The 144,179-nt window shown below is 49.3% G+C and overlaps 1 protein-coding gene and 2 long non-coding RNA genes across 5 annotated transcripts; 2 read left to right on the top strand and 1 right to left on the bottom strand.

Annotated features, from left to right (window-relative positions):
• Positions 1-28,198: 28,198 nt before the first annotated feature.
• On the top strand, positions 28,199-118,771 carry pou2af2 (POU class 2 homeobox associating factor 2). The gene is made up of 5 exons (XM_072486529.1): positions 28,199-28,355; positions 71,695-71,807; positions 90,654-90,699; positions 101,921-102,228; positions 115,342-118,771. The coding sequence occupies exons 1-5, from the start codon at positions 28,346-28,348 to the stop codon at positions 115,777-115,779; spliced, it is 915 nt and encodes a 304-aa protein (XP_072342630.1). The 5' UTR covers positions 28,199-28,345; the 3' UTR covers positions 115,780-118,771.
• On the bottom strand, positions 83,580-103,796 carry LOC140398182 (uncharacterized). 3 transcript variants are annotated; one of them, XR_011937432.1, is made up of 4 exons: positions 103,601-103,796; positions 98,856-99,035; positions 93,040-93,161; positions 83,580-87,058 (listed from the first exon to the last, which is right to left on the bottom strand). It is a non-coding gene; the product is annotated as an uncharacterized lncRNA (long non-coding RNA). The 3 variants fall into 3 exon arrangements; XR_011937433.1 differs by lacking the exon at positions 103,601-103,796 and adding an exon at positions 103,259-103,452; XR_011937431.1 differs by lacking the exon at positions 103,601-103,796 and adding an exon at positions 101,965-102,171.
• A 663-nt stretch (positions 118,772-119,434) lies between the features above and the next one.
• LOC140397956 (uncharacterized) lies at positions 119,435-135,616 on the top strand. The gene is made up of 2 exons (XR_011937350.1): positions 119,435-119,470; positions 135,403-135,616. It is a non-coding gene; the product is annotated as an uncharacterized lncRNA (long non-coding RNA).
• The last annotated feature ends 8,563 nt before the right edge of the window (positions 135,617-144,179 follow it).

Raw genomic sequence — 144,179 nt, 5'->3', positions numbered from 1 at the left:
GCACTGATCCCTGTGATACCCCACTAGTCACTGCCTGCCAATTTGAAAAAGACCCCTTAATTCCAACTCTTTGTTTCCTGTCCGCCAACCAGTTTTCTATCCATCTCAATACACTACCCCCCATCCCATGCGCTTTAATTTTACCTGCTAATCTTTTATGCAACACTTTGTGAAAAGCCTTCTGAAAGTCCAAATATACCACATCCTCTTCATCAACTCTACTAGTTACATCCTCGAAGAATTCCAGTAGATTTGTCAAGCATGATTTCCCCTTCATAAATCCATGCTGGCTCTGTCCGATATTGTCACTATTTTCTAAGTGCTCTGCTATAAAATCTTTAATAATGGATTCTAGAATTTTCCCCACTACTGACATCAGGCTTATTGGTCTATAATTCACTGTTTTCTCTCCATAATTCCCCGTTTTTTCTCTACATCCCTTTTTAAATCGAGGAGTTACATTCACCACCCTCCAATCTGCAGGAACTGTTCCAGAGTCTATAGAAACTGGAAGGTGACCACCAATGCATCCACTATTTCTAGGGCCATCTCCTTCAGCACCCTGGGATGTAAATTATCAGGCCCTGGGGATTTATCAGCCTTCAATCCCATCAATTTCCCTAACCCCATTTCTCTACTGATATTGATCACCTTCAGTTCCAAAACCTAAACCCTGCAGTTCCCAACATTTCTGGTGTCCTATTTGTGTCCTCATTTGCAAAGACAGAACCAAAGTATGTATTTAGTTGCCCAGCCATTTATATGTCCCCTATAATACATTCCCCTGTTTCTGACAGTAAGGGACCTACATTTGTCTTCACCACTCTTTTTCTCTTCACGTACCTTGTCATTGTGTCTGATTTCAAAGGTAAATGTACATAAATATTTCTTTTTCCATTTTCATGACCAGGAACTGAGGCTGATGCAATTTCGGAAGATTCGGAGGCTGCACAAATCCCTGGTGAAAGCAGTTTAGTTTTTGAGGAATCTCATACATCAATGTAAGGACCCAATCTTCTTTTGTCTTTTTCCCTCAATTAAGTTGGTGATGGAAAGGGCCCAATCTAGGAATGCTGCTCGTGGGTGGTAGGAAAGTAATGAGGCTCATTAATAAGAGCAATTACCCTGAGCCCACCAGAATTTAGTAGTGGCTCGGGGATTCTTCAAAATTCACAGGGCTTTCCCATGCCTCCCAGAGGCTGCTCTGCGAGCACTGTCAGATTTGCCTGAGGTCTCATACGGAGAATTACACATTGACACACATTTTATGCCCAATTGTAGAAGACCAGGGGAGGTGTTCCCAATGTCCCAGCCAATATATATCTCACAATCATCACAAAAACAGATGATCTTATCGTCACATTTTTGTTTTTGGGATCTTGCTATATTCAAATTGGCTGCCATGTTTCCTAAATTGCAGCAGTGACTACACTTTGAAAATACTTCATTGATTGTTGAATCGCTCAGAATATAGAACATACAGTGCATAAGGAGGCCATTCAGCCCATCGAGTCTGCACCGACCCACTTAAGCCCTCACTTCCACCCTATCCCCGTAACCCAATAACCCCGTCTAACCTTTTTGGTCACTAAGGGCAATTTATCATGGCCAATCCACCTAACCTGCACGTCTTTGGACTGTGGGAGGAAACCGGAGCACCCTGAGGAAACCCACGTAGTCACGGGGAGGACATGCAGGCTCCACACAAACAATGACCCAGTGGGAAATCGAACCTGGGACCATGGCACTGTGAAGCCACAGTGCTATCCACTTGTGCTACCGTGCTGCCCTCAGAGACATCCCTTATTTGTGAAAGCCGGCGTATAAAGTCAAATCTTTATCTTCAAAGGCTGAAAAGAACCCCTGCCCTTTCCTCCAACCCCGCTCCCATCTTTGCTGGCGACCCTTGTCCACTTGACCCCCATCGCACCCTCATTTAATTGTGACCTGGGATCCACGTCTCACTACTGGACCTCAATGTATTACCAACAGCTGCTACGCTTGCTGTGTTGTCCGGGGGGGGGGGGGGGGGGGGGGGGAGTGGGGGGCGGCGGGGGGGGGGGGGGGGGGGGGGTGAATTGCTCGTAATGGAGTGCTGCAGGTCTCAGTTTGGCCCACAGCTTGTGGGGGTTAAATGTCCACTCTCGGGCATCATCAGATCATGTGATAGGCCTGAGGTGGTCACTTCAGTGCCTGGCAGGGGGGGCTGCATCACTGGAACAATATCAAGGCCTGACTCTAAATTCACTCTTAGAATGATGACAAATCTGTCAGTAGTTGCAATCATACCTTGTAAAACTGACAGCAACTTCTAGTTTCAACACATTGATGACTAAATGCGGAATCATGAAGATTGTCTCAGTGATACCCTTCATCGTTGTGCATTCACAGATGTAATCAACACATTAATCAGTGATTTTATATGCACTTCAATATTTTATGCACTGATCTAATTGTAAGAATGGTAAGCTTGTAGAGTGAGGTATAACTTAAGGTTTTAATGTCGTACTGGGTCATAATTACTGCTGACTAATCTCTCTGACACTGAAAAGATAATTCTATAAGTGTGGAGCGCCATGCCCTCAGAGTAACATTTAAACATTCTATTATTTTTCAAATAAAAAGTTTATATTTTAAGTTAATTTATGATATTTCAGCTTCTCCTTTAATCCCATTCATGTGTCCCCCAAATGTTATTTCGCTTTCTACAAAATTCAGTTAAAAAATGAATATTAATCCACGCTTTTTACTTTCTGATTTGCTCTCTGTGAGATTTCTTGTATCTGATTGGTTGATCAGCCTACCTAATGAATGCACTGTTGCTGGCCACCACAGATTCACTATATAAGGCTCCAGATTCAAAGCCACATTGAAATAGAGGCAATTGAGCCTAGATAAACTCTTGATAGAGCTTAAATATTTGTGGGCAGCATTTTTGAGGTAAGAGTGCCATCTCTTGCTGCAGATTGAAAGATCCAAGCCATTGAGGTTTGTTGGCCGATTGTTTTGTCAGGGAGTCCCTTGTCCATCTGATATACGGTCAGACCATTCCCAGACCTGGTCATTTCCAATCATTGCACACCTCTACATTTTCTTCACCTCAACACATTCATTTGAATTGAAAATTGAAAATCGCTTATTGTCACAAGTAGGCTTCAAGGGAAGTTACTGTGAAAAGCCCCTAGTCGCCACATTCCGGCGCCTGTTCGGGGAGGCTGTTACGGGAATCGAACCATGCTGCTGGCCTGCCTTGGTCTGCTTTCAAAGCCAGCGATTTAGCCCTGTGCTAAACAGCCCCAAATTTCCAGTTTGCTATCAGTAATAATTAATTATGCAATTTTTAAAATTTCATTTACAGGATGTAGGCATTGCTGGTTAGGCCAGCATTTATTGCCCATCCTGGTTGCCCTTCAGAAGGCGGTGGTGAGTTGCTTGCTTGAACCGCTACAGTCCTTGAGGTGTAGGTACACCCACTGTGCTGTTAGGGAGAGCGCTCCAGGATTTTGCCCCAGTGACAGTGAAGGAACGGCGATATATTTCAAAGTCGGGGAGGTGAGTGACTTGGAGGGGAGCCTCCAGGTGGTGGGGTTCCCAGGTATCTGCTTCTCTTATCCTTCGAGATAGTAGTCGTCGCGGGTTTGGAAGGTGAAGCTCCAGTAACTCCCAACAATAGTCAGAAGGTGACAGTGAGCGGGAATATTTGGGTAAGGAAAAACAATTTCCGGCCAGTGGGACCTACCGGTCCCACTAATAGGGAACCCAGCGTCAGGGGGTGGATTCATTGGGATATCCCATCGGCAGACGATCCCACCGTCGGCCCGTGGCAGACTGCTTCCTGCCGTCGAGAAACATGCCGTGGGGGACAGAACGTCCTGCATATTAATTTTAATAATGTCTCCTGATTTCTCAATCTGTACTGTCTGACATCCTCAGCTGTAACGTCTCTCCTTGAATATGACTCATTTGCACAGATGAGGCTGAAAAGCTTCAGTTTGGCTACCAACGCGTCATGAAACCAAATCCACTTTTAATGATCAGCTGGACTTCTAATTCCATTCCAAAAGGCAGGTCCACTCGGCAGTTAAGGCCAGTGGTGGTTTGCCGTTGCTTTTCAATCTCAGGAGCGGACCGAGGAGGCAGGTCTCGGGCCTACCTCAGCCTGCACAGCAATCAAACCTGATCTCCTGGCGTTATTCAGATCCACACGCATCTGGCCAGCTGAGCTAACATAGCTGTGGATCTTTTGTGTTGCTTGTTTCAATGCCCTGTGTTATGGGAAAGGCGTTTTCAGAACCCCAAAATGGATCATGGAGTTCAACCAACCCCCTTTAATGTATTTGTTGCTTTTCCGAGCACACGGCTTGTTCCCTAGGTGTGGGATTACAATTATGGACACATGGATTTTTAAACACAAAACAATGTTTCTTCTATGAACTCAACTTACCCCTTTTAAATAAACATTGGATCTCTTAGCATCCCTTTACTTCAAAGATAACCCCGAAAATATTACAACACTAAATAATCCTTCAGTTATTCCTTTCAACATCCAAGAGAGACTTAACACCTTTAAACAGAAACACATCAGGTTAAAGGCTTTACTATTATGAGTTTAAATCACCCAAATGATCCAGAGATAGTCTTTCATGGCAGAGATCACAGCAGATCCAGCTCACTGCAAACACAGACACACCCCAAGCTCTTTTTCTCAAAACTGAAACACAAAAACTGCAAAATAGCTGATCTAAAGCCCAGCTCCACCCACACTCTGACATCACTGCATTTCTTAAAGGTACATTGCTTAAACATCCATTTCTTAAAGGCACTCTCACATGACACCTGTCAAAAGCAATCATATCACGTCGCTTCTTCCTCCGAATTTAGGTAGCCGAGATTTTAAAATGATCATATCCTGACTCGTTGCTTTCTTGTTTGGACCAAAGAAGGAGCGCACACGGAGACCGACAAACACAGATTTATATTTGATTTTTCTCCTCTGCAGGAACATCCGAAACCTAAGTGCCATTTTCAAAAATGTAGCGGAGAACATGACCGCGTTGACAAGGGACCTCCAAACGAAAGTGCAAACCTTTGGGGAAAAGCTTCATTCGCAGACCAGTGACATGCTATCCAAGCTGATGGGAGGAATCCAAAGACCAGATGAAGACGTTTTCAACGCGAAATTGCAGTCCTTAACCCAACAACTGGAGTCGCTGAAGACAAACATTAGCCTGCTGAACATTGGACTTGATAATTTCAATCAGAGTTCAAGAGAGAAGGCACAGCAAGATCTCACACGCAGCATGGAAAAACTTCAAGAGGCATTTAGTCCTTTAATTCGGATTTTCCAGGGAACACTTGCCGGGGGAGTGGAAAGTATGAGGAACGCCATGGCCCCTGAGGTTCACAAAATCAAGAGACTTGTCTCTCTGGCAGAATCCAAAGACACAACTTTGGAAACACCATAATTGCGTTAAAGCTGTTTGATGGATTCTGACACCAAATAGGATGATTAGAGATAGAGAACGCGAGTTAAATTCAAACCAATCAAAAATGTGGAAGACCCAACAAAGGAAAATGCTACGGATGCTGGAAATTTGAAATAACAACAGAAGATTCTGGATAAACTTAGCAGGGAAGGCAACATCTGAGAGAAACAAATTTAAGCCGGAATGTTCCAATGAAATGCCATGATCTGAAATGTTCTCGCCACAGATGTCACCAGACCTGCGAAGCAATTCCACCATTTTCTATTTTTATTCCTCTTTCTGTATTGGCTTTGGCTTAGTTTTACGTTGTACTGCATTTGTTTATTGCACCTGACTCGACATGTCTCTGTAAGTGCTGTAGTACGCAGTCAGAGCCTGTACCTCCATCTTAATTCAATCCCATCAAAACATATCCAGAAAATAAATCAAATCAGTTGCTGTGCAAATAACAGGCAACAACTCAATAGCTTAGTTTGTTGTTTATTTTATAACCAACAGGATCTTTTCGCAAGAGCTACTCTATCAACTTGTTCTGATGACCTGCAAATGTTTGTGATAACTGACCACCGGGCAAATCAAATTATTTCACACCATCCATGAATTTAGGAACAATGACGCATAAAATTGTCATTCGTATCAACAGAAGCGAAGGCACAACTTTTTTTGTCTTTCTTTCTGGAGTGGTAACCATTGTTGAATTGTCTCATTGATGTCCTCGTTTGGGTTAGTTTTCAAGAAGCAGTTAGATATAACACTTGGGGCGAAGGGGGTCAAAGGTTGTTGCGGGGGGTGAAAGCGGGATTAGGCTATTGAGTTGGACGATCATAATAATCATGATGAATGGTGCAGCAGGCTCGAAGGACCGAGTGGCCTCTTCCTGCTCCTACTTTCTATGCTACTGGAGATCATCGGAGTGTCGCTTTGCATGGTCTCCTCTTGGAGGAATGGGTTGATTATTGGTGTTGCAAAGGTTGTTTGGTGACTCAGGGAAAGGTCTGGAGGCTTGCATGGTTAAACTTTAAGTGTATATTAACAACTCATAATGATATACATCTCCAATGTATAGCCTTGCGTGGGTGCTGTCTCCATGTCTGCTCCTTCCAGACCCTTCCGCTGCACACACTCGATAAAACCATGGACGGTACTGTTCCCCAGTCCCACATCAATCTTTGTTATGCTGAACACCCTTGTACTACACCTCCCCCAAGTACTTACAATCTTTACTTCTATTTGTCTTATGGGGTTAGTTTGCTGCTGTCTTCTTCCTGCAGTGCACTTGAGTGCTGGTCTGGTTGCTATCTGTTATAACAAGTCATTTATGTCTTTTTAACTTTATTTTCCTCACCCTTTTTGAGATTTGGCTTGATCCCTTTACTCTGCAGAGGGAACATATTATTCTGTTCCCTTTCACCTTCTTTTGCTTGAATTTTTGCTCAACATTTTGTGATCTGGCTGGGTCTTTTGATTCTGCCTCTCTGATCTCAGCTGTGTCTTCCATTTAGGCGCACTTCTTACAGATTAGACTGCGGTTTTGTTACTTTTCCCTGATTTCGGGATTTCAGGGTCCATCCTTCACTGCCACCATCTTGTAAGGATTGTTTGGTGTCTCACAGAGCCTTGTGTGGTTGAACATCAAGCATTTATTTATTAACAACTCATAATGCTCTTCATCTCCGTGGTATGGCCCTGCTTGTGTTCTGTCTCCATGGTGGCTCCTTCCAGACTCTTCGACACAACTCTTCTCAGCAATGACCTGCTCACGGACGCTCAGTTTGGGTTCTGCCAGGGTCACTCAGCTCCTGACCTCATTACAGCCTTGGTTCAAACATGGACAAAAGAGCTGAATGCCAGAGGTGTGGTGAGAGTGACTGCACTTGGCACCAAGGCAGCATTTGACCGAGTATGGCATCAAAGAGCCCTAGCTAAACTGGACTCAATGGGAATCAGGGGGAAAACTCTCCACTGGTTGGAGTCCTACCTGGCACACAGGACGATGGTTGTGGTGGTTGGAGGTCAATCATCTCAGCTCCAGGACATCACTGCAGGAGTTCCTCCAGGTAGTGTCCTAGGCCCAACCATATTCAGCTGCTTCATCAATGACCTCCCTTCCATCATAAGGTCAGAAGTGGGGATCTTTGCGGATGACTGCACAATGCTCACCACCATTTGTGCAACACCAGCGATTCCTCAGATAATGAAGCAGTCTTTGTCCAAATGAAGCAAGACCTGGACAATATCCAGGCTTGGGCTGACAAGTGGCAAGTTACATTCGCATCACACAATTGCCAGACAATGAGCATCTCTTACAAGAGAGGATCTAATGCCCCCCACCCCCCTGGAAATTCAATGGCATTATCATTGTTGAATCCCCCACAATCAACATTACCATTGATCAGAAACTGAACTGGACTAGTCACATTAATACTGTGTTACCAGGGCAGGTCAAAGGCTAGGAATCCTACGGTGAGTAAATCACCTCCTGACCCCTCCAAAGCATGTCCACCAGCTACAAGGCACAAGTGAGGAGTGTAATGGAACACTCTCCACTAGTCTGGATGAGCGCAGCTCCAACAACACTCAAGAAGCTTGACACCATCCAGGACAAAGCATCTCACTTGATTGCTCCCCCTTCCACAAACATTCAACCCCTCCACCACCGACGAACAGTGGCACCCATGTGTACCATCTACAAGATGCACTGCAGTAACTCGCCAAGGTTCCTTAGACAACACCTTCCAAACCCATGATCACTATCATCTGGAAGGACAAGAGCAGCAGATACCTGGGAACCCCACCAACTGGAGGTTCCTCTCCAAGTCACTCACCACCCTGACTTGGAAATATATTACCGTTCCTTCACTCTGGGGCAACATTCTGGAACTCCCTTTCTAACAGCACATTGGGTGTACCTACACCTCAAGAACAGCAACGGCTCAAGAAGGCAACTCACCACCACCTTCTGAAGAGCAACTAGGGATGGACAATAAATGCTGGCCTAGCCAGCGAAGCCCACATCCTGTAAATGGATTTTAATAAAAACACACAACCTACTATCATGTGAATCTCTATGTCATACCACGAACAGTACTGTTCTCCAGTCCCATATTATCTCTTGCTCTGCTCAACATCCTTATACTACAGTGGGTTTAAAACACCAGTGCCCCATCATGATCCCTGTTAGGCTCGCTCCATTTATGTGGGAGTTTTGATGTTCAATTTCAGGTGGGAGCCTGCTGATAATTTGGGTTCTATGAGGTCTGTAGGACCCCAGCACAATTTTAAAGAGGACAGTGGGTGGATATTTGTATATAGTCTACTCTACCCATTAACACCAGGCATAAAATAGCCTATCAGTGACCCTGAAAGGGAAAACCGCAGGGCATTTGGAAATTTTTGTGGTGTTAGGAAGATGGTGAGTACCCTGCAAAAATCATCTGGTTCACTTTCTGTCTATTAATCGCCTCTTCCCTCGCCAACCTGTTATATCTGTCATTGCTCCCTGGAGAAGCAGCCGCAATTATTCCCGCCTATCCGATTGGTGGGCTTCCTGTAGGCGGTATTTCCGTGTCATGGATATCATGGAGAAAATGCATCGGACACAGAGACCTCAGATAGCTGGGACCTCAAGAATGAGGCAGGGCTGCCACCCACCAGGTTTGTTGCAGAGTCTCCAGGAATGAAGGGTTCTCTTCAGGGCACCGCTGCAAACCACAAACATCGGGAACGTTCAAAACAATACGTTTCTCACTTTCTGTGAAATACCGGAGATGGGAGAAGGATGATGGTTTGACTGGGGGAGGGGTGGCTGGAGGCATGTGACCCCCACTGTGTCCACTTTACCTAGAAGTGACCAATATGGAAAATATGCCGTTAAATGAGGAGAATAATCGTACGTTTTTATTAGTGTATGTGCGTGTGTATGCATGTGAGTGAGTGAGTGTGTGTGCATGTGAGTGTGTGTGTGTGTCTATGTGTGTGTGTGTGTGCATGTGCACATGTGTGTAAGTACACATGTGTGCGCGTTTGTATGTGTGTTTAGTAGGGTCAGCCATGTGGTATTCAGGATGAGGCACTATGTTGACTTCAGAAAATGTGCACTTTTGTCTCGAACGTATTCTGCTCCCCGTTGTGTGGAGAGCGTGGCAGCTCCACTTCAGGGACATCTGAGAAAAATAAGAAAGAGGTAAAGCAGCAGGTCCAGATCAAAGCTGTGGATCTCAGACCCACCCTGCAGGAGCTGTGCAGGCTCTGCCCAGGTATTCAAATCGGTTCTGAGGAAAGGCCGATAACTCCGGGGCATCACTTAATGCAGGCTGATCACCACTTCCTGCCGGTCCATCACCATGTTCACCTTCACAGTCATGGCACCCTCAAAAACATTCTGGAATTTAAAAGCTTAATAATTAAAAGCAGTTTTCCCACCTGCCTCGGGCTTACAAGTGCTGGCAGAGGCAGGTTCAAAACTAATTCTGGCACCCACTGCTTCACACCAAGAAACATGAGCAATAATAAATAGATATTATAGACAGTGACAGACCGTAACAATTCAGCAAGTCTTTGAGCAAAGAATGCCTCTGTCGTGTGCCATTTACATTGAAAGCAGGCAGTGCCCAGATGTGTTTCAATGAAACTTGCTTCTTCTCATTGTAATGTTCTGCACATAGCTTTCGATAAAAATAGTGCCCCTTGAATCGATTGGGTTCCATGACAATTGCTAATTCCATAAAAACACTAATTTAGCCCCAGCGGGAGCTCTGAGCCCAATCCTGGTCTCCAAGTGTGAGAAGGGTTTGGATACGGTACAGTAAAGATTAACAAGAATGATTCCAGTAATGAGACATCATCCATAGAATCCCAAGGTGCAGTGCAGAAAGAGACCATTGGGCCCATCGTGTCTGCACTAACGCTCTGAAAGGGCAGCCCCCTTTCACCCCCCCCCCCCCCCCAGCCCTGCCCTATACCCATAACCCACCTCACCTGCACATCATTGGACACTAAGAGTAAGATTCGCCTTATCTCTCGCTCATAGATAAGTCAGTCCGGTTGAATTAATTTCAGTAATGTTTATTCCTTTAATGTGGAGATGCCGGCGTTGGACTGGGGTGAGCACAGTAAGAAGTCTTACAACACCAGGAACTTCCAGGAAGGAGCAGTGCTCCAAAAGGTAGTGACTGTTGGACTTTAACCTGGTGTTGTAAGACTTCTTACTTTATTCCTTTAAGAACACATTTTGGTACATTCACACAAAATTAACTGGAAAATACTTTTTTCCTGTGTCTCTCGAAATGTCTTTGAGACGCCAACGAGTGGAAGCAAAAAACTTCAAGATAAAAGTGACTTCAGATTTACAAATCATTTCAACAAGGCCTTTAAAAGTAATTTTTACCAATGGTTCAAGGATTCTTCGACGGCTATAATTTCTCTGCTCATCGGTTAAACGGATCACTTTCTTAAGGGTACTCCTTATCACTGTGTTGGCTAGCAAGATGAGTTCTCCCTTCACTGAAAGGAAAATACTGCTGATACTGGAAATCTAAACTCAGCAGGTTTGACAAAGAACAAAGAACAAGAAAAGTACAGCACAGGAACAGGCCCTTCGGCCCTCCAAGCCCGTGCCGACCATGCTGCCCATCTAAACTAAAATCTTCTACACTTCCTGGGTCCGTATCCCTCTATTCCCATACCAAGGAGAGAAACAGTATTAAGGTTTTGGATCAGAGCTCACGGATGAACAGACCTCATATATGATGTGTTGGGTGCTCTGGATCCGTGGAACACATACAGGCCACCAACACTTAAAATAGTGCAACACTATTTTATTAAGTTAGAAACTGTTGAACATACTTTCACTGTGGGTTAACACGATATTAGATTGAACTAAAGACCTATGCCTTGTCCTAACCAGTCTATGCACTCAGCGCATGGTGAAGATCTGTGCTGTAAGCTGTAAGCTCAGTCCTTGTAGGATGCTGTATCCCGAAATGAGCAGGAACTCTGATGCCCCCTGTCTTTATAGTGCGTGTGGTCTAACTGGTGATTGGCTGCGGTGTTGTGTGTGTTGATTGGTCCCGCTGTGTGTCCATCAGTGTGTGTGTATCTGCACCATGATATACTGGTGTAGATTATGACAATATACACATAGGGGTTCATGCATGTGCAAAATGATGGACATAATCTGTTATTCAGGCAGCGTAGCGAATTGACCGTCAGAAAGGTTCAATGTGATCTGTCACTGCCTGGAAGGAAAGTTACCAACGGAGCAAAGGCTGCTGCACTTTCAAAGTAACTCATTATATGAACAAATACACAAATACAACATGTGCAGTATCATGTTACAGCTAAGGACTGCCCCTCACAACATTGAGACTACTGACACTTTGGAGCAAAACTTTGAGCAACTTTACTTGGTGCTTGTTGCTCAGAGATTTCCAGCTAGACACACAACTGTCCCTTGGCAACGGTGAAAAAGAAGGAGATGGTGCCCTGACTGAGCCTGAGCCATTGTAATTTCTCTCTCAACCTTCCCACAGCCTGATGGAGCGACCGACTTTTGTCTGTTTCTGTGGCTAATTATCCCTGGAACAGGTTGCTAGTCTGTCGCCAGGGGCTGATAGCTTGAGGGGCATTACACCATATCAAGCATAGCCGCACACACACGCACGCACACACACATGCGCAAACTAAGGGCAATTTATAATGGCCAATCTTCTAACCCACATCTCTTTTGACTGTGGGAGGAAACCCGAGAACTCGGAGGAAACCCACGCAGTCACGAGGAGAACGTGCAAACTCCACACAGATAGTGACCCAAGGCCGGAACTGAACCTGGGACCCTGGCGTTGTGAGACAGCAGTGCTAACCCCTGCGCCACCGTGCTGCCCTTATTGTAATTTAGTACATTGTAATTTAATATCCCATACATGTATTGCCTCAATGCAAAACACCCCTCCCCCTCTCACAGCAGGCCACCTGCGTTTTGTTCTCAAAGGTTTTTACCTTTTGATGCAGTTTCCGCAGCTCAAACACATTTTCCCTCCCTTCAGTTCTGACAAAGAGTTAAAGGATCAAAACGATGGGCGCGATTCAGCGGACTTCAAACTAAGTCTGCTGTCGGGTGGGTTAGCGAGTGTTTCTTGGTGGCTGCAACGCTGAGGAACACTCGCTATTCAATGGCGTATTGATATTTCTTTTGATATCAACAGATTGGGGCGCCATTTTGACCTGCTGCACAGATCTCCCTCCCCCCCTTCAGGTCCCCCTCCACTTTATTCACCTCCTCACGCTCCCCTGTGAACCCCCCCCTCACACTCCCCCCCAAGTGGCATAGCACCCCCCCCCCAGGTGGCACTTCCCGGATCTCCAGATGCCAGGACGAGTGCTAGGGTACCACCCTGTCCTGTCCCCGACCACCTGGGGGTCTCCAAAGGCCTGAGAGACCCCCATCCCCAGGTGCCATTACGCCTGATCCACGTTTGTGTGGGCCGGCACTAAACGGCGCCCTCTTGAGGTCTCCCAGGTGTGGCAGTTAAGTCATTTAAATATTCAGATCTGGGTTCTGCCCAGCGAGGGCAAGTTTCCGATTGCAGCAGGCGGAGTGAGTCGGGTGACCCGCGATCGGTCTGGCGCCTGGCGTGGAGCCCAATTGGGGGCTCTTGCATGATTCAGCGCAACGGGGGGGTCACTGAGTGGCACCCATTAACTCTGCTTCTCTATGACTAGATGCTGTCAGCCCTGCTGAGTTTTTAATACCTGTTGGAATGATGGTTCATTCACTATTGCTGGGTTAAAATCCTGTCCCCGCTCCCTAACTGCACGGTGCTTGTGTCGACACCTCAGCCCCACCTCCTCCAGGGCAATTAGGGATGGGCAATAAATCCTTGTCTTCACGCTGACGTTCATGTCCCAAGAACAAATACAAGGAATCCTCTCACTTTAAATTAATTTGAGTTCATGTAAAACTTATTTCCTTTTGAGAGTAACAATCACAATGATCTCTGAACCGCAGATGTGTCACCAGATTGCCTGAGGTCCAAACAAACTAGATGTGTTGTTTGGGTTTTTAATCTGGTCCTTTGTCTCTCCCAGGAGATGGCCTGTGTTCGGATTGGGCAGAAGATGTCACAATTTTCTGGGACATGCTGGATAGATCACCTGCTCTTTTCTAGTCTCCTCATTGTCCACGGGCGCGATTCATCGGCAGGAATCACCCCGTTATTCACCTGCACTTTGCTGTTTTTTTTTAGCCTCGGGGAGTTTACCCCACCGAGGCTGCACTTAGAGGGATTTCCTGAACGGTTGCTCTTAGATCGGAGCACCATTTTGATTGGCAGGTCTGATCTCCCCCTCTTCCCTTCTTTCAGGCCTCCTCCGCCACTTTGTGGCCCCTGCCCCCTCACCCCCCCCAACTTTGGCAAGGCTTCTGGGAACCCCCCCCCTCTGATTGGCAAGGCCCCCCACCAGGCCCGACCCCTGGCAGTGCCAATCTGGAACCCAGGCACACTGGCACTGCCAGTTGGCACCCTTGAAAGTTAGATGGATTGGCCATGCTAAATTGCCCCTTAGTGCCCAAGGATGTGCAGGTTCAGTTTTGGGCTTACAGGGATAGGGCAGGGTGAACGGGGTGAGTGGACTGGCTCTTTCAAAGGGTCGGTGCAGACTCGCTGGGCCGAATGGCCTCCTTCTGCACTGTAGGGATTCTATGTAAATAATTCTAAGAATCAGTAAATACTTACAGTTAACACGCGTATGATTACGAAGACTTCTTCAGACCTGTCGAAATGTATCAAACACTCTACAACCTTCTGGTAGCTTCTGGAAAAACCTCGGGAAAAAATGCAAAGGGAAACAGAAAAAATTCAGCAAACCAGTCTGAGCTGAAATGAAACTCTGGAAGCACAGGCACCGAGGAAAAACCCTCGGGAAAAACAGCTCCAAAGGAAATTTTGGAAGCAGGAGCCAGAAATTTAAAATTCCTTCGGAGGAGTCTCCATTAAATCTCCTTTGGAAGTTTAAATCCCAGTGCGCAGAGTCAGCAGACCTAGCTGGGTGATTTAAATCTTGGGCGGGGTCTTTTTTTTCAAGCTGAATATGCTCGCCGTTGTGGCAGAGACCACCAGGTGCGGCAAATCGCTTTGTCTCCCATGGTGACGCCATCTTGAAATTGAGAAAGTTCTTAAAGCAGGACCGACACTTTTTACCCACGGATCAGAATTTCACGCATCCAGCCCAAACATTACAAAACATTTTTTGGGGGGGGGGTCATTTGACGGCCCGCCAGCCGCGTTTTCCGGCACGGCGTGCCTCCGCCAGCAGCGGGATTCGCCGTTCCTGCTGCCGGCCAATGGGGTTTCTCATTGTGGTCACCCCCATGCCGTCAGGAAACCCGTGGGCATGGGTGCACTGCCGGCAGACCTAAGGATCCCAACGGAGAATCCCGCTGCGTGTGTTCTGGAGACGAGAATTTCTAATCCACAGGAGTACATCAGGTCGAAGTAGAAAGTCAGAAAAAGTCGAGATCGATAACTTTTTGTGCTGTTTTGGTGAACTTGTGTGGATGAGGAAATCCTGATGCAGTGGATTTATGAATCCTCAACCAGCTTTTATGAAATATTAAAAGTCTTTGATGAATATTTAAACCTGCAAGTTGTGGAGTGCATAGAGCAGAAAGAGAGGGATAGAAAATCCCCGCGATAGTTACAAAGGTCTAAGGTCAAAGGCGTTACCCACGCCGACCACTCAAGGGCATCAGAGAGGCAAATAACTTTCTGCAAGTCCCAAAAATGGATCATTTTGGGAACTCAGACACATTTCCTGAAACTGCAGTGTGACGTAAGCAGCTGACTGTGAATGAAGGAAAGCTATCTGATGAAGTCCAAAATATACAAACCCGGCAAAAAGAAAAGGAAATAAGCTCGGAAAATGTTCGCGTCACAGCTGAATTGGAAAATTTGAAACACAAAATTCAGGATAAGTATATGGGTGGGACTCTCGGTTCAAGGGCACCTATAATGCGTTCCCAGATGGGACGGAGAATTGGGTGTCGAGGGAAAATTGGTAATGGCGCTGATCTGAATGCGATGCTCGGCCCCCCACCCCCCGTTGGTGGTGTGAACGAGGTCCATGATGCGTGCCAGTGGGTGTATGTAAATGAATGCAAATGCATCTTATTGGGACCTCCTAGAGACCTGTGTAATTGGGGGACCTGCCACAGGGAGACCCCCCCCAGGGAACTCTGTAATAGGGGGACCACCCCAAAGACCACTGTAAAAGGGAGACCCCCCACCTACAAGGCCCCCCTGTATTATGGAGATTCCCCACAGAGACCCCTGTAATAAGAGACACCCCCAGGGACAGGATCCCTGTAATATGGGGACCCCCGAGGGACCCCTGTAATAGGGGGACACCCCACAGCAGCCCCTATAATGGGAACTCTCCACAGGGACCCCTGTAGAAGGGGGACCTCCCAGAGGGACCACTGTAATTGGGAGACCGTTCCAGGGACCCCTGTAATAGGGGGACCCCACCACAGCGATCCCTGTAATAGGGGGACCACCCAGAGAACCCTGTAAAGGACCATTGTAATGGGGGGCCACCCACAGGGGCCCTTGTAATATGGGGCCCTCCTACAGGGGCCCCTGTAATACATGGACCCCCACAGGTATGGAAAGCTGGGAGAGAGAGGTTGCTTGTGCATGATCATACTGTTATTGACCTGTTGTTTTGTATATAGTTGACCCACAGTTAATGTTAACAAATCATTTATAGCTTTAGCTACAAGTGTTCTTGTAATATAAATCAGGCCATCCGACAAGAATATTACAAGTATGTTGACAATCCAACCAGTGAAGGAGCCATATTAGACTTGGTATTGGGGAATGAGCCAGGCCAGACGATTGATGTTTCAGTGGGGGAGCATTTTGGGCTTAGCGACCATAATTCCATAAGATTTTAGGTAGTCATGGATAAGGACATGAGTGGACCCCAGGTGATGGTGCTTAATTGGCCGGACATCCAAATTAGACAGGTACTGTGGAATGTGGATGGGGAGTGGCTATTTGAGGGCAAATCCACGTCTGACATGTGGGAGGCTTTTAAAGGCCAGTTGATTGAAGTGTAGGACAGGCATGTCCCGCAAAAATGAAGGATAGAACTGACAGGATTTGGGAACCATGGATGACAAGGGAAATTGTTAGCTTAGTCAAAAGGAAAAAGGAAGCATACGGTAGGTCTAGGCATCTAAAAACTGACAACGCCCTTGAGGAGTACAGTGAAAGTAGGAAGGAACTTAAACGTGATTTAGGAGGGCTAAAAAGGGGACATGAAATGTCTTCAGCAAACCTGGTCAAGGAGAATCCCAAGGCCTTTTATACATATATTAGGAGCAAGGGGGTAGCAAGAGAAGGAGAGGCCCACTCAAGGACAATGGAGGGAAGTTATACGTGGAACCACAGGAAGTGGGTGAAAACCTTAATGAGCACTTTGTATCGGTATTCACCAGGGACATGATGGATGTTGAGGTCAGGGATAGGTGTGTGAATGCTCTTGAGAACATCAATCTACCAATGGAGGAAGTGTTGAGTATCTTAAATTACATTAAGCTAGACAAATCCCCAGGGCTGGATGGGATCTATCCTAGGCTACTGCGGGAGGCAAGGGGAGAAATAGCTGGGGCCTTATCAGATATCTTCTCATCCTCTTTGACCACAGGTGAGGTTCCAGAGGACTGGAGAATAGCCAATGTTGTTCCCTTGTTTAAGAAAGGAAGCACGGAGAATTCAGCAAATTATAGGTGAGTCTGACATCAATGGTGGGGAAGCTTTTGGAAAAGATACTGAGTGTCAGGATCTATGCATATTTGGAGGAAAATGGACTAGTTAGTGAAGGCAGCATGGTTTTGTCTGGGGAAGGTCAAGTCTCACCAACTTGATTGAGTTTTTTTAAGAGGTGACAAAGAAAATTGATGAAAGAAGGACTGTGGATGTGGTTTATATGGACTTTAGTAAGGTGTTTGATAAGGTCCCACATGGCAGGCTGGTACAAAAACTAAAATCACATGGGATTGGTGGTGGGCTGGCTAGATGGTTACAGAACTGGCTTGGTTATCGAAGACCGAGAGTAGCGGTAGAAGGATGTTTTTCAGAATGGAGATCTATAGCTAGTGGTGTTCCATGGGGATCAGTGCTGGGACCTCTGTTGTTTGCCGTACATGTAAATGATCTGGAGGAAAATGTGAGTGGTCTGATTAGTAAGTTTGTGGATGACACAAGGATTGGTGGAGTTGTCGATAGTGCCGAGGATTGTCAGGGATACAACAGGATATGGATAGATTGGAGACTTGGACACAGAAATGGCAGATGGAGTTTAATCTGGACAAATGCGAGGTGATGCGTTTTGGTGGATCAAATCTAGGTATGAATTATTCTGTAAATGGCAGAACCCTTAGGAACATTAACATACAGAGGGATCTGGACGTGCAGGTCCACAGTTCCCTAAAAGTGGCAATATAGGTGGCCAAGGTGACTAAGAAGGCATATGGCCTGCTTGCCTTCATCAGCTGGGGCATTGAGTGCAGGAGTTGGGAAATCATGTTGCAGCTGTATAAAACCTTGGTTAGGCCGCATTCGGAGTATTGCCTGCAGTTCTGGTCACCACATTATCAGAAGGACTTGGAAGCTTTGGAGAGAGTGCAAAGAAGATTCACCAGGATGTTGCCTGGTCTTGAGGGTGTTGGCTATGAGGAGATGTTGAATGAACTAGGATTGTTTTTACTGGAAAGATGGAGGCTGAGCGGAGACCTGACAGAGGTCTACAAAATTATGAGAGGCATAGACAGGGTGGATAGTCAGAGGCTTTTTCCAAGGATGGAAGTGTCAATTACAAGGGGGCACAGGATCATGTTGAGGGGGAAAAATCTAAGGGAGATGTGCGGGGTAAGGTTTTCACGCAGAGGGTGGTGGGTGCCTGGAACGCGCTGCCAGAGGATATGGTGGAAGCAGGCGCATTAGCAACACTTAAGAGGCATCTGGATGGGTGCATGAATAGGGAGGGAATAGAGGGATAGGGACAGAGTAAGGGCAGAAGGTTTTTGTTTAGTTAGGGCATCATGATCGGTACAGGCTTGGAGGGCCGAAGGGCCTGTTCCTCTGCTGTGCTTATCGTTGTTTGTTCTATTCTAACAACAACAATAATCCATTTCTTGTTAATCGATTGACTCAAGAGTTAAAATAAACGCTGACTATAAAATCTAGGCTTATGCCTGACAGTAATGAACCATTGAGCTCATTTGTTTCTGATATGCTTCAGGACAGAAAGAGCTAAATTTCCAGCGTGCAGGACAGAAGCCATTCGACAAAGTCGCTTGGAAAGGAACGTGTTGTTGCAGCATTCTTGCACCCTTCAATGACCCTGTTGCAGCAGAAGTTGCTGAATGAGTTGTTCATGGGGCAGAAGCTCTAATCAATCAATTCGCTCAGTTGCCCAGTGATACAGTGCCCAATTGAACTGCTCCCAATCCAACCCCAGCTGAGATTGAGGCATTCAGAAAAGAACAAAGATTGCACTGATACCAGTCTGTTTTATACGGAGCAGTACCGCACAAAAACGCAACATCGTGAAAAGCAGGAGCTCCATCAATTGAAAAGAACAGCGAGAATCCAGTGACAGATCCACAGGTTGGTTGCATATCTAGCATCCACTTAAAAAAAACAATATTGCGCATTTCACAACTTCAGGACAATCCAAATTGGTTCCATTTACAGCCAATTACATTTTTTTGAAGTGTTGTCATTGTAATGGCAGAGAATTTGGATGCAACAAACAACAATCAGATAATTGCCAAACAATCAGGTTAACATTTCAATCATGCTGTTTGAGGCATTAATCATGCTCCGGACATTAGGAAAACTCTTCTTGAATTAGGGCCACCTGAGAGGGCATACGGGGCCGTGGTTTGGTTTAATGTCTCATCCACAGATACCACCTCTGAGAGTGTAGCACTCCATCAGTGCTACACTGACGTGTCAGTCTAAATTATATGCTTAAATCTCCAGAATAGGATTTAATCCCACAATGTCTGATTCAGAGATGAACATATTATCCATCCAGATAAGACAGATGGGGAGTCTCTGGTATGCAAGGACAACCTGCTCAAGGGCCACTATGGATGGGCAATAAATATAGTCAGTAATGCTACATCCCAGTAAGCCATGAACATAAATGCTGTGTTGGGCAGATGTTGGATTTCATTGATTAAAATGTTTGAATGGCCCAAAGATTTCTTCCCCGTATATGTCCTGTGAAGCTATGAGGGCGTAACTATAATTATTCTTGATGTGGAGATGCCAGCGTTGGACTGGGGTGAGCACAGTAAGAAGTCTTACAACACCAGGTTGATGTCCAACAGGTTTGTTTCGAATCACTAGCTTTCAGAGCGCAGCTCCTTCCTCAGGTGAATGAGGAAGGAACAGTGCTCCGAAAACTAGTGATTTGAAATAAGGCTGTTGGACTTTAACCTGGTGTTGTAAGACATCTTATAATTATTCTTGACATTGTTAGACTAACACAGAACATTGCCTGAGTCTGCAGAGGTATTTAAACAGGGGCTTTATTAAGATACTGGCTATATTTTAGACAGAAAACCATGTTTTACTGTGATGAGGATCTGATTAGCATAATACATAGTTAGAATTAACCCTTTATATTACAGTAACAGAGCTACACCCATGCTTATTATTTGCTTTGGTAAAGGAGCCTTCATCTTTCAATATATATGTATGTGTGGTCACCAGGTCATCGAGTAGTTAGACAGCTACTTTATCCTTCAAATGCAGGATGGGGGTGGAGTCAGGAATGCTAAAGAATGTCTAGTTGAGGGCAGCACGGTGGAGCAGCGGTTAGCCCTGCTGCCTCACGGCGCCGAGGTCCCAGGTTCGATCCCGGCTCTGGGTCACTGTCCGTGTGGAGTTTGCACATTCTCCCCGTGTTTGCGTGAGTTTCACCCCCACAACCCAAAGATGTGCAGGGTAGGTGGATTGAACACGCTAAATTGCCCCTTAATTGGAAAAAATGAATTGGGTTCTCTAAATTTATTTTTTTTAAAAACATTTTTTAAAAAAGAATGTCTAGTTGGTTGCTGCTTCAGGAAATGTCAGGATTAAGTCCAATTAGCAAGTTGATGAATGTGACCTGGGAGATCAGTTTGGCTGTTTTACAGCCACAGGATGCCCCACAGTCAGACGGGATCTGCTAATGTAAGTGTGCGTGCACTGTTGCTATTGTTCCACAATTTTGCCGCAATATTTGAAGTCCCCTGTCTTGCATGCCACATATCATGGGTGGGATTCTCCGTCCCGTCGCGCTCATTTATGGTGTGCCCCCCCCCCCCCCCCCCCCCCCACCGGCAGCGAGATTCACCGTCCCGCCAGCCAGCCAATGGGCTTTCCCATTTTGGGCACCTCCACGCCGTTGGGAAATCCGAGGGCGTGAGTGCGCTGCGGCAAAATGGAAGATCCCGCCGACGGAGATTGTGAAAATAAGGAGGAGCGGAACAAGTACTGGCTGTGACATAAATTCAATCTTCCCAAACCCAACAATGATGCAGACTCGATGGAAATAAAAACCTGATTTCAGGGGAAATATTCAAAATATGCAACACATCAAATGTTATAAAATACATCGCTCGTAATCAAATTCCATGAATCACTTTGGCAAATAACTAGACCCATCTTTTTTCTAAGCCACAAGAACTGGATTTAATTTGGCGTTGTTCATCATTTGGACATAGTTTATTGCCAACATGTTTGGATTGGTCTGTGCTACACCAACATTAACTCCCACACCGTTCCTGACACCGTCAGACCTCACCGTTTGGAGATAATATATTTCAGGTGACATAAGCAAAGTAACCAGTGTAAGCACACGTCCTTATCAGTTAATTCCTGGTACGATCACTATCATCTCTTTCACTTGTGTTTACAGTTACAGTTTTTACAGTTAAGGCTTACAGTTTACAGCTTATGGGCAAACTTAAATCTCATATATATGAAAATTTTAAGCAATAACTCTGGAAAAATGACTCTTTGATCAGTACCAATGTTATTAACTTTTTTTCAAATTGGTGTGCCACAGAGACTGGTTAAACACTCGCTTAGTGTATTTAAGAACTCTACAAAGGATCCCGTTTTTAATGAATGCTGTAGGTCATTGCTCTCAAACTGTTGGAGTGTCAACAATCAAGGGACATAGTCAGGCGCAAAGTTCATCTCTTAGACCTTCAGCAGCCCAGACTGTTCACCAAAACAACTAAATAAATAACACATTTACACCACAGTAACAGGACAAGTCAGCCAGTCTGTGTGCTGCACAACTGCCTCCTCCTAGAGACAATATGGGATTTCAGTAATGTAGCTTCACTTGTGAAAATACATTTTGCACAGCGACTAGCCTATATGGTAAATGCCTATCATCAATGCTACGTATCTTTTGTAGACCACAAACGAGTCTGGACCGAGTACATTTAAGAAACTTGGTTTACTAACACCCAGTAGGGGTGCAATCCATTGGCTACGCTGCACCTGAAAGGCAGCGCGCCACAGAGCAGCATGGCAGATAAAAGCCGGGAGACCTCTCTCCCAGGAGCTATCCGGCTCGCGAGATCTAACGTGATCTCGCGAGACGTTGTGATGTAAATCCCGCCAATTGTAGGCGGGAGCACTTTTTGGCAGACCTCCATATTAGAGCGGGACAGCTAGTCTCGCTCTAGTGTGCAGATTCATCCCCTTCGCCTCGGAGACCTTGGACGCGTGCCATTCAGCACAGGACCCCACAAACGGGGACGAGACGGAACGGAAGATGTGGGGTCTCTCCCAGAGGACCGGAGGCCCCCAGCTGCATGCCGTTTGGGCAGGGTGGTGCCCTGGTACTGCTGGTGCCACCTGAGCACCCTGGCATGCCAGCCTGTCACCGTCGCAGTGCCACCTTAGTGAGCACCCCAGTGTACAAAACAGGGCTGTGAATGGCTTTGGCCATACGTCCCCAGCTGAAGCCCCTTATACAACACGAGTCGCTGCGAGCGCTGGGAAACACGCAGCTAAACGTGCTCACTATGGGACATTGTTCCCAATTAGTTGAATCAAGCCCTAGTATTTACAATATACACCAGATCCCAGCTAGATCTGAACTTATATGAAGTACCATACCTGCCTGACTTTATATGAACTTAACTATGGATGATTTAGGGTTCCTCGCATCTTAAGCGAGGGAGTTTGTATTCAATGAGACTCACGGGGAGGTTGATTGCTCCAAGCCTGTAGGTCTTGTGTGGGTTCTAACAATGTGCCACAGTAAGGTGTTTTTACCTCGTATGGCAACCCAGGTAGGGCCAGTGTTGTTACCCATCCCTAATTGCCCTTAAACTGAGTAGCTTACTAATCCATTTCAGGGGGCGGTTACAAATCAACTGTGGGTCTGGAGTCAGGGGCGAAATTCTCCGGTATCGGCGCAATGCCCGCCAACCGGCGCCAAAAACGGCGCAAATCAGTCGGGCATCGCGCCGCCCCAAAGATGCGGATCCGCATCTTGGGTGGCCGAGCCCCAACCTTGAGGGGCTAGGCCCGCGCCGGAGTAATTTCCGCCCCGCCAGCTGGCGGAAAAAGCCTTTGGTGCCCCGCCAGCTGGCGCGGAAATGACATCTTCGGGCGGCGCATGCGCGGGGAGCGTTTGCGGCCGCTCACGGCATCCCCACGCATGTGCTGTGGAGGGAGTCTCTTCCGCCTCCGCCATGCTGGAGACCGTGGCGAAGGCGGAAGGAAAAGAGTGCCCCCACGGCACAGGCCCGCCCGCGGATCGGTGGGCCCCGATTGTGGGCCAGGCCACCGTGGGGGCACCCCCCGGGGCCAGATTGCCCCGCGCCCCCCCCCCCCAGGACCCCGGAGCCTGCCCGCGCCACCTTGTCCTGCCGGTAAGGTAGGTGGTTTAATCCACGCCGGCGGGACAGGCATCCTAGCAGCGGGACTTCGGTCCATCCGGGCCGGAGAATCGCGGGGGGGGGGGGGCCGCCAACCGGCGCGGCGCGAATCCCGCCCCCGCTGAATCTCCGGTGCCGGAGAATTCGGCAACCGGCGGGGGCAGGATTCACGCCAGCCCCCGGCGATTCTCCGACCCGGCGGGGGGTCGGAGAATCTCGCCCCAGATGTCGGCCAGACCAGGTAAGCATGGAAGATTTCCTTCCCTAAAGGGAACATTAATGAACCAGATGGGTTTTCACGACACTCTTTGACAGTTTCATGGTCGCCATCACTGAGTCTAGCTTTATCATTCCAGAATTAGTGAATGAATTTAAATTCCACCAGTTGCGCTGGTGAGATTTGAACCTACGGCCCCAGAGCAGCAACCTGGATCGCTGGATTGCTAGTCCAGTGACATTACCCCATGGTCACCAATGAAGAAGGACAGGATGAATTCCTGGTGTACTTTGTTGGGTTGGGAAAGAACTTCTCGTTCTCCTGTCACCAGAGATAGATGCGGGGCTGGATTATCCAGCAGCAGGATTCTCCGCAGCGCCGGAAGCGCACCCTCGCCCCTGCGTTTCCCAGCGGCATGGGGTGGCCAAAATGGGAAATCCCAGTGGAAGGTGGTGGGAAGGGGGAATCCCACTACCAGCGAGGGCGCGCCGCCCAGGAAATCCCAGCTGGCAGAACAGAGAACCCCCCCCCCCATATTTATGCCACATGGCAGCTTGAGAAGCGATGGTTGATTTTGCCAATGGGAATGGGTTTTCTGTTTCCCATGGTGTAAGTCTTTTCCCGTAATTCTTCAGAGATCCATAACTACTGCTTCTTCAACTGAACACTAAAATGTTTCACTCCATCTCCCTCCCTGAAACCATCACTGGGTTGTCCCCCCCTTTTATAATTGCCAAACTACACCCGGCTCCTCAACCACAGACTGACGGATATTTGTGCTTTGCTTCTAGTTATTCCGCTTATTCCATCCATTCCACCCATGTTGCTTAGCAACATACATATTGAGTACGTATTGTGCTCCTAGAGTGTTAAGTGAATGTGTACGTATGTATATTGGGTGGGATTTTCCCGCTCTTCCCGCCGACGAGATCCTCCGGCCCTGTTAAAGTCGACCCCCCCCCCATCTCAGTGGGTTCCCCGGTGTCAGGACCAGGTGAGCCACGCAAAACGCTGTCGGCATCGGCAGGACCGCAGGACCTTGCCAACGGTCAATGGCAAACCACCACGGGAGGGTTGGAAAATGAGGGTGCGGCGGAACAGAGAATCCGACCCAATGCTTTGAGTCCATTTGACTTTTCTTTGGCAATTTGAAGCTGAACTCGAAGCATTGGGCGCGATTAACGGGAAAGGTTCTAAGTGTCATATCGGGCACGTCTTCCCGGGCGCTGCCCGATGGCCGAGTCAGCGAGATCTTATTCGCCCGATCCGCACCCGCTAACATGGGGGAGCTGCTCATAAACGCTCCCTCTGAACTAAATCCCAGGCAGCACATAACCATGGCGCCACGTAAACCTGCTCCGCGCTTCGGGGATGCTGACCTGGCCAAGCTGCTGTGGAGCGAGGCGGGACACCCTGTTCCCCCGAGAGGGTCGGAGGACCAGCAACGTTGACAGCAATGGCGTCTAGGGTGGCAGTGGCAGCGGGCGTTAGTTCAGGCAGCGTGACCAGGAGGATCGCTGTCCAACACTGGAAGACCAGAGACCGTCATCGGGCCGCAAGGATAAGTTAACAACGAGCTCCTGGCATCAGTCCAGCCTGCCACTCCTCTGACCTCCACCACTCCCCCCCCCCCCGAACAATTTGGCAGCTGGCACCCCCCCCCACCCCCCACAGCATATCACCATGCTTGACCCGGCACATCCTGGCACCCAGCAGCACAACCTCACCATACGCAGGAGCAGTGCCCACACATGCCACCTGCCAGTGACTCTCAGCTGCATTAAGTGCGTGACTCAAAATGCCCCCATTCTGACCCCGCAGGAGAAAAAACAGGGGCTGTTTAGCACAGGGCTAAATCGCTGGCTTTGAAGGCAGGCCAGCAGCACGGTTCAATTCCCGTACCAGCCTCCCCGAACAGGCGCCGGAATGTGGCGACTAGGGGCTTTTCACAGTAACTTCATTTGAAGCCTACTTGTGACAATAAGCGATTTTCATTTCAATTGTCCCATAACAAAGGTGGGAAAGGGCCCAGGCGGACTGCAGCGTTCCGGACATCAGAGTCTTTAAGCCCGAGGAGGAACAGGTCCTGGAGATTGTGGAGTTGGCCCAGGAGTGAACGGTCACCGACAGTTAGGTTGGCCTGCGCCCCAGAGGTGAAGACTCACTGCCCCATCACCAGGTGGTCTGGCTCAGGTGAGTTGTTCATGTCAGACAAAATGATCCTTCCCTCTCACTGACCACATGTCCTCTCGCAGGATCTCCATCTGATGGGGCTGGGCCATCTGGTGTCGTGCTCCTCCCCCGCCACACAAGAGCACACTTTAAAGGGAAGCACCGAGGAGACCACCATCGTGGTAATCCCCACCCTCCACCAGCGCTGTGACAAACATCTCGGTGGGCGACATTAGTGGACAGGCGTCTGGAGCACATGCTGGTGAACACCACACAGTTACTGATGCACATCAGTTGGAGGCAGGAACACACAAGGGATTCAGCAGTCGGAGGCCGAAACCCACGCAGACACGGGGAGAATGTGCAAACTTCACACGGACAGTGACCCAGAGCCGGGATCGAACCTGGGACCTTGGCGCCAGCATAGCGGTATCCATGACTTCATGGACGCACTTATGGGCTGTAGAATGGGAAATGCCGCACAAGTCCCTGCTCGAGCCCTGTAATGAACCCGTTGCATAAATGTTCAGGGCTGCAGTGATCTTCAGGGCCACCAGGTGTGAGCATCCTCCTCCTCCACAGGGTGGCAAGTTCTGAAGGACATGGCACAGGTGCCACAATGTCTCCTTGTTGAGACATTGTGGCACCTTATTGAAAGACCAATGACACCTGTACACCTTGGGCCACTGCTGCCGTCCCCTCTGGGTCCCTCCTCAGCCTGATGGGCAGCGGCGAGTGGCCCCCTGCACATGGGGTGCTGCCTCCAGCCTGCGTCGTCGCTGCTGCTGCCTTCTCTGGCGTGTAGCTGCTGGGCTGCCACCAGCACTGAGAGGGCAGCCACTGCGGAGTCAACAACACCATCCACCTTGGTTGCCGTAAGGACCTGGAGATGGAGAGAGATCGACAACCAGTTAGGCCTTCCATCCCCCGGACCCTCATATCTCTCCACCCTTATGTGTCCTGCCTTTTCTCAGATTGCCATCCACCAAACAAACTCTCTCTACACACTTACCTCCAGTCACAGCAGGATCCCCCAGATCCCAGACCCCTGCTGGGAACATCAGGTTGATCATGCTCAGGTACACTCCCCTGATCCAGCCACTCACCCTCTGGTTGGGGGGTATATCCCCAGTGCTGAGGCCCAGCTCTTGGGTGTTTGATTGTTGCCTGCTGCCCCTGTGGTCTGAAACCCCCATGGTTCAGGTGAAGTGTCCAGACCTCACAGTTTGATTGTAATGCTCGGCATTGAACCTAGAGCCTGAGACAGGCACGTGTACCCCCAAGAATGCACTTGAGAGCTGTGAAGTTCTCACATAACTAACAATGCCAATTCTTTATTAGCAACAGCCTTCAGCTGGGCAGCCAGAGGCTACTTACAGTCGGAGGGAGTTAAAGTGACCTGCATCATATAACCACGCACAGGCTTCTGTGTTGGGGGTGTTTGGTAGGACAGACAGGCAGCAGTCGTTGCCCCTGTTATGAGCATACACAATATTGGAGGATGGTTTGTAGGCCCCGCAGACGCTGAGCCCCTCACCCCCCAGCCCAGGGGCCACCCTGACCTATGGCACCCAGCCCTCCACTCCGACCAGGCCCGTCCCCCACTGAGGGGTCCCCCACCCACCCCGTCCCCCACTGAGGGGTCCCCCACCCACCCCATTCCGAGCACTGGGGCAGCAGCACTGGTGGGGAGCTGGTTAGTTCCCTGGAGGCTGTTAGATTGGGTTTCCATCTCACTGATGAGATGGAGATTGCTCTTAATTGGTGTCAATTGGTGCTTCGCCACATCTGGGTGGGATCTGGAATCCACCACTCGGAGCGGGCAGGTCAGATCACGAGCCGATTCATGTCCAGTGCTGATCCAGATTTCGGCCTCTCCCGCGATTTAAATGGCTCGCGAGGGTGAAATGCGGCCGTTAAATCTCGCCCATCAAGTCTGTTTCTCTCTCCACAGATGCTGCCAGACCAGCCGTGTTTTTCCAGCGTTCCCTGTTTTCAGTGCTCTCACTGTGGCTGTGACTGGGATCAGCTCAATTTTCACTGAGCAACGATCACTTCTGGGACATGCCTGCCTGCGGACCACCTCACTCCTGACCTGCCCCTGCTAAACACAAGCAGTGTTTACCATCCGACAGAAGAAAAATATATATGTTTCTTGAATTCATATTAACTCTTTGAAACAGAAACCAAAACACTAATTGTGCGTTTGACTATCTTCCAACCACCTATAATGTTGATGCAAATTCCAGAAAATCAACTGCTGACATATGACTATTTGCATTTAAACAAATTGCGAAAGGTCAAACTATTCGCTGTATTGTATTGATATATATGGGAAATACACTTCAGTAGACCCACAGTGCATTCTGGAAAGGTGCAATGTTCTCAAAGTTCTAACACAATTGCTGGAAATCTTTGCGGCCAAAACTGCGTATTCCTTGAGAACAAAAGAAAAGAGCCACTCATCATTTTGAATTTTTGAACGAGTCCCATCGTTACTGCTGTGCCATGGAAACTGGTAAGCGTCGTTCCTTGTCAAGGTGTTCTTTTATTTAGCGAATATGATTGGTTATGTTTGTTAAAAGTCTCATCAGCAAACTTTCTTAACAATGACAAAACTAAGAGCAGCCTTTTTCTAATGGACTGTTGTTTGAATTCAGAGCACGTTCAACTTTAATAACCCATGTGTCCCTTTTTGAGAAAAGATGCCCTTCTGAATTTTTTAATGGATTGACTAATTGAAATGTTCACTGATTTGAAACCAGGGGAAAATGATCGAGAGTAAATCTTTGAATCCTCACTCTAAACTAAGGTGTGTGCCTGGGTTCAATTGTTATTCGGTGCTGGCTTGACTGACTTTAGCAATATTAAGACCGGCACAACTGAACTAAAAGCTAAATATTGCGACGGCTGGAAGTCTGGAATAGAAATAGCAAGTGCCGGGAAAACGTAGCAAGTCTGGTAGTGGAGAGAGGAACAGAGAGTTAACGTCCGTGTCCAGAACTCTTCTTATTCCAAAGCAGAGTCATATTGGACTCAAAACATTAGCTCAGTTTCCCTCTCCACTGATGCTGCCTGACCTGCTGAACTTTTGCAGCACTGTCTGTGTTTTTTTTTAATTTCAGAGACACAGAGTTCCTGGATTATAGAATGAAAAATCCAGCACTGGTGATATGCAGGAGCTGTGGTTCCTAGGGTAGCTCTAAACAGCTAGGTTGCTGGAGCTCGCTACCACTTGATGCCTCAGCATGGTACAGACAGGTACATGCCCCTGAAAAACTGCCCAGCAAGTAGTCAACACAATCAGTAGGGAAAGGATGAATGTGCTGGAAATTGACAAGGAAAATAAAGGAAGCAACCATTAACTAGGATTTCACGGTGGACAATTGAATGTATATTAAATCTCAAGGAAGAAAATACGTAGGAAAAGTAACTTAGCTCTGTGTACAACAGGCTCAGAGGCTAACTTACTTATTTACTTACAACAGACTCAGAGGTGTCTGCCGTTTCAACATCCCACATGAATTATTTGAAGATAATTTAACCACAACAACAAAAACTTTGTTTCACTGAACAAGACAATTATTTCAGAGGGGGCTGTTGGTACGTTAATAATTCTCTTTGCAAGTATAATTTCCAGCAACTGCCACGAGGTAATATGAGGAGACTGCGATGTGTGTCTGGCAAGACTGGTGTGTTAAATGAAATGTTGAACTGGTAAATGGTTATTGATGGTTGCAGCTGTGGGCTGCATTGGCTGTCTTTGAAAAAGAAATGTGGATGCAGTCTGCTCTAACTTTGAATAAAATGGAAGGAATAACAATGCAATGGAATATGTAACTAGACTGCCATTGACCAGAGAATTGCTTTAAAATTAGTCAACTCTTAGCTCGCACTGGTTCAATTCAAAATCATCCCATCATTCCATTTGAAACATTCCCAACTCTTACGTTCCTGCATCCAAATTTTTGGAAATGTTTTTATCTTAAGTGCTGCAACAATAAAAAAAACACATTTAGTAAGGTTAACTTAAGAGCAGTTTTCCCCGAAGGTTTTATGCATTCTCGTTGCTAAAAGCTGCTGAGAATTATTGGTCTTCGTCAACATGAAAGGTTTTTTTTGCATATTTGAAAGATCTGTCACCATTAGGTATTATTAACCATTTATCTGGAGGCGCTCACACTGTTCTCTAGGATTCTTTACCATTTCATTGACATGCAAAGCTGTATCCTCAAGTTGCACGACACGGACATTCCCCCGGCCACCGGTGTATCTAGAAATTATAGATAGATCGGAACACAGGAGTAGGAGTCGTAGGCCATTCTGCCCGTTGAACCTATTCCACCATTCAAACACTTCACGGCTGGTCATCCACCTCCACGCCATCCCCCCCCCCCACCCTCCCCCCCCTCCCCCCCCCGACCACTACCACCGTATCCCTCGATGTCATTAGTGTCCAAAGCCCTACCAGTTTGTGTTTTAAACATTCTCAATGATTGAGCTTCCACAGCTCTACGGGTCAGAGAATTCCAAAGATTCATCACCCTTTGAATGAAGAAATTCCTCCTCATCTCAATCCCAAACGGCCTGTCTGTAATTCTGAGAAAGAACATTATATTCATTTATTGTAATTATCATATTAAAATGGTACATTTAACTTGCTTTACCATCCTGACCTGAAAAAGAAACGATATTTCTATTCTCACTTTTTGATAACCTTTCTGTTCCGTAAACATGATAACTTGCAATTAAATGTTTCTTATAATGATAATAATCTTTATTGTCACAAGCCGGCTTACATTGCAATGAAGTTACTGTGAAAAGCCCCTAGTTGCCACATTCCGGCGCCTGTTCGGGTACACGGAGGGAGAATTCAGAGTGTCCAAATTGCCTAACAGCACGTCTTTTGGGACCTATGGGAGGAAACCGGAGCACCCGGAGGGAACCCACGCAGACACGGGGAGAACGTGCAGACTCCGCACAGACAGTGACCCAGGTGGGAATCGAACCTGGGACCCTGGCGCTGTGAAGCCACAGTGCTATCCACCGAGCTACCATGCTGCCCTTGACTCAGTTTGTGAAGCTGGCCTGTAATTGATTACATAAGCCATCCCATTTCATGACTGCTTTGTTTGGTGTGCGCGCTATTTTTGCAGTGTATGGCAATGGAATCATTTCCCTACCCACTTTGGAAAAATATACACCCAGTACTGCATAATTTCAGGACAAGTTGCTTAATTTTTTTTAATGATCCACAAAGCAAATGCGCAGTTTCAACTCCAGGATCATCCATGTTCACGATTTTGTTATTGGGAATGAATGGTGTTAAACGAGGGCCAGGATTGTCCGTGGCAAGTCCGCCCCGCTACCGCTGCCAGTCAGAATGGAGCATTTGGCGCTCATCCAAAACTCCAGGCGGGATTCTCCCGTCTGATGGTAGCGGGTTTCTCGGTGGTGCACCGCTCTCTGGCGGGAGGACAGAATCCCGCCGCTTGTCAATGGGATTTCCCATTGTAACCACCCCACACCACCGGGAGACCCGCTGGCGGAGGTGCGCTCCCGGCAGGAAAAAAGAATCGCAAAAGACCAGAGAATTGCAGCCGTCCATTCACTTCAGCGGGAACGGAGAATCCTGCCTTAGATTGTTCCCGTTGCACAGGTAGAAACTGTTTGTAAACTCCTCTAATATCAAGTGCAACTAGGACGATGTGCATCTTCAAATGACTTCAAAGATGGAAATTAGGTTTGGTCGTAAAACCATCTCAGAATTTCCCTTGAACATATTGCTTTTCATTGTAATTTATATGAAGAATGACTGATGAAGTTGCAGCTATGCAACGAATCACAGGTACTTTTTCTGAGAATATAATCAGGGGCTGGTTAATCATGGAAAGCAAGTATGCTCGCTGAATAAGGGTAATTGTTTGCTCCCTTAATTAATAAGGAGAATTTTTCTTTCCCCCACTCACATATATAAATATATTATTCCACGTAAACAAGATAGAATCATAGAATCATAGAATTTACAGTGCAGAAGGAGGCCATTCGGCCCATCGAGACTGCACTGGCTCATGGAAAGAGCACCTTACCCAAGGTCAACACCTCTACCCTATCCCCATAACCCAGTAACCCCACCCAACACTAAGGGCAATTTTGGACACTAAGGGCAATTTATCTGGCCAATCCACCTAACCTGCACATCTTTGGACTGTGGGAGGAAACCGGAGCACCCGGAGGAAACCCACGCAGGCACGGGGAGGATGTGCAGACTCCGCAGAGACAGTGATCCAAGCCGGAATCGAACCTGGGACCCTGGAGCTGTGAAGCAATTGTGCTATCCACAATGCTACCGTGCTGCAAAATCAGTCATTCAGTATATTGTAGAGTGCTTTTATAGTCTCTCTGCTGTTATATAATCTGAGTTTATACACAGCGAAATACAAGGGGGGGGGGGGGGGGGGTTGCAGAAAATGTGTTAAAACCCACCCATTGTGTTCATTAAAGCAACTTATGGAACCCAAGCAATTTAACGCTCGCATTAACTATTTGGTAGAGGGGGTGCGAAGAGAATAGAATAGAACCTGTGGCAAATTATGTCCCATCGGGGGCAGGGAGATCATGCGGTGTGAGTTGAACAACTCTCTTCGCGACTCTCCTCCTTACACACATTGGTGGTGCTTTGTCTATTAAAAAGGTGAATGGAATATGGAATAGATTAGGTACAAGTGGCTGTTGAATCACCATGGGCTGGATTCTCTGGTCCCGTGGCCGCGTGTTTCCCGGCTGCAGTTTTCGCTGGCAATGGGGTTCTCTCGTCCCGCTGCTTGTCAGTGGATTTCCCATTGAAGACTCCCCACTCCGCAGGGAAATCCACGGGGATGCACTGCCGGCGGAGCTTTCCGGAATATCCCACCAGCGTTAACAGCCGGTAACTTCCACCCATTGAATTCAGCAAAGCTTCGATATCTTCTTGGGGTTTTTATGGTAGCTCTTAGACAGCGGGTTTGATGCAGAATATCTCGCTGATTGATTGGCTGATTGTTCAGCATATCAAACTAATGTGACACATCAATATTTACTGAAACAATTGAGAATCTACAAATGCTCACGTATCATTCCACTTCCTCTCACACCTCCCCATTTACTTTTTACAATTCCTCCGCTCTCCCTCCTTTATTAATCCTCTCCTCTCACCCGTTCTTTTCTTTCGTTCATCCGTCCCTGTGCATTCTTCAGTTGCTTTTGTTCTGAGTTTCCCTGCTCAGGCACCGAGCGAGTGAGCGCACCCACGCCGGGGATATGATAGGCTCACCTTTATGATTCCAAATTAGAACCCCACTCCACGAGAGATGGCATTTTGGATTTGAAAAACCTGGTGATCTCGGTGGACTGGCACCAACTAAAACAACAATGGAAGCAGCCCGATTGTCATGAAGATGAGGGGTGTGGACAGAGTAAATAGGGAGAAATCTGTCCCCCTTGCCCAGAGGGTGAAGAACCAGAGGACACTGATTCGCGGTGATTGACTGAAGACCTAAATGAAGGAAAACCTTTTTACACAGCGAATGGTTTGGATTTGGAATGCACTGCTTGTGGGGGCAGATTCAATTGTAGCTTTCAAAGGGGAATTGGTAAATGATCTGATTTGCAGGTGTGTGGGGAAGGCAGGGGAGTGGGGCTGGGTAAGTTGCATTGTACCCACAATCCAAGGATAAAGGGCTGAATTCTCAGATTTTGAGGCTATGTCCGGAGGAAGTGTCTGGTCTTACGACAAAAAAGTTGCTGCCACTTCCGTACCGATCCTTTGACTAGCCGCGTCGCGTAAAACGCATGGCCTTCCCGATATAAATGCCTGGAGAATTGCCAGGTCTGTGGCTGCGCATGCGCACGGCAGCGACCTGCAGCGGTTGCGCCGTACAACATGGCGCCTGCCGCGTGCGGACCTGGCCTGCCAGAGAGTGCCCCCCCTGGACATCCCCTCGCCACCCCCGGGCCACCCCCCACCAGTCCCCCAGCCCTCGCTGAAGCCCCCCCCCCCCGGCCAGCGGCATGGCTCCCCCCAGACAGTCCGCGGTCGCCACGCCGGTTTCACGAAAGCTAAGAGCACGCGTGTCTCGCGTGGTCGGCCAGTCGGCCCATCGGGGGCGGAGCATCGGGGGAGGGGCCTCCAGGTAATGTCCTGAGGCCGCCCCCAAAGGCGTGCGGTGCGTTCCCCGATTATGCCGTTTTGGAGGGGGCAGGGCATCTGAAAACAGGCTCCTCCCCCGATTCGGTCGTAAACAGGGATTCTCCGCCCGATCGCCGATTACGATATCGGCGCCGGGGGGTGGAGAATCCCACCCAAGGTGGCTGTTGAATTTCTTTGGGTAAATGTGCCGTCTCAGAAATGTTCTTGGAAAACCTGGCTGGATATTTCTGTACTCTTCTACGGGCAGTAGGAATTCAACGGGTTGGGCAAACTTTGTGCCAAATTCACAGCTTTGTACATTTTTGAGCCAAATGGACAAGGATGGATTCTGGTTCATTCCTTGGTGCCACATAGATGGTGAGGTTCGATTATTGATCATTTGATTTTTCAAAGGAATTAGATAAGTTATTGAAGGGGTAAAAGCTGCTTACGAGGAAAGAACAGTGGAGTGGATGTCATCGGATTGTTTTTTCAAAGAGATGGCACAGGCATGATGGACAGAATGCCCTTTTCTTCCAGAGGGTTCCATGACTACGGCAATTATTTCCAATGCTGTTGGAGGTAGGAATGGTAAGAATCTTTCAGAGTACACACTGCTCATTGCTGTTTCATGATTGTTACTGGAAAGTATGACGGGTGAAGGCCCGATCAGGGAGGTTTGCGATGACCCTACGTTTGGCACTCAGAGTTTAAGTTCACATTGAAGACTGCACTTAGGTGGCTACTAGAGAGCTGGTTGTACAGCTGGATTCCTAATCATGAAAGGATGATGGTAGCACAGTGGCTAGTACTGTTGCTTCATTGCGCCAGGGTCCCAGGTTCGATTCCCGGCTTGGGTATGACTCCAACCAGCAAATCGTTCTCTCCCGCTTCCCATTGATTCCAGTGTTGCTGGGGCTCCCTGATGCCATCCTCAGGCTGCACATTCTCCCCCTTCTCCTGGTGTCTGCGTGGATTTTCTTTTTCTTTATTGTCACAAGAAGGCTTACATTAACACTGCAATGAGATTACTGTGAAAAGCCCCTCATCGCCACATTCCGGCCTGTTCGGGTACACGGAGGGAGAATTCGGAATGTCCAATTCACCTAACAAGCACGTCTTTCGCAACTTCCGGGAGGAATCCTGAGCGCCCAGAGGAAACCCACGCAGACACAGGGAGAACGTGCAGACACCAAACAGTGACCCAAGCCGGGGATCGAACTTGGGACCCTGGCGCTGTGAAGCAACAGTGCTATTCACTGTGCTACCGTGCCGCCCTGTTGAAAAACAGTGGAATCCCTGTACAGGGTGCAACAATCCACACCAATATCTAATTTGGTGAGAAAAAGAAGCATTGACATTTAGCTGTTGAAGTATCGAGTACCGACAGATTCAATGTGGATATGAAAGATGTGGTGGCTCGAGGGAATACCAGGCAGATGGTCAATGTAATAGCTCGCATGGGACCTAAGGGTGGGAATGACTATCTTCCCTGTGGTCCTTGCGGAGTACGAGCTCCCCCGTTTGGGGCGGGAGAACTCTATTAAACTCTGTATCAAATGTCGGCCAGTAAAGCACCAACCAGAACAGTACCTTGGTCGGGATCTATCAGGCATATCGTGCTGTAATAAAACTACGTTTCTTTATTTCATTCGGTGTGGACTCCCTGTGTCCTTCTACGAGTAATGAAATGTCTACTGGCAACTAACGAGGGTAACTGATGTACAGGCACAGAGTATCTAATTTACGTGTTAACACACTGACTCCTGGGTTCACTCTGACCAGAACCCCGCTCCCCGGGACCCGCGGTGATCCCTCATTTGCGCAACCCCTCACAATAGGCCCTGGGCCAGTCACAATGGGCCACGAGGGCACGCCCCTTAAAGGAGCCATGCTACCACAGAAGGAGATGAAGAGGTGCAAGTATAGTTAAAATATACAATCAGATGTGTAAAGTAGTTCTGGAATGAAAGGACATTTATTAATGAATAAAATTGCAGGTGTGCAGTTGCATTTGTGAAAATGCACAGCAGTTTTAAGTGCTCACAGATGCAGAAGTAACAGCATATAGCAAGACTTCAGTGGTCTGACCCCAATGTCTATTACAGCAATGGTTGTGATACTATGTTCAGCAGAAGTGAGATGCCATGTCGCATTGGTTTCGATGTAGTTTCAGCCTCCTGTAGAGTCACAACAGTGTTAAGGCAGTCCGATGAATCTTCCGGGAATTTCAGAAATTCAACTTCTTAATGTTAGGAGAGAACTATCACTCCAACCTGACACCCAAGCAGCGGAGCCCACAAACGCTGGGCTTTGTTGTTGCACGACTGTGGACCAAAATTTGCTGAGAAAGCAACAGTGTGTGAATGACGCACACTATCACTTAGCAATAACCTTCTCACTGACGCTCGGTTTGGGTTCCACCAGGGTCTTTCTGCTCCTGACCTCAGTACAGCTTTGGTTCAAACATGGACAAAAGTACTAAATTCCAGAGGTGAGGTGAGAGTGACTACTTCTGACATCAGGGCTGCATTTGATTGAGGATGGCATCAGGGAGCCCTAACAACACTGGAATCAATGGAAAGCGGGGGAAAACGATATGCTGGTTGGAGTTATACCTAGCACAAAGGAAAATGGTGGTAGTGCCTGGAGGTCAGTCATCTCAGTCCTAGGACATCACTGCAGGAGTTCCTCAGGTAGTGTCCTAGGTCCAGCCATCTTCAGCTGCTTCATCAATCACCCTCCTTCCAACCTAAGGCCAGATGTGGGGATATTTACTGATGATTTGCACAATGTTCAACTGTATTTGCGACTCCTCAGACACTGATGCTGTCCACGTGCAAATGCTGAAAGACCTGGATAATATCCAGGCTTGGGCTGACAAGTGGCAAGTAACATTCGCACCACACAAGTGCCAGGCAATGACCATCTCCAATTAAAGAGAATCAAACAATCACCCCTTGACATTCAATGCCATTACTACCAGTGAATCCCCTACTATCAACATGCTAAACTGAACTGGACTAGCAACAAAAATATTGTGGCTAGGAATCCTGCAGCAAGTAACTCACTTCCTGACTCACCAAAGCCTGTCCACCACCTACAAGGCACAAGTCAGGATTGTTATGAAATACCCCCATTTGCCTGGATGAGTGCAGCTCCAGCAACATTCAAGAAGCTCGACACCATCCAGGACAAAACAGCCCACTTGATTGGCACCCCTTCCACAAGCATTTACTCCCTCTACCACCGAGCACAGTAGCAGCAGTGTGGACCATCTACAAGATGCACTGCAGGAACTCATCAAGGCTCCTTTGGCAGCACCTTCCAAACCCATGACCACTACCATCTAGAAGGACAAGAGCAGCATATACCTGGAGCCCCACCACCTGGAGGTTCCCCTCCAAGTCACTCACCACCCTGACTTGGAAATATATCACCGTTCCTTCACTGTCGCTGGGTCAAAATTCTGGAACTCCCTCCCTAACAGCAGGGCAGGTATACCTACACCCATATGGATTGCATATATCTACCTGGTTTGATGTTAAAAACGCCCATTGTATCCTTTCTCAATTCTTCCTCTGTTTATTTCTCAATCCTTAAATTTCATGGATTGAGGATATTTCCTTTTGGTTCTCCTGCTTACTCAATACCGGGTACCCTCAACGCACCACTACCAGCCCACACACCTATTGGCTCAGTGGGCAAATGTTTTGACTGCACAGGAACAGGTCTAACTCACAAGGCCATGTCCCAGCACATTCTGGGCCTCCACCTCTGAGCTATAAAGCCATGAGTTTAAGCCAAACTCCAGGACACTGAGCAGAGAATTTACGCTGAAATTTCAGTGCGGGTTATGTGAGATAATAAACTAGGTTCCAAGCAGCATGTTGGGGGAGATGGTGGTGTACTCGTAATGTCATTGGACGCAAAAGGTCCAGAGACCCAGGTTACTGCACGAAGGACATTGGTTCTAATCCCACCACGGCAGGTGCCAGAACTTAAATTCAATTCATAAAATCTGGAATTGAATGCTAGGCTCAGTGATCGTGACTATCCCAGGAAGGCAACTGTAACTGTTATCAATTATCGTCAAAAACCCATCTGGTTCACTAATGTCCTTTAGGGAAGGAAATCTGCCGTCCTTATCTGGTCTGGCCTCCATGTGACTCCAGACTCAGGGAAATGTGTCTGATTCTTAACCGCCCTCTGCAATACTGTAGCAAGCCACTCAGCTTAAGGGTAATTAGGGATGGACAATAGTGATCACAACTCAGGAAAGAATACATTCAAAAAGGTAGGTGTGACGTGTCCGATTACTTTATTTACAGAAAACATAGAAACTAGGAGCAGGAGGAGGCCATTCAGCCCTTCGAGCCTGCTCCTATTCAATATGATCATGGCTAATCCTCAATCGCAGTGTCATATTCCCATTTTCTCATCACACCCCTTGATGCCATTCAAACATTTTAAATGATCTCTTTCTTGAATACATTCAGTGACTTGGCTTCCACTGCCTTCTGTAGTTGAGAATTTTACAGGTTCATTACCTTGGGGTGAAGTAATGTCTCCTCATCTTAGACCCTGCATCCTGAGACTGTGTCCCTTGCTTCTAGGTTCCCCCAACCAGGGTAAACATCCTCCCCATATCTAGTTTGTCCAGCCCCGATAGAATTTTAAATTCAATCAGGTCTCCCCTCATCCTCCTAAACTCTACTGGATACAGGCCCAGTCGAGCCAATCTCTCCTCAGAGGACAGTCCCACCAAATCTGGTATCAGCCTAATGAACCTCTGCTGCACTCTCTCTATGGCAAGTATATCCTTTCTTAGGTAGGGACATCAAAACTGCACACAATACCCCAGGTGTGGTCTCACCAAAGTCCTGCAGTAAGACATCTCTACTTCTGAACTCAAATCCTCTTGCAATGAAGGCCAACATAGTATTTGCCTTCCTACTTGCTTGCTGCATCTGCATCTCCACTTTTATTGACCAGTGTACAAGGACACTCAGACCCCTTTGTACATCCACATTTACCAATATATCACCATTTAGATCATACTCTTCTGTTTTTTATACTGAATTGTATAACTTCACATTTAGCCACTTTGTACTGCATCTGCATCTGCCATGTGTTTGCCCACTCACTCAACTTGTCTAAATCACCTTAAAGCCTCCTTGCATCGTCCTCACAACTCACAATTCCATCCAGTTTTATGTTGTCAGTAAACTTGGAAATGTTACATTTGGTCCCCTCATCCATCTCATTTATATATATCATTGACCCCTGTGCCTCACCACTAGCCATTGCCTGCCGCTGGGAAAAAGATTCATTTATTCCCACTCTCTGGTTCCTGTCTGTTCACCAATTCTCGATCCGTGCTAATACATCACCCCTTATCCCATGTGCTTTAATTTTGCCGACTAACCTCTATTAGAGAAGGTTTCCTGCTCAGTATTTATCCTTCACCTGAAACAGGTCAGTCCGTTGTTTACTTTAGTCACTCAGCGGGATCTTGCTGTGTACAAATGAAATGCTGTGTTTGCCTACATGACATAGTACACTTCAGAAAAATCCATTGCTTAAGCGGTGCAGCGGGATGTCCTGAGGGTATGATGTGCGTATGAATGCACGTTCTTGGCTGGAATTCTCCGGCCGTTGAGATTCCCTTTTCCCATTGGCAGTGCACCCACGCCTGTGGGATTCCCGGCAGCGTGGGGTGGCTCCAATGGGAAATCCCATTGATGAGCAGCAGGGAAATAGAATCCCGCCACCAGCGAACAGCGCGCCGCCAAGAAACACACGGCTGGAGGACCAGAGAATCCAGCCCATCTTGCTGAGTTCTATACGAGGTGCAATCCACAGTATAGCTGAGATCTGACGGTTGAACACTGAACTCTCTTTAAGTACCAGTCTGTGACAGGCAAATTTATTTTATGTGAAAATACGATGGAAATTAATTAATTGAAACCGAGCAACGTGTTAATTCTCTGCTTTCAAAAGATAAATTAATGAAGACTCATCTGTATAAAGCTTTAAATGCTGCACCTCTAATAGTGGAAACCAGAAAATGTGCCTTTTTCTGAGGTGATGAATGATCTGCCAGTAAATCATAGTGATGCCACTTGACTTGGAAAAGTAGTTTCTGCAAACGTAATTCAATCAGCAGATTATTCATTGTGGAGAAAGACAGGGAAATTCTCCTAATTTTCCATTGAACGGAAGGAAATGAGCTCTGAGATATCAGATCGCTGGTTGCTTGACCTTGATCCAGTGCCCAGCGTGCAGGACAACAGTTGCAGGGAGGACAGCTGAGCAATTGTGGGCCATTTGGGATAAAAAAGATGGCACATTTGGGCTGAGGATCTACGATACTCCGCAGAGCGTCCCCAATGAGCCCCAAGCCAAATGCCTCGATGGATATAGGGGGCGTCATTCTCCGACCCCCCGCCGGGTCGGAGAATGGCCGTTGGCCGCCGTGAATCCCGCCCCCGCCCCCGCCGAAGTCTCCGAAGGGAGAAAAGTTGGCGGGGCGTTAATGGCGCCGCTGCCGCGGAGAATGTCACGGGTCTGCGCAAGGCAGCCGATTTTCGGCCTGCCGATATTCTCCCTTCCGGATGGGCCGAAGTCCCGTCGACGTGATGACCGTTCACGTCGACGTCAATCAAACCTCCTTTTCATCGGCGTGACCCGGTGCTCCAGGCTCACGCCGACCAGCGAGGAGGTGAGTGACGGCCTGGGGGGTTGGCTCTGGGCAGGAAATGGCGTGGCCGCAGACTGATTGCGTGAGGAGAGGTGTGTCTCGGCTTGTGTGTGTGTGTGTGCGGCGGGGGGGGTGGTTAGAGCAGGCTGGGCTCTGGGGGAGTGCCGGGAGGGGGTCCGTGCCGGGGTGGAGGTTGGGGGGGGGGTCCGTGCCGGGGTGGAGGTTGGGGGGGGGTCCGTGCCGGGGTGGAGGTTGGGGGTTGGGGGGGGTCCGTGCTGGGGTGGAGGTTGGGGGTTGGGGTCCGTGCCGGGGTGGAGGTTGGGGGTTGGGGGGGGGTCCGTGCCGGGGTGGAGGTTGGGGGGGGGGGTCCGTGCCGGGGTGGAGGTTGTGAGTTGGGGGGGGGTCCGTGCTGGGGTGGAGGTTGGGGAGGGGGTCCGTGCCGGGGTGGAGGTTGGGGGTTGGGGAGGGGGTCCGTGCCGGGGTGGAGGTTGGGGGGGGGGGGTCAGTGCCGGGGTGGAGGTTGGGGGTTGGGGTCCGTGCCGGGGTGGGTGATGGGAGGGCAAATGAGTTGGTCCACCTGGCCAGGTGCCAGCCTCCAACAGTTGGACCCATGCGGTCCATGCCACCTGGCTGGGGGGAGGAGGGGATATGGGCAATGATGACATGTCGTCGTTCCCCTCCCCCCCACCAGGCCGTCATGTTTTCAGACCATCCAGCGATGTTGGCCGCCGTGGTGGCAGCCACTCATGTCTATGTTGCCCTGGATGAGGAGGAGGAGGAGGAGGAGCGTGCCAGAGAGGCGGCGCAGGCTGCCGCAGAGGGGCAGGCGGCAGCCGCCCAGGCTGGAGGGACACCTGACCGACAGGACGAGGAGGGGGAGGAGGACGTCGCGGCCCCACGGCAACGGAGGCACCCGAGGGCGCCCCATGTGTACCGGCCCCGGCAGTCATACCAGGACCTCACGGACCGGGAATGCAGGAGGAGACTCCGGATGAGCCGGGAAACCGTGGCACACATCTGCCACCTGCTGGCACACCTGTCACCGCGTGGCACTGGCGGGGGACACCCTCTCCCCGTGTCCGTCAAGGTTACGGTGGCCCTGAACTTTTATGCAACGGGGTCATTCCAGGCACCGAGTGGGGACCTGTCCGGCATATCGCAGACATCGGTGCATCGGTGCATCCGGGCAGTGACAGATGCCCTTTATGCCATGGCGCACCGCTACATCCGCTTCCCCGTGGACCGGGCCAGCCAAGATGCCCGGGCCGTGGGCTTCTCTGCCGTTGCCGGGTTCCCCATGGTCCAGGGCGCGATCGATGGGATGCACGTCGCCGTGCGGCCACCTGCAGAGAACAGGGCCGTGTTCACTAATAGGAAGGGGACCTATTCAATGAACGTACAGGTGGTCTGCGACCACCGCATGATGATCCTGCACGTCTGCGCCCGTCACCCAGGCAGTGTACACGACTCATTCGTGTTGTCGCGGTCATCCATCCCCGGCATGTACGAGGGACGCCATCCCCGGCTGAGGGGCTGGTTGCTGGGCGACAGGGGCTACCCATTGCGATCGTGGCTGATGACGCCTATACGGAGGCCACGCAATGAGGCGGAGAACCGCTACAATGATGCCCATGTAGCGACAAGGGGAGTGATCGAGAGGTGCTTTGGCGTGCTGAAGATGCGTTTCAGGTGCCTGGACCTCTCTGGGGGCGCCCTCCAGTATCGGTCAGATAGGGTCGGCCGCATCATTGTGGTGTGCTGCGTCCTGCACAACATAGCCCAGCAGAGGGGCGATGTGCCGCAGGCAGAGGAGGGCGGAGTGGAGGAGCAGCAGGAAGAGGCCCAGTCCTCCCCAGATGAGGGGGATGGGGGCAATGGTCAGGGCAGACGGGGTAGACACAGGCGGGTGGCTGTCCACCGTTACCGGCTGGCCCAGCGGGCACGGGACAGACTGATAGACGCCCGCTTCACTGACTAGATGGGCGTGGGAATCGGGTAGTATGGCCACAGACCGCACACCATGACAACAGCCGACCACCCACACCCCCCACCCATCCACCCACCCAGCACCCTCACCCCCCTCCCCAACCCCACACACCCCACCCGCATGCACACCACCCCTCCACCCCCAATTGCCGATCCACCGGCGGCACAACGGGCCGGGCTCACCCAGTTGCGGGTGGACGCGTGTCTATCGCAGGCCATGGAGAATGATGACAACCCGCCTCCGATGAGCTCCTGGCTCTACATCGTTGGACGATGTCTGACCCATGGCCACAGTACCACCATCCACCCGGACCATCCCTGCATGCGGCTGTGACACTGCAGCGCACGGTCCCGTCCTCTGCCCGGGGGATGTTGATGGCGGCCCAGGGGGAAGGGGGCAGACTCACCTGGGGCTGAGGTAAGACCACCCCTCACACACACACTTGCGCTCAACGTACATGACACCCCCGCACACTTTGGACAGAGCACAAAGGCAGCTTCGGTAGGTGTAATATTGACTTTAATAACCAAAGGTGTTCATGCACGTGCCCTAGCCCCTAAAACTCATCTGTGCCCTGCACCCGTGCCAACTTACTCAGTGTCTAATTGTTTGGCCTTACGGGCCCTTTGACTACGTCTACGTGGTTCCCCAGACGGTACAGCAGAACTGGAGGTGGACTCCTGTGATTCCTGCCCTCTGACACTGGATCACTTTGGCGGCCGTTTCCTGGGGCGTCCTGGCCTAGATGGGCCAGGCTGCGGCCCGGGCGACTGGGATGGCGAGCTGCCAGCCTGTCCTGCCCGTTGCCCACCCGATGCACCTGGGACGGAAGGGGGGGAGTCCGAGGTGTCGCGGTGTACCGGGACCTCCCCTACAGAGGTAGCCGGGATGGACCACACCACCTCCTCCTCCCTCGGGGTGCCCGATGGCCCCCAGGCCTCTACATGGGTGGGGGATGCGAACGGACTGGCCATCCGACGCACCCCCGACATCTGGCGCTGCCAGTCCTGGAGGCCCGTGCTGGTATCGACAGGGGTCTGCAGGTTTGCAGCCATGGAGCCCAGGGGGTTGTCGAACCCTGTCTGCGACAGTGCGACGCCAGCTCGCACATGGCCACTGGCGCCGATGCCCTCAGCGATGGCCTGCTGAGACTGGGCCATGGCCTGCAGAGACTGGGCCATGGCCTGCAGAGACTGGGCTATGGCCTGCTGAGACTGGGCCATGGCCTGCTGAGACTGGGCCATGGCCTGCTGAGACTGGGCCATGGCCTGCTGAGACTGGGCTATGGCGTTGAGCGCCTCTGCCATCTGGCGCTGGCACTGGCTCATGGCCTCCTGTGAGAGGGCAGCCATTTCCTGGGCCACAGACGCCGCCTGCACGGAAGGCCCCAGGCCTCGCAAACCGTTCCCCATGTCTGACACCGTCGCACCCATTGCCTCCACCGCGGACGCCACCCGTGCGGTGTCAGCCTGGGTGGCACGCATGACCGGGACCACTCCCAGCTCCTGGACGCGGGTGGACTCCTCCACCTGCGACCGCAGCCGCCGCAAGCCACCCGTCACCCTCTTCGCTCGTCTCCGTGTCGGTGGTTGCATCGGATCTATGTGTGGGTGTGGTAACTGCAGGAACCCGGGATCCATCTGGGCGGCAGATGTTCGCTTGGCCTGGGCTGCCCTCCGACCGCCCGGTCCCTCTGCTGCTCCTACCTCCACCTGCTGTACCGGGACGGCTGTGTTGTGCGCACCAGTGAGTGTACCAGACGCCTCATCACTAAAGTGCCCAACCGTGGTGAGTGTTTCTGCGATGGTGGAGGGTGTTGGTGACAGCAGTGGCGTTGTGTCGTGCTCTTCGTCCCACTCTGAGTCCATGGCACTTTGGGGTGGGGGTTCGTCTCCACCCATCCACTCTGAGTCACTGTCCGGTATTTCGTCTTCCCGGGTAGGGGTGTCCTGGGTAGTGCTGTCCCGGGTAGTGCTGTCCCGGGTAGTGCTGTCCCGGGTAGTGGTGTCCTGGGTAGGGGTGTCCTGGGTAGTGGTGTCCCGGGTAGGGGTGTCCTGGGTAGTGGTGTCCCGGGTAGGGGTGTCCTGGATAGTGGTGTCCTGGGTAGTGGTGTCCTGGCTCGGATGTGACGGGGGCCTGTGGCTGCCCCCCTCATCGCTGGGTGGTCGCTCCCGCACGTGACGGGGGTGTCGTCTCCCTGTTGCTCCAGGTCTCTCCGTCTCCCGTGGTGTGCGAGGGGCATCCTGCGGGCGTCGCATGCTGCAGGGTGCGGGTCTCTCCGTATCCCGTGGTCTCCGAGGGGCATCCTGCGGGCGTCGCATGCTGGAGGGTGCGGGTCTCTCCGTCTCCTGTGGTCTCCGAGGGGCATCCTGCGGGCGTCGCATGCTGGAGGGTGTGGGTCTCTCCGTCTCCCGTGGTCTCCGAGGGGCATCCTGCGGGCGTCGCATGCTGGAGGGTGCGGGTCTCTCCGTCTCCTGTGGTCTCCGAGGGGCATCCTGCGGGCGTCGCATGCTGGAGGGTGCGGGTCTCTCCGTCTCCTGTGGTCTCCGAGGGGCATCCTGCGGGCGTCGCATGCTGGAGGGTGCGGGTCTCTCCGTCTCCCGTGGTCTCCGAGGGGCATCCTGCGGGCGTCGCATGCTGGAGGGTGCGGGTCTCTCCGTCTCCTGTGGTCTCCGAGGGGCATCCTGCGGGCGTCGCATGCTGGAGGGTGCGGGTCTCTCCGTCTCCTGTGGTCTCCGAGGGGCATCCTGCGGGCGGTCTGCATCTGCGGGGATGGGTGCCTGGACGTTTGGTCCTGCGATACACAATGAAGCATGCATGGTTAGACATCAGGCAGTGATCAGGTGATACGGGGGAGGGGGATATAGGGGAGGGGGGATATGGGGACGGGCTGTTGGTGGCTCACTTGCTCGTGGGGCCCCGACCTCTGCATCAGCAACCTCCCGGTCCTCAGGTCCGCCAGCCAGTTCCAGGGCCCTTTCCTCGTGTACGGTCAGTGGCCTCTCATCAGCGGGCCCTCCTCCAGTCCTCACATGCTCCCTATTGTTGTGTGCGCGCTTCTCCTGGGGGGGTGGGGGGGGGGGTGGTGGCAGGGGTAAAAGGCAACAGTGTTAGGCAGGTATATGAATGCACGCCATCGGTTGCGCGTGCATTGCAGAGGTTAAGGTTAGGGCTGGATTCACTTGGGGATATGGGGGAGGGGGGATATGGGGGAGGGGGGATATGGGGGATATGGGGGAGGGGGGATATGGGGGATATGGGGGAGGGGGGGATATGGGGATATGGGGCAGGGGGGGATATGGGGGAGGGGGGATATGGGGGAGGGGGGATATGGGGGAGGGGGGATATGGGGGATATGGGGGAGGGGGGATATGGGGGAGGGGGGATATGGGGGAGGGGGGATATGGGGGATATGGGGGAGGGGGGATATGGGGGAGGGGGGATATGGGGAGGGGGGATATGGGGGAGGGGGGATATGGGTGAGGGGGGATATGGGGGAGGGGGGGATATGGGGGATATGGGGGAGGGGGGATATGGGGGATATGGGGGAGGGGGGGATATGGGGGAGGGGGGATATGGGGGAGGGGGGATATGGGGGATATGGGGGAGGGGGGATATGGGGGAGGGGGGATATGGGGGAGGGGGGGATATGGGGAGGGGGGGATTTGGGGGAGGGGGGATATGGGGGAGGCTCACCCTGCCTGCTCTGACGAGGTTGTTCACCTTCTGGTGGCACTGGGTGCCTGTCCGTGGTGTTAGGGCCACAGCGGTGACGGCCTCTGCCACCTCCCTCCACAGACGCCGGCTGTGGCGTGGGGCAACTCTGCGGCCGTGCCCGGGATACAGGGCGTCCCTCCTCTGCTCCACCGCGTCCAGGAGCGCCTCCACATCGCGTGACTCGAACCTCGGGGCTGAGCGACGGCCAGCCATCAAGTCGGGTGTTGCGGTCGGCTGTTCCGGTCGGGTGGGGGGGAGCTGCGCGGCCTTATGAGCCGTCACGCCGTGCAGCGCGTATGATGCTGCACGGCGTGAACCACTGCGCAAGCGCGGATCCCGTTACGTCGCTGCTAGCCCATTTCGGGCCGCAGACTATCGGCCCATTTTTATGACGTGACGCAAGTGGGATTTGCGCCGTTTTTTGCGCCGATCGGCGGACTTTCCGCCGATAATGGAGAATTTCGCCCGTCATCTTTTATGTTCATTAAGGAGCTAATTCACCGCCAAGGAAACAGAGGAAAGTTGAGTGGGTGAACACTAACAGCACACGCACTGACTAAAGGGAAAAGGAAAGGTGCAGAGGGTGAAACAACAGTTTGCAGTATGGTTGTATGCGCACAGAGATTGCTTTGTGTCTGCTTTTTGCTTTCCTCTTACCGACACAAGCAAATCGTATTCTCAGTAAATGCACATCGCCGGAAACATGCTTCCTTTTGTTTCCCTGGTGCATTTAACAGCAGCGATCAGGCCTACCTGATATTTGAATAGTCTCCTCTACAAATAATCCCCAGGTGCAGGTGGTGTTTACCTGCAACAGATTCACGGTACACTGGCTTTAAAAGATGCTTTGTGCAGGAATGGGTAGCTGTCTTCTCTTAGTTCTATTTCATAACTGGCAGCTTCTGAATTCATATAAAAAAAGCTTTCAAACATATGTTTCCTTGATGTATTCTCTTTTTGAAACAGCCCTTTCTTTGATCTAACAATGTGGCTGTCGCAATACAGTTGTTTGGTCTCCTTCTCAATATTGCATTTCATATTGGGCTATTGACTACAACATGAGATGTGAAAATATTATTGTTTGTGTTTGATTCACTGATCATTCTTTTAATCTTCTGGTGTAATGTGCGCTGTAATGGTTGTGGCTCTGAGTGACATCCAGTAATAAACGAGCAGAAATTTAAGGACTTGAGCACGGAAATCTATGCTGACACTCCAGTGCCATACTGAGAGATTGCTGCATTGTCAGAGCTCTCTGGATTTGGATGAGATCTTAAGCCAAGGTCCCATCTGCCTGCTTGGATGCACATCACTATATTGATCAAGAGCAGGAGGGTCATCGCTTGTCTCTTGGCCAATATTATCCCTCAATCAACATCACAAAAAAATAATCTGGGCATTAGACATGATTCCCTGGTCCCCCAGACGCGTGTGACTCGATGGTGTGCCGTTTGCGGACAACAGGATTCTCTACTCCTGTCGCTTGTCAATGGGATTTCCCATTGAAGCCACCCCAAGCCACCGGGAATCCCATGGGCGGGGTTGCACTGCTGGCGGGAAAAGAGAATCCCAATGGCTGGAGAATTCCTTCCATTATCACATTAATATTTGTGGGAGCTTTCTATGTGTGCAAATTGGCTGCTGTGTTTCCTACAATAAACCTCAATTGTGCTCCAGGTTCAAGAATCTGGATAACCTACTCTTGTTCCTCTGTTCCTATATTAATATAACTTCACTTTGATTCATCTAAGAATGAAGCCAGTGCCTTGCCTGAATTTGTATTGTCTTGTTAACTTTTATTGCTACTTTTAATGGCTTGTACAGCCCCAGATCTCTTTGTTCTTCTATTACATTCAGACTGAATTTATAAGTCCCATTAGCTTGCCCAGAGTGTGATCTCCATATTCCTCTTGGCAAAATGCACCACCCCACACTTAACTATTTTGAAATTCATTTGCAATCCGTGTGCCCATTCCATAAGATTTTTAATTTATTGCAGTATTCCTCAATATGAACTGTACAGCATTTAGTGTCGTCTGCGAATTTTGAAATTGTACCTCTAATTCTCAGGTCCAAATTGTTTATGCAAATCTTGATCAGCAGTTACCCTAGCACTGATCCCCGTGGAAAACCGCTGCCCACCTTCTGTTGGCCTGAATACCTTTAACTCCTCTTTTTTGTAACCAGATCACTAACGGGCAGCACGGTAGCATTGTGGATAGCACAATTGCTTCACAGCTCCAGGATCCCAGGTTCGATTCCCCGCTGGGTCACTGTCTGTGCGGAGTCTGCACATCCTCCCCGTGTGTGCGTGGGTTTCCTCCGGGTGCTCCGGTTTCCTCCCACAGTCCAAAGATGTGCAGGTTAGGTGGATTGGCCATGATAAATTGCCCTTAGTGTCCAAAATTGCCCTTAGTGTTGGGTGGGGTTACTGGGTTATGGGGATAGGGTGGAGGTGCTGACCTTGGGTAGAGTGCTCTTTCCAAGAGCCGGTGCAGACTCGATGGGCCGAATGGCCTCCTTCTGCACTGTAAATTCTATGACTCTATGACTAACTATTCTGCTACTGCTTGCTTTATTCCACAAGCTCTCTGAGCTTAGTCACGTGGCTACTGTACAATATCTTACCATATAGCAATATGGGAGGAAAACAGTGAAACTTGGAAATGACTGGAGCCATCCAAACTGGAGTTCCACTTTATAGTCAACAAAACTGCTTCAGACCGGTTCCTCGACCAATCAGAGTCCACATGCCAACCAATCAGCACTCTTGTCTCACACAGTGTACGTTTGTTGCTTTCCCGCCCATCGTATTCCTCCCAATATCCTGATCAGTGCAAGGTGAAAAGGTTCAGCGAATAACATGTCTCCTTTCTCCAGCAATACCCAAGTTCTGTATGACCAAACATCTAAAAGACTTTTAAAAATTCCAAGTAAATGAATAGTGACAGATGGGGCGGGATTCTCCAGTTCCCCAACGCGGGTGTTTCTCGGCCGCGCGCCGTTCCCTGGCAGGGGGGACTCTAACTTCCCGCCGATTGTCAATGGTATTTCCCACTGTAACCCCCCCCCTCACATACACCATCGGGAAGCCCACTGGCGGGGGTGCGCGTGCCAGCAGGAATATTGAATCACAGCGACCAGAGAATTCTGCCCAAGCTTGTCCTCGTACGCGTTTCCTGCTGTTTCTTCACAGAGTTCCATAAGATTGATCCAGTCTGAACTCCTCTTCTCTGGCGTTTGGAGTTAGTGGGATACTGCAACTATTTAGTGATTTTCTTGTTGAAAATAACACTTGCACTTACATATGTAGCTAGTAGAGTACTTTGGAAGTATGGTCATTGTTATAATCTCGTAACCTTCGCAGCCAATATGCGCGCATCCAGGTCCCGCAAAAAGCATTTAAATGAATAACCAAATCATAGAGTCATAGATGTTTACAGCATGGACGTAGGCCCTTCGGCCCAGCTTGTCCATGCTGCCCAGTTTCTATCACTAAGCTAGTCCCACTTGCCCGCTTTGGGCCCATATCCCTCTATACCCACCCTGCCCATGTCACTGTCCAAATGCTTTTTAAAGGACAAAATTGTACCCGCCTCTACCATTGCCTCTGGCAGCCTGTTCACCACCCTCTGTGTGAAGAAACTTCCCCTCTGGTCTCTTTTGGATCTCTCTCCTCTTACCTTATACCTATGCCCTCTAGTTCTGGACTCCTCTACCTTTGGGAAAAGATGTCGCCTATCTACCTTATCTATGCTCCTCATTGTTTTAAAGACCTCTATAAGATCACCCCTAAGCCTCCTACGCTCCCGGGAAAAAAGTCCCAGCCTCTCCTTATAACTCAAATCATCAAGTCCTGGTAGCATCCTCGTAAATCTCTTCTGCACTCTTTCTAGTTTACCAATATCCTTCCTTTAATCCTTCCTAGGTCACCTGTGATGGTTGAAAGATAAATATTGGCCAGGATGTGGGCAGATCTCCCCTGCTCTTCATCAAAACATTGTCATGGAATCATTCTCGTCCAACTGAGAGGACAGACAGAGCCTCGATTTAATATCAAATCCAATGGGCTGCCTGAGTACTGCACTGGAATGTCAGCCTTTGTGATGTCACCAAGTCTCTGGAGTGGATTCTCGATCAAGACTTTAATTGGGGCCCGTAGCAACTTTAAAAGTTACTAAAGCTCTTCATTATGCACCTTTAATGCTTATTTAACATTATGTTTGTTGCTTTCCAAATTGTGCTCAGTGGAATGATTTCTGAGTGCAGGCTCTAACCATCCCTTACATCTTCATTGTTTTTTAAATAAATTTAGAGTACCCAATTCATTTTTTCCAATTAAGGGGCAATTCAGTGTAGCCAATCCACCTACCCTGCACATCTTTGGGTTGTGGGCGTGAGACCCACGCAAGCACGGGGAGAATGTGCAAACTCCACACGGACAGTGACCCAGGGCCGGGATCGAACCCGGGGCCTCGGCGCTGTGAGGCAGCAGGGCTAACCCACTGCGCCACCGTGATGCTCTACTTCTTCATTGTTAGACTCTGTTGTGGCTCTTCCCTGAGAAGTGGTGATGTAATAGTAGACCACAACTTCCTTTGAGAACATTTCGTTTCTGGGAACACTTCCTGTCAATGCAAGATTGGTGACAAGATGGCCACTTGCACAAACCAATGGCACATCCTGCTGCGCCTATCTTACTGCTTCCACATCCAAGTTTGAGTTTTCTTAACTTGAATCTAGAACCTTAGTTAGGCCACACTTGGAGTACAGTGTTCAATTCTGGTCGGCACACTACCAGAAGGATGTGGAGGCTTTAGAGAGGGTGCAGAAGAGATTTACCAGGATGTTGCCTGGTATGGAGGGCATTAGCTATGAGGAGCGGTTGAATAAACTTGGTTTGTTCTCACTGGAACGACGGAGGTTGAAGGGCGACCTGATATAGGTCTACAACATTATGAGGGGCATAGATAGAGTGGATAGTCAGAGGCTTTTTCCCAGGGTAGAGGGGTCAATTACTAGGGGGCATAGGTTTAAGGTGCAAGGGGCAAGGTTTAGAGGAGATGTACTAGGCAAGCTTTTTACACAGAGGGTAGTGGGCGCCTGGAACACGCTGCCGGAGGAGGTGGTGGAAGCAAGGACGATATTGACATTTAAGGGGCATCTTGACAAATACATGAATAGGATGGGAATAGAGGGATACGGACCCCGGAAGTGTAGAAGATTTTAGTTTAGACGGGCAGCGTGGTCGGCATAGGCTTGGAGGGCCGAAGGGCCTGTTCCTGTGCTGTGCTTTTCTTTGTTCTTTGTTCTTTGAATCATTAATATGCTTTGAGACTAGTTGACTGGAAATAATTAGTGCACCCTAGCCTCATTCAATACTTTAATGGCGGGATTTGTGGATTTTAGCTGAATAACAGAGTGTGTTAATAATGCTCTGAAAATAAATCATATATAATAGGTGGGATTCTCCGGTCCTCCAGCCATGTGTTTCTTGGTGACGCGCTGTTGGCAAGATTCTCTCTAATAGCCGGTGAATTCTGGCCAATATTTTATAAATGAGTGGTCTCAAACATTGCCTTGAAGCTTCGTTGTGGATTATTTTGTTTGTTAATCTGGGTTGTCGATATTGCACCCAGAGCTGGATGATTACGGGGGTGGCATGCGGCACAGTGGTTAGCACTGGGGCTGCAGCGCTGAGGAACCGGGTTCAATCCCGGCCCTGGGTCACTGTCCGTGTGGAGTTTGCACATTCTCCCCATGTCTGCGTTGGTTTCACCCCCACAACCCAAAGGTGTGCAGGTTAGGTCGATTGGCCACGCTAAATTGCCCCTTAATTTGAAAAGAAAAATAATTGGCTACTCTAAATTGGAGAAAAGAAAACAGCTGGATGATTGCGGACATCGGAAAATGTAGTTAGGCGGGAAGCAGCTTGAAAAGTTAGCTTTGGGCTGCCACAACATTTGATGTAAGTCTGCGTCACCTCCGAAAGTGTCCAGTAGATTTGGGGGTGGGCTGGGGGATGAGGAATACTGGCTAATTTAGTAGAAGTTGTAAAATACTGCCCTGCACTCCAACTCCAACAGCTTGCTCCTAGCTGCTTCCCGCCTTGTGCTCTCGATGAGGTCATGGGGCAAACCACAAGAATCGCGCAATGCAGAGCGTTGCAACAAACACAACCTCCCCTGAATATATCCAACAGAGCACTCTGTTGGACTGCCAGGTGATTTTCGACCACAGGTCGGGGTTTGCGGTGTGCACACCACCCTGAGTTAGACAGCCACAGCCATCCTCTTCTCTGGACAGAGGAAGTAGAACTTAGTGCTGGTGTCCGGAAGCCAAGTGGATTTTAAGGTTAGCAGAGGCAGGGTCAGGCAGATAAAACAATGAAATCTTAAAACTAAAATATCCCCAGACCATTTCAAACACAATTTTGCTCTTGCTGCAATAACTGTTCTGCTCGACGTAACTATTTGCAGCGTAACCAGAGAAGGAAAGCTCACAAACGAAACATTTGGAACAAATGTAGCAAAACTCTGGGTGGGATTCTCCGCTCTGCCAGCTTTGGGGATAAAGAAGCAGTGATATAGTTCCATCTCAGGATTGTGTGTGGCTTGGAGAGGAACTTTCAACTGGTGGTGTTCTTTTGTTCTTCCAGGTTGTTGAGGTCAGTACTTTGGAAGGGGCTGTTGTAGTATAAAGGGTTCACTGATGAGTTACATTAATGTATAACATAGATGATGATGTTCCACCGCCACCAGTCAGTCACTTTTTTAGACCCTTGAACATGAGAGGTTGGAACGTGCCGAGCAGCTCTGTATCTAATCCGAAACCTGTTTAAATGTGATGCTAATAAACAAGTGCTGAGCAGGTACTAGAGTATGTCTACAGTCTGTCTAAGAAGCAAGACCCACACCTGAAGTCCAAGACAGAATGATCCTATCTCAGAACAATGGGCGCGATTTAATGGCCTCTTCATGCCTGACCTGGCGACCCAACAAGGCCGTTGAATCTTTTGGAAGACCTCTCACGGGATTCGCGCTGCTCGAAACGTCTCAGGAGTTTCAACGGAATCTCACAAAATGTCGCGATCTGGGTCTAGCCATCACAGGGCGAGATCTAGATTTACATATTTAAATGAGCCATTCGGCCACAAACGGCACATGGGGGAAACCCCCGGGTGGCCAGGCTCTGGGCAGGGTGGTACCCTGGCACTCCTGCTGGCACCTGGGCACTGCCACCTGGGCACTGCCAGTCTTGGCACCGTGGCACTGCCACCTGGGCACTGCCATGGTGCCCGGGTGCCAGTGCCAGGAGTTGGGCCCAGGGGCAGGGGTGCCTTGCCCTTAAAGGGTGGGGTGAGGTGGGGGGGGTGCTCGAGTAATCCGTAAGAGGTGGGGCCTCGACGGGAACTTCCGCGGCTTTAAAAACCAGCAAAGTGCTGTTGAATAGCGGGGTCCATCTTGGCGTTGCAGCCACTGAGAAACACCCCGCTAAATGTGCCCGAAACGGGACTCTGTTTTTCTCCTGTTAAATCGGCCCATTGTCTTGTAGGGAACCTCGGCAATTTTATGCATTGCATCTTGTAGAAGGTACACACGGCTGCCATAGAGTGCTCGTTGCTGAGGGCGTGAATGTTTAAGGTGGTGCATGGGGTACCAATCAATCGGTTGCTTTACCCAGGATGGTGTTGAACTTCTTAAGTGTTGTTGGAGCTGGCAAATGGACAATATTCCATCACACTCCTAACTAGTGCCTTGTAGGTGGTTTACAGGCTTTTGGGGAGTCACGACATGAGTTATTCTTTGCCATATAGTATGTATATGGTTTGTCCAGTTAAGGTTTTGGCCAATGATAATCCACAGTATCTGCCAAAACTATAGTGCCCAAAAAGTCCTGAAAAATACACAGAAAATACATTTCCTGCCAAAATGAAACCAATGAAATACCTTGTCAATCTGCTGGCACATTTATAGCATACTTTTCTATTCCAGAAAGCCAATTGGCAATGGATAGAACTAGAACCAATCGTTACACAATCTTATATTTATTTGCAGAGTCACACATTGCAGGCGGACACCTCCTAACAACCCAACCGTTTTAGTCTGTGTCTATTTATAGGAGACTCAAGTGAATCTCCAGTTAATGCCCACCATCTGCATACAATCAAACATAATTAATATGCAATTAACCTATGCCACACAATTTTCCATTGTAAAATTCTCAGTCTAGATTTACATTAGATATGACAGCGTAAATCTGTTCCACTATAATTACACCAACCGATGAGGGTATGGCTGGAGCGTTCAAATTGCCTTGTACAAATTCACATTTCCAATTTCCATTATGAATGTGGGCCTAGGAATTTATGTTGGAAATATAAAAATAAAACGTGAAGTTGGTGTGTGAATCCCAATTTCACACTCGGGTTCATTGATCCCAACCCCTCTGAACGTATTTCATATGAAGACTGTACTTCTTCTCCATTCCCCTTGTGCAAGGGTACAAGAGATTAAGCCAACATTAAATTGTACTCATTACACTGGGCAACACTAAACTGGTAGATCATCATTAATTTTGTTTTGCGTTACCATTGGGGAATGCATCTATATCGTCCTTCAAAGTGTTGAGTAGGGATAAATGCCTTGGTTAAATCATGGTAAATCCAGAAATAAGAACATACAATGGTAGAAATACTCAGCAGGTTTGGCAGTACCTGTGCAGTGAGATACATTTCAAGTCTGTGACCTTTTATCAGCCCTACATATCAGGACAACTTCAGGGTTTCAGGTGTTTTAAACCCCAGATTTCACGAATACAGTGTTGTGAAGTGACAAAGAAAAAGATGATGGAAATCAGAGTTAGTCACCACTTAGAAAGAGAAGGAAGCCATTCAGGTTGCTTCGGTCATGTTACAAGCTGTGAAAAGTAGATACCACTCAATCAGCCCAACCATCTTCAGCTGCTTCACCAATGACCTCCTTTCCATCATAAGGTCAGAAGTGGGGATGTTTGCGGATGACTGCACAATGTTCACCACCATTCACAACTCCTCAGATACTGAAACAGTCCGTGTCCAAATGCAGCAAGACCTGGACAATATCCAGGCTTGGGTTGACAAGTGGCAAGTTACATTCGCGCCACACAAGTGCCAGGCAATGACCGTCTCATACAAGAGAGGATTAACCACCGCATGTTGAAATTCAATGGCATTATCATCGTTGAATCTCCCAATTAACATCCTGGGGGTTACCATTGATCAGAAACTGAACTAGACTAGCCACGTTAATACTGTGGTACCAGGGCACATCAAAGGCTAGGAATCCTGCAATGAGTAGCTCAGCTCCTGACCCCCCAAAGCCTGTCCACCATCTAAAAGGCACAAGTCAGGAATGTAATGGAATACTCTCCGTTTGCCTGGATTGGTGCAGCTCCAACTATACTCAAGAAGCTCAACATCATCCAGGACAAAGCAGCCCCGCTTGATTGCTCCCCCTTCCACAAACATTCAAACCCTCCACCACCGACGAATAGTGACAGCCGCGTGTACCATCTACAAGATGTACTGCAGTAACTCACCAAACATCGTCCAAACCCATGACCACTACCATCTGGAAAGACAAGAGCATCAGATACCTGGGAACCCCGCCACCTGGAGGTTCCCCTCCAAGACACTCACCACCCTAACTTGGAAATATATCGCTGTTCGTTCACTGTTGCTGGGGCAACATCCTGGAACTCTCTCCCTAACAGCACAGTGGATATACCTACACTTCAAGGACTACAGCAGTTCAAGAAGGCAACTCACCACCACCTTCTGAAAGGCAACTAGGGACAGGCAATAAATGCTGGCCTGACCAGCGACGCCCACATCCCGTAAATGAATTTTTTAAAAGTGAAAATTGGAACTGGTGCCATTAATATTGAGAGCTTTGTGAGTGGTTTGTCTGACAAGTCTCCACTCCAACATCACATTATATCTACAGTTCAATATGAGATTTTGTGGAATAATTAAGGAATTAAATGTTGGTTGAAATGAAACGATCGGTGCCATTTGTTATTTTATTAGATGAGGTTGTATGATGTAATCACTGATTAGTGATTGGCAGCAATGGGTCGACGCATCAAACATTATTTCTTGAAAATCATTTTGTCATAAACATTTGTTTGGAGTTTGTATGTTTGTGATTGGCTTGGTTGCAGACACAACTCCTTGGCAAAGTAACCACTTAGGGACTGAGGCTTTCTGTTGGGAGAGCGTGTGATCTGGATAAGACGGATTGTGTTGCCAGTAAAAGAGGTGTGGGCTAGGGTTTCCTGCCCAACGTCAACGGGCTATTTGATGCTCTCCTAATTCTCTGGTTGTGCCTGTGCAGATTCCTGCTGCGATCCGGGCGAGATTGGAAAATCCCAGCCATGGATTCAAAAGGTCCTGCGATTGACTTGCAGCCATAAGCCCAGATATAGTTGTCCAGTTCCAACCTTTTAAAAATCATAATATCCTGTTCATTCAACAACACAAGATGTTACAAAGCAACGAGGTGGCGAAACCGCTGAGCCCATATCACGTTACATTTGGATTAAGATGACATTGAAGATACAGTATGAATGTAATTGGTTCAAAGCCAACTTTACACCATTTCTAACTAATCTGTTGACAATGGATCATAATTAATTTCCCAACAACATGCAGCTATTTCAAATAAAAATACTATAACGCCCATCATATGGTACTGCCGATCTTAAACTTTCAGGCATAGTTCTCGTCATTAGTGTTCACTGATATCACTTTCACCAACGCTTTTCTTTAAACTCTAACAGATGATGGGTAGAGTTGCGTAGTGGTTACTGGTAATACAGGACGAATGACCCGGAGAGGTTCAAATCTCACCAGCACAACAGTGAAGGAATTTTAAATTCAGTTAATTAAATGAAAATGAAATGAAATGAAAATCGCTTATTGTCACAAGTAGGCTTCAAATGAAGTTACTGTGAAAAGCCCCTAGTCGCCACATTCCAGCGCCTGTTCGGGGAGGCTGGTACGGGAATTGAGCGGTGCTGCTGGCCTGCCTTGGTCTGCTTTCAAAGCCAGCGATTTAGCCCTGTGCTAAACCAGCTAAATCAGTCTGCAATTTAAAAAGGTAGTATCAGTAATGATGACTGTGGAACTACTGCATTTTTACAGAACCCACATTGTCCACTGATGACCTTTGAGGGAGGAAACCTACTGTCCTTACCCTGGCCTATGTGATATAGGAGCAGAATTAGGCCATTTGGCCCATCGAGTCTGCTCCATTATTCGATCGAGGCTGATCTCACCCTGGCCTTGACCCCACTTTCCAACCGTTCTCCATAACCCTTCAACCCATTACCAATTAAAAATCTGTCTAACTCCACCCTAAATTCACTCGCTGCATCCACTGCACTCTGGGGTAGCAAATTCCACAGGGTCACAACCCTTTGGGAGAAGTAGTTTCTCCTCAACTCCGTTTTAAATTTGCTATCCCTAATCCTAAGGCTATGACCTCTCATTCTAGAATGCCCCAGAAGAGGAAGCATTGACTCCATGTCTACTTTATCCATACCTATTATCATCTTGTAAAGCTCAATTTGATCTCAATATATATACATATATATGTACATATCAATATATATGGACAAGGAAGGCCATCTCCATCTGGTTCCTGTTTAATTGTTTGCACCACATTTAGTTTGAAGCCGTTCCCCTGTCCTACTGCTTTACCTTGAAGCAGTGTTCTAATTTTACATCATTAATCTATTTGCGAACTTGGGTATTTAATTAGGTTTTTTGGCACTGTCAGCAGGTCTTCACAGCACCTAATAGCTTGATGATTTTCCTTACTTCATAAATGTTGATCCCTGGGGCAGTTTTATGCTAAATATAGTCACTTCTTGATCGTTGATCTTCAGTCAACTCTTTAACATCATTTGCTTAATCTCTTCAAAATTGGCTTTCGATTACTGTGTCACATTACTAGACATTTATTATCCTATATAATTACCTTGTGTTTAATATATTATGTCTATTTGCTGAAACCGCCCTTTTAGCAAGTTAGTGCTTCACTGCTGGGGTTGTTGTTGTCAGACATAATCGTTCCCTTTAATGGTATCTGCTAAAATTAAACTAATTGTGCACTTGTTACCTTACACAACTAGAATTGTCACAGAATCGTAGAATCACTACAGTGCAGAACAAGGCCAATCAGCCCATCGAGCCTGCACCGACCCTCTGAAAGAGCTCCCTAAGTAGGCCCACTCCCCAGCCTTATCCCCGTAAACCCATCTAACATCTTTGGACACTAAGGGGCAATACTTAGTGTGACCCATCCACCTAACATGCACCTACCTTTGGACTGTGGGAGGAGAGGGGAACAGCCAAGGAGAAAGTGAAAACTCACTACAGTCACCCAAGGCCGGAATTGAACCCGGGTGAGGCAGCAGTGCTAACCACTGTGCCATCCTGTCTTCACAATCAAAATGATTTCCATTATTAATCTATATAATGGGCAAATATTTGACATTGACCATCTTAACTTGGAACTATCGCTATTCCATTACTGTTACAGGGTTCAAAAACCTAAAACTCCCTCCCTATGGGGACTGCGGCTGTACCAAAGCCACAGTGACTGGAGTGGTTCAAAAAGGCAGCTCACCACCACCTTCTCACGAGCAATCAGAGATGGGCAACAAATGCTGGTGTTACCACATCTCACGAATGAGTAAAATAATAGTTCAAAATTACACTATGGGCTGGGTTCTCCGTTTCCCCAGCCTTGTGTTTCTCGTCGACGTGCCATTCGCTGGTGGTGGGATTCTCTCCTCCTCCTGCTTGCCAATGGGATTTCCCATTGAAGCCACCCCACGCTGCCGGGAAACACCGTGCGCTAATGCCAGGAACAGAAAATCTCAACAGTCAGAAACTTCCGGCCTAAGGGCACGATTCAACTGAATGGAATCAAAGTCCCATAGTGAGCGTGTTTAGCCGCGTGTTTCTTGGCGCTTGCGGCGGCGAGGACGCAACACTATCAAATGTCACTAGGTTAGATGGGGGCCTCAGCGGGCAACGCGTGGCCAAGAGCGCCCATATTCTACACTGAGGAGCTCTGTCGCCGGAACTCCTCAGTGTAGCGAGAGTTAAAAGGCATGCACCTGGAGCCCCCGACGTGACCCCTGATCCCCCCCCCCAAGCCACAACGCATTAAGAGGGGGTCCCCGGGGTCCTCTGCAGACTCCCAACACCACCGCATGGGCAACCTTAGCCTGATTGCCACGGTGTGAAAAATGCCGCTTGGCACCTTGGCAGTGCCAACCTGGTACCCTGGCAGTGCCCCTGCCATCTGGTAGTGCCACCTGGTCACATTGACAGTGCCAGGCTGGCACCCATGTGTCACTACAAGGGTGCCAGGCTGGCACTGCCAGGGTGCCCAGATGGCACCAGCAGTGCCAGGGTACCACCCTGCCCAAAAGACATGCACCTGGGGGCCCCGATGCCCTGGAAGGCCCCCATGGGTGCCATTCCGTCAATGTGATGAAGACCAGGTATTCTGGGCTAAAGTCTCCGCCGTGACACCACCAACATGGAAGCATAATGGTTAGCATAGTTGCTTCACAGCTCCAGGGTCCCAGGTTCGATTCCCCGCTGGGCCACTGTCTGTGCGGAGTCTGCACGTTCTCCCCATGCGTGCGTGGGTTTCCTCCGGGTTAAGGGGATGGGGTGGAGGAGGTGTGTGCTTGAATGGGGTGCTCTTTCCAAGGGCTGGTGCAGACTCGATGGGCCAAATGGCCTCCTTCTGCACTGTAAATTCTATGAAACATGAACCGCGATCGGGCAGAGAATTGATCGCCCGGCCAAAACCGAGGTCTGCCCCCAAGAACAAAGAACAAAGAAATGTACAGCACAGGAACAGGCCCTTCGGCCCTCCAAGCCTGTGCCAACCATGCTGCCCGACTAAACTACAATCTTCTACACTTCCTGAGTCCGAATCCCTCTATTCCCATCCTATTCATGTATTTGTCAAGATGCCCATTAAATGTCACTATCGTCCCTGCTTCCACCACCTCCTCCGGCAGCGAGTTCCAGGCACCCACTACCCTCTGTGTAAAAAACTTGCCTCGTACATCGACTCTAAACCTTGCCCCTCTCACCTTAAACCTATGCCCCCTAGTAATTGACCCCTCTACCCTGGGGAAAGGCCTCTGACTATCCACTCTGTCTATGCCCCTCATAATTTTGTAGACCTCTATCAGGTCGCCCCTCAACCTCCGTCGATCCAGTGAGAACAAACCTTGTTTATTCAACCGCTCCTCATAGCTAATGCCCTCCATACTAGGCAACATTCTGGTAAATCTCTTCTGCACCCTCTCTAAAGCCTCCCCATCCTTCTGGTAGTGTGGCGACCAGAATTGAACACTATACTCCAAGTGTGGCCTAACTAAGGTTCTATACAGCTGCAACATGACTTGCCAATTCTTATACTCAATGCCCCGGCCAATGAAGGCAAGCATGCCGTATGCCTTCTTGACTACCTTCTCCACCTGTGTTGCCCCTTTCAGTGAAATGTGGTCCTGTACACCTAGATCTCTCTGACTTTCAATACTCTTGAGGGTTCTACCATTCACTGTATATTCCCTCCCTGCATTGACCTTCCAAAATGCATTACCTCACATATGCATTACCTGGCACAGATTCCGGCGCCATGTTCCAGTCCCTCGATAACGAGGTTTGCGCCGCGCTGGCGGCAGCATGAAACACCGCCATTTGCATTAATTTAAATGTGATTAGCGCATTTGACCCACCATGCTCCGGGCCTCTGCGATGCTCCGCCCCTCTCAGGCCAAGCCAGGTGGGTGCGGTTTACTGCAGGTATCTGGGGACCTCCTGACACGGGTCTCAATTGTGGGGGGGCTTCCTGACAGGGGACTCATTTCTGGTTGGTCTGTGGGAGTTCTCCCTATATGTGGGGTCTCTCTGGACGGTCTTCCTATTTAGGGGTGTCTCTGAGGGTGTCTCTTCATCTCAGGGCTGGGGAGGGGAGGAGTGGCCCTCAGGTGGACTTTGGGGGCAACTTCCTTAAGGAGTTACCCCTTTGGCCCACTGAATGTCAGGGCCACGTAGGGCAATACTTGTAATGGTTTTGCCCACGTGATTCCTGGCCCAGGGCCCCGGAGAATCACGCATCCCGGAGAAAATGGCATCCAGCAACCCACTAAGTGACCCATTTGCATCCTCCCGCCACCGGGGCGGGGGGGCGCTGGAGCATTGAAAAGGGCACTGATCCTGTTTTTTCCCCTGATCCCGATTCTCCAGCATATCGGGAACCCTGCTCCCAGCGGAGGGCGGCGGAGAGGTTTGACCTTAGTCTCCCAAACGGAGAATGTTATCCTCTGTTTTCAGCCCGTTGATTGAGGGATATAGTATTAGCCAGGATACCATCAAGCTCTTCTGCAAAATCATGACATTGAATCTTTTACACCCACCCGAGAGTCGATGCCACATCCAAAACCCCCTACATTTTTATGCTGAAGTCTCTGTCGTGGGACTTGAATTAATGACCTTCTTATGTGGAGATGCAATAACCTGAGCCACAGCTGACACAAGGGAAAGGGTGTGAACTGGTCCAAATCCATGGTAACTAGCACTTCACAAGTGTTTTTCCTTATGGGTGTGATTTTTATCCTTTCGAAACACACCTACTTACACAGAGTTATAATCGGGCACTTCCTTCCCGTTGCCGGGAACATCCAGTCCCACTGAGGGAGACCTGCCCCCTCGTGATGGTTTCCCTGACGGCAAGCTGGGCAAGGCACACAAAACACCTCCAACACCTGCGGGAAGATCCCACAGGTGGAGAAGGTCGGCACGGGCTTGGAGGGCCGAAGGGCCTGTTCCTGTGCTGTACATTTCTTTGTTCTTGCAGCCAATGGTGGCCTCTGCCACCAGAAAAAGCACCGTGGGGAGGGGGTGGGAGGACCCACGTCTTCCTTGGTTCCCAAGTCAATGCTTAGAGTAAGAAGACACCTTTCTCAGGAAGCAGCACACTGCTCATTTTGCCACCGTGGGAGTTCTGTCCACAACTTCTCTCAGTGACGTTGTTTATTGCCCGATGTAACTGCTAAAAATGGATGCTACAGTGCTTGACCAGTGAGTAAGTAAAGTCTCCACAGTCCCAGGTGACCATAGGCTGCTTTGTTTTTCCCCTTTGAAGGGAGAGAGCTGACTGGTGGTGCTTCAACCGGAGGGTCACCACACCCCCGGCGAGGGGCAAGGTTGAGAAGGTGGGGCCTTCATGAATAACCTCAGCCGGCACGGGAATTGAACCCGCGCTGTTCGCCTAGCTCTGCATCACCAACCAACTGTTCAGCCAACTGAACTAAACCGACCGCCATGTAAAAATCATGCCAGCTTGCTTGTTCAACAGTTAACAATTTCCTGATACCTTTTCCGCCAATCATTTTTTAAACATTATTTCTGTAAATCCTTCCCCTTTAGAAGGTCTAGTTCAATTAATAATGCGTGGAAAAACAATTCTATCTTCTAGTTTGGCCTAGGTATTCTCTCTGGTGATTGTGATAGCCAGGGATAGATTTTGTCGGGGGTAGGGCAGGGAAGTTAGCGGATAGCATTCCCCCCCTCCCCCCCCTCCCCTCCCCTCCCCCCTCCTCCTCCTCCCCTCCCCCTCCTCCCCCCCTCCCCCCTCCTCCCCCTCCCCTCTTCTCCCCCCTCCCCCCTCCCTCTCCCCCCCTCCCCCCTCCCCCTCCCCCTGAATGATATTCTCCCCTTCCTTCCAACTCTTGTTCAACCAGGCCTCAACATTTGCATTGCCCAGCCCAGCCCAGTCCTACCCGTCTGTCCGTACCAATTGTATTATGGTGTGGGCAGCATAATATCCTGTTCATTTGGTTTGGCAAATAGCTCAATTGATCTGTAATTACATGGTGGGTGGACCGCCGAGTTCGGCTCCTGCTCCTGAGCTGGGGATGGGCTGGACACCCCTCATGTTTTTACCTATACCCTGCTGATAATATGCTGGGTTGGGGCCATAAAACGTAGCCCCTGGAGATTTCTAGCTCGATGTTACATTGATATTTCAGCGGTCACTGTGTGAGATTAGAACTGTACTAGGACTGATGGCACCACCTGCTTGGCATTCAAATGATATCACAATAGACAGCCAGGCTCGCTTTCTATTTGGGAGAGAAACATAAACCACAAATGCTGGAAATCTGAAATAAATGGAACTGTCTCAACAGTAAGCCATCATTTCTGGAGAGGGTTGAGCCAAACTCATGTCATTTTTTATTATTCTTCACAAGGTGTGGGCGTCGCTGGTTGGCCGGTATTTAATGTCCATTCCTATCCGCCCTTGAGAAGCACCTGGTGGGCCGCCTTCTCGATCCGCGGCAGTCCATGCGGCGTAGGCACACCCACAGTGCTGTTAGGGAGGGAGTTCCAGAATTTTGAGCCAGCGGCAGTGAAGGGACGGTGATGCCGTTCCAAGTCAGAACAATGTGTGGCTTGCAGGGGAATTTGCAGGAGGTGGTATTCCCATGTGTTTGCTGTCTTCGTCCCTCTTGGTCGAAGAGTTTGAGTATTTGGAAAGCCCTCTTGAAGGAGGCTTGATGAGCTGCTCCATTGAGTTTTGCAGGAGGTGCACACTGTCGTCACCGTGCGGCAGTGTGGAGGCAGTGCATGTTTAAGTGAGTGGCTTGATCAAGCAGGCTACTTTGTCCTGGATGGCGTTGAACTCCTTGAGTGTTGTTCGAGCTGCACTCATTCAGGCACTGCTGACTTGTGACTCACGGATGGTGGACAGACTTTAGAGAGTCAGGAAGTGAATTACTCACTGCAGAATTCCCAGCCTCTGACCTGCTCTTGGAGTCACAGTACAGTTCAGTTTCTATTCAATTGCATCCCGCAGAATGTTAATGGTGAGGGATTCAGCAACGCAAATACCATTTAAGGTGGTGGGGTAGTGGTAATGCCAGTAATTCAGAGGCCCCCTGGGGACACAAGTTGAAATCCCACCAGCTGGTGGGATTTAAATTCAGTTGAAGAAATCTTTGCTGGTTGTCATAAAAACCCAAATGGTTCACTAATGTCCTTTGATGCAAAAAAATCAGCCTTACCTGACCTGGCCTACACGTCCCACTCCAGGCCCACAGCAATGTGGGGCCTGCCCTCTGAAATGGCCGATCAAACACCTCAATTGCTACAAAGTGTAAAAGGGATGAAACTGGGCAGACTGCCTGGCATTAACCTAGGCACCAGAAATGGCAGCTGCACGCCCTGCCCTATTGATGCTGCAAAGTCCCCCTGGGGTGCGTGGGTATCACTCCCACAACTCAAAACGATGTGCAGGGTAGGTGGATTGGCCATGCTAAAATTGCCCATTAATTGGAAAATTGAAAGAAAAAAAAAGCTAACAGCTGGGGGCTTGTATCAAAATTAGGAGAGCTACCTCACAGCCTAGTCAAGCAATAGCCTGACATAGTCATACTCACAGTCATATCTTACAGATTATGTCCCAGACACCATCGTCACCATTCTTGGGTATGCCATGGCCCATTGACATGACAGACCCAGCAGAGATGACAGCACAGTCTGGAGTTGCCCTGGGGAGCCTCAACATCGAATCTGACCCCATGAAGTCTCACGTGTTACGATACCCAGGGCTGGTGCATGATCAGTTCCAGCCTCACTTGACCCAGAGTTGTAACAGAAGTAAAATTAGATTTCATCATAGAATTTACAGTGCAGAAGGAGGCCATTCTGCCCATTAAGTCTGCACCGGCCCTTATAAAGAGCACCCTACTGAAGCCCACTTATCTACCCTATCCCCGTAACCCCATTTAACATGTTTTGGGCACTAAGGGCAATTTAGCATGGCCAATCCACCTACCCGCACATCTTTGGACTGTGGGAGGAAACCGGAGCACCCGGAAGAAACCCATACAGGCACGAGGATAACGTGCAGACTCCGCACAGACAGTGACCCAAGCCGGGAATCGAACCTGAGACCCTGGAGCTGTGAAGCAACTGTGCTAACCACTAAGCTACCGTGCTGCCCGGTATTTATTTAAACAGCCGAGGCCTTTGGTTGAGTCCAATAAACTACAGTCACCAGGTTTATAACCTTGAAACACGAGTAACTTTTTATTGTGAACAGTATCTTTAAATCGACAAACAGGAAACGTAGCTGGCTATCTACTATCCATTTCCCAACCTCCCCCTTTCAAACTTGCTCCACTCTTTATACACACACACACATGCCATATTGAGGGGAAAGGGTGGTGAAAAGGGAAAGAAAATATTAATCAAATAAAAGGATAAGGATCTCTCATGCCTTGGGATGACTTCCAGTCAATGTCTTTCTGATGTTCAGGCTTTCGGTTTGGTACTTCCTTTCTTCCAGGCTTGGTTTGATTTGGATTTGGATTTATTTATTTTATTGTCACGTGTTCCGAGGTACAGTAAAAAGTATTGTTCTGCGTACAGTCCAGTCAGATAATTCCATACATTAAAAAAAATATAGGGCATACATAAATCCACAATGTAAATACATAGACACAGGCATTGGGTGAGACATAGAGGAGTGTACTTCTACTCAGTGGAGGTGATGTGTGAAGAGATCAGATCAGTCCATAAAAGGGTCGTTTAGGAGTCTGGTAACAGCGGGGAAGAAGCTGTTTTTGAACCTGTTGGTGCGTGTTCTCAGATTTTTGTATCTCCTGCCCGATGGAAGAAGTTGGAAGAGTGAATAACCCAGGAGGAAGGGGTCTTTGATCATGCTACCTGCTTTCCCAAGGCAGCGGGGATGTAGATAGAGTCAATGGATGTGAGGTGGGTTCGCGTGATGGACTGGGCTGTGTTCATGATCTTCTCAGGCAAGGTTGTCTATCTTCCCTGCATTTCAGATTCACAGCAACGGATGTGCTAGACACTCACTGCTTTCTAAACAATAGATCCGTTCTTTTACTTCAGCCACTGAAGAGCAACAAGCTGCTGGTTTTGATACACTTAAAAGATCTTCAGCTTCCACCTACTGACAGCAGGCAGAAAAGACAAAAAAACAGCTCCCTTCACTTCTGAGGTCTGATAACGTTAAAAAGGTTCTCAGAGAAGCATTACCCAGCAGGAACAAATCACTGACTGCTGTCGGGCAGAGCATTGTCCCTGGCCAACCCATTGGCTACCATTAACCAATCATAAATCCCAGCCAAGCTCATATCAAAGCTCCAAAACCTAGGACTTGGCTACACGATTTTTGCATGTCAAACTTTGGTTCCAACTCCATCTACAAGTTTGCTGACGATACAACCATAGTGGGCCGGATCTTGAATAACGACGAGTCAGAATACAGGAGGGAGATTGAGAACCTAGTGGAGTGATGCAGTGACACAATCTCTCCCTCAATGCCAGCAAAACTAAAGAGCTGGTCATTGACTTCAGAACGCAAAGTGCTGTACACACCCCTGTCAGCATCAACGGGGCCGAGGTGGAGATGGTTAGCAGTTTCAAATTCCTAGGGGTGCACATCTCCAAAAATCTGTCCTGGTGCACCCATGTCGACGTTACCACCAAGAAAGCACAACAGCGCCTGTACTTCCTCAGGAAACTAAGGAAATTCGGCATGCCCACATTAACTCTGACCAACTTTTACAGATGCACCATAGAAAGCATCCTATCGGGCTGCATCACAGCCTGGTATGGCAACTGCTCGGCCCAGGACCGCAAGAAACTTCAGAGAGTCGTGAACACTGCCCAGTCCATCACACAAACCTGCCACCTATCCATTGACTCCATCAACACCTCCCGCTGCCTGGGGAAAGTGGGCAGCATAATCAAAGACCCCTCCCACCCGGCTTACTCACTCTTCCAACTTCTTCCATCGGGCAGGAGATACAAAAGTCTGAGAACACGCACGAACAGACTCAAAAACAGTTTCTTCCCCGCTGTTGCCAGACTCATAAATGACCCTCTTATGGACTGACCTCATTAACACTACACCTCAATGTGCTTCACCCGATTCCGGTGTTTATGTAGTTATATTGTGTACCTTGTGTTGCCCTATTGTGTGTTTTCTTTTATTTCCTTTTCTTTTCATGTACTTAATGATATGTTGGGCTGCTCGCAGAAAAATACTTTTCACTGTACCTCGGTACACGTGACAATAAACAAATCCAACATAAACTGATTCCCTCAAAAACTGGTTCCTCCCATCTACTTGGCGCCGAATAGTCTGGCTTCTCCTTCTCCCAAACACAACGCCAGGCAAGCAGGCTGCTTTAAACTTTGAGTCTTCTGCTTTCTCCTCTCTACTTAAAGGTACACCCCAATTATTGAACCATGGACCAAAACAATAAAATAAAATAAATGGGAAGAAAGGAATTAGACAGAAAGGACTCTTACACATGGCATCAGGTCAAATATGGGCAAGGAAACCACCTTGTTGATTACTACATACCATCCCCCTTCAACTGATGAATTAGCATACTTCTATGTACACTTGGAGGAAGCACTGAGGGTGGTAGGATCCATCTATCCATGGCCACATTGATAGGAGTGACCATTGAACAGTCGTTTGGAGAAAGGTTATGCCTTCACATTGAGGGTACATTTCACATGGCACTACCACAGTGCCACATGGACAGATTTCAAACAGATCTGGCAGCTCAAGACTGGACACTGTGGGTCATCAGCAGCATTAAATTGTACTCAATCACAATCTGCAACCTCATGACTCAGCATATCCCTCACTCTACCATTTTTTGTTTTATAAATTTAGAGTACCCAATTAATTTTTTCCAATTAAGGGGCAATTTAGCGTGACCAATCCACTTAGCCTGCACATCTTTTGGGTTGTGGGGGCGAAACCCACGCAAGCACGGGGAGAATGTGCAAACTCCACACGGACAGTGACCCAGAGCCAGGATCGAACCTGGGACCTCGGCGCCGTGAGGCAGCAGGGCTAACCCACTGCGCCACCGTGCTGCCCCTCACTCTACCATTAACACCAAGCCGGGAGAATCAACCCTGGTTCAATGAAGAGTGCGGGAGGGCATGCCAGGAGCACCACCGGGTATACCTGAAAATGAGGCGTAAACCTGATGAAGCTACAACACGAAAAGCAGAAGCAGCAAGTGGTAGACAAAGCTAATCGATCCCAGAACCAACCGATCAGATCTAATCTCTGCAGTGTTGCCAAATCCAGTTGTGAATGGCGATGGAAAATTAAGCAACTCACTGGTTGAGGAGGTTCCACAAATGTCCCGATCTCAATAATAGAGTAGCCCAGCACATCAGAGAGTGCAAAAGATAAGGCTGAAGCATTTGCAACAATCTTCAGCCAGAAGTGCCAAATGGATGATCCATCTTAGCCTCCTCCAGAGGTCCCCAGCTTCACAGATGTCAGACTTCAGTCAGTTTGAATCATTCCATGTGATATCAAGAAATGGCTGAATTGGGCACTGGATACTGCAAAGGCTATGGGCCCTGACAATGTTGTGGCAATAGTACTAAGGACTTGCACTCCAGAACTAGCTGTGCCCTGAGCCAAGCTATTCCAGTACAGCTACAACACTGGCATGTGCCCAGCATGTGAAAATTGCCCCGTTATGTCCTGTACAAAAAAAGCAGAACAAATCCAATCCAGCCAATTTCCACCCCATCAGTCTACTTTCCATCATCAGCAAAGTGATGGAAGGAATCATCGACATTGCGATCAAGTGGAACATACTCATTAATAAACTGCTCATGGGCCCTCAGTTTGGGTTTCGCCAGAGTCACTCAGCTCCTGACCTCATTACAGCCTTGGTTTAATGTGGACAAAAGAGCTGAACTCCAGAGTTGATGTTTAGAGTGACTGCCATTGACATCAAGGCAGCATTTGACCAAGTGTGGCATCAAGGAGCCCCAGTAAAACTGGAGTTGATGGGAATCATGCAGAAAACTCTCCACTGATTGAAGTGGACACAAAGGAAGCTGGTTGCGGTTATTGAAGGTTCCTCAGGGTAGTGTCCTAGGCCCAATCATCTTCAGCTACTTCAACAATGATCTTCCCTCCATCATAAGGTTTGTGATTTTGGTTGGTGATTGAAATGAAAATAATCTTTATTGTCACAAGTAGGCTTACATTAACACTGCAATGAAGGTATTGTGAAAAGCCCCTAGTCGCCACATTCCGGTACCTGTTCGGGTACACAGAGGGAGAATTCAGAATTCTCAGCTGGTAGAACATAGAACATAGAACATACAGTGCAGAAGGAGGCCATTCGGCCCATCGAGTCTGCACCGACCCACCTAAGCCCTCACTTCCACCCTATCCCCTTAACCCAATAACCCCTCGGAATTGAAGCCGCGCTGCTGGCCTTGTTCTGCATCATGAACCAGCTGTCTAGCCCACTAAGCTAAACTCAGATTGTATGAGTTCATTACCATTTGCAACCCCTCAGATGCTGAAGCAGCCATGTCCATGTGCAGCAAGACCTGGACAATATTCAGGCTTCGGCCGATAAGTGGAAAATAATGTTTATGCCAGACAATGACCATTTAGGCAATGACCATCTCCAACAAGAGAGAATCTACTCATGTGCCCTTGACATTCAATGGCATTACCATCGCTATTGCCCCCACTATCAACATTCTGGGGCTCCATTGACCAGAAACTGAATTGGCCTACCCATACAAATACTGTGCTACACAAGCAGCACAAAGGCTGGGAACTCTGGGGAGTAACTCGCCTCCTGAGTGCCAAAGCCTGTCCACCATCTACAAGGCAAAAATCAGGAGTATGATGGAATACTCTCCGCTTACCTGGATGAGTTCAGCTCCAACAATACTTGAACAATTGACACCATCCAGGACAAAGCTGCCTGCTTGATTGCCACCCCATCCACTACCTTTAACATTCACTCCCTCCACCATCGGCGCACAGCTGCACCATTGTGCCTTCTACAAGATGAGTTGCAGAACTCACCAAGGCTCCTTTGGCAGCAGGTTCCAAACCTCTGACCTCTACCACCTGGAAGGGCAAGGGCAGAAGGTGAATGGGATCACCACCACCTGCAAGTTCCGCTCTAAGTCACACAGCATCCTGACGTGGAAATATCTAACCCTTCCTTCACTGTCGCTGGGTCAAAATCCTCGAAACCCCTTCCCAAAAGCACTGTAGATGTTCCGACAGCACATGGCCTGCAACAATGCAGCTCACCACCACCTTCTCAAGGGGTGGGAAATCAATGCTGGCATCACCAGCAATGCCTTCAGCCTGTGAATGAATTTTTAAAAAGTCAGAGTTTAGATTTATATAATAAAAATAAACTACTGATGGCCCATTCATTACTCATTTATAATAATAGTTTAACAAATAAATTATTTTTTTGTCGTAACAATGCTAAACAAGAAACATGAAAATTGCCAAGACCCAAACATACAGCTCAATTTTTACTGGCCAGGGGCTCTTTCAATGCCTATAAATACAGTTTTTGAACTTTGTGTGTTCCCTATTTACAGTGGAGCATAGAGCCCCTGATCAAGCAGTTAAGGTTTAAATGTTTAGAGAATGTAGAGGGCTAATCCCTTCCCAATATTGAAATGAGCTTCTTGTAATGCCTGGCAGTCTGCGGTGGATTCTCTGAAGATTCTGTAAAGCAGGGTTGGCAGCTCGCACCCTGTGCCAACCCGAAGAGGAGGTTTGGAAAGCTCACATAATTTCTGTTCAGTCCTTCAGACCTGCTGCCAGATTCACACAGCTGGTTTTGGACTTTGTTGGCCTGAAACATGTCTTTTAATTGAATTGGTGAAAATCTACCTTTCTCTCCATACATTTACCTATGTAACGGGAGATAGCAATTACCCACCAACATGTAAATCTCCACTTCTCTGCTGAATGACCTTTCCTTGGCCTGTGCACCACTTGGGACACTATACTTGGCCTCAGTGTCCTTGGTAAGGAAGGCGGAGGATTGTCCAGTGTCCCCATACCTGATTTCTAACCTGTGACCCTTTGCTAGAAAGTATAAATGGGTCAAATCAAGTTCATGCTGATCACCAACAATAAATTGTCCCTTCAACAAATTACTTGCTCCTGTATTTGTATACGTGCAATGCATTTGCTTATTTTTTTGTTAATGTTTAAATGTTAGATACCATTCACTTTTAATGCCATTCACAGCAGGATGCATGAGGAGACGGTGCTCTCGAGCTGCTGCTGTGCTCACCCATGAGCAACCTTTCCCCTTACACTTTATCGTTATTTTAACAGTTCACACGGAGCATTCAAAACGTGTTTATCAAGGAGTCCGTGTCAAGCACACAGTCAAAGACCTACTTGCAGAGAAACGGTCCCGACAGACAAATGTGTCCTTCAAGTACAACGTGAGTAAAGTAGGTTTTTGTTCCCTTTATTCGAATAGAAACTGGGCTAAGTCGGGAACAAGGATTAAGGCATCATGTAGTTCTCCATCAAAGTCCCTGTGACTTTCTTCATCGCCAAAAGACTGTGGTGAAGCAGTCCCATTTGTTTGCATGTTACTGGTGGGGGTGGCCGATGGTAGGATTGCCTTTGAAAACTGGAAGACTATACGAAAAATGCTTATGAATAGCTTTCCTGCCTGTTTGATGTCAACCTAACCATTTGTTAACCAGGTGGTACATGCTTCTTTCGTGAAGGGATGAATTGGGTCGTAAAATCTTTGAATTATAGCCTACTTTTCATATTTGCGTCTATTTTCTGTTAATCTATTCCTATTTTTCATGCGAATGGTTCATTTGTTTGTCAGAAGGCAGAGTAACAATATTGAAACAATATCGTTCATTCAATAAGAAGCTGTTTTTTTCAGCCTTCTTATTTCTGAGAATTAATCTTTAAACCACAACAACCAACAGGTAGCTAAATAACATCATTGGGTCGTTGCAAAAGCCACGGTGCAGGAGGGACAAAATGCAGAAATGTAGAGGCAACCACCTCCGATTTAGACTAATCTGAGTTGGAAGATTCTCGCGAGCATGTTGAAATATTGGGATTTTTTGCATGCAGTTGGGAGTATTATCTTTTTGAATCAGCTTTCAACTCAGTTCCAACTTCTAATGAATTTATTTTCATATATGACGCAGTGAAGTCATGGAGCATGCAGTCCCAGCACCAGGAAGTGTAGTCACTCGCAAATGACATTCAAATATCCCTGAAAAATTTGGATGCGATCCCGAAGGCCAGTTCACCAGATCCAGATACTAGGACTGATATGCAAACTTCCAAATAATTTCGCAGACAAGAAGGTCAAAATCTTGCCTCAAGGAAACGGCGCCTTGCCAAAGGATTTTTTCCCCTACCCCAAGTGTGAATGGAGTGACTGCCTGGTTCTGTTAAAATCTGGAGGCTAATTCGATGGGCTAGCTTACTTTTCCAATTGCTGGAGCCACTTTTCCATGGGGTGCATCTATGTTCTAGTGGCAGTGGCAAACAAATTCATGCTTCGTGCTATGCTCCTCATTCAGTCCATCTCGCAATCAGCTTGACCTCAGTCACACTGTATGATGAGAAATAGAAAAATAGGCTTATAATTATATAGTGCCTTTCATGGCCTTAGAATGTCCCAAAACCCTTCCTGGGCAAATGAGCACTTTGTTATGATGGAAGCGGTGGTGACTCTCTTTAGAAAGGGGAGGAAAGCAGAGTTCCTTTGCATTTGAGTTGGTTTTAAGATGACAAGGGTATGATGGAAGACTGGAACCAGAGTCAATCCTCTCTGGCTGAAAAAATACTTTTACACTCTATCAGTGGGCAGCATGGTAGCACAAGTGGCTAGCACTGTGGCTTCACAGCGCCAGGGTCCCAGGTTTGATTCCCCGCTGGGTCACTGCCTGTGCGGAGTCTGCACGTTCTCTTCGTGTCTGCGTGGGTTTCCTCCGGGTGCTCCGGTTTTCTCCCACATTCCAAAGACGTGCAGGTTAGGTGGGTTGGCCATGATAAATTTCCCTTAGTGTCCAAAATGTTAGGAGGAGCTATTGGGTTACGGGGATAGGGTGTAGGTGAGGGTTTAAGTGGGTCGGTGCAGACCTGATGGGCTGAATGGCCTCCTTCTGCACTGTATGTTCTATGTTCTATGATCAGGCTAGGTGCATAGCCTATTCGAGAACTGGTGATAAATATGAATAACCGATCAGCTTGGCTCATATCATAGAATTTACAGTGCAGAAGGAGGCCATTCGGCCCATCGAGTCTGCACCGGCTCTAGGAAAGAGCACCCTACCCAAGCCCACACCCCCACGCTATCCCCATAACCCAGTAACCCCACCCAACACTAAGGGCAATTTTGGACACTAAGAGCAATCTAACCTGCACATCTTTGGACTGAGAGAGGAAACCGGAGCACCCGGAGGAAACCCACGCACACACGGGGAGAAAGTGCAGACTCCGCACAGACAGTGACCCAAGCCGGGAATCGAACCTGGGACCCTGGAGACAGACGAATTAGAAGCAGGAGTGGGCCACTTGGTCCCCTGACCTTGCTCTGTTATTCAATAAGATCGTGGCTGATCTGATTGGAACCACAACCTCCCATTCCTGCCTGCCCCTGATAACTTTTCACCCCCTTCTTAATCAAGGATCTATCCAGCTCTGCCTTAAGAATATTCAAAGACACTGCTTCCAATCAAGTCGCCGCTTACTCTTCTAAACTCTAGTGGATACGAACCTAATCTCTCCAACCTTTCCTCATAAGATAACCCGTCCATTCCTGGTATTAGTCCAGTAAACCCACTCTGAACTGCATCTAACACATTTACATATTTCCTTAAATAAGGAGACTAATACTGCACACAGTACTCTGATTGTGGCTCACCAATGCCCTGTACCATTGGAGCATAACCTCCCTACCTTTGTAATCAATTCTCCTCACAAGAATTCTATTCGCTTTCCTAATTACCTGCCTTTTGTGATTCAAGTAATAGGACAGCCAGATCCCTCTGCACCCAGAGCTCTGCAATCTCTCACCACTTAGTTCATAAGCTTCTTTTTTATTCTTCCTGCCAAAATTGACAATTTCAGAATTGCCCACATTATACTCCATTTGTCAGGTTTATGCCCACTCGCTTAACCTATCCATGTCCCTTTGTAGCCTCCTTATGTCCTCTTCACAATTTACTTTCCTCCCTATCTTTTGTGTCGCCAGCAAGTTTATCAACCATACCTTCAGTCCCTTCATTGAGGGCACTTATATAAACTGTAAAAGGTTGAGGTCCCCGCACTGGTCCCTGGGGTACACTTGTCACACCCTGACAACCAGAAAAAAACCCATTTATGCCAACTCTCTGTTTCCTGCCAGCCAGCCAACCTTCAATCCATGTCAATATGTTACCCCGTACACCATGAGCTTCTGTTTTCCATCGAAACCTTTGATGTGGCACCTTATCAAATGCCTTCTGGAAACTGAAGTATAGTACATCCACCAGTTTGCGCCCCCCCCCCCCCCCCCCCCATCCATTGATTGGACTCAGAGGATCTTGCCACTGAGAGAGGAAAGCCTCCCATTCAGCTCCAAGTAATCCTTCAAGGCAACGCACCATTGGGTAGTCTAAGCTGGAATGACAACCAGAAAGTTGCCTTTGCTCTAAGCTGCCTTACCATCAGCCAGTAACGCTAGACACTCTTTGGAGTCTCTTAGTACAGGGCTAAATCACTGGCTTTGAAAGCAGACCAAGGCAGGCCAGTAGCATGGTTCAATTTCTGTACGAACCTCCCTGAACAGGCGCCGGAATGTGGTGACTAGGGGCTTTTCACAGTAACTTCACTTGAAGCCTACTTGTGACAATAAGTGATTTTCATTTCATTTTCATTAAACCTTGGTCCTAATCAAGCTGTAAGTAAGTGAGTAGAATATTTGTTCCATATAGACAGAATAAAAAGTCTATTCGAGAATCTAAAATGTGACAACATCATCCACATGAGTCAGACACCAGGGTGATAGAGAAAACGTTAATAAGCTACCTTGCGGGAGGCTTTAAAAATTCTAATCATGTATTTTGTTGCATTCTATCATCTTGGCATGACTTCAACATCTGCGGATGCCCATTTAATAAAAATTTGCCACTTATTGGGGGGGAACATTCCTTTGTCATCTGTGGCAGGAATGGACATGGGCAGGACTGGGAAAAATTTGGAGAGCAGCCCAAACGTTCCTTGACTATGGGTGGGAATTTCTCGTCCTGCCAGCCCATTACAATAACTTAATGGCAGGGATTTTCCACACCCCAACATCGGGAGCAGCCTAATAGCTGTCCAAATATTCCCGTCCCACCCACGGCAATGCCAGTGACGAGAGCAGAAGTTTGAAATTTTAGGACAATGGTTTTTAAACTGGGGTCTCTTGGGACTTCGTAAAGGGGATGCGAAGGGGCCAGTGAGGGTCCGTGTGAGGCTGGCAGATTTCAACAGTATGTCATTACTGTTGATTTATGAGCATGTTATTTGTGTGACCTCATTACAGCCTTGATTCAAACATGGACAAAAGAGCTGAATGCCAGAGGTGAACTGAGAGTGACTGCCCTCGACATCAAGGCAGCATCTGACCGAGTGTGGCATCAAGGAGCCCGAGCTAAACTGGAGTCAATGGGAATCAGGGGGGAAACTCTTCACTGGTTGGGGTCATACGCGGCACAAAGGAAGATGGTTGTGATGGTTGGAGATCAATCATTTCAACTCCAGGACATCACTGCAGAAGTTTCTCAGGGTAGTGTCCTAGGCCCCACCATCTTCAGCTGCTTCATCAATGACGTCGCTTCCATCATAAGGTCAGAAGTGCGGATGTTTGCGGGTGACTGCACAATGTTCAGCACCATTCGTGACTCCTCAGATAATGAAAGACTCCATGTCCAAATGCAGCACGACCTGGACAATATCCAGGCTTGGGCTGACAAGTGGCAAGTTATATTTGTTCCACACAAGTGCCAGGCAATGACCATCTCCTACAAGAGAGGATCTAACCATCACTCTTTGACATTCAATGGCATTACCATCGCTGAATCCCCCACAATCACCATTCTGGGGGTTACCATTGATCAGAAACTGAGCTGGGCTAGCCACACTAATACTGTGACGACCGGGGCACAATCCAGGACAAAGCAACCCGCTTGATTGCTCCATCTTTCACAAACATTCAAACCCTCCACCACCGACAAACAGTGGCAGCCGTGTGTACCATCTACAAGATACACTGCAGGAACTCACCAAGGCTCCTTAGACAACACCTTCCAAACCCATGACCACCACCATCTAGAAGGACAAGAGCAGTAGATATCTGGGAACCCCACCGCCTGGAGGTTCCCTTCCTGGTCACTCACCCCCCTGATTTGGAAATATATCGTCGTTCCGCCACTGTTGCTGGGGCAACATCCTGGAACTCTCTCCCTGACAGCATCATGGGTGTACCTACACCTCAAGGACTGCAGCGGTTCAAGAAGACAACTCACCACCACCTTCTGAAGGGCAACTAGGGATGGGCAATAAATGCTGGCCTAACCAGCGATGCCCACATCCCGTAAATGTTTTTTTTTTAAATGGAAAGAAGAATAGCTGTAATGGATGGGTGCACATAGCTTACCGTCAAGGTCAATAAGACGTGATCAGTGAGGCCAAGGAGAGGGACAATTCTGTCAATATTTGCATGGGGTCCCCATACAAAAACGTTTGTAAACTACTTTCAATACTCCACCATTGGTGGTAATGTCTTCAATTGACTCGCCGCTAAGCTGTGGAATTCCCTCCCCAAAAATGCTTCACTTTCTACCTCTCTCCTCCTTTAAGACTCTATTTAAAACAAATTATTTCGCTAACCTATTTACCACCTATCCTAATATCTAATTTGGTTCGGTATCAACTTTAGTTTGATAATGCTCCTTGGATTTTCACACAGCGAGTGTCTTGGGTCTGGGTTGCACTGTCTGCTATTGTGGTGGCGGCAGGTTCTGTTGGGGGCATTTAAGAGGGCGTTAGATGATTATTTAAATAGAAAAAATGTGCAGTGGTACGAGGAAAAGGCAAGGGAATGGCACAAAGTCATGATGCTTATTTGGATGGGGCAGAGACGATGGGCCGAATGGCCTCCTTTTCACCCTAACAACTCTGTGATTCTGTGAGCACAGTGAGATGTTTCACCGGCCTTGACAAACGTGTCCCTGATGTGGTGGACCAAGGGGGTAGCTCATTAAGGGAGTTCTCCCCAAAGTCCAACAAAGGGCCACCTTCCACCCCACAATGCAAGACCTGCCCACCCCACGCCCCCCAAACGCCTCCCCCCCCCCCCCCCCCTACCAGAGACCATTCACAGAGATCCATAAATAAGGAGACCCCCACAGAACCCACATAAGAAAGACTCCTGTCAGGAAGCCCCCCGGCTGGTTTAGCTCACTGGGCTAAATCGCTGGCTTTTAAAGCAGGCCAAGGCAGGCCAGCAGCACGGTTCAATTCCCATACCAGCCTCCCCGAACAGGCGCCGGAATGTGGCGATGAGGGGCTTTTCACAGTAACTTCATTGAAGCCTACTCGTACAATAAGCGATTTTCATTTCATTTGCCATTTCAGAAGAGAAGACCCTGTCTGGAAGATAGAAAGCAGTCCAGACAGAGGTAGTGAACAAAATCACAGCTTTAACACTCACCTGTGCAATACACCTGCTGGCTCAGGCACAGGAAGTAGCACCTGTCCATTCCTGGGAAAAGAAAACCAGTCAGCTGGGTTTAAACCCCCTCAGATCTTTGATCTGCAAGCCATTCATTCATTTCTCTTTGATATTGATGTTGCTCGGCTGTGTTTGACAGCTTCCACACACCCCAGCTGTCGGCATTGTTCCAATCACCTCCCTTCACACCTGAGTAACTTTGAAGTGGTCAGCTGTAAAACTAACCACAATGTTTGGAAACATCTAGCTTTGATTGACAGCTCCTGGACCACTTTAAACAGAATTACATTTTTGCCAATCATCTCCTTTCACGGTTGAGTGACTGGACTGCCAGATGGGGAATGGGAGGGGTGACCAACCACGGGACCTCGCTATTGAGCCGCCCGCTCAAACTGGCAGCCCAATAATGGGATTCCCTCAGGAATGCCTCACAATCCTCGTCATGCAAAAAGTTGCATGGCTAAGGATTGGGAATCGCTTCCTCATTTGCCTTCCCAGCGGGAGCACAAATCAAATGCAATTCAGCTCTGGCAGGAGAACAGAGGGCTGGATTCCCCGTTGCCCGATGCCGATATCGTAATCGGCGATCGGGCGGAGAATCGACTCCGACACCAAAATCGGGGCCGACACCGGTTTGACGACGGTCAGCTATGCTCCGCCCCGTCCAAAATGGCATCATCGCGTCGCGCACCATTGCAACAGTGCCACCGTTCCTGACGGCATGGGGCACTTGTGGCCTCAGCCTTGCGGGAATCCGATGTGGTGGCTGCGGACTGTGTCCAGCACCGTCACACTTGGCTGGGACCCATGCCGCAGGCCAGGGGGGCTACTGCGAGGGCCGGTGGGGGGGTGGCCAGGGGATGGGCAGTGGGTTCGCGGATGGCAGGTCGGGTCCGCGCATGGCCGGCGCCATGTTGTACGGTGCGACCGCTGCAGGTCGACGCGGCCAGGGACCCGGCCATTCCACCGCCATTTTTAGCGTGGGAGCCGGGAATTTCACCCGCCGCTGGTGTTAGCCCCTCACCTGTCCCGGAATCAGTGAGGGTTTCATCCAGATTTTTTGGACGTAAAAGACCACACATGCTCCGCTAGCGCCAGCAGTTCACCGCTGAAACGGATAATCCAACCCCTAGTCTCCCAAATGGAGAATCCTGACCATTATATAAATGCACTTTGTTTTTATTAGTGCTGTAAATTATCACTCCCTTTTTAAAGATCAACTGAAATCAATGACCAAAAATTGTTTATTTGCATAATTTTGATGAATTTCACCTTGGGTTGTTGCTTTGTCAAAAAATAAAATTTAAGCTCACTTTTAATTATTGAAGAATTTTAGGATTGTGCCCAAGAGATTAAATGATTAATAAGCCACAAATCTAGATGCCTATTTCATGTCAAATTACACAAAAATAGATTGAAAGCATACTATCGAATGATCTATGGGAAAGATAGACTGAATTTTTATAAAATTAAATCGCTGTTTCTATTTAATTTCCTTTTACTGAAGTCAAAAAGGATCAGACGAAGAACTAACAAATTAAGTCAATTATAAAAATAAATCATCAGAATTGTGACTCAGGTTTATGATAGCATTTTTGTTTGATGGTAATATTTCCTGACAATCTTTTAAGAACTTTAATATTTACAAATTGGGTGGAACGTATGGTGGTTGGTGCAGGAAAAGTAGCTTTTGAGAAAATTCCAAAAGCCAATTGACCCCCCGTACCTGAGTTATGAGGGAACAAAAAGACAGGTAAAGCTATCCCAAGGTTTAGGTAAGCTAAAAACCCCAGCCTGAATAGTCAATATTGACACAAGTTCTGGGATAAAAGAATGGGAAAATGCGAGGATACTGCTTTATTGATCTTATGGATGATTATTGAAGAAAATGGAGTTTTCAGGGAGGTGATGGCAGTGAATCACATTGACAATTTTAAGAGATTCATCGATACAGCAGAGCAGGTGTGAGAGGCAACATGAATGATAAGTCCTTTGGGACTGGCCTGAGGGATGGTTCTGTATTTTTGGTTCCGTATAATTGGCAACAATAATGTGCATTTATATAGCACCTTGAGAGTTGCAAAACAGCCTGAAGCACTTCACAGGAGCGGTAACAGGCAGAATTTGACACTAAGGGTGCGGTTTAATGGCCTCGTCGGCCCGAGGCCATTGGATCTCGTGAGATACTTGACACTCAAAATAACTCATGAGATCTAATGAGATCTAACAAGATCTCACCAGATGTCTTGATTTGGATCTCACACAGCAAGGGAGAGATCCAGATCAGAATATTTAAATGAACAACTATGTTAATTTAAATATGGTTTAAATATGTCTGTGCTGTATTCTCCCACGGCCCAGGAACTAACAGCCTGTCTTGGGAGACCTCAACATGGCTCCGTTAGTACTGGTCCACATGAACATGCACCAGGCATAACGACACCATTCGAGAACCCTGGGCAGCCGCACTCTGGGCAGGGTGGTACCCTTGCACTGCCACCCAGGCAGTGCCACCCAGGCACCCTGACAGTGCTCCTGTCTGCCTGGCAGTACCACCCAGGCACACTGGCAGCCCCACCCTGGCAGTGACATGGTGCACAGGTAGCACTGTCAGGGGCACTTTGGCAGTGCTACCTGTGCACCATGGCACTGCCAGGGTGGTGCTGCCAGTGTGCCTGGGTGGCAGTGCCAAGGTGCCAGTCTGGCAGTATTAAGGGGTCCAGGTGCCAGCGGGGAGTGCAAGGTGCCAGCCTGCCCAGTCCCCAACCACCCGGGGGTCTCTAATAGCCTGGGAGATGCCCCAGGAAATGTTACACTGGTCCAGGTTTGGGTGGACTATTGCCATAAGACATAGGAGCAGAATTAGGCCACTCGGCCCATCGGGTCTGCTCCGCCATTCAATCATGGCTGAGATTTTCTCATCCCCATTCTCCTGCCTTCTCCCCATGGCCCCTGATCCCCATGGTGCCCAAATGGCACTATGGCGTGGTCTCCCAGGCGAGGCCATTAGATCCTGGGCCTCAGGAGAATCCGGCGTAGACATATTTAAATTAGCTTAATGGCTCATTTAAACATTTGTATATCTGGATCCCCCCCAGATCATGACGTCTTGCACAATCTCATTAAATCTGGCGAGGCCTCTCGCGAGATTCAACGGCCTCGCCACGTCATCGAGCCCATTAGACAGCGATCATTATTTCCTGGAGTTTGCCGAACACCTCCTGTTTGAGCAGAGCTTTGGTCACCTACCCTCAAGCTCCCTTATGGGTTCGGCGTCAAATCTTGTTTGGTAACACTCCATGAAGTATGTTGGAATGCTTTACCATGTTGAAGGTGGTATAAAAATGTAAATTGTTGCTGTGGGTCACCTCAGGGGCTGAGGAATGAAGTCCCAGTATCTTTCCCTCTGTCTTTCCTCTTCAGGCATTGCCTCCGAGGAGAATGGTGCGTGAGATTGCACAGCTTTGAAGGGTCAGGTCCGTATAATAGAACAATTGGCCTTTCACCTTTATATTGTCTATTTGTGTGGACGTGTGCTCGGATAGTTAAACAGCAGACGTAATATGTGTTTACTTTTCACCAAAATGACATAGAACAAAGAACAAAGAAAAGTAAAGCACAGGAACAGGCCCTTCGGCCCTCCAAGCCCGTGCCGACCATGCTGCCCGACTAAACTACAATCTTCCACACTTCCTGGGTCCATATCCCGCTATTCCCATCCTATTCATGTATTTGTCAAGATGCCCCTTAAACGTCACTATCGTCCCTGCTTCCACCACCTCCTCCGGTAGCGAGTTCCAGGAACCCACTACCCTCTGTGTAAAAAACATGCCTCGTACATCAACTCTAAACCTTACCCCTCGCACCTGAAACCTATGCCTCCTAGTAATTGACCCCTCTACCCTGGGGAAAAGCCTCTGACTATCCACTCTGTCTATGCCCCTCATAATTTTGTAGGCCTCTATCAGGTCGCCCCTCAACCTCCGTCGTTCCAGTGAGAACAAACCGAGTTTATTCAACCGCTCCTCATAGCTAATGCCCTCCATACCAGGCAACATTAGCACGGTAGCATTATGGATAGCACAATTGCTTCACAGCTCCAGGGTCCCAGGTTCGATACCAGCTTGAGTCACTGTCTGTGCGGAGTCTGCACATCCTCCCCGTGTGTGCGTGGGTTTCCTCCGGGTGCTCCGGTTTCCTCCCACTGTCGAAAGATGTGCAGGTTAGGTGGATTGGCCATGATAAATTGCCCTTAGTGTCCAAAATTGCCCTTAGTATTGGGTGGGGTTACTGGGTTATGGGGATAGGGTGGAGGTGTAGCCTTGGGTAGGGTGCTCTTTCCAAGAGCCGGTGCAGACTCCATGGGCTGAATGGCCTCCTTCTGCACTGTAAATTCTATGATAATTCTGACAACTCAGAATAACCGAACATTAACCGCTAATTCTGGTGCACTTCATAACATCTGAATGCTTTATCCCAAAGTATGAGTTCTGGTAACCTCTCCCAAAGGGAAACACATACATGGCTTCCCATGAATATTCTGCTAAAGGTGAAGTGAAGCACGCTTTAAATAATTTTTAGAATATTCAGTTCCACTCACTGACAGGACCATGCATCAGTTTAGAGAAACCCCAAAGGACACAGGGGTTTACTGCCCACAACTGCTTATGTCCGTACAGCGAGTTAAATAGTGAGTTGGCTTATCTGAATCAGTCTACCAATACGCGAATGAATTAGGGACTTTTTTGTGGCACATGGCTGTGCCTATTTGGAACGGGATTATAATTGACCAAAATAATTTCATCTACTCCCAAAACAGAAAATGCTGAAAAAACTCAGCAGGTCTGGCAGCGTCTGTGGAGAGAGAAACAGAGTTCAGGGGCGAAATTCTCCCAAAACGGTGCGATGTCCGCCGACTGGAGCCCAAAACGGCACCAATCAGACGGGCATCCCGCCGCCCCAAAGGTGCGGAATGCTCCGCATCTTTGGGGGGCCGAGCCCCAACATTGAGGGGCTAGGCCGGCGCCGGAGGAATTTCCGCCCCGCCAGCTGGCGGAAACGGCCTTTGTTGCCCCGCCAGCTGGCGCGGAAATGACATCCCCGGGCGGCGCATGCGCGGGAGCGTCAGCGGCCGCTGACAGTTTCCCACGCATGAGCAGTGGAGGGAGTCTCTTCTGCCTCCGCCATGGTGGAGACCGTGGCGGAGGCGGAAGGGAAAGAGTGCCCCCACGGCACAGGCCCGCCCGCGGATCGGTGGGCCCCGATCGCGGGCCAGGCCACCGTGGGGGCACCCCCCGGGGCCAGATCGCCCCGCGCCCCCCCCCCAGGACCCTGGAGCCCGCCCACGCCGCCTTGTCCCGCCGTTCAAAAGGTGGTTTAATCCACGCCGGCGGGACAGGCAATTTATCGGCGGGACTTCGGCCCATCCGGGGGGGATCGGAGAATGACGCCCCAGGTTTTGGATCCGTTTGACTTCTTCATTGGATTGGATATTTTTATTGTCACGTGTACCAAGGTCCAGTGAAAAGTATTGTTCCGCATGCAGTTCAAACAGATCATTCCGTACATGAAAAGAAAATACATAATAGGGCAAACATAAAATACACAATGTAAATACATCAACACAGGTATCGGGTGAAGATGTGCGAAGAGGTCCAATCGGTCCATAAGAGGGTCGTTTAGGAGTCTAGTAACAGCGGGGAAGAAGCTGTTTTTGAGTCTGTTCGTGCGTGTTCTCAGACTTGTGTATATCCTGCCCGATAGAAGAAGTTGGAAGAGTGAGTAAGCCGGGTGGGAGGGATCTCCCGTCTCTCTCTGGGCAGAAGAACGTTTTGGGTCCAGGTGGCCTTTTCTGACTCTTTCAGACACGCTGACCTTTTCCAGTACTTTCTGTTTTTCTGTTCTTATTTCAGATTTACAGCATGCACAGTATTTTGTTTTTTTTTCTTTAGTGAGCAAAGAGTCTCTCAGTTTGGGCTGGATTCAAATTTGGGTCTGAGAACTGTTTTAACTCTGTGTATCTTTTTGCTATTAAACTCATCAAAGAGTGCTCACTTTCTGGGCAGTGAACTGTAACACATGTTTATCTGAAGCCTACATATATTGAGGGGTGTTGTTAATTCAGGGTGATGGTATGAATTGGGGTATATTGAATTGACTGGTAATTACAAATCTTGAAGGAGGAGTGAGAGTGGAGTCCATTCCCAAGCGAGTCCAATCCCCTTGCCCGGGGTCATTGCATATGAAGGATTCTGATGGAGGGGAGATTGTTCCTGTTCCTCCAACCCCCCAGCAGTACTGTAAAGACACTGACCTCCCCAGAAATCTTTCCCACCACCCTTTAGCTGCCGGGTTTCCCCAGGCCCAAGAAAGCAAATTCAGTCAAGGCTTCCAGGCTCATTAAAATATTTAAATTGCCATCTCGCCTCTTGGAAGCTCACCCATATTGAAACTTTCCCCACTGTCTGGGTGCACGCTGTGCTCCTGTCTCAATGCATGCATCACCCCAATTACTTTACATTCAAAACCTAACACAGGAAATGATGATAGAACCATTGAGACAGGGGTTTTGAATGTAAAGTAATTGGGGTGATGCGGGAAGAATGTTCCCCATGTTGGGGATATCCAGAAGTAGGGGTCACAGCCTAACAGCAATAAGGGGTCAGCCATTCAGGATTGAGATGAGAAAGATCTTCTGCTCTCAGAGAGGTGTGAACGTCTGGAACTCTCGACCACAGAAAGCTGCTGGGGCCAGTTCGTTGGATATATTCAAGAGGGAGTTGGGCGTGGCCCTTGCGGCTAAAGGGATCAAGGGGTATGAAGAGAAAGCGGGAGTGGGATACTGAATTTGCATGATTACCATGGTCATATTGAATGGCGGTGTAGGCTCGAGGGGCCGAATGGCCTACTCCTGCACCTATTTTCTATGTTTCTACGTAGACCGGTCCCTTAAGCTAGCAGAGCAGGTGGATACAGTGCTGAAGAAGGCTTGCCTTTAGTAGTCGAGGCATTGAGTTTAAGAGCAGGGAGGTTATGCTGGAACTGTATAAAATGCTGGTTAGGCCACAGCGAGAGTAGTGTGTGCTGTTCTGGAATCCACATTATAGGAGGGATGTGATGGCCCTGGAAAGGGTACAGATGCAGAGGAGATTTACCAGGAGGTTACCTGGGTTGGAGAGTTTTAGCTATAAATAGGGATTAGATAGACTGGGGTTCTTTTCTTTGGAGCAGAGGAGAGTGACATGATTGAGATGTATAAAATTATGAGGGGCATAGATAGGGTAGACAGGAAGAAACTTTTCTCTTTGGTGGAGGGATCAATGACCAGGGGTCACTTAAGGTAAGGGCAGGAGGTTTAGAGGGGATGTGATGAAAAAAACTTATTTACCCAGAGGATGGTGGGAGTGTCGAACTCGTTGCCTGAAAGGGTGGTGGAGGCAGAGACCCTCATAACATTTAACAAGCATTTAGATGGGCACTTGCAATGCCAAGCCATACAAGGCTATGGGCCAAGTGCTGGAAAATGGAATTAGGATAGTTAGGGGGTTGTTTTTTGACTCGGATGTGATGGGCCGAAGGGCCTTTTCTATGCTCTAGAACTCAAGATATTTCATCCTTGGCAAGTATATCCTTCCTTAGAGAAGGAGACCAAAGCTGCACACAATACTCCAGGTGAGGTCTCACCAAGGCTCTATGCAACTGCAGCAACCCTTAACTCCTGAACTCAAAATATCCATGTTGCTATGATATTAGAGATAAATGGAAGGTTCGGACATCCAACACCAGGGCAAAAAGTAGAGACTCAAGAACATGCTGCCTTCCACAGTGAGGGTAACGTGTTACTAACACACCTGACTGATGCAACGTTTTCTTAGCGCTACTTAGGGTTAAGGTAAAGATAGCAAACAACTGCCGCTGGGGAAATAAAATGCTCCTCTCCTGACGACTAGTTGCAGCCAAAAAATTATTTAGCCAGATAATAGTTTGTTTCTTTAAGCAGACCAGAACACCCATGGTGAGTAAATGGTCACAGCCCCCAGCGTCCTACCTGCAGCTTCCAAGCACAATAACTGTTGCTGCATGCAAACTATGCTGTTCGTGTATTTGCATAAAAAATTATTCCTGGAGAGGGGGAGGGCTGGTGCTAGCTTAATGGGCAGTTGCACAAAAATGGTCTGTGACATCAACTGGTGCCGTCCTTTAGTGTTCAACACGGGGAGAATATTGACCATCATTCCCACAGCAAATGTCTCCTTTTTAACAGGTCCTGCATTGTTTCCTTGGTACGGCTCACACATAAATGCATTTGCTTCTTACCGTACATGTACATGTTATGAGGTGCTTTTTCTGGATTATTCCGTTTCATTTTTTAAATGTTCCTTGTTTTTTTAAAATCCAAGGATTTTTTTCCTGCTGGAATGACTTCCCTGAGGCTGGCAAAGGTATTTCTTGAATTCATTCACGGGGAGTGGGCTTTTGTTGGCAAGGGCAGCGTTCGTTGCCCATTTCAGTTGTCCAGCTGATGTTGATGCTCCTCATCTGTCTGGAAAGGAGTTACTAACATGCTAAGAAAGTGCCAAGTTCAGCCTTTTGCCAGCGTTCCCTTGGTTTAAGCTTTGAGCCTTTTTGAATTACCCAGGAGCCTATTGTTTCCTGTTGCTTCGCCACGGCAATCCCTCAGCCAATCAGAGTCAATCTGCAAATCAATCAGCACCCTCTTCCCCTGTCGTGTAAATTGTTGCGATTGTTTAAAATTTGGCATTCTTGCATTTTTCCTGACGAGTGGAAGAAAAAGAGCTTCGGTGGCGTGTCTTTTGTTTCAGCAATAAAAATGTTTTCACTCATGTTGCCTTTGGTTCCTTTGCCAATCACTTTGTATCTGCGTGGTCTGGCTCTCAACTGTTCCATCAGCAGGAACAGTGTCCAAGGGGAGGGCCCATCCTCTGTGCCTGACTAGAAGAAGTTAAAGACAGTATTAAACTTAAAGGGAAAAGCATATGTCAGCCCAAAGATGTGTGGGAGGTCAGAAGATTGGAAAGAACATAAAGAACATCAAAGAATGAGAAAAAGTTTGATAAGGAGGGAAAATCTGGAGTACAAGAGAAAGCTAGCCAGTAATATAAAGATGGTCAGCAAGAGTTTCTAAAGATCTTGAAATAAGAAAGACGTTAACTAAGTGAGCATTGGACTTATAGAAAGTCTGGGGAATTGATAATGGAATATAGGGCTCTAGTAGATGAACTAAGCAGGTATTTTGCATCCGCCTTCACTATAGAGAGTACATATTACATCCCAGAAATAGCTGTAAATTAGGAAATGGAAGGGAGGGCGGAATTCAGGAAAATTACAATCACTAGGGAAGTGGCATTGAGCAAATTGTTGGGTCTGCCGACTGACAAATGCCCTGGTCTGGATGGACTTCACCCTAAGGTGTTGAAAGAGGTAACTAATGAGATAATTGTTACATTGGCTTTAATTTTACACAATTCCCTAGATTCCATTAGATTGATAATGGGGGCAGCACGGTAGCATTGTGGATAGCACAATTGCTTCACAGCTCCAGGGTCCCAAGTTCGATTCCGGCTTGGGTCACTGTCTGTGCGGAGTCTGCACAGCCTCCCCCTTTGTGCGTGGGTTTCCTCCGGGTGCTCCGGTTTCCTCCCACAGTGTGCAGGTTAGGTGGATTGGCCATGATAAATTGCCCTTAGTGTCCAAAATTGCCCTTAGTGTTGGGTGGGGTTACTGGGTTGTGGGGATAGGGTGGAGATGTTGACCTTGGGTAGGGTGCTCTTTCCAAGAGCCGGTGCAGACTCGATGGGCCGAATTCTATGAATAATCTATGATACAAATCTAATGTAGCCCCTTTATTCAAAACGGGAGGGAGAGAGAAGGCAGGAAACTACAGGCCAGTTAGCCCAACATCTGCCATCGGGTAAATGTCAGAAGTTGTTATTAATGATGATATAGCAGGGCACTTTGAAAAATTCAAGGCAGTCAGGCAGAGTGAACATGGTTTTTTAAATTATGTTTAACCAATTTATTGGAGTTCTTTGAGGGAGTCACAAGTGCTCAGGATAAAGGAGAACCAATAGATGTACTGTATGTAGATTTCCAGAAGGCATCTGATAAGATGCCACATCAAAGGTTATTGCGGAAAATAAAAACTCATCGTGTAGTGGGTAACATATTGACGTGGACTAAAGATTGGCCAGCTAACAGAAAACAGAGAGTTGGCATAAATGGGTCCTTTAATGGTGGGCAGGATGGGATGAGTGGTGTACCACAGGGATCTGTACTCTTTACAATTTATGTACATGACTTGTACAGATGCTGCCAGACCTGCTGAGGTTTTCCAGCATTTTCTCTTTCGATGTACATGACTTGGATGTATAGACTAAAGGGATGGTTGCTAAATTTGCTGATGACACAAAGATAGGTAGGAAAGTAAATTGTGAAGAGAACGTAAGGAGGCTGAAAAGGGACTTAGATAGGTTAAGCGAATGGACAAAAATCTGGCAAATGTAATATATTGTGGGCAAATGTGAAATTATCCATTTCAGCAGGAAGAATAAAAAGCTTATTATCAATATGGCTTCACAGCGCCAGGGTCCCAGGTTCGATTCCCCGCTGGGTCACTGTCTGTGTGGAGTCTGCACGTTCTCCCCGTGTCTGCGTGGGTTTCCTCCGGGTGCTCCGGTTTCCGCCCACAGTCCAAAGATGTGCAGGTTAGGTGGATTGGCCTTGATAAATTGCCCTTAGTGACCAAAAAGGTTAGGAGGGGTTATTGGGTTATTGGGGATAGGGTGGAAGTGTGGGCTTAAGTGGTCAGTGCAGACTCGATGGGCCGAATGGCCTCCTTCTGCACTGTATGTTCTGTGTTCTATGTTCTAAGTGGTGCGAGATTGCAGAACAGAGGATTCTGGGTGGCCTGGTGCATGAACCACAAAAGGCTAGTATACAGGTAGAGCAAGTCATTTGGAAAGGTAGTAGAATGTTGTCCTTTAATGTGAGGAGAATTGATTGCAAAAGGACTGGGCATTGGTGAGCCACATTCAGAGTATCGTCTGCAGTATTGGTCTCCTTATTTAAGGAAATATGTAAATACAGGTTTACTAGACTAATACCAGGAATAGGCGGATTGTCTTATGAGGAAAGGTTGGACAGGTTAGGTTGGTTTCCACAGAAGTTAAGAAGATTAGGCTGGCATTTGATCAAAACCTTTAAGATCCTGAGGGGTATTGACAGGGTGGAAGTGGAGAGGATTTTTCCCCTTGTGGGAGAATCGAGAACTAATGGTCACTAGTCGAAAATAAAGGGTCGCTAATTTAAGACAGATTTGAGGAGAAATCCTTTCTCCCAGAGAGCCGCGAGTCTCTGGAACTTCCTTCCTGAAAAGGCGGTGGGAGCCGAGTCTTTGAATATTTTTATGGCAGAGCTAGATAGATTCTTGATTAACAAAGGAGGTGAAAGGTTATTGGAGTCAGCAGGAATGTGGGGCGGAATTCTCTGGTATCGGCGCGATGTCCGCCGACTGGCGCCCAAAACGGCGCAAATCAGTCGGGCATCGCGCCGCCCCAAAGGTGCGGAATGCTCCGCACCTTGGGGGGGCCGAGCCCCAACCTTAAGGGGCTAGGCCCGCGCCGGACGAATTTCCGCCCCGCCAGTTGGCGGGAAAGGCCTTTGGTGCCCCGCCAGCTGGCGCAGAAATGACATCTACGGGCGGCGCATGCGCGGGAGCGTTAGCGGCCGCTGACGGCATTCCCGCGCATGCGCAGTGGAGGGAGTCTCTTCCGCCTCCGCCATGGTGGAGACCGTGGCGAAGGCGGAAGGGAAAGAGTGCCCCCACGGCACAGGCCCACCCGTGGATTGGTGGGCCCCGACCGCAGGCCAGGCCACCGTGGGGGCACCCCCCGGGGCCAGATCGCCCCGCGCCCCCCCCCAGGACCCCAGAGCCCGCCCGTGCCGCCTTGTCCCGCCGGTAAGGTAGGTGGCTTAATCTACGCCGGCGGGACAGGCATTTTAGCGGCGGGACTTTGGCCCATCCGGGCCGGAGAATCGCAGGGGGGGGGGGGACCACCAACCGGCGCGGCGCGATTCCCGCCCCCGCCGAATCTTCAGTACCAGAGAATTCGGCAACCGGCGGGGGCGGGATTCACGGCAGCCCCCAGCGATTCTCCGACCCTGCGGGGGGGAGTCGGAGAATCTCGCCCGTGGTGTTGAGGTTACAATCAGATCAGCCATGATCGTATTGACTGGCGGAACAGGCTCGAGGGGCCGAGTGGCCTACTCCTGTTCCTAATCCATAGGTTAGTATTTTCACATCACCCCTTGTGACTTTGAACAGCTCGACGAAATCTCTTCTCAACCTTCCCTTTTCGAAGGACAGCCCCTTTTCCTCCAATCTGTCAATGTAACTGAAGCCTTTCATCCCTGGGAACATTCTGATCTTACTGAATGGTGAAGAGGCTTGAGGGGTGAATGTCTTGCTCCTAATTTGCATGTTCGTATGTTACTAGTTAACATTTCTTTTCCTTTCTCCCTCTTCTAGACTGGAACTAACTCTTCTCAAACTCCAGCTTATGTCCAAATGTCAGGTAAGTGTAATGTTCTGCCAATTATTCCCATGGAACCACAGCCAGAACAAAGAATTTTAACAGACTCGTGCATCTTACTTCTGTGCTTCCTCACTTCATGACTAAAACTTCACACAAACTAAACAAAATACATTAGGCAAGTGTCATGCGGCAGTGCAGAAGATTAATACAGTGCAGGAGGAGGCCATTCGGCCCAATCAGGCCTGCACCGACCCTCTGAAAGAGCACTCCGCCCAAGCCCACTCCCCCACCCTATCCCCATAACACCCTAACTTAACCCGCACATCTTTGAGACACTAAGGGGCAATTGATCATGGCCAATCCAGCTAACCTGCACATCTATGCGACTGTGGGAGGAAACCGGAGCACCCGGAGGAAATCCATGCAGACACGGGGGGAGCATGCAAACTCCACCACAGACAGTAATCCGAGGTTCAAATTGAACCCGGGTCCCTGGCGCTGTGGGGCAGCCGTGCTAACCACTCCTCCGCCTTTGTCACGTCTATTGATACTTGAGATTCTGCATGGTATTATCTCAAACTGGATCATTTTAACTTTAAGGTATTACAGGCCAAATACTATAGCCAACTCTGGTAACAGAGGGCAGGTTTCTCCAGCCTCGTCCGCCCCGCGAGCCGATGTTATATCGACGGCAGATCAGTTCTGGGGTGCTCTACCCGGTGAAACTATAGGTGACTTATGAAGACCGGGAATATTATTTTGAGACCCCAGAAGTGGTCATTGCCATCGAGTGGGACATGGGACAGTTTTTAGACAAACTGGAGTTTCCACAGTTGGAGGAAGAGAAGAGGCAGGCACTAAAGGAGCCCTTGGGGCTCAGGGAGGTATTGGACACTATAACGGGTATGTCGTGGGGAAGGCCCTGGGGCCAATGGTTACCCGGCGGAATTCTATAAGGAGTTTGCGACGGATCTGGCACCACATCTTTTGAGGCCGTTTAAGGAGGCATTGGAGAAGGGGGAGCAGCCAGAAATGATGACGCAGACAACAATCACATTAATACCAAAGAAGGGGAAGGACCTGGGTTGTTGTGGATGTCGGTTGTGTAGGCCCATATCGCTGTCAAATACCGATGGAAAGTGCTGGCTAAGTTGGTGGCGGGAGGGATGGAAGGTTGTGTCCCGGGGGTGGTTGCGGAGGATGAAACAGGTTTCATAAAGGGAAGACAGCTTTCTAGTAATATAAGGAGGCTGTTAAACATGGCCATGACCCCGTTGAGAGCTTAGGTACCAGAGTTAGTGGTGTCCATGGACGTGGAGAAGTCATTTGACCGGGTGGAGTGGCGGTACCTGTTTGAGGTCCTGGGAAGGGACAGGTTTGGGCCAACGTTTGTGGCATAGGTGCGCCTGTTATATGTGGCAAGTGTGCGGGCCAATGACCTGGGCTCACAAAACTTTGAACTGTACAGAGGAACAAGGCAGGGGTGCTCACTGTCGCCACTGTTGTTTGCACTGGCATAGAGCCTCTGGCAATGGCTCTCAAGGGGTCGGCAGAGTGACAAGGGTTTACGAGGGGACGAAGGGAGCATCGGGTATCCCTATACATGGACGACCTACTGTTGTATGTTTCGGATCCGCTGGAGTGCATGGGGAGGATCACGGGTCTGTTGGGAAGTTTGGGGTGTTCTTGGGATATAAGCTAAATGTAGGGAAAAGTGAAGTATTCCCGGTGAACAAATTGGGTCGATGAGCCAATCTAGGGGCTTGCCATTCAAGGTGGCTAGAGACGGAGTGGGTTCTTCCAGGGCGTGGCAGACGAGTGTGAGAAGTGCGGGCCGGGACTAACGCATCACGCACATATGTTCTGGGCCTGTGAAAAGTTGGACAGATTCTCGGCGGGAGTGTTCGCGGCGCTGACAAAGATAGTGGGGGAAGAGGTTGAGCCGGACTCTTTGGTGGCGATATTCGGGATATCGGTGAAGCCGGAGCTGGTGGAGGGGAGGAAGGCCGAAGTTGTGGCATTCGCCTCTCTGATTGCTCAGCGATGAATTCTGTTATCGTGGCGATCAGCAATGCCGCCGGGGGGTAGCGGTCTGGCTGGGGGACTTATATGACTTTCCTCAGCTGAGAAAGGTCAAATACGATTTAAGGGGTTCAGCGGAGGGCATCGAGGCGAGGGGGGATGTTCGTGGCTGTGTTTGAGGAGTTGTTCGTCATGGGGGGGGGGGGGGGGGGGGTGAAAAAGGGAAAATCTGTACAAACTCTGTATAGTTGTGTGTTGGGAGTTTGCTCCCCAAATTGTATATGCTTTGTAACCTTTCATATAAGTTTGGAATAAAATAATTTTTTTTAAAGAGGGAAGGAAATCAGCCGACCTTACCTGGTCTGGCCGACATGTGACCCCAGGCTCACAGCAATGTGGGTGACTCTCAAATGCCCTCTGAAATGGAGGACAGTTGGGGGCGGACAACAATTGCTGGCCCAGCCAGCGACACTCACGCCCTGTAAAACATTTATGAAGAGGTAAACATTCGTCCCACTTGTGTTGTCTGACATTGGGGATGGTTTGGCATCGTTGGATTGATTTGTGAAAGCCTATTCCTCTCTCCAATGTAACAAAAATTCTCCAGTTCCTTTAATAAAAAGTACGACCAGATGCTAAAATAGCATTGAAATACAATTTTTAAAAAATCTTCAGGGCATTATTTAGCAAGGTCTATTTCTGTAGTTCTACGTATTTATCTGCTTAATACCTGTAGGGCAGGATTCAGTATGCGAATATGCACAGAGCTTTAAACCCGCTACTGAATGTGTGCATTTTTAACAATACCTTATGCAATTACCCGAGGTTGATTTCTACTCACACACTTTACCCAATGGAGGGAGGGTGGCGTGCCTCTGGGGGGAAAAACACAACAGATCAATCAACTTACTGCAAAAGTTCATCAATTTTGTTTCCAATTTCCACCCCTCTCTCACATTTGCCTGGTCCACCTCCAACACTTCCCTTCTCTTCATTGACTTCCCGGTCTGTATTTTTGGAGATAGACTGCTTACCAATATTCATTACTAGCCACCAACTTCCACAGCTACCTCGACTACACTTCCTCGCTTCCTGCAAGGAGTCCATTCCATTGTTCCAGTTTCTCCGTCCCTGTCACTCAAGTCTGATCACAATCTTACACAACGGTGATTCCAGCTGGTCTTCCTTTTTCCTGAAACAAGGATTTCCCCACACAATGTGGTTGACAGGGCTCTCAATCATGTCTGACCCTTTTCTCACACTTCCGCCCTCACCCCTTCCTCTCCTACCCATAGGGTTTCCCTTGTCCTCACTTTACATCCTCTACCATTTCTGCAACATCCAGCGAGGTGCCACAGCCAGACACACCTTCCCCTTCGCTTCCCTGTCAGCATTCCCTCCGTGACCTCCTGGTCCACTCTTCAATCACCCCCAACATCTCAAATCCTTCCCTCGGCACCTTCCCATGCAATACATCCTTTCTCCTCGGCATGGGGCTCGGGCGGCAGGGTAGCACAGTGGATAGCAATGTTGCTTCACAGTTTCAGGGTCCCAGGTTCAATTCCCAGCTTGGGCCACTGTCTGTGCGCAGTCTGCACGTTCTCCCGGAGTCTGCGTGGGTTTCCTCCGGGTGCTCCGGTTTCCTCCCACAGTCCAAAGATGTGCAGGTTGGGTGGATTGGCCATGCTAAATTGCCCTTATGTCCAAAAAGGTTAGCCGGGATTACTGGGTTGAGGGGATAGGATAGAGGTGTGGGTTTGAGTAGGGTGCACTTTTGATGGGCCAAATGGACTCCTTCTGCACTGTAAATTCTATGATTCTATATGCAGCCTCACTGTGCGAGGCCCCAAACACTCCTTCTGGGTGAAGCTGTGATTTGCTTTTCCACATTTCAAGCTATTCTACTGTGTTTGCTGCTCACAATGCGGTCTCCTCTATATTGTGGAGACCAAGCACAGACTGGGTGACCACTTACTGAACACCTCCGTTCAGTCCACAAGTGATGACCCTGACCTTCCGGTCGCTTGCCATTTCAATTCGCCATTTTGCCCCAAAAACACTTTTGTGTCCTTGGGCTGCTGCAGTGTTCCAGTGAAGCCCAGCGGAAACTGTAGAAACAACACCTCATTTTCCAATTAGAAATTTACTGCCTTCTGGACTCCATTTTAATTTTTTAATCCCCCCAAGTGTCAGTTTGCATCTTGTTTTCATGTTTTTTCCTTTCTTCTGCTATTAACACCTACTCTGGACTAATGCTTTGTTTCTGTACCAATCCCTGTCTTTGCCTTTTGTTCTACTCCCCTCTTTTGCAACTGCATAAAACCAATCACATCCCTACCTCTCTTCACTACTGGACTTGAAACGTTAACTCTGTTTATCTTTCACCTGATGAAGGAGGTACGCTCCAAAACCTAGGGCCAGGATTCTCCCCTACCCGGCGGGGCGGGGGGCCCTGGCGGGATGGAGTGGCGTGAACCACTAGGCCCGCCTAGACGGCGGGAAAGGGGTTTGGCGCCATGCCAACCGGTGCCGAAGGGCCTCCGCCAGCCGGCGCGATTTGGCGCATGCGCAGGAGCGCCAGCGCGTGCTGGCTTCATCCCCGCGCTTGCGCAGAGGGCTTCGCCTCCGCACCGGGAATGGCGGACCGGTACAGCCTCCGGTGCGGAAGGATAAAGTGCCCCCACGGCACAGGCCCGCCCGCGGGTCGGTGGGCCCCGATCGCGGGCCAGGCCACCTCCCGGGGCCAGATCCCCCCGCGCCTACCCAAGAACCCCGGAGCCTGCCCGCGGAGCCGGGTCCCGCTGGTAAGGACCTACTCTAATTTACACCGGCAGGACTGGCAAAAGATGGGCGGGACTTTGGCCCATCGCGGGCCAGAGAATTTGGGCAGCCCCGCGGCCCATTGAGTCGCGCCGGAACCCGCCATTCTCCGAGGCGGGCCGCGCGGCGTGATTTTTGGCGGGCCGGAGAATTAGGAGGACGGCGGGGGCGGGATTCACGCCGACCTCCGCCGATTCTCCGACCCGGCGGGGGGTGGGAGAATCCCGCCCCGTGTGTTTCAAAACACAGCTGCTGGACTTCAACCTGGTGTTATACGTCCTCTTACTGTGCTCACCCCAGTCCAACCGACCGGCATCTACACATCATGGCCACAGATGTTACCAGACCTGCTGAGTTTTTCTAGCACTTTCTGCCTTTATTTCAAATTTTCTTCATTCTGCTTTTATTTAGATCAATCGATTTTGGTCTTTCTCCGTAGAACTCAGACTAAAGGAGCAGTAATGTACGAGGGTCCGATCAAGATGACTTTAGCAAACACGCATGTAGAGAATGGTCTCTTCTTTTTCTAATTAAGGGGCAATTTAGCGTGGCCAATCCACCTACCCTGCACATCTTTGGGTTGTGGGAGCGAGACCCACGCAGATATCGGGAGAAAGTGCAAATTCCACACGGACGGGGACCCGGGGCCGGGATCAAACCCGGGTCCTCAGTGAAGCAGCAGTGCTAACCCCTGCGCCTGAGAGAATGGTGTTTTGCTGCAGAATGTTCCTTAAGCTGTACACGACACCTGACCTTGATGCATTCGGTAGAGAAATAGTATCGGGTCATAGAACCTTCCAGCACAGATGGAGCTTCCTCCAGAGACAAGTCTGATTGTGCGGTGTACTGGAAGGTAGAAATTGTTACCTTCCAGTGCCAGTCCTTTCAGGATTAAAATGGGTGCTAAACAGACCAATTTAGAAGTATGGGTTGGACTGTGCCTGATTTGCTGAGGAATTGGTTGCACTCCTAAAAGTGTGGCCCCATTTTTAGCCGAAACAGACATTAATCACCTTGAATGGAACATAAGACCATAAGACACAGGAGCAGAATTTAGACCACTCGGCCCATCGAGTCTACTCCGCCATTCAACCAAGGCTGATATTTTTCCCATCCCCATTCTCCTGCCTTCTCCCTGGGTCTACTCCTGAGAATAGACAATTCGACCCCTTGACCCTGCCTTGCTATCCCATTAGATCATGGTTGCACTTTTAGGTTAACTGCACATTCCCAACCGCTGCCCATTGTCCTTCATTCCCGCTGCCCATTGTCCTTCATTCCCGCTGCCCATAGTCCTTCATTCCCGCTGCTCATTGTCCTTCATTCCCGCTGCCCATTGTCCTTCATTCCCGCTGCCCATAGTCTTTCATTCCCGCTGCCCATTGTCCTTCATTCCCGCTGCCCATTGTCCTTCATTCCCGCTGCCCATTGTCCTTCATTCCCGCTGCCCATTGTCCTTCATTCCCGCTGCCCAATGTCCTTCATTCTCGCTGCCCATAGTCCTTCATTCCCGCTGCCCATAGTCCTTCATTCCCGCTGCCCATAGTCCTTCATTCCCACTGTCCATAGTCCTTCATTCCCGCTGCCCATTGTCCTTCATTCCCGCTGCCCATTGTCCTTCATTCCCGCTGCCCATTGTCCTTCATTCCCGCTGCCCATAGTCCTTCATTCCCGCTGCCCATTGTCCTTCATTCCCGCTGCCCATAGTCTTTCATTCCCGCTGCCCATAGTCCTTCATTCCCGCTGCCCATTGTCCTTCATTCCCGCTGCCCAATGTCCTTCATTCTCGCTGCCCATAGTCCTTCATTCCCGCTGCCCATTGTCCTTCATTCCCACTGCCCATTGTCCTTCATTCCCGCTGCCCAATGTCCTTCATTCCCGCTGCCCATAGTCCTTCATTCCCGCTGCCCATAGTCCTTCATTCCCGCTGCCCATAGTCCTTCATTCCCGCTGTCCATAGTCCTTCATTCCCGCTGCCCATTGTCCTTCATTCCCGCTGCCCATTGTCCTTCATTCCCGCTGCCCATAGTCCTTCATTCCCGCTGCCCATTGTCCTTCATTCCCGCTGCCCATAGTCTTTCATTCCCGCTGCCCATTGTCCTTCATTCCCGCTGCCCATAGTCTTTCATTCCCGCTGCCCATTGTCCTTCATTCCCGCTGCCCATTGTCCTTCATTCCCGCTGCCCATTGTCCTTCATTCCCGCTGCCCATTGTCCTTCATTCCCGCTGCCCATTGTCCTTCATTCCCGCTGCCCATTGTCCTTCATTCCCACTGCCCATTGTCCTTCATTCCCGCTGCCCAATGTGCTTCATTCCCGCTGCCTATAGTCCTTCATTCCCGCTGCCCAATGTCATTCATTCCCGCTGCCCATAGTCCTTCATTCCCGCTGCCCATTGTCCTTCATTCCCGCTGCCCATTGTCCTTCATTCCCGTTGCCCAATGTCCTTCATTCCCGCTGCCCATTGTCCTTCATTCCCACTGCCCAATGTCCTTCATTCCCGCTGCCCATTGTCCTTCATTCCCGCTGCCCAATGTCCTTCATTCCCGCTGCCCAATGTCCTTCATTCCCGCTGCCCAATGTCCTTCATTCCCGCTGCCCATTGTCCTTCATTCCCGCTGCCCATAGTCCTTCATTCCCGCTGCCCATTGTCCTTCATTCCCGCTGCCCATTATTCCCGCTGCCCATTGTCCTTCATTCCCGCTGCCCATTGTCCTTCATTCCCGCTGCCCATTATTCCCGCTGCCCATTGTCCTTCATTCCCGCTGCCCATTGTCCTTCATTCCCACTGCCCATTATCCTTCATTCCAGTCATGCCCAAAAATCTATTGATCTCTGTCTCAAATATACTCAATGTCCGAGCATTCACAGCTCTCTGGAGTAGGGAATTCCAAAGAATCACAGTCATCTTGAAGAACCTTCACGGCATCTTGGTCCTAGATGGACGACCTTATATCCTGAAACTGTGACCCCTGAGTCTGAACTCTCTTGCCTCCCGGCATCTACCCTGTCTGGCAGTTTAAGAATTGTAGATGTTTTAATGAGAATCTGTTACGGAGAGGCATATATGCCTGTTGAACAGTCCTTTTTCAAAATGAGATCCCAAAGTGAAGGAAGGCATTGTGCTCATTCATCAGCCACCTCTGCAGGCACTAACACAGTGTAGGTTTGAGAATTAAAAATATTAAATAAAAATAATTCCTGTGGCATTGGGAGTGTTGGTTGGGGGGGGGGGGGGGGAGGGGGGGCGATTGCGGTTTGAAGGCAAAATGGCTTCCTGAATCCACAGGCCGTGTGATTGATCATCTCGCCCCCGCTGGAATAAGCTCAAGCGTGTCCCTTTGTAGGACCTACCTCAGGATCTCGGGCTGGTGAGCTCCGGAATTATTGTTCCCTATTAGAGTGAGCTGCCGATGGAGTCAGCTCGCCCCAATTATTCAGCCGAGGCCCGGTGGTAAGGTTGGCAACGCACTCGGATTGGCTTGGAGTCTCCAGGACTTGAAGGTCAATCTCCAGGACTCAGCATGTGCAACCCTGGAGAAAATTAATGAGCACATGAAAAAAAGGTTTTTGTTTGTAATTTTCTTTGATCATTTCCCTTTACCATATATAAAAGAAAATTGAAAACGGAGAAAAAACGGGCAATTTGGCTGAAAGTCAGACATCATCTAATTTGCTTTCCAATCGGTGACTATAGAATTTGCAGTGCAGAAGGAGGCCATTCGGCCCATCGAGTCTGCAACGGCTCTTGGAAAGAGCACCCTTCCCAACCACACACCTCCACCCTATCCCCATAACCCAGTTACCCCACCCAACACTAAGGGCAATGTTGGACACTAAGGGCAATTTCGCATGGTCAATCCACCTAACCTGCACCTCTTTGGACTGTGGGAGGAAACCGGAGCACCCGGAGGAAACCCACGCAGACACGGGGAGGACGTGCAGATTCTGCACAGACAGTGACCCAAGCCGGGAATCGAACCTGGGACCCTGGAGCTGTGAAGCAATTGTGCTAACCACTGTGCTACCATACAGGAAGGCTGTTCGTCACAAGGGTGGATGTGTTGGCCAACTAATGGCTGGAGCGTGACGCTAGGTCATTACCTCCAGTAATACATTTAATCACAGTTGGCAAGTCTACGAGGGGACCAATTTATTTTGCTTATTCACAAATTCTCCAAATTGTTACAGTGCAGAAGGAGGCCATTTGGCCCATTGTGCGCGCACCAGCTCTCCAGAAGAACATCATGACTTAGTGCCAATTTCCCTGCCTTTTCCCCGTTGCCCCGCACATTGTCTCTATTCAAGTAATAATCTAATGCCCTCTTGAATGTCTCGACTGAACCCGCCGCCACCACACTTTCACGCAGCACATTCCAGACCCCAACCACTCGCTGTGCGAAAAAGATTTTTCTCACGTCACATTTGCTTCTTTTGCAAATCATTTTAGATCTGTGCCCTCTCGCTCTTGGATCCTTTTACGAGTGGAACAGTTTCTCCCTGTCTGCTCTGTCCACTCCCTCATGATTTTGAACATCGTGATCATATCTCCTCTCTGCCTTCCCTTCTCCAAGGAGAGCAGTCCCAACCTCTCCAATCTGTCTTTATAACTGAAATTCCTCACCCTGGAATCACTCTTGTAAACCTCTTCTGCTCTCTCCCCAATGCGGTCACATCCTTCCCATAGTGTGGTGCCCAGAACTGTACACAGCTGAGGTCTAACTAGTGCCTTGTCTAAGTTCAGCATAGCCTCCTTGTTCTTCTACCCAATACCCCTGTTAATAACGCCCAGAATACTAAATGCTTTATTGACTGCTCTCCACCTGTCTCTGCACATATACACCCAGGTCTCTCTGCTCCTGTTTACTCTGCTTCTTTTGTGCACCATCACTGACACAGCATCAAATGAAAGCCTGGAAACAGATCAAGACTAATATTTACCCCTATGCTCAGCATCTAGGGACAGTGCTTATTTGTGTTTTTAGTTTGACTAAAAGGTTTTAGGCAAGACGGACAGCATGGTCGGTGCAGGCTTTGAACAAAGAACAAGAAAAGTACAGCACAGGAACAGGCCCTTCGGCCCTCCAAGCCCGTCACGACGATGGTGCCAGACTAAACTACAATCTTCTACACTTCCTGGGTCCGTATCCCTCTATTCCCATCCTATTCATGTATTTGTCAAGATGCCCCTTAAACGTCACTATCGTCCCTGCCTCCACCACCTCCTCCGGCAGGGTGTTCCAGGCACCCACTACCCTCTGTGTAAAAAAACTTGCCTCGTACATCTACTCTAAACCTTGCCCCTCTCACCTTAAACCTATGCCCCCTAGTAATTGACCCCTCTACCCTGGGGAAAAGCCTCTGACTATCCACTCTGTCTATGCCCCTCATAATTTTGTAGACCTCTATCAGGTCGCCCCTCAACCTCCGTCGTTCCAGTGAGAACAAACTGAGTTTATTCAACCGCTCCTCATAGCTAATGCCCTCCATACCAGGCAACATTAGCACGGTAGCATTATGGATAGCACAATTGCTTCACAGCTCCAGGGTCCCAGGTTCGATACCAGCTTGAGTCACTGTCTGTGCGGAGTCTGCACATCCTCCCAGTGTGTGCGTGGGTTTCCTCCGGGTGCTCCGGTTTCCTCCCACTGTCGAAAGATGTGCAGGTTATCGTCCCTGCCTCCACCACCTCCTCCGGCAGCGTGTCCCAGGTACCCACTACCCTCTGTGTAAAAAAACTTGCCTCGTACATCTACTCTAAACCTTGCCCCTCTCACCTTAAACCTATGCCCCCTAGTAATTGACCCCTCTACCCTGGGGAAAAGCCTCTGACTATCCACTCTGTCTATGCCCCTCATAATTTTGTAGACCTCTATCAGGTCGCCCCTCAACCTCCGTCGTTCCAGTGAGAACAAACCTTGTTTATTCAACCGCTCCTCATAGCTAATGCCCTCCATACCAGGGCCGAAGGGCCTGTTCCTGTACTTTCTTTGTTCTTTGGGGGAGTTTGCTGGGTTACAGGGATAGGGTGGAGGTGTGGGCTTGGGTAGGGCACTCTTTCCAAGGGCCGGTGCAGACCCGATGGGGCAAATGGCCCCCTCCAGCACTGTAAATTCTACGACTGATGAAAACTAAACAACTTTAATTCCCTAAAATGGCCAAAATAAAAAGATAAAAATGAGCATTTGAGTACTACTGCAAGTTTTGATTCCCTTAACTGATGGTTCGTACACCCAGTGACCCCCCCCCCCCCCCCCATGGATCCCTGTAAAGTGTAATTCCCGTAAGCCGGTTGTCTAGTGATTATTCATTGTAAATTTGATGGGCTGAGCTTCAATGAGTGATTTATACGATCTGAAGAGAAACCAGAGTGCACTGCTTCAGTGAGTGATAACACACCTCCTTTTCTTTTTGAATAGGTTCCCACGTAATACCGAGTTACTACGGCGTCCGAAGGCCTTACCTGTCAGATTTGGAGCTGTCACATTGTCAGCCGTCCAAGCAGTACACAGCAGACGTATACTCATCTTCCCTGGGTGGGAAGTCCCTTGGCTGTGACCCACCAGGAGTCTCTGGGTATCAATCCCTGTTTGACCCGTACCTTGGAGAACCATTCGGAGATTACCGCGCATCGACATTCTCATCCGGAGCAAATTCCATTTTCACACCCCAGGTTCCCCCACCTCTCATCCCTTCCTTTCCCAACGAGTCATCACATTTTCTGCTGGTAGGTAATTATTTACTTTTGCCGATTGATAGTGGCTGATGTAAACTGATAAGCATTGAGGCATTTGGACTGAGTAGCTTATGGTTGGGAAATTCAGGCTAGAAACTGCAATGCCACATTACGCATTTGAACACCTTGCACAACCTGGAGACCCCTGCTTCTGAAACCAGGTAAGAAGTCTTACAGCACCAGGTTAAAGTCCTCAGGTCCACAGGTCCTCAGGTCCACATCATCATCTGAAACCAGGGCACGACCCCTACCCACTCAAAACCCACTCCTTGTCCAGAGTTAAAATTGAGCCCCGAAGAATTCACTCAGTGTTACTGAATTTCAGGAATTCCGGCAGCAAAGTGGTAAACAACAACAGCATTAACTTATATGTTTAAGGTGCATTTAAGGTAACTAAACATCCCAAGGTGTTTCATGAGAGCACAATGAAGCAAAGTATGACACCGCGTCACATCAGGAGATTTTGGCCTGAATTCTTGCGGAGCCAGGCCTACTTTGAAAGCCTGTTAAAATGACACGGTTCTGGGATTCCTGCTCCCATTCCTGGCGTTGGCCAGTTTCGCTGTCAAGTGTTCAGGGTGCGGGTAACAGATTCACACATTGCATTCACAGCCTGGTCAGTTCGATTGTGGGGTAAACATCTCATAGCTGTCACAGCCCTGCTCCCTTTTCACCCTCTCACAATGTTCTTGCACTCTGGCCAGCCGCTCAGCGGAGTCGTGAACCATAGTCTGGATTCTGGGGCCTTTCGAAGGGTAAATTTAAAAGCTCTTACCCACGCTCCCTCATGCATCTCCCCTCATATCTCCCATGCCCCTGCCAAGCCTCATACACACATTCAGTTTGGGAGAATCCACTAAATTCTGATAGGCTCAGGATTGTTTAGTTAAAGTGGTTAATTAATGAGTTTAATTGCCTTCTCGCCATGAATGGTTGGGATTCTTGCATTCGGCCCTTTCCGACCCCAACTTAATTGGGGACGGTGTTCCCGATGTTAGAAATCTGATCCAATTCCTCTTACCTGATTCCTCCGACCCTCACGGCCAATGCCCACTCCAATGGACTCCGTGAAACCAACCCTGAGTTCCTTAGTTTAATTTGTAACAGAAAGTAAGAATGGCTGTAACAGTTTTCTCGACATGTGCAGTAAATGTGAGGACGGACCTGCCTGAAGAATCGTTAACAACCCCAGGCAAAACTACTCATCAGACATGCAGTTCCTCTTTCAACATAACCTACGCAGCTACAAGCATTAAAATATTTGGCAGGCGCGAATCTGTCTTTGCTCCTATTTGTAGAAACAGCGTAACATCTTGGTGACTTTGTACCCAAGAGTCCACAACACGCACAGAGAGCTACGCACCTGTTCACAGTACAGCACCCAGCGGAGATATTCAAATATTTGCCTGAAATATATTATTCTTTGCCAAGATGATCTTGCTCGTCCTGCTTTGAGTGATCAGGTGGATAGCGTTTGGTGCAGAGTCGCTACTGAAGACAGAAGCAACGCTAAGAGAATAACTGTGCCCGTGTCGTTAACAGTTGAGAAAACTTACGCAACTGGGGCTGCACAGAATTTAGAAGCACGGAGAGAGGCCATTTGGTCCAGCTAGTCTCTTCCAGTGTTTATGCTCTCCACGAGCCTCCTCCCACTCCTCTCTCCCCTTTTGGGTAGCACAGTGGTTAGCAGAGTTGCTTCATAGCTCCAGGTTCAATTCCGGCCTCGGGTGACTGTGCGGAGTCTGCACGTTCTCCCCGTGTCTGCGTGGGTTTCCTCCGGGTGCTCCGGTTTCCTCCCACAGTCCAAAGATGGGCAGGTTAGGTGGATTGGCCGTGATAAATTGCCCTTAGTGTCCACAAAATGTTAAGTGGGGGTTGCTGGGTTAGGGTAGATGCGTGGGCTTCAGTGAGGTGCTCTTTCCAAGGGGCGGTGCAGACTCGATGGGCCGAATGGCCTCCTTCTGCATTGAAAATTCTATGATGATTCTATGATTCTCTAAACCTATAGGGAGCAGGAGCCTGAATAATTTTCCCTCTCCCTGCCCCAAGCACAATTGCCCCCCACTACAGTGGGCGCAATTTAATGGAAAGGTTTCTAAGTGTGGTAGTGAGCAGGAACTGCCGTGAGCTTCCAGGCACTCGATCAGCCGACGCCGTCACCGGTATCAAACACTAATTGGTCCACTTAAATGATGGTGCCGCCGGCTGATTCGTGGGGACCGTGCCCGGCAGCTCCCTGCCAATAATAATAATCTTTATTATCACAAGTAAGCTTACATTAACACTGAAATGAAATTACTGTGAAAATCCCTTCATCGCCACACTCCGGCGCCTGTTCGGGTACACTGAGGGAGAATTCAAAATGTCCAATTCACCTAACAAGCACGTCTTTCGGGGCTTGTGGGGGGAAACCGGAGCACCCGGAGGAAACCCACGCAGACAGGGGGAGAACGTGCAGACTCCGCACAGACAGTGACCCAAGCCGGGAATCGAACCTGGGACCCTGCAGCTGTGAAGCAACAGTGATAACCACTGTGCTACGGTGCTGCCCGTGCTGCCAATAAGGGGAAACAGCACTTTAACCGATCCCGCAGAGCAAACCCCACACAGATCGCAGCCATGCCACCAAGGAGACCAGCCCCATGGTTCGGGGCCGCCGGCCTGACCAGATTGTTGGACGTGGTTGAGTCCAGACCGGATGGCCTGGCCCCTCTGAGTGGCTTGGAGGGTCAGCCACAAGGCAGCCAGTGTGGCCTAGGAGGAAGTGACAGCGGCCGTCAGCTCGGGGAGCATCCCCAGGAGGGACGGCACCCAGTGCCGTAAGAGGCTCAACGACCTCCGCCGGCCCACGCGGTGGGGCGGGGTCCTGCACATGGGTCGCCGCCTCGAACCTCTGTCGACGCTCCTGCCACACCCTCTCCAGCGTGAGGCAGCCTGGCCTGCCAGCAGTATCGCAAGGGCAGCTTCCACGTGGTCCAAGATATCATCCAGTCTGTGCCATATCTGTAAGGAATTGGAGAGGGTGAAAGACTGTCAACCGCCAGTGTCTTTCTCCTGGGACCCTCCAATCCCCCATTGCTCTTCTCCTCTTTCCCTCTCCCCCCATATCCCCTGCCATCCAATACGTCCTGACAATGCACCCCTGGCCACAGCGCGGACACCTGGTCACTGGACTCCAGACCCTATAACGCAGACCCCCATAAGTAACATTACTTGGACGGGGCGCTTGTCCCCTCCCCGATACACCCACCCACCCTCCAGTCATAGAAATGTCCCTGTTACTGGGACCTAACCCCTGAGTGTTCGGACGTTGGCTGCTGCGTCTGTGGTGTTGCCTCCCGCAGTGTTCAGGCACTGTGTCCAGGCATCAAGGCCTGATTGGGATGCTAGGCAATATCTCCCACATGGTACATGGCGTGCCTAACCACAGGAATCCACTTGGGAGGTGTGAAGTGCTCACTTAACTACGATTGCCAATTCCCAATTAACAATATCCTTCAGCCGCACGGCCAGAGGCCTCCACAGTCAGTGGAGGCTGTGGGTGGTTGGTGGAACAGACAAGCAGGGTCTGGGGATGCCCCCGTTATGGGTACACACGGTCCAGGGGGTGGTATTCTGCAGCCGCGGGTGCTGAGACCGCTTTGATCCTGGCCCGGCCCCGGGTCAATGTCCGTGTGGAGTTTGAATATTCTCCTTGCGCCTGGTTGGGTGCCACCCCCACAACCCAAAGATGTGCAGGATAGGTGAATTGGCCGCGCTAAATTGCCTCTTAATTGGAAAAACTGAATTGGGTACTGTAACCGTTAGGACTGAATATCAATTGTATCATATGTTAGAGTCAATACAGTACTTGATACAGTCCTTGCAAAGGCTTTGGGAGATCAAATAAGAAAGGGTTATCCAAATGGGTTTTCTTAAAAGTTCTCCATTTATTCTCCTCACCAAATATATCCAGGTGCTCAATGTATTTTTCCAGTGTTATTCCACAATTTAGTGTACACAGGACCCTATTTTGTAAACTCTAACAGTGCCACGCTTCCTTAGTACAGCAGAGGCATGTCAGCCTAGAGTTTGGGGTCCTGCAGTTGGGTTTGAACCCCCAGAGGTGTGACAAAGAAACTGTGGTGAACCACTGTAATAGGAGATGTAAGGTCGGACCTGCACTACAGGTTCGCCGGTAGCCCCTGCCGGCTGGCTCCGCCCACGGAGAACTGTATAAATATGCATGACCTCCAGTGCCCTGCCATTTCGCCAGCTGCAGCAGGAGGCCAGGCATCTGACTGTAATAAAGCCACAGTTGTACCCAACTTTAGTCTTTGTGCAATTGATCGGTGCATCAATTTATTACAGTCAGATTTTCCACAGAATGGATATCTGAATTAAGCCCGATCGCCTGCAGCTGGATCCGCACTCGCCCGATGCCAGGAAAGACTTTACTCACTGGCTAGCATGTTTCGAGGCTTACATCAACGCGGCAGACCCCGCGCCAATGGAGGCTCAGAAGATAAACGTCCTGTACTCCAGACTGAGCTCCAGCGTGTTCCAGTTGATCCAAGACGCCACAAAAGCAATGGAACTCCTCAAAGAACACTACGCGCAGAAGGCGAACACGCTCTTCGCCAGGCATGTACTTGCCACCCGCTCGCAACTACCTGGTGAGTCCATCGAAGACTTCTGGCGGGCCCTAATTCTACTCGTCCGGGACTGTGACTGTCAGGCCGTCATGGCTGCCGAACACGCAAATCTCCTCATGCGCGGTGCCTTCGTGACAGGGATTGCGTCGGACTGCATCTGCGAACGATTGCTGGAAGGGGCCTCGCTCGAACTGGCGGAGACAAAAACCTTGCCGCTCTCCATGATGGTCGCATCCCGTAACGTACAATCGTACCTCTCCCACCGCGCTGCCCACCCTTCTACCCCTTCCTACCCCTCCTGGACCGTGCCGACGACCTCCTCAGCCGGGGCCCTGCCTTCGCAATCCGCCTGCATCGCACGCCGATCTGCACACCCGGGGGTCCCCGCTGCTACTTCGGCGGTCAGCAGAAGCACCCCCGTGATCGCGCCCGCTATCGCCCCCTCCCCCACTGCCCCAAGGTCCTCAAACGCTGCCTGGGATTCTTTTCCTACTACGATCAGTGGATCCCAAACTATGCGGACAAGGCCCTCCCACTCATCCAGTCCACCCAATTCCCCCTCGCGGCCGAGGCACAACACGCTTTCGCCCGCATCATAATAGACATCGCCAAGGCTGGGATGCGCGCAGTGGACGAGTCACTGCCTTTCCAAGTAGAAAGCGACGCTTCAGACGTCGCCCTTGCTGCCACTCTAAACCAGGCAGGCAGACCCGTGGCATTCTTTTCCTGCACCCTTCATGCCTCTGAAATTCGACACACATCCGTCGAAAAGGAGGCCCAAGCTATCGTTGAAGCTGTGTGGCATTGGAGGCATTACCTGGCCAGTAAGAGATTCACTCTCCTTACGGACCATGGGTCGGTAGCCTTCATGTTCAATAACACACAGCGGGGCAAGATCAAAAATGATAAAATCTTGCAGTGGAGAATCGAGCTCTCCACCTATAATTACGAGACCTTGTATTGCCCCGGTAAACTCAACGAGTCCCCAGACGCCCTCTCCCGAGGTACATGTGCCAGCGCACAAGTGGACCAACTCCGGGCCCTACACGACAGCCTTTGTCACCCAGGGATCACTTGATTGTACCATCTGGTCAAAGCTCGCAATCTGCCCTACTCCGTCGAGGAAGTAAGGACAGTCACCAGGGACTGCCAGGTCTGTGCGGAGTGCAAGCCGCACTTCTACCGGCCAGACCGTGCGTGCCTGGTGAAGGCTTCCTGCCCCTTCAAACGCCTCAGCGTGGATTTCAAAGGGCCCCTCCCCTCCACCGACCGTAACACGTACATTCTCAGTGTGGTCGATGAGTACTCCCGATTCCGCTTAGCCATCTCATGCCCAGATATGACTTCTGCCACCGTCATCAAGGCCCTCAGCACCATCTTCGCTCTGTTTGGTTTCCCCGCCTACATCCACAGTGACAGGGGATCCTCAGTGATGAACGATGAGCTGTGTCAGTTCCTGCTCAGCAGGGGTATAGCCTCCAGCAGGTCGACCAGCTACAACCTCCGGGGGAACAGGCAAGTAGAACGGGAGAATGGGACGGTTTGGAGGACCGTCCAGCTGGCCCTACGCTCCAGGAACCTCCCAGCCTCTCGCTGGCAGGGAGTCCTTCCTGACGCTCTGCACTCCATCTGGTCACTATTGTGCACCGCCACTAATAACACACCCCATGAACGTGTTTTTACCTTCCCCAGGAAGTCCACATCCGGGGTGTCGCTCCCGACTTGGCTCGCTGCTCCAGGACCGGTCCTTCTCCATAGGCACGTCCGACTCCACAAGGTGGACCCCTTGGTGGACAGGGTTCACCTGCTCCACACCAACCCTCAATATGCCTACGTTGAGTTCCCCGACGGCCGCCAAGATACTGTCTCACTCAGGGACCTGAAACCATCAGGTTCCAACCCAACACCCCCCCCCCACCAATGCGCCCCCCCCCCCCCACCTCCCACCCCGCCGCCAATATTGACACCACCAGAGCACCCCCCCTCCCCTTTTCCGCACAAGAGGACTTCTGCACGCTCCCGGAGTTCCCCGATGACTGGCCAGCATCAGCACCGCCACCACCGCCATCGATGCCACCTCCACCACCGCCAGCACCGACTTCACCGCCACCGTTACGCCGCCCCCAACGAAGCACCAAAGCATCGGACTGGCTGAACCTTTGACGGACTTTGGACCGTCAACATGGACTTTTCTTTCGCTACCACTGTACATAATTGCACTAATTGTATATAGTTTCACGTCACCCCGCAGGACTCATTTTTAACAGGGGGTGAATGTGGTGAACCACTGTAATAGGAGATGTAAGGTAGGACCTGCACTACAGGTTCGCCGGTAGCTCCTGCCGGTTGGCTCTGCCCACGGAGAACTGTATAAATATGCATGACCTCCAGTGCCCTGCCATTTCGCCAGCTGCAGCAGGAGGCCAGGCATCTGACTGTAATAAAGCCACAGTTGTACCCAACTTTAGTCTTTGTGCAATTGATTGTGCATCAGAAACAAAGAACAAAGAAAAGTTCAGCACAGGAACGTGCCCTTCAGCCCTCCAAGCCTGTGCCGACAAGTGTGACAATGTCACCTACTGAGCCACATTATACACCTCCCACAGTTTATTTTTCCTAAGCTAAAGGGGTAAGTACCACATAGGCACATTGAAGTAATATTCAACATTGGAGCGTCCTCAACCTTCAGGGGTAGAGAGCCTTTGAGTGAAGAGCTTTCTCCTCATCTTAGTCCTATATGACCAACCCTGAACTCTGAGATTGTGTCCCCGTGTTTCCGGGTTCTCGACCAGTGGGAACAATTTCTAGGTGTCCATCCTATCAAGCCCCTTAAGAGTCTCTTGTCTTCAACGAGAACGCCTCCCATTCTTCTAAACTCCAGAGAATATAAGCCCAATTTACTCAGCCTCTCATCATCGGGAACCCCCCACCCCCATGACAGGAACCAATCTAGTGAATCTTTGCTGCAGCACCTTCAATGCAAGTAGATCCTTTCTTAAATGTGGAAACCAAAACTGTCCACAGTATTCCAACTGTGGTCTTACTAAAACCCTGTACAACTATGGCAAGACTTATTTGATACTGTACTCAAATCCCCTTGCAATGAAGACTAACATGGCATGTGCCTGCTTAATTTCTTTGCTGCTCACAACTTGTGTTGTGGGTCAACTCAATGGCCAGCAAAAGAGACTCAGGAACAGGTTTCAAAGGCTTATTCCAACATACTCAGGGGGAGAAAGTAGGGAGTTCAAGATCTACTTGAAAGATTCACAACAATCACCTTCTTACGGCGAGTCACATACGCATATCATTAATATTGTCATTTACAGTCAGGCACCTCATGTGCGAAGCATATATCTCAGACTCGAGTTGCTTGCTGAGTTTACGCATTAGGCATTGTTCCCACCCATACAGGACACCACATGTCACACTGACCTTGTGCTTCTGTCCCGGTACTTTGTCTCATTTCTCATCTTGACCAGAGCACATCTCATCAGTTCTGCCTTTCCTGGCTAGGTGTTCCATTTTGCTAAAAGATACTTTTCAACTACAACCATTTTAACCCTTTCAACCTGCTTACTAATGTTCTTCATTCCTTGTACAAGCACACCCAAGTCTCTTTGAATCATCAACACTTACAGGCTTCCCACCTTCTGTTTTTCTAATCTTATCGCCAAAGTGAATAACATTGCACTTCCCTACATTATAGTCCATCTGCCATCTTGTTGCCCACTCACTCAACCTGTCTACATCTCTTTTCAGACTCTCTGTACACCCCCTCCCCCCACCACACAGCTTACCCTTTCACCTAACTTTGTAAATAATAAATAAATAAATGATCTTTATTGTCACAAGTAGGCTTACCTTAACACTGCAATAGAGTTACTGTGAAAAGCCCTTAGTCACCACATTCCGACACCTGTTCAGGTACACGGAGGGAGAATTCAGTATTCTCAGCTGGTACGGGAATTGAACCTCGTTCTGCATCACAAACCAGCTGTCTAGCCTACTGAGCTAAACCAGCCTGTTTGTTGGTGTGCCAGGAGATGCAGTAACTTTCCCGCCTTTTAAAAAAAAGTTTCCCGCCTTTTTGGAAAAAGGGCGGCAACCAGGGTGCTTTCCTCCAAGAAGTGGTTGCCTTTACTGAGAAACATTTTAGAATGCTGTGCTGCTAGCTCGTGAGCCTGACAAATCTTAACTGTTTGTTCCAAAGACTGCTCCAATTCCCTTGACAACCGTTCCCTCAGCTTATTTTCATTCACACCAAACACAATCTGGTCCCGAATCATGGATGATTCCACCACAGAAAAATTACAGGTTTTAGCTTTTAACTTTAAATCAGGGATGAAATGATCTATGGATTCTTCTGTCTTCAGTAAACATGATCTAAATATATAACGCTCATAAATTTAATTCTTTCTGGGGTGCAATGTGCATCAAATCTTCGAATTACTTGGTTACTATCTTCATCGTTTGTAAATTCAAACGTATTAAACACAGCAATTGTTTTGGACCCTGCCTCTGTTAGGAGCATCGCTACTTTACATGAATCTGATTGATCTCCTCAATTTACTGCAGTAAGAAACAGATTAAGTTGTTGTTTAAACACATGCCAGTTGCTGTCCACATTACCATGAAATCTGAGACTCATTGGTGGCTTCAACGACTCCATGTTGTTAATTCTGGCAGACTGCAAAATCTTCAATTCTCTGTGGACCTCGTTGCAGGCTGATATTTTTTTTCTCATTTTCTAATATCATCCACCTCTGGTACCATGTAATGTTCTTGTTGGATAGCCTGGTTTATGTTACAAGAACACTTGTGGCTAAAGCTATAACTGATTTATTAACATTAACTGTAGGTCAACTATATACAAAACAACAGATGAATAACAGTATGATCATACACAAGCAACCTCTCTCTTCCAGCTCTCCAGTCAGCCTGAGGTCACTTGAATCTAACATTCACTTATATACTATTGATATTCCTAGTGTTCAGTCGGTGAATTACAACACAACCATAATATCACTACAATCTGTTTTCTATTTTAGACTAGTTTACTCATATGTTCTATCTTTTTTGCTTTTTATCAACTTTTTGGTAACTCAATTGCAGTCTTCTAAAACACTCTCAATCCTCAAAACTTCTACTGATTTTACAACATTGGAAGCCTCTTCCTTTAACCTAATGCTATCCTTAACTTCCTGAGTGAGGCATGGATGAACTTTTCTTGCTGAGTTTTTGTTTGTCAGTGGATTGTATTTTTGTCAAACATTTTGAATTGCTTCTTTAAATGTCTCCCACTGTTCAATTGCCACCATTCCTTTTAACCTAATACCCAATCAAACTTAGCCAGTTCTCCATTCATACCGATATAATTGGCTTTCAGTTTCTTGGAGGACGTCACTTTCAAACCTAACTTGGAATTCAATGGTATTATGATCACTATTTCCAAGTGGATATTTTACTTTGACATTACTAATTAACCTGTCTTTATTAGGGGCAGCACGGTAGCACAAGTGATTAGCACTATGGCTTCACAGCGCCAGGGCCCCAGGTTCTACTCCCCGCTGGGTCACTGTCTGTGCGAAGTCTGCACATTCTCCCCCTATCTGCGTGGGTTTCCTCCGTGTGCTCCGGTTTCCTCCCACAGTCCAAAGACGTGCAGGTTAGGTGGAGTGACCATGCTAAATTGCCTTTAGTGTCCAAAAAGTTAGGAGGGGTTATTGGGTTATGGGGATAGGGTGGAAGTGGGGGCTTAAGTGGGTCGGTGCAGACTCGATGGGCCGAATGGCCTCCTTCTGCATTGTATGTTCCATTACACAATTCTAGATCTAAGATAGCTTTATTTGGTTCTGCAATGTATTGCTCCAAGAAACTGTCATGAAAAAGCTCTACAAACTCATCTTCTAGACTATTTTTGCCATTTGATTGTCCCAGTCTATATGAAGATTAAAGTCCCCCACAATTATTACATTGCCTTTGTTACAAGCTCCAGTAGTTTCTTGTTTAACACTCTGTCCAATGGTATAACTGCTGTCAGGGAGCCTAAAAACAAAACCCACCAGTATGTTCTGACTCTTGCTATTTCGCATTTCCGTCCAGACCGATTTTACTTCATGATCTTCTGAGGCCAGATCATTACTCACCATGGAATTCTTACAGTGCAGAAAAAGACCATTCGGCCAATCAAGTCTGCACTGACTCTCGGAAAGAGCACCCCATACATGCCCACTCCATCTCCCTGTCCCCATAACCCCACGTAACTCGCACATCTTTGAACAGTAACTGGCACTTTAGCATGGCCAATCCACATAACCTGCAGATCTTTGGCCTGTGGTCAGAAACCGGTGCATCCAGAGCAAAGAAAATTACTGCGGAAAATCTTAGCAGGTTTGGCAGCATCTGTCGGGAGAGAAAAGAGCTAACGTTTTGAGTCCAATGACTCTTTGCGCCTCCGTCGCATTTGTTCCGATGATGCCACTTCCCAAAATGGTGCTTCGAAAATGTGTTCCTTCTTCCTCAACCGTGATTTCCCACCTACAGTTGTTGACAGTGCCCTCAACAGTGTGCGGTCCATCTCCCACGTCACTACCCTCGCCCCCTCCCCTCCCTCCCAGAACAAGGATAGAGTCCCCCTTGTTCTCACATTTTATCCCACCACCTCCGTATGCAAGGCATAATCCTCCGCCATTTTCGCCAACTCCAGCGTGATGCCACCACCAAACACATCTTCCCTTTACTCCCTCTGTCAGCATTCCACAGAGACCGCTCCTTCCGAGATAATCTAGTCCACTCCTTCACCATACCCAACACTTCTCCCATCACCCATGGCACCTTCCAATGCAATCGCAGAAGGTGTAACACCTGCCCCTTTACCTCTTCAATGCTTAACATCCCAGGCCCAAAACACTCATTCCAGGTTCAGCAGCGTTTCACTTGCATCTCTTCCAATTTGGTCTACTGCATTCGCTGCTCCCAATGTGGTCTCCTCTATATTGGAGAGACCAAAGGCAGACTGGGTGATCGCTTTGCTGAACATCTTTGGTCTGTGAGCATTCAGGACCCTGACCTTCCCGTTGCTTGCCATTTTAACACAAGACCCTGCTCCCATGCCCACATGTCTGTCCTTGGCCTGCTGCAATGTTCCAGTGAAGCTCAACGCAAACTGGAGGAACAACATCTCATCTTCCGGTTAGGCACGCTCCAGCCTTCCGGCACGAACATCGAATTCAACAACTTCAGATGATCAGCTCTACCCCACCTCGACCCATTTGTTTTCGTCCCGTTTTCATTTCAACTGTCTCTTACCATTTCTTTCTTGTCTTTCTTAAAATATATTTAACCTCCCCCCCAATCTTATCCACCCTTTCTCCCCCTTGCTTCCCCTTCCCCTCTCCCCACATCTCCATCTGTCACAGTTTACCCTCTGATGTTAGTTTCTCTGCTGTTTGGCCTCTCACACCTTTTGTTCTCTCCGGGGACTGCCATTAGCACTCTTTCCCCTTGGTTTCTGCGCCTATTAGCACTCCCTTTCCCTGTTTTTCTGTGGCTGTGACTCACCTTTCATTCTCACTCCACAGTATAAATATTCCCCACATTCTCCGCCTGTTAGCTTTGACAAAGAGTCATCGGACTCGAAACATTCACTCTTTTCTCTCCCTACAGATGCTGCCAGACCTGCTGAGGTTTCCAGCATTTTCTCTTTCACACCCAGAGCAAACCTACACAGCCAAGGAGAGAATGTGCAAACTCCTCACAGTCACCTAAGGCCGGAAATCAAAGACAGGTGCCTGGCACTGTGAGGCAGCAGTGCTAACCACTGTGCTACCGAATAATAATAATCATCATTATTATTTTCCCAAGTAGGCTCACATTAACACCGCAGTGAGGTTACTGTGAAAATTCCCTAGTTGCCACACTCCAGCACCTGTTCGGGTACATGGAGGGAGAATTCAGAATGTCCAAATTACCTAACAGTGTGTCTTTTGGGACTTGTGGGAGGAAACCGGAGCACCCGGAGGGAACCCACGCAGACACAGGGAGAACGTGCAGACTCCGCACAGTGACCCAAGCGGGAATCGGACCCGGGATCTTAGTGCTGTGAAGCAACAGTGCTAACCACTGTGTTACCGTGCCGCTTATGTCATCGTTTACTATCAAGACTAACCTTCCCCCTTTGCCATTTTATTTGTCTTTCCAAAATATTGTGTGCACTGGAATATTTTGTACTTTTCTTTGTTCTTTCCGGAAGTGTAGAAGATTGTAGTTTAGACGGGCAGCATGGTCGGCACAGGCTTGGGGGGCCGAAGGGCCTGTTCCTGTGCTGTATTTTTCTTTGTTCTTTATTTATTTCCCAACCTTAAGCATCTGGTAACCATGCATGATGGACTTTGTAAAGTTAGCTGTGGTTCATTGTGGTATGAGTTATGTGTTAAAGTGCATCTTTCTTTCTTGCTCTCAAATGCAGAGAGATTCATGGGACAGTGTTCCAGACAGCGTCAGCCAGGGTGAAGCGATTTGTAACTCCCTCCAGCAGATGCAGGCGAGCGTGACTAATTGTCAAGCTTCTCACGACGGCAGCCACTCCCTGCCTGGCCCTGACTCCACCTCCCCACCTCAGTACAGGCACATCAACCGGAACAACAGCATGTCAAGCCAGGGATCGCAGCCGTACCCTGTTCACCCGCTGGAGGAGATGCACTTTGACCCCAGTTACCAATCCGCCTCGGGTTATGGGTGTGCCCCGTTCATGACTGTGCCCTCGGAATTGGCTGCCAAGGTCATCCACCTCTCGTCTGAGGAAACTTCTGACATACCAACGTCCTCGATGCTCGAAGCCGCTTCTTGGGCCAAGGAAGATACCAGCACCACCTGGCCTTTATATGAAGTCAGGCGGACCTATTAAAATGGCCATTAAATTGTAAATGTAGCTGGATGAAGGGCCCCAGTTGTTTTCTTCAGGCTGACATGTGCTTATTGTAGGTGAAAAAAATCAAAGCGTAATCAACTTTTAATTTTGAATTGGCAAAGGACTTTCAGACAATGATATTGCCTATATCTGTTGTAATTATAGTACATGAAATTAATGATTAATTGGAACTGAAATCATGTAGCATAGACATTTCAGCTATGTTAAATCTGTGTAGTTAATGGAATACAGGTAAGTGAACTGTGGTTTGTGACAATTAACACAGTCTGTAACATGGCACCTCTGGGCAAACGTGACAGACAACTTGGTGAGTGACAACAAATCAAAAAAAATAGGAGCAGGCATAGATCATACATCCCTCGTGACTATTCAGTCATTCGAACTTATGTTGGCGGATCTGGCTGAACTCCACATTGTTCACCTGCCCCCCCATATTCCTTGGTTCCCTCAGAGATCACAAATCCGTCCATTACAGCCTAGGAGCACCCACAACCCTTTGGGATAGAGAATTCCGAGGATTCACATCCCTCAGAGTGAAAAGCTTCTCTTCATCTAAATGGACAAATTCTTATACTGAGGCTTTGCTCCTGTGTTCTAGATTCTCCAGTCAGGGGAAGCAGCCTGTCCATATCTGCCCCATTCAGAATCTTGTACCTTTTAATCAGATTCCTCTAAACTCCAGAGAATATAGGCCCGATTTACCAGTCTCTCGTGGCCGGGCTCAATGAGTGGGCTGACAGTCTGCCCAGAGGCAATCTGCCATAAACCTCCCAGACTGCAGAGGGGGTGGGGTCCCCGGCAGTTCTTTTGCCACCATCTCCTGCTCCCCACAGCCCTACCTTTCCTCATAGGGGAGCAATTATCCTACCTCTCAGCCAGAAAGTGATAATATAGTCACTGTACAAAAGGCAGTGACTGATTACAGCACCAATCAATCCCAAGATTTAAACGTGCGTCCATAATGGTGTAAAAGATCTTAACTCCTAGGTGCCACTGAAAATACATTTTGTGAGGGGTGTATGTAAGACATTTAACACCTTACAACAAATCTGGAAATCTATTTAAATTCCAGGTGCCTTTAACCGTGAAGTCCTGAATAGCCACTGCAGGTAAACAGGTTTGGGCATAATACAGAGATTCATAGAAATCCCAACAGTGCAGACGGAGGACATTCGGCCCATCAGGCCTGCACCGACCCTCTGAAAGAGCACCTACCTAGGTCCACTCCTCCATCCGATCCCCAGAACCCCATCTAGCCTACAAATCTTTGGACTACTAAGGGGCAATTTAGCATGGCCAATCCACCTAACCCGCACATCTTTGGACTGCGGGAGGAAACCTGAGCACCGGGAGGAGACCCACGCGGACACAGGGAGAACGGGCAAACTCCACACAGTCACCCGAGGCTGGAATTGAACCTGGGTCCCTGGCGCAGTGAGGCAGCAGTGCTAGCCACTGTGCTACCATACCGCCCTGATCCATCGTGCTGCCCCCTGTGCATATTGTACAGCTAAACCAATCTGATATTTATATTGTGCAGCATGATTCAATAAGCAAGCAAAATGTGACCAGACACACTGCACATGAAGAGTTATCAGTGCTCAATGAAACAGCTTTATGTCTGTGAATCGCTGCAGTGTTCAGACACTATCTCAGGCATTAAGGATGATGCCCAAGAGGTTTATAATCATTTCCCAGACCACCCCTGATGTGATTGCGGTGTTGAAATTTGCCCCACATATTGCTATTTATTTTACTATGTGCACTGTGGAAATATTGGGGTACTTTTCTTTAATTGCTAACTTTATTTTGTTGGTAGAGTGTGGCTGGGTCGGTGCCATATACCAGCACCCTGTAGCGCGATGGCATTTGTACTGGAGAGCTACTGATATTGACATGGTCAATGCAACTTATTAGGGGATACACAGCAAATGGTTCATTACGAATGAAAACATATTAATACTTGTAGATATGCTGTGTAGGCGGGACATCTAGCCAAAGCCGCTTATCATTTCACCGTTTTTTTCAGTGAAACTCTTAATGAAATTTTTTATACTCTATCATTATTGATGGAATAACAGTTCAACACTAGATCTGCAATCGTATGGAGGCCATACAGATGTGGGAAATGGAAGAAATGTCACTCGTGCAATAATAGGTGACATTCTGTGGCCTATGGCAGACAGAAAGGAGCGTGAGTTAACATCTAATCGTACTATAACTGATCTGGAAATGCTTGATGCTGGCAGCGGTGGGGAATTAAAACTTGGTCTGCTCATAGTCTGGAACCGAATTGCAAACACTTTGTTAAAATATGATGTGGAGATGCCGGCGTTGGACTGGGGTGAGCACAGTACGAAGTCTTACAACACCAGGTTAAAGTCCAACAGGTTTGTTTGATATTGTCGAAACAAACCTGTTGGACTTTAACCTGGTGTTGTAAGACTTCGTACTTTGTTAAAATAGGTAATGATAACTTTTTACAAAGGCCCAAAAGGACAGGGGTGAGAGTACATCAGCAGCCTGTTGTACACCTGACACAGTTTGATTTTGACATAAAACTGGTTGTCAGTTCTCTATCAGCCTTGATTGGCCAGCGACAATAGTTAAGTTGACATGAACACCAATTGAACATAAAGTTTCACTTCGGCTCCAAACATTCATGAATGGAACCGTGCCCTCCATAACTTCGCAATTCCAGGTACGACCGATGCATTACCTGAGTTAACCCTCCCTTGTGCCCGCAGCACTGGGAATGGTCGTTTCCATGTGTCCTCTGCCCATAAGGCATTACCTGGGGAGATGTCACGGAAGGCCCCACTGTCAATTTTATTTCTTCACTTCTGATTGTTTACCGCGGCTTTAAGTTAGAAAGTGCTGTGGAATGTAAGATTTTGGTCTCGTGTATATAATATTCAAACAAATGTGTGGTTAATGAAGGAGAATAAATACTATTCCCAAAAGAAATGCTGAACTGGCTAACTTGAGCGATATTTTCATTAATAATGTAGTAGGTTCTACAGGAGTGGACCCAACAGACAGAATTCTAAGAGCAGCACTTTCTTCAGAGATGTTACTCCTGAGACTGGTGGTTTCACCTGTAATTCAGTCCCACGGACCTGTACGAGACCTGGATTCGCGAGCAATAATGAAGTGAATCCACTCGTGTACAACTGCAAAATTAATCCTTGGGTGCATGAATATAGATTGAATCCACTCACACACAAATAGAAGATGAACGTACCATTTCGCAATTAAAAGGAGGTATTGCTCAGGTATTGCTAATCAAACTTATAAAGTGAGGTTTCCTTGAAGCCGCATCATATTAACTCAAACGAAAGCAACAGCATTCAGTAGACGTAACATGAAGTTTCTCATAACATCAGCTGGTTAGAAAACATGGCTACATTTCAAAGGGCAGACTGCTCACCACCCCCACCCGGAAGCAACGTTCGCCAGGCACCCACCCGCAACTTGCCAGCCTGCCCCGTAACCATAATCTGCTGCGCGAGGGTGGGGGAAGTTCTCCGCCCCTTGCATGGCAGGAAATTCCACCCTCGGCAGCAGCGTGCCTTCTGATTGGCCAGCAGCTCCATCGCTCCCAGCAGCGCCAGAGCTGAGTGGTGGGCATTTCCGGGACTGCAGGAAGAAGGCTACCAACAAGAAGGTAAGAAGGTATGTCCTCGGGTTTTGGGTGGGTGGGGATCCCAGGGTGGGTGGGGGGGATCCCAGGGGCGGGGGGGGGGGATCCCAGGGGGGGGGGGGGGGGATCCCAGAGCCCAGCGAGGGAGAGATGTTGTGGGGGGGGGGGGGGGGTTGGGGAGGGTGAGGCATACTCTGCCAGACGGGTGGTGCAGAAGGAAGCGGTGGGATGTGGGCATCTTGGGCATGCGGACGGGGTTCCCCCCATGCGTGCACGGGGCACCGAATGAAGTGCACCCCTTCATGTCCCACCATTGTTTATACTAGCCTGTAAATACAGCCTGCCCTCTCCCACCGCCTGCCCATGCTAACTGGACAATAGGCTAATTCCTTCTCGAAAACATACAATGTTTTGACCTCAACTGCTTTCTGTGGCAACAAATTCCTCAGGCTCACTTCTCCATGGGCGAAGAAACTTTTCATCCTCTCAATCTTAAATGGCTTACCCGGAATCCTCAGACTGTGACCCCTGGTTCTGGACTCCCCCAACATCAGGGACATCCTTCCTGCACCTACCCAGTCCAGTCCTGTTAGAATTTACAGGTTTCTATGAGATTCCACCCCTCATCCTTCGAACCTCCAGCGAATATAATCCTAACCGACTGAATCGCTCCTCAAAAATCAGTCCCGCCATCCCAGGAGAACATTCGCTGCACTCCCCCTATAGCAAGGGCATCCCACCTCAGATAAGGAGATCAAAACTGCACACAGTACGAAGTGTGGCCTCACCAAGGCCCTGTATAACTATAGCAAGACATCCCTGCTCCTGTCCTCAAACCCTCTCGCTATGAAGGCTTAAATGATCCCTAATTATTTATTTATATGTGATGGGTAAGCTGGGTGGGAGGGTGACCTGGGAAGGAGATGCTTCAGTGTGATTTGGACAGGCTGAGTGAGTGGGCAAATGCATGGCAGATGCAGTATAATCTGGATCAATGTGAGGTTGGCCGCTTCGGTAGGAAAATCAGGAAGATTGAGAGAGGAGAATGTGCAATGAGGCCTGGGTGTCCTTGTAGACCAGCCGCTGAAGGTAAGCATGCAGGTACAGCAGGCGGTAAAAAAGGCTAATGGTATGTTGACCTTAATTTCTTCACCAAAGAGTGAAGAGCCTGTGGAATTCATTACCACAGAAAGCAGTTGAGGCCAAAACATTGTGGGCTGGATTCTCCGTTTCAGCGGCTAAGTGCCGACGCCAGTGGAGCACGTGTGGTCTTTTACGACCGAAAGATCTGCGTGAATCCCTCGCCGATCCTGGGGCCAGCGAGGGCCTAGCACCAGCACCGGATGATACGCCCGTCTCCCGCCCCGAGAACGGCAGGAGAATGGCCGGGCCCGGGCCACGCATGCGCATGGCTGACAACCTGCCGCCGTCGTGCGTACAACACGGCACCGGCTGTGTGCGGATCCGACCCGCAATCCGCGACCCCACAGCCCACCTCTGCCCTTGCAGAAATCCCCCCGGCCAGCGGCACGGATCCCAGCCGAATGCGGCGCTGCTGGACAGTCCGCAGCCTGAGTGTCAGGTGATGCACTTTGGCAGGAGTAACAAGACAAGGGATTGCTCAAGGAATGGCAGGACACTGGTAAACTCAGAGGAACAAAGAGCTCTTGTCCAGTGTTAGGAAAGAGTGCACCAAACCTCATACTTAAGTTAGAATTGGGGTTTTAAATGTTTAATAGGTTGCACTTATTGTTCATTAAACTGCACCAATAAGTAAAGGGGATACAATTGGCATTGTTTTTGTTGCTGTCAAAGTGATTACTGAACACAATAAATTGGAGTCGAAGAAGCCATGAATTGCTCTCTAGCTCTTATTATCGAGGTACCATCGAAGCTTAGCACACAGATCCCTTGAAGGTGGCAGGACAGTTTAATTGGGGAGTCAAGGTGGCATATCAGTCGTGGCATAGATTATAAAATATGTTGGAGCTGTACAAAACCTTGGTTAGGCCACAGCTGGTGTATTGTGTGCAGCTCTGGGCGCCTCAGCATAGGTAGGATGTGATTGCACTGGAGAGGGTGCAGAGGAGATTTATCAGGATGTTGCTTGGGGTGGACTGTTTGAGCTCTGAAGAGAGGCTGGATAGGCTCAGGTTGTTTCCTTTAGAGCAGAGATGGCTGAGAGGGGACCTGGTTGATTATCATAGAATTTACAGTGCGGAAGGAGGCCATTCGGCCCGTCGAGTCCGCACCGGCTCTTGGAAAGAGCACCCTACCCAAGGTCAACACCTCCACCCTATCCCCATAACCCAGCAACCCCACCCAACACTAAGGGCAATTTGGACACTAAGGGCAATTTATCATGGCCAATCCACCTAACCTGCACATCTTTGGACTGTGGGAGGAAACCCGAGCACCCGGAGGAAACCCACGCACACACGGGGAGGATGTGCATACTCCGCACAGACAGTGACCCAAGCTGGAATCGAACCTGGGACCCTGGAGCTGTGAAGCAATTGTGCTATCCACAATGCTACCGTGCTGCCCGGTGCATTATGAGGTGCATGGACAGGGTGGATAGGTTGCCCATTGTTGAAGGGTCAGTCACATGGGGGCATAATTTTAAGGTGAGGGCTGGAGCGGCACGGTAGGACAGTGGTTGCACTGTTGCTTCACATCGCCAGGGTCCCAGGTTCGATTCCCAGCTAGGTTCACTATCTGTGTGAAGTCTGCACCTTCTCCCCGTGTCTGCGTGGGTTTCCTCCGGGTGCTCCGGTTTCCTCCCACAAGTCCTGAAAGACGTGCTGTTAGGTGAATTGGACATTCTAAATTCTCCCTCCATGTATCCGAACAGGCGCCGGAATGTGGCGACTGGGGGCTTTTCACAGTAACATCATTGCAGTGTTAATGTAAGCCTACTTGTGACACTAAATAAAGATTATTAGTATGATTAAATTTACTCACTGTCCCAGCATCTGCCACACTCTGGGGTAGCGAATTCCACAGATTCACGATCCTCTGGGAGAAGTATTTTCTCCGCAGTTCTTTTTAGAATTTTTTTTTTTTATTAAGGTTTTTTAACAACACAATTTTTCCCCTTACAAACAGTAACCCCCCCCATAACAAAATAACGCAAAATCTCCCTGAGCAAGATATATACATGGCAAGATGGTATATTTACATAGCTTTATACACTGGCTCTTGGCCGCACGTACCGTTTCCCCCCACCCTCCATGCCATCTCCCGCTCTTCCATCCCCTCAAACAATCTCTCCGCCCCCCCCCCCCCCCCCCCCCCAGGGTTGCTGCTGCTGCTGACTGACCTTCTTCTAACGCTCCGCGAGATATTCTAGGAACGGTTGCCACCGCCTGTAGAACCCCTGTGCAGACCCTCTCAAAGCAAACTTAATTCTCTCCAATTTTATGAACCCCGCCATGTCGTTAATCCAGGCCTCCAGGCTAGGGGGCTTCACCTCCTTCCACAATAGCAAGACCCTTCGCCGGGCTACTAGGGACGCAAAGGCCAGAATTCCAGCCTCTTTCGCCTCCTGCACTCCCGGCTCATCCACTACTCCAAATATTGCTAGCCCCCAGCCTGGCTTGACCCGGACTTTCACCACCTGAGATATTACTCCCGCCACACCTCTCCAGAACCCCTCCAATGCCGGGCATGACCAAACCATATGGACATGGTTCGTCGGGCTCCCTGAACATCTTTCACATCTGTCCTCTACCCCAAAGAACCTACTCAGCCTCGCCCTCGTCAAATGCGCTCTGTGAACCACCTTAAATTGTATCAGACTGAGCCTGGCACACGAGGAGGAGGTATTAACCCTACCCAGGGCAGCAGCCCATAGCCCTTCCTCAATCTCCTCCCCCAGTTCCTCCTCCCATTTACCTTTCAATTCTTCTACTAGCGCTTCCCCCTCTTCTTTCCTCTCGGTATATTTCCGACAGCTTGCCCTCCCCGATCCATACCCCCGAGATCACCCTATCTTGAACCTCTTGTGCCGGGAGCAACGGAAATTCCCTCACCTGTCGCCTCACAAAAGCCCTCACCTGCATATATCTAAATGCATTTCCCGGGGTTAACTCAAATTTCTCCTCCAGTGCCCCATGGCTCGCAAATGTCCCGTCAATGAACAGGTCCCCCATTCTTCTTATCCCCACCCGATGCCAGCCTTGGAACCCCCTGTCCATCTTCCCCGGGACCAACCGGTGGTTACCCCTGATCGCGGACCACACCGATGCTCCCATTGCACCCCTGTGCCTTCTCCACTGGCCCCAGATCCTTAGTGCCGCCGCCACCGGGCCCGTGGTGTATTTTGTCGGCGAGAGCAGCAGCGGCGCCGCCACCAACGCCCCCAGGCTCGTTCCCCCACAGGACGCCATCTCCATCCTCTTCCATGCCGCCCCCTCTCCCTCCATGACCCACCCGCGGATCATCGCCACGTTTGCTGCCCAGTAGTAACTTTCTAGGTTTGGCAAAGCCAACCCTCCTCGGTCCCTGTTGTATTCCAAGAACCCTCTCCTAACCCTCGGGGTCTTATTTGCCCACACATACCCCATAATACTCCTACCTACTCTCTTGAAAAAGCCCTTGGTGATCACGATGGGGAGGCACTGAAACACGAACAAAAACCTCGGAAGGACCACGATTTTGACCGACTGCACCCTACCCGCCAACGAGAGCGGGAGCATGTCCCATCTTTTAAAATCCTCCTCCATTTGCTCCACCAACCTCGTCAGATTCAGTTTATGTAGGGCCCCCCAACGTCTGGCTATCTGGATCCCCAGATACCGAAAACTCCTCTCCGCCCTCCTCAGCGGTAGGTCCCCTATCCCACTTTCTTGGTCCCCTGCCTGTAATACAAAAAGCTCACTCTTCTCTACATTAAGCTTGTAGCCCGAGAACTCTCCAAACTCCTTCAGAGTCTGCATGACCTCCACCATCCCCTCCATTGGGTCCGCCACGTATAGCAGCAGGTCATCCGCATATAGCGATACCCGATGCTCCTCTCCCCCGTGGACTATCCCCCTCCATTTCTGAGACTCCCTAAGTGATATGGCCAAGGGTTCGATCGCCAATGCAAACAACAGGGGGGACAGGGGGCACCCCTGTCTCGTCCCTCGGTACAGCCGAAAGTACTCCGACCTCCGCCGGTTCGTCACTACACTCGCCACCGGGGCGCTGTAAAGGAGCTTAACCCATCTGATAAACCCTCCCCCAAACCCAAACCTGCGCAATACCTCCCAGAGGTACTCCCACTCTACTCGGTCAAAGGCTTTTTCCGCGTCCAAAGCTGCCACTATCTCCGCCTCTCCCTCCTCCGATGTCATCATTATCACGTTTAAGAGCCGCCGCACATTGGTATTTAACTGCCTGCCCTTTACGAATCCCGTTTGGTCCTTGAGAATCACCCCCGGGACACAGTCCTCAATCCTAGTGGCCAGTACCTTCGCCAATAGCTTAGCATCCACATTGAGGAGCGAAATCGGCCTGTACGATCCACATTGCAGTGGATCCTTAGCTCACTTTAGAATCAAGGAGATTGTCGCCTCCGACATTGTCTGTGGCAGGGTTCCCTCCTATCTTGCCTCGTTGAAGGTCCTCACTAGTAGCAGGGCCAGCAGGTCCACATATTTTCTATAGAACTCCACCGGGAACCCGTCCGGCCCCGGGGCCTTCCCCGCCTGCATGCTCCCCAAACCCTTACTCAACTCCTCCAGCCCAATTGGTGCCCTCAAACCAACCGCCTCCTGCTCCTCCACCCTCGGGAACCCCAGCTGGTCCAGGAATCACCTCATCCCCCCTTCCCCCCCTGGGGGCTGGGATCTGTACAGCTCTTCATAGAAGTCCTTGAATACCTTATTTATTTTCGTTGCACTTCGAACCGTGGCTCCCCTTCCATCTTTGACTCCCCCTATTTCCCTCGCTGCCGCCCTCTTACGAAGCTGGTGCGCCAGCATCTGACTAGCCTTTCCCCCATACTCGTACGTCGCCCCTTGTGCCTTCCTCCACTGTGCCTCCGCCTTGCCCGTGGTCAGCAGATCAAACTCCGTCTGGAGCCGTCGCCTTTCCCCAAGTAATCTTTCCTCCGGGGCCTCTGCGTGTCTCCTGTCCACTCGCAAGATCTCCCCCACTAACCTCTCCCTTTCCATTCACTCTGTCTTCTCCCTATGAGCCCTGATGGAGATCAGCTCTCCCTTGATCACCGCCTTCAACGCCTCCCATACCACCCCCACTCGCACCTCCCCGTTGTCGTTGGCCTCCAAGTACCTTTCAATACACCCCCTCACCTTCCCACACACCACCTCATCGGCCAGCAGTCCCACATCCAGCCGCCACAGCGGGCGTTGGTCCCTCTCCTCTCCCAGCTCCAGTTCCACCCAGTGCGGGGCATGGTCCGAAACGGCTATGGCCGAATACTCCGTCCCCTCCACTCTCGGGATGAGCGCCCTGCCCAGAACAAAGAAATCTATCCGGGAGTAAGCCTTATGCACGTGGGAGAAAAAAGAAAATTCCCTGGCTTGCGGTCTTGCAAACCTCCATCGGTCCACTCCCCCCATCTGGTCCATAAACCCCCTAAGTACCTTGGCCGCCGCCGGCCTCCTTCCCGTCCTTGATCTGGAGCGGTCCAGTGCTGGGTCCAGCACTGTATTGAAGTCCCCTCCCATTATCAGACCTCCTTTCTCCAGGTCCGGAATGCGCCCCAACATGCGCTTCATAAATCCAGCATCATCCCAGTTCGGGGCGTATACATTTACCAACACCATCCACGTCCCTTGCAGCCTACCGCTCACCATCACATATCTCCCTCCATTATCCACTACGATAGTCTTGGCCTCAAATGACACCCGCTTTCCCACCAGAATTGCCACCCCTCTATTTTTTGCGTCCAATCCCGAGTGAAATACCTGTCCGACCCATCCCTTTCTTAACCTGACCTGGTCCGCCACCTTCAGGTGTTTCTCTTGGGGCATGGCCACGTCCGCCTTCAGTCCCTTTAAGTGCGCGAACACTCGAGCCCGCTTCACCGGCCCATTCAGGCCCCTCATGTTCCACGATATCAGCCGGATTGGAGGGACTCTCACCCCCCCCCTCCCCGCCGACTAGCCATCTCCTTTTCTGGGCCAGTCCCTTGCCCGCGTCTCCCTCACTCTCCAGTCCCCCAGCCGGGGGACCCCCATCCCAGCCACCTCTTCTGTGTCCCGTTCTCTTTCGGCCAGTGCAGCAGCAACCCTTTCCCCCCCCCCCTCCCCCTCTCCCTCCTCTCTCCCCCCCCCCCCCCGCTAGATCCCCGTCTAGCATTTTTGCTCCCCCCATATCCCTCCCGTAAGTCAGCTGATACCTGCTGACCCCAGCTTCCCCCGCCATCCCTTTGACCCCCCCGTGTGGGAATCTCCCAATCAATGTACATTCCTTTGTTCCTCTTCCCGCCTTTCTTGCCGCGCGCGGGAAAGACAACCTCGCGCTTTCCAAAGCCTGCCCTGCCCCCCATGGCGCAGCTCCTGTCGTGGCCTTGTCCCTCTCCCCCAGCCCATACAGCATTTCCTTCACGTGGTTGACCCCCTATGTACAACAACCATCATACTTCAATCCTCAAACACCCCCCTCCCACACAAACCCTCAATTAGTGTCCAATTTTTCAGCTAGTATAAAGGTCCACGCCTCTGTTTCTCCGCAGTTCTGAGGCAGGATCCCTCTTATTTTTTCAGCCAGGCCAGTGCTCTCATTCAGGGGACAGCAAATCGTCAGTCCTGTGTTTCTCTGTCGGGTCTGGTTGGTGCTGTTCCGACATAAAGCACTGCCCAATCCCACTGCATAGCTCGCCATCTACTGACTATGTTCAGAAACACCACAAACTTAGTCACTCAGGAAAGGCACTCATGTCGAACAATTGAGGTTTAGAGTTTTGAACTTGCCTGCTTGGGATGCTCATAATCGAGTGTTGTATTCACTGAGCTGATCAGCATCATCGCTTAATTTCATTTTCCAAAGCCACATGCACATGTCTCAACTCCCCTCTTGTGCATTCGTGACAGCATTATCGAGCTCAGCTGTGCTCAAGAAACTCAGAGATATCGGCATGGGACCGTATGGAGGCGGCTTCATGCAAGGGACGTTGGTAACGGCGCCTCTGCCGTTCCCGCCGGCACGGTACTCCACCGGCCCCGTGGTGGTGGCGGCCCTGAGAGTCTGGGGGCAACGGAGGAGACATGTGGGAGCAGAGGGAGCATCGGTCTGGTCCCCAATCTGTAATAATCACAGGTTTGCCCTGGGAAGGATGGATGGGGGGTTTCGGAGATGGCAGAGAGCAGGGATTGAGAGGATGGGGAGCTTTCCTAGCCTGAGGGAGCTGGAGGAGAAATTTGGATTGGTGAGGGGAAATAAATTTAGGTAGCTGCATGTGCGGGACTTCCTACGTAGACAGGTCTCAACCTTCCCGCACCTACTACCAAAGGGGATTCAAGATAGGGTAGTTTCCAGTGTGAGGGTGGGAGAAGGGAAGGTCTCCGACATCTACAAGGAACTCATGGTGTCAGAGGGGACGCAGACGGAGGAGCTGAAGCGCAAGTGGGAAGGGGAGCTGGGCGGAGAGATAGAGGATGGTCTCTAGGCGGACGCGTTGAGTAGAGTCAACGCGTCCACAACATGAGCCAGGCTCAGCCTGATTCAGTTTAAGGTTGTTCACCGGGCTCACATGACAGTGGCCCGGATGAGCAGGTTCTTTGGTGTAGAAGACAGGTGTGCAAGATGAGTGGGGGGCCAGCGAACCATGTCCACATGTTCTGGTCATGTCCAAAGCTTAGGGGATTCTGGCAGGAGTTTGCAGACGTCATGTCCACAGTGTTGGAAACAAGGGTGGCACCGAGTCCAGAGGTGGCGATTTTCGTGGTGTCGGAAGATCCAGGAATCCAAAGAGGCAGATGTTCTGGCCTTTGCTTCCCTGGTAGCCCAGATATTATTAGCTTGGAGGGACCCAACGCCCCCGAAGTCGGAGACCTGGCTATCGGACATGGCTAGCTTTTTCTGTCTGGAGAAAATCAAGTTTGCCTTGAGGGGGTCAAGGTGGCAACCATTCGCCGACTTCTTTGCGGAAAATTAATCATCAGCAGCAGGGGGGGGTTAGTTTAGCTTAGAATAGGGGGTTAATAAAGGTGGGATATGTAAGGCAGGAATACAGCTTTTGCACTATGTTTATAAATTCATGTACATTGTTTATTTTGTTGTTGTTGTAAAACCAAAAATACCCCAATAAAATGTTTAGTAAAAGAAAACTCAGAGATAGAAATTATTCAATATTCAAAAACTTTATCACGGTGATATTCTTCAATATTCTCTTTGCTGGTGATTATAAACTGGTGTATACAAAATTGAACCCTATCAGAAACATTTCTGAATGGGCTGCGGTGGGAGTGATTACTATCTGGTTGTATACCCGACACAATGTAATGAATAATTCAATGATGCTGGGGATATGCAAAAAACTACCACAAGGGGGGAATGTTTCCCCTGCTTACTACCTGTAATGAAATGCACTTCTTATACTCACCTTTACAATATTGTTAATACCGCTTGCAGGAGATGTTTGCAGCTCTCGTGAGAAAATACAAATATAGCGCTTCTTGGGAAATTTCTCCTGAGCTAAGATGAACAATGAAGCTTTGGTCTACCTTTTGTCTCACTCATAACTAAAGCCTAAAAAAAAATCCAGGTTACCTGGGTTATTAATTTGCTCCACATGGGAGCTTGCTGTGCAGAAATTAGCTGTTGCCTTTCCGACATTACAACAGCGAGCTTTTGAAAATATTCTTCAGCTGGATGGCGCTTTGGGACAATGTTTCCTCTACCTCTGCTTGCTGTGCACTGCACAGCCCATTAAAAGTTGAATCCCAGCCATTCGTATGCAAGGAGGCATGGTAGCACAATGGTTAGCACTGCTGCTTCACAGGTCCAGGGCCCAGGGTCGATTCCCGGCTTGGGTCACTGCCTGTGCGGAGTCTGCACGTTCTCCCCGTGTCTGCGTGGGTTTCCTCCGGGTGCTCCGGCTTCCTCCCACAGTCTAAAGATGTGCAGGTTAGGTGGGGTTACTGGGTTACAAGGTTAGGGTGGAGGTGTGGGTTTAGGTAGGGTGCTCTTTCCAAGGGCCGGTGCAGATTCGATGGGCCGAATAGCCTTCTTCTGCAATGTAAATTCTATGATTCTATGATCTTAAAGGGAATGGTTTTTGTGCACAATGTATTCGTTCGTTCATGATCGTTGCGTGACTGCACCCATGCTGTTTAGAGGGGACATTGATCTGGGTGTCCTGGCGTCATGATAGGCACTATATAAATGCAAGTTATTCTTTCGTTCTTCGTATCGACATGAGGGACAAATAGAACTTTATGCAAATAAAATTGCCCTGAAATTGCACACATTCTATTGTGTAAGATTTGAGTGTTTTTTTTGTACTGGGCTGCGGGATAGGACAAAGGCACTTCTACCAATTTTCCTTTTCGTTCTTATCCTCCACCTCCCGTTGCTGTCGCTCTGCAGTAAAAGGGGGAAGATGTGTTAAAAACTACCCCGCCGGATTTAACAAGTTAGAAAAAGGAAGGTTGGTGAAGAAGGGATTGCAGTTTGTGGCTGGTTGGGGCTCCTCAGGGCTCCTGCTGGCATGCTGCCACTAACCTGGCCCTGGCATCAGCCTTGCCGTCTCTCACAGCAGAGTCGATTGAATGCCCAAATGCTCCACGTCCTAGTCCCTCCTCTTTGGGGGCGGTGTGGTCATGGTCTTTAATGCCAAGATGCTTCTTCCAATGCCCCGCCCTTCACATCATACCAACCTGTCCTGCAACAAAATTGAGTAAATTAGGTAAAGACTGGCGAGTGTTGAGTGATTGCCAGGCAGGATGGGACTTAAGCCTGCTAAAAGTGATTTTTAAAATGTCTCACGGGATGTGGGTGTTAGCGGCACAGTCAGAATTTATTGCCCATCCCTAATTGCCCTTGAGAAGGTGGCGGGGAGCCGTCTTCTTGAACCGCTGCAGTCCATGTGGTGTAGGTACAGCCACAGTGCTGTTAGGCAGGGACTTCCAGGATTTTCACTCAGTGACAGTGAAGGTTTGGCCGATATGTTTCCAAGTCAGGGTGATGGGTGACTGGGAGGGGAGCTTGCAGATAGTGGTTTTCCCATGTGTCTGCTTCCCTTGTCCTTCTAGGTGGTAGAGGTTACGGATTGCGTTGGTGAGCTCCTGCAGTGCATCTTGTACATGGTACACACTGGCGTCACTGTGCGATGGGGCAAAGGAAATGAATGTTGAAAGTGATGGATGGGGTGACAATCAAGTAACTGCTTTATAATAATGATAATAATCTTTATTAGTGTCAGAAGTAGACTTACATTAACACTGCAAAGTCACTGTGAAAATCCCCTAGTCGTCACACTCTGACGCCTGTTCGGGTACACTGGGGGAGAATTCAGAATGTCCAATTCACCTAACAAGCACATCTTTCGGGACTTGTGGGAGGAAACCAGAGCACCCGGAGGAAACCCACGCAGACACGGGGAGAACTCCGCACACCCAAGCTGGGAAACGAACCTGGCTCTGTAAAGCAACAGTGCTAACCACTGTGCCACCGTGCCACCCCTGGATTGTCCGTGATGGTGTCAAGCTTCTTAAGTGTGTTGGAGCTGCACTCATCCAGGCAAGTATAGAGTATTCCATCACACTCCTGACTTGTACCTTGTAGATTGTGGACGGGCTTTGGTGAGTTAGGAGATGAGTTACTCACAGCAGGATTCCTAGCCTCTGACCGGCTCCTGTATCCACGGTATTTATATGGCTAGTCCAATTCAGCTTTTGGTCAATGGTAACCTCAGGATATTGACTGTGGGGGATTCGCCATGTTAATGCTATTGAATGTCAGAAGGCGATGGTTAGATCATCTCTTTTTGGTATTGGCCATTTCCTGGCACTTGTGTGGCTACTTGCCACTTGTCAACTCAGCCCTACATTGTCCAGGTCTTGCTGCATTTGGACATGGACTGCTTCAGTAGCTGGGGAATCGTGAATGGTGCTGAACATTGTGCAGTCATCTGCAAACATCCCCACTTCTGACCTTATGATGGAAGCAAGGTCATTGATGAAGCAGCTGAAGGTGTTTGGCCCTGAATTCCCTGAGGAACTCCTGCAGCGATTCACTGAAGCTGAGATGATTGACCTCGAACAAACGCGATCATCGTCCTTTGTGCCGGGTATGACTCCAACCAGCGGAGAGTTTTTCCCCTGATTCCCATTGACTCCAGTTTTGCTAGGGCTCCTTGATGACACACAGTCAAATGCTACCTTGATGTCAAACACAGCCACTCTCATCTCATCTCTTGAATCATATCCATATCCATCAGGCACATTAATATTTTTTTTTGGCATTTACAGTCTCAGAAGTAGGTCATTTAGCTTCTCAAGCCCACTCTGCATTCAGTTATAGAAACATAGAACATAGAACATAGAAAATACAGCACAGAACAGGCCCTTCAGCCCACGATGTTGTGCCGAACCTTTGTCCTAGATTAATCATAGATTATCATAGAATTTACAGTGCAGAAGGAGGCCACCCGGCCCATCGAGTGCTCTTTCCACTCCTCTTGGAAAGAGCACCCTACTCAAGGTCAACACCTCCACCCAACACTAAGGGCAATTTTGGACACTAAGGGCAATTTATCATGGCCAGTCCACCTAACCTGCACATCTTTGGACTGTGGGAGGAAACCGGAGCACCCGGAGGAAACCCACGCACACACGGGGAGGACGTGCAGACTCCGCACAGACAGTGACCCAAGCTGGAATCGAACCTGGGACCCTGGAGCTGTGAAGCAATTGTGCTATCCACAATGCTACCTTGCTGCCCTTATGTCCTGGCTCTTCTGCTCCTCAACTCCATTTAGTCACCAACGTTCTAAATTCCTTGATACCTTTAGCAGGAAAAGATCTATTGATCTCTGTATTGACAGTTCCGATTATCCCAGCATCCCAAAGCCTTTTGGAGGAGATGATTCCCGGCTCCGACTACCCTTTGTGCACAAACGTGCTTCCGGATTTCTTTTCTAAATGGTCCAGCCCTAATTTTAATGATGGTGTCTCCTTGATTTTGATTCCCTCATCAGAGGAAATTGTTTCACTGTATCGGCCCTTTTTTAGTATTTTAAACATCTCAATCAGATCACCCTTCAATCTTCTCTACTCAATATACTCAAGGGAACGTTAGCCACGTTTATGCAACTTATCTTCATTCTGCACCCCAAAGGTCCAGAATCATTTGAGTGTATCTGTGCTGCACACCCTCCAAAGTCAGTATCTCCTTTCCGAGGGGAGTGCCCAAACCTTTCTTTTCACTTATTTTTTCATGGGATGTACTGTTGAGGCGGTATAAGGCTCTGGTCATTTGGAGTATTGTGCGCAGTTTTGGACCACTTATCTAAGGAAGGATGCGCTGGCCTTGGAGAGTGTCCAGAGGAGGTTCACAAGAATGATTCCTGGAATGAAGGGCTTGTCATATAAGGAGCAGTTGAGGACTCTGTGTCTGTACTCGATGGAGTTTAGAAGGATGGGGGGGGGATCTCATTGAAACTTATGGAATACTGAGAAGCCTAGATAGAGTGGATGTGGAGAGGATGTTTCCATTAGTAGGAGAGCCTGGAACCTGAGGCACAGCCTCAGACTCAAGGGATGATCCTTTAAAACTGAGCTGTGGAATTTCTTCAGCCTGAAGGTGGTGAATCTGTGGAACTCATTGCCGCACAAGGCTGTGGAGGGCAAATCACTGAGTGACTTTAAAACAGAGACAGCGGGGTTCTTTTTTAATCAGGGGTTACGGGAAGAAGGCAGGAGAATGGGGATGAGAAACATATCAGCCATGATCGAATTGCAGAGCAGACTCAATGGGCCGAATGGCCTAATTTTGTTCCTATATCTTATGCTCTTAGGTGGACATTGTTGGCAATTCAATGCTCATCCCTAATTACCCTTGAACTGGGTGGTGTTGTATCTGTAAAATCTCAGACCCTTTCGACCGGTGTATCAATCGAACGTTTTACCCAGATGACTTTATTGAAGAAGCCCAAACAAAGGACAACACAAGTATAAAATCAAACCAACTTTATTTCACAACAACAGTATTTACCCTTAAGTAACCCAATAACATTTACTAAAGATTCCCAAGATTGGTTATACTTCCCGTAAAGTTGACTTTAGTTAAGCCGTGGGTCCGATTCTCTGAGTCTCTCAGGTCCGTTGTTGCGAATGTGGGTCTCGCACACTGCTTCCTTCCGCCACTGGTCAGATGTCTCGATTACCTCTGCGTGGAGTGTTCATTGCTGGTGTGCCTTGGGCAACTTTATTCCCCTCCCCACCTTTCCAGACACCACTTTGGCTTCCGGCCAATGAGGCCTCGGGAGGAGGTCCCATCACCCAATGGGTTTCTTGACAGGACACCAGGGACTGCCCCCAGGTGTCCATCTCCGGTGGTGTTGCCTGCACATATGTACGGCAGGAACTCTGGGTGCCCGAGTGTCTGGCCCGGCCTGGGTTGCCCGAAACCAATTATGGGCGGCACGGTAGCACAGTGGTTAGCACTGTTGTTTCACAGCTCCAGGGTCCCAAGTTCGATTCTCGGCTTGTGTCGCTATGTGCGAGAAATGTGCACGTTTCCCCCCCCCCGGGCGCGATTCTCCCAGCCCCGCGCCGGGCCGGAAAATTGCCACAACCGCGCCACCGAGGTGCGGAGAATCGGTGCCATTTGCACTGGCGCATTTGGCACGGCGCCGGTTGCGGGCCGCTGTACGAGACCGGGCCGCCGATTCTCCGGCCCGTATGGGCCGAGCGGCCGCGCGGAAAAAGCAGAGTCCCGCCGGCGCCGGCCACCACCTGGTCGCTGCCGGCGGGAACTCTGCACGAAGGGTCGGGGGGAGGCCTGTGGGGAAGGAGGGGGAATCCGTCCCCAGGGGAGGGCCTCCGATGGGGTCTGGCCCGCGATCGGGGCCCACCGATCGGCAGGCCGGCCTCTCCCTCCCAGGCCTACTTTGTTGCGCGTCCATCCATGTTGCGCGGGGCTGCGCGTTCCGTAAAGCCACCGCGCATGTGCGGGTTGGCGCCGCCCCCAATGCGCGCCCGGAAGTGAGGCTGGAGCGGCGTTTACCGCTCCAGCGCGTGCCGGCCCCCCGTGGGGGACAGTATCGCTAGTGTCCGCGCCCGTTTTGCGCCGTCGTGAAACGCGGCGGCGTTCGCGATGGCGTAGACACTCTGTCCCGCGATCGGAGAATCGCGCCCCCATGTCTGCGTGGGTTTCCTCCGGGTGCTCCGGTTTCCTCCCACAGTCTAAAGATGTGCTGGTTAGGTGGATTGGCCATGATAAATTGCCTTTAGTGTCCAAAAAGGTTAGGTGGGGTTACAGGGATAGGGTGGAGGTGTGGGCTTAAGTAGGGTACTCTTTCCAAGGGCCGGTGCAGACTCGATGGGCCAAATGGCCTCCTTCTGCGTTGTAAATTCTACGATTCTATAAAATTGGTGCATAACAAAGGAATCGACGATCTCCTGATGGGTCATTGACAGGGCGGGTCCAGCCATGTCCTGGCAGTTTGTCTGTGGATTGTGTTTTTGACGTTGGCCCAGTCCGAATTCCCATCCTGCCTGAGCTTTGGACAGCAGTTTAATTTGAGATGTTCAATTCTTTAATTTAAGATATCCAATTTAATCGGGGCTCAAAACTAGTCCCTGGAAAGTTACCACAGTGGCTTGCATGGTCATTTCAGAAGGCAGCTAAGAGTTAGCACATTGCTCTGGCAGCACATGTAGGCCACATCCAGTAAGAAAGAGAGAATTATCCCTCTCAAGGACATTGCTGAACCAGATAGACATTTTTTTGTGACAATTTCACAGTTACCATTACTGAGACTAGTTTTTAATTTCCAGATGTTCCTCTGTATCCTTTTGGGCATTCGTTAATAACATTAATCGGTGGATATTGGATTGAGGAATATGGGTGCCATTCTGGAGTATGGATTCTTCCTTAACAGGAATCAACGTGTACAGAGACGAAATATGATTCACAAATCAGACTTTCTGGTTTTCCTTCTGAAAAAAACAAGAAACGGCTTTTAATAAAAGCTGAGATCGGTGCCAAAAAGCTTCCCATTCCAAGGAATATAAATGTGAGCTCAAAAAACTAGGCCCAAGAATGGGACCAGAAACTCAGGATGACTAAATAATAGGTCATGAATATTTACACCTCCCACTCCACTACACTAATGACAGGGTTTAACATCTGTCACGTTGAATGACATTGTTGGCATGTTGACTACATTGTGAGGTGGAAATCTAACTGGTGCCAAGCGCCAGGGGATCATTTCATTCTCTTAAGCAACTCTTACATTTGGAATAAGTCTTGCCATTATTTCACCAGATGGGGTCCTGGCACACCATGAATGCCTAACCCCTATTGCATAGCTAAACTACTGCTGGTTGGTTGGCATTTTGCTTGGCGTGGGCCAGTTTGGGCAAAAGGGCTTGATTCTATTGCAAGTATACAGACAGCTATACTACTTCAGTATGTGCTTCGGCGAGAGGCTTGTATTGAATGGATTGTAAGATGTCTGCCTCCAGAAGCAGAGTCACAAGACTATGGCAAGCCAGTTGGTCAGTACAGCATTGCATTTCCAAAACCCCCAAATCCCCTTTTTCATATAAAGAAGGATACAAACATCCACATTTTTCCCAGCAAACAAAAGGCAAGTTTGCATACACGATCCTGTGTGACTTTGAGTTGCCCAGGTTACCCAATATATGCCCATTGTTTTTATGCTTGACAACTATTTGGCCTACTATTCAACATCTGCGCATGCGTTGCACACTGGGGCGGAATCTTACAGAATTTGGCAAAGTTCAGGCTCAGATTGAAAACTGGCGTCTAACTCTCCAGTTGCACAGACCAGTTTTCTCTCCAAATATTGTGCCTCTCTGAGAAATGAGTGGTCATGACTTACATCATCACTCTGGCAGGGTGGAGCCTCATAGAGCTGGCAACTGGTTCGACAGAGTTTGGGGCCCCATATTTAAAGGATTCCCCAATCAGCACTGTAGACGAACACCAGCACCCATCACGGAGGTGTCAAATGCTCTCTTCCCCCCCTCCCCATCGACAGTACTTGCCAGCAATCCTCACCCACAACCGACAATCCTTGCCAACATTCCATGACCCCCCCTAGCTTTCAGCATTCCAACAACACCCCCCCCCCGCCCCCTGCTGGCGACAATCCTCTTCTGCATTTCCACCCCCACCAACAATCCTTGTTGGCATTCACCGCTCTGACAATCCATGCTGGCATTCAACACCCCCCCCCCGCCCCCAAGTGTCTGCTCCCCCCTTCCATGGGGTTCCCACTAGGGCCCAACCCTGGCACTGCCTCTGGTATGGATTGGCACAATGCTAGGCTGGCATTGTGCCAACCTGGCAGTGTCAACCTGTGACAGGCGTGGTGCCAGGAGTCTCCTAGGGCTTGTTCCACTCCCTCCACTCCGGGGGTTTTACTTATACCTGTGTCCCGGAGGTATCGCCTCGTCAAACATACTGTAAATGTCGCCGATGTAACGCCCCGTCAGCGAGGTATGAGTATTTATTGAGGTGGGGCGGATCATGTGGTAGGAGGCTCGCCAATAAAATGTCAATTGATAGAAATGTATTCAAATGTGTTTCATGCCCGTTGTGTGTGATAACCTCGTGACGATGCTGGTGAGGGGTGGGAAATGAGGTCTCTCCGGCGAGAATCGCAATTCCCGATTCTCACATTATTGAATTGATGATCAGATGTCAGCCTCCAGAGTCCTCATGGCAGAGAAACATAACGATGGTGTAAGTCAGTTAATTCATACAGCATTGCAGTTCCAAAACCCAAATATAAACATTCTGAGCCATGAGTGATTTGATAATTTATTTACAATTTCAGGTTGAGACCTGTAACCTATTTTAAAAAACAAGAAGAAATCCAAAATCCCAATTTTTCCAAAATAGAAGAAGCCACAAAGATTGCATGGTTTAAAATAGAAGATGTTTTACGTACAAGAGGCATACTAAGCAAACATGAAATGTTAGCTTAGCTAGCTACTATACTCTTAACTCCTGAATCAACATAAGTTAAACATGAATGAATGGGCAAATTGTGGTTGATTATAAATGACACATTAAATAGTAGATACAGCTAAGACACGTCTTGCAAGTTGGCTCAGGAGTCCATATAGCATATTAGTCAGCAAACTCAGTCACAAAGCTCTTCAAAACCTTGACTTCTTTGCCCAGAATTTCAGCCTCTCGCCTTCTGAGATGTAGACAGATCCCTAGCTGACTGCAGCTCACAACCATTCCGAGTTGAACGGTCGTGACCTTCACCAAAACTGGCACATAACTGCACGACCTGCTCAGTTTGGCCTGGATGTTGTGGATCCGTGTTGTCCAACGTATTTGCATGAGGGGCCACACTTCAATCTTTTCCTCGCTCACAGGCCATTGAACAAATTTCAGAAAGAGAAGATTTGGTGCCACATTAAACAGGAATTTCAAAAAACACATTGAAGTATGAAGAAATGAAACAATTTACTGAGCAAAAGAAAACAATGCCAAAGAAATGAATTGATCATTTTTTGAAAGCCGTAATTAGCAAGGTTGACCATTAGAGTGAGTAAGAGTGGGTGGGAGTGAGAAAGAGAGTGTGTGTGTGAATGTGTGATTCTGTGTGTCCAGCGCACTCGCCCAGTCTCACGGTTTGCACCCACTCACCCACACCCACTGTATTCATTCACTCTGCCTCTTACTCTCTCACACACATTCACACACTCATATACACACACAGTCACACATTCACTTATTTGCTCGCTTGCACTCACTCACTCTCACATACACACTCGCTCACTCTCACACACGCACTCACTCTCACACATGCACTCACTCACAGACGCACTCACTCTCACACTCGCTCACTCTCACACACGCACTCACTCTCACACGCACTCACTCTCACACTCGCTCACACTCACACACGCACTCTCACACATGCTCACTCTCACACACGCACTCACTCTCACACACGCACTCACTCTCACACTCGCTCACTCTCACACACGCACTCACTCTCACACATGCACTCACTCACAGACACACTCACTCTCACACATGCACTCACTCTCACACTCGCTCATTCTCAAACATGCACTCACTCTCACACACGCACTCACTCTCACACATGCACTCACTCTCACACACGCACTCACTCTCACACACGCACTCACTCTCACACATGCACTCACTCTCACACACGCACTCACTCTCACACATGCTCACTCTCACACACACACTCACTCTCACACGCGCACTCACTCTCACACTCGCTCACTCTCACACACGCACTCACTCTCACACACGCACTCACGCTCACACATGCACTCACTCTCACACACGCACTCACTCTCACACATGCACTCACTCTCACACATGCACTCACTCTCACACATGCTCACTCTCACACACGCACTCACTCTCACACACGCACTCACTCTCACACTCGCTCACTCTCACACATGCTCATTCTCACACATGCACTCACTCTCACACACGCACTCACTCTCACACATGCACTCACTTTCACACACGCACTCACTCTCACACACGCACGCACTCTCACACATGCTCACTCTCACACACGCACTCACTCTCTCACATGCACTCACTCTCAAACACCCACTCACTCTCACACACGCACTCACTCTCTCACATGCTCACTCTCACACATGCACTCACTCTCACACACGCACCCACTCTCACACATGCTCACTCTCACACACGCACTCACTCTCACACACGCACTCACTCTCACACTCACTCACTCTCACACACGCACTCACTCTCACACATGAACTCACTCTCACACACGCACTCACTCTCACACAAGCTCACTCTCACACACGCACTCACTCTCACACACGCACTCACTCTCACACAGGCTCACTCTCACACATGTACTCACTCTCACACACGCACTCACTATCACACAAGCTCACTCTCACACACGCACTCACTCTCACACACGCACTCACTCTCACACAGGCTCACTCTTACACATGTACTCACTCTCACACACATGCTCACTCTCACACACGCACTCACTCTCACACACGCACTCACTCTCACACTCGCTCACTCTCACACACGCACTCACTCTCACACACGCACTCACTCTCACACATGCACTCACTTTCACACACGCACTCACTCTCACACACGCACGCACTCTCACACATGCTCACTCTCACACACGCACTCACTCTCTCACATGCACTCACTCTCACACACCCACTCACTCTCACACACACACTCACTCTCACACATGCTCACTCTCACACATGCACTCACTCTCACACACGCACCCACTCTCACACATGCTCACTCTCACACACGCACTCACTCTCACACACGCACTCACTCTCACACTCGCTCACTCTCACACACGCACTCACTCTCACACATGAACTCACTCTCACACACGCACTCACTCTCACACAAGCTCACTCTCACACACGCACTCACTCTCACACACGCACTCACTCTCACACAGGCTCACTCTCACACATGTACTCACTCTCACACACGCACTCACTATCACACAAGCTCACTCTCACACACGCACTCACTCTCACACACGCACTCACTCTCACAAAGGCTCACTCACACATGTACTCACTCTCACACACGCACTCACTCTCACACACGCACTCACTCTCACACACGCACTTACTCTCACACAGGCTCACTCTCACACATGTACTCACTCTCACACACGCACTCACTCTCACACACGCACTCACTCTCACACACACACTCACTCTCACACACGCACTCACTCTCACACAGGCTCACTCTCACACATGTACTCACTCTCACACACGCACTCACTCTCACACACGCACTCACTCTCACACATGCACTCACTCTCACACACGCACTCACTCTCACACACGCACTCACTCTCACACTCGCTCACTCTCACACACGCACTCACTCTCACACACGCACTCACTCTCACACATGCTCACTCTCACACACGCACTCACTCTCACACACGCACTCACTCTCACACACGCACTCACTCTCACACATGCACTCACTCTCACACACGCACTCACTCTCACACATGCTCACTCTCACACACGCACTCACTCTCACACACGCACTCACTCTCACACTCGCTCACTCTCACACACGCACTCACTCTCACACATGCTCATTGTCACACATGCACTCACTCTCACACACGCACTCACTCTCACACATGCACTCACTTTCACACACGCACTCACTCTCACACACGCATGCACTCTCACACATGCACCTGCTCTCACACACGCTCCCTCTCACACATGCACTCACTCTCACACACGCACTCACTCTCACACATGCTCACTCTGACACACGCACTCACTCTCACACACGCACTCACTCTCACACTCGCTCACTCTCACACACGCACTCACTCTCACACAAATGCCACTCTCACACACGCACTCACTCTCACACACGCACTCACTCTCACACATGCACTCACTCTCACACACGCTCTCACTCTCACACACGCACTCACTCTCACACACGCACTCACTCTCACACATGCTCACTCTCACACACGCACTCACTCTCACACACGCACTCACTCTCACACATGCACTCGCTCTCACACACGCACTCACTCTCACACACGCTCACTCTCACACATGCTCACTCTCACACACGCACTCACTCTCACACATGCTCACTCTCACACACGCACTCACTCTCACACACGCACTCACTCTCACACACGCACTCACTCTCACACTCGCTCACTCTGACACACGCACTCACTCTCACACACGCACTCACTCTCACACTTGCTCACTCTCACACACGCACTCACTCTCACACACGCACTCACTCTCACACATGCACTCACTCTCACACACGCACTCACTCTCACACACGCTCACTCTCACACATGCACTCACTCTCACACACGCACTCACTCTCACACACGCTCACTCTCACACATGCACTCACTCTCACACACCACTCACTCTCACACACGCACTCTCACACATGCTCACTCTCACACACGCACTCACTCTCACACACTTACTCACTCTCACACATGCTCACTCTCACACACGCACTCACTCTCACACATGCACTCCCTCTCATACACGCACTCACTCTCACACACGCACGCACTCTCACACATGCACTCACTCTCACACACGCACTCACTCTCACACACACACTCTCACACATGCTCACTCTCACACGCGCACTCACTCTCACACATGCTCACTCTCACACACGCTCTCACTCTCACACATGCACTCACTCTCATACACGCACTCACTCTCACACATGCACTCACTCTCATACACGCACTCACTCTCACACATGCACTCACTCTCACACACGCACTCTCACACATGCACTCACTCCCACACACGCACTCACTCTCACACACGCTCACTCTCACTCACTATCACACATGCACTCACTCTCACACACGCACTCACTATCACACACGCTCACTCTCACACATTCACTCACTCTCACACATGCACCTCCTCTCACACACGCACACTCTCACAAATGCACTCACTCTCACACACGCACTCACTCTCACACACGCACTCACTCTCACACACGCTCACTCTCACACATGCACTCACTCTCACACACGCACTCACTCTCACACATGCTCACTCTCACACACGCACTCACTCTCACACACGCTCACTCTCACACATTCACTCACTCTCACACATGCACCTGCTCTCACACACGCACACTCTCACAAATGCACTCACTCTCACACACGCACTCACTCTCACACACGCACTCACTCTCACACACGCTCACTCTCACACATGCACTCACTCTCACACACGCACTCACTCTCACACATGCTCACTCTCACACACGCACTCACTCTCACACACGCACTCACTCTCACACTCGCTCACTCTCACACACGCACTCACTCTCACTCAAATGCCACTCTCACACACGCACTCACTCTCACACACGCACTCACTCTCACACATGCACTCACTCTCACACACGCATTCACTCTCTCACACGCTCACTCTCACACATGCACTCACTCTCACACATGCACTCACTCTCACACACGCACTCACTCTCACACACGCATTCACTCTCACACACGCTCACTCTCTCACATGCTCACTCTCACACATGCACTCACTCTCACACACACTCACTCTCACACATGCACTCACTCTCACACACGCACTCACTCTCACACACGCACTCTCTCACACACGCACTCACTCTCACACACGCTCACTCTCACACACGCACTCACCCTCACACATGCACCTGCTCTTACACACGCTCACTCTCTCACATGGACTCACTCTCACACACGCACTCACTCTCACACACGCTCACACTCACACATGCGCTCTCTCACACATGCACTCACTCTCACACACGCACTCACTCTCACACACGCATTCACTCTCTCACACGCTCACTCTCACACATGCACTCACTCTCACACATGCACTCACTCTCACACACGCACTCACTCTCACACACGCATTCACTCTCACACACGCTCACTCTGACACGCACTCACTCTAACACACGCTCACTCTCACACACGCACTCACTCTCACACGCGCTCACTCTCTCACACGCTCACTCTCACACATGCACTCACTCTCACCCACACTCACTCTCACACATGCACTGACTCTCACACACACTCACTCTCACACACACGCACTCACTCTCACACATGCACCTGCTCTCACACACGCTCCCTCTCACACATGCACTCACTCTCACACACGCACTCACTCTCACACATGCTCACTCTGACACACGCACTCACTCTCACACACGCACTCACTCACACTCGCTCACTCTCACACACGCACTCACTCTCACACAAATGCCACTCTCACACACGCACTCACTCTCACACACGCACTCACTCTCACACATGCACTCAGTCTCACACACGCTCTCACTCTCACACACGCACTCACTCTTACACCCGCTCACTCTCACACACGCACTCACTCTCACACTCGCTCACTCTGACACACGCACTCACTCTCACACACGCACTCACTCTCACACTTGCTCACTCTCACACACGCACTCACTCTCACACACGCACTCACTCTCACACATGCACTCACTCTCACACACGCACTCACTCTCACACACGCTCACTCTCACACATGCACTCACTCTCACACACGCACTCACTCTCACACACGCTCACTCTCACACATGCACTCACTCTCACACACCACTCACTCTCACACACGCACTCTCACACATGCTCACTCTCACACACGCACTCACTCTCACACACTTACTCACTCTCACACATGCTCACTCTCACACACGCACTCACTCTCACACATGCACTCCCTCTCATACACGCACTCACTCTCACACACGCACGCACTCTCACACATGCACTCACTCTCACACACGCACTCACTCTCACACACACACTCTCACACATGCTCACTCTCACACGCGCACTCACTCTCACACATGCTCACTCTCACACACGCTCTCACTCTCACACATGCACTCACTCTCATACACGCACTCACTCTCACACATGCACTCACTCTCATACACGCAC

The sequence above is a fragment of the Scyliorhinus torazame genome, chromosome 21 (genome assembly GCF_047496885.1).
Source record: "Scyliorhinus torazame isolate Kashiwa2021f chromosome 21, sScyTor2.1, whole genome shotgun sequence".
Classification (NCBI taxonomy): Eukaryota; Metazoa; Chordata; class Chondrichthyes; order Carcharhiniformes; family Scyliorhinidae; genus Scyliorhinus; species Scyliorhinus torazame.
This window is presented reverse-complemented; position numbering and strand designations above follow the sequence as displayed.

Excerpts from the sequence above, each read along its gene's own strand:
- pou2af2 (XM_072486529.1), top strand. Across the intron at positions 90,700-101,920 it reads AGCTTATGTCCAAATGTCAG|GTTCCCACGTAATACCGAGT; the intron begins GTAAGTGTAATG and ends CTTTTTGAATAG. Across the intron at positions 102,229-115,341 it reads AGTCATCACATTTTCTGCTG|AGAGATTCATGGGACAGTGT; the intron begins GTAGGTAATTAT and ends TCTCAAATGCAG.